Source organism: Hyperoodon ampullatus, assembly GCF_949752795.1.
Source record: "Hyperoodon ampullatus genome assembly, chromosome: 1".
NCBI lineage: Eukaryota > Metazoa > Chordata > Mammalia > Artiodactyla > Ziphiidae > Hyperoodon > Hyperoodon ampullatus.
This window is the reverse complement of record NC_136914.1, coordinates 57,984,921-58,103,833: the sequence shown is the minus strand read 5'-3', so window position 1 is coordinate 58,103,833 and position 118,913 is coordinate 57,984,921. Positions and strand designations below refer to the sequence as shown.

General features: G+C 40.0%; 2 protein-coding genes across 3 annotated transcripts; one reads left to right on the top strand and one right to left on the bottom strand.

Moving 5' to 3' along the window:
* Nucleotides 1-25,812: 25,812 nt before the first annotated feature.
* On the top strand, nucleotides 25,813-26,380 carry ATOH7 (atonal bHLH transcription factor 7; the record flags this gene model as incomplete). Its single annotated transcript, XM_079704160.1, has 1 exon — nucleotides 25,813-26,380. One exon carries the CDS (start codon nucleotides 25,813-25,815, stop codon nucleotides 26,269-26,271), a length of 459 nt encoding a protein of 152 aa, XP_079560286.1. The 3' UTR covers nucleotides 26,272-26,380.
* Nucleotides 26,381-40,191: 13,811 nt separating this feature from the next.
* Nucleotides 40,192-106,309, bottom strand: MYPN (myopalladin; the record flags this gene model as incomplete). Of its 2 annotated transcripts, none has more annotated exons than XM_079717707.1 (19): nucleotides 40,192-40,361; nucleotides 43,477-43,610; nucleotides 47,180-47,345; nucleotides 48,933-49,140; nucleotides 50,367-50,493; nucleotides 51,677-51,759; nucleotides 52,678-52,827; nucleotides 54,153-54,374; nucleotides 63,947-64,085; nucleotides 64,460-65,050; nucleotides 71,964-72,336; nucleotides 72,821-72,937; nucleotides 74,817-74,840; nucleotides 76,620-76,761; nucleotides 83,464-83,535; nucleotides 84,673-84,787; nucleotides 87,901-87,952; nucleotides 91,119-91,294; nucleotides 105,408-106,309. In XM_079717707.1, 19 exons carry the CDS (start codon nucleotides 106,307-106,309, stop codon nucleotides 40,192-40,194), a joined length of 3,963 nt encoding a protein of 1,320 aa, XP_079573833.1. The 2 variants fall into 2 exon arrangements, with proteins under 2 accessions (XP_079573833.1, XP_079573834.1); XM_079717708.1 differs by lacking the exon at nucleotides 105,408-106,309 and adding an exon at nucleotides 96,127-96,146.
* Between the last annotated feature and the right edge of the window lie 12,604 nt (nucleotides 106,310-118,913).

The window sequence follows — 118,913 nt, the reverse complement described above, 5'->3', positions numbered from 1 at the left end:
GTGTGAGTACCAGATAGACTATTTTGCAGCCATTGAAATGACCCAATAACTGTGAGGAAATATAAAAAAAAATTTCATGATACAATACCAAGAAAGAAAATCACAGTAGAGTATAAACTGTTAGCAATGTTATGCTGTGTCTGTGGAGAATACGAATTTATATGGACAAAGATGGATCACGAAGATAGAAAAGTGAAAAGAGTTCACGCGTGGAGGGTAAGATTGGAGTAATTTTAATGTACCTAAAAAGTGATTTTCTTCATTGGAACACACTCATGTTTAATAACTAAAAATCAGGACATGTAACTAAATAACTAAAAAGCCCAGAAATTTTTAAAAATGTATGTGTGATAGAGTGGTAGTAAATTTAAACACGAAAAGTAATATCTTGCCTCTTTCCAAGTTCTTTTTGGGGTGGGAATTCCCCTTGCTGTGGCTCCCATGTATTCTGCAAGTTAGGTGCCCAGCTGGGATCTGAATTCCCAGCCCATGTGTCAGATCTACTGCTCAGCAATCTGACATGGTTGGTAAAAAGCAATTTGCTGTCTCCTGTGTATAAGACACCGGGCTAGAAGCTGGTGGGGTGGAGAGCTGGGGGCCAGACTGCAAAGGAGATTAGAGGGGAAGCTTATAGAGCTCTCAAGGGACTCTAACTGGGAAAACCAGGCTCATCCTTTCATGAAAAGATAATGAGCACTTGCACTGGTCTGTGATTAGGGTCTACATATGGCAGACACTGAATGCTATGGTGTAGTCTGGGGAGTGTTGAAGGACAGGGCTTCGAAAGACTGGGGCATGAGCAAGGCTTCAGAGATGAATGCACATGGCATGTCTGGGTTTTGTCTAGAGCTTCTACATCTTGAAAGTAGTTAGGTTCTATGGGGGCTGAGAGAAATAAAAGAAAGTAATTATTAAACTTAAAATCCAGTTGAAGAGATAGCATGTAAACACAAGGATAGATAAATAATACTGTAAGCTGTTTTTTTTTGTTGTTGTTGTTGTTGTTTTTTGCGGTACGCGGGCCTCTCACTGTTGTGGCCTTTCCCGTTGCGGAGCACAGGCTCCGGACGCGCAGGCTCAGCGGTCATGGCTCACGGGACCAGCCGCTCTGCGGCATGTGGGATCTTCCCAGACCGGGGCACGAACCCACATCCCCTGCATCGGCAGGCGGACTCTCAACCACTGCGCCACCAGGGAAGCCCTGTAAGCTATTTTTATTGTTGTTTTTTAAACTATTAAAACCTATAGAAAGGACATAGGAATCATGGCGATTGTGAGTCATCCCCAGGGTATGAGAAAGGGAGAACTATGGTTCTCCAGGTGTGGTTCCTAGACAAGCAGCATCTGCACCACCTGGGAGCTTGTTAGAAAAGCAAATTCTCAGGCCCCATCCCAGACCCACTGAATCAGAAGCTCTGGAGATGGAGACCAGAAATCTGGTTTTTAACAAGCCCTCCAGGTGATCCTGGTGTACACTTAGGTTTGAGAACCACTAGTATTCAGCCACTGTTTTCTTCCCTCCCAAATGACAATTGCCTATGTAGCTCAATAACTTTAAATGTGCATTATCTCAAAATCTCCTTGACCATACCAATATACTTGCTGCTTAGTGCAGTTTTGGAGGAGCTGGGTTTTTTTTTTTTTTTTCTCTTAGTTTCCAGTTCCGTTCAGCATAGAAAAATTAGCTGTGCTCAGGTGGGAGCTGTTCAGTAAAATGTTGGTAATATACAGATTAGTTAATCAGCCATGATTTATTAATGATGAATTAATTACACCTGATTGTGCAGTTCTGCTAGCTAAATGGAGCTTTAAAGGAGTTATTTTATTAATCATCATGGTGCTAATTGCAGACACTTACAGAAGGATCACTAATTAAACATGCAACCATATGCAAAACAAGTTGGGCTGCTGAGACCTGCAAGAATAAGAAACCCTGATTTTTAGGGGAGCCAAAACATTTTATTTTATGCAATATTAGGGAGTTGGCTTGGCAATATTAATCATTCACTGCAAGTGAATATTGTAATCTTTCCCAGCAGGGATTGATCCCTATATCAAAAAGTGTATAGCACTCTAGTGAGATTCTAGTACAGGGGAAGATCATTCAAGCCTATTTTCTCTTTTATACACATGCAAAATGGCTTTTGCTGAACAGAGACCATTGATTGATGGGATGGGACTTACAGCAGAGACAGTCAAAACCACAAACCAGTCCTTCGTGTCAGAGAGCATCAGGTGAGTGCGAGACTGAACTCTTGGAGACCATGAACACCCTGTGAATTGAATCACAATAAGAGGAGTCACAGCCTTGTACTATTGGAGCAGAGAAAGAAATGAGACTGTCCAGCTGAAGGGCATCAGGTAAACTCAAGGATAGCAAAAGAATGGGAAAATTGTTTTCAATTTTTAGCTCAAGATAGATTAAAGCCATTTCCTGACTTTTTGTTGTTATGATTATTTGTTTGGAGTTATGCAGCGTCATTGTGAATAGTCAAGGAGGTACTGGCCAACTTCCTCCATGGAAGCCAAGGTGGCCAGGTGCTACCTCTCTCTGCACCTCAGGGGGCAGTCATGCTACTCGGGCTCCGCCAAATCAGAAACCATCTCTTGGGAATGTGGATCCTGAACAAGGGAAGCAGTACTGTAGAGGTGGCTAGAGACCTATACTATAGAGATCCATACTATAGCTCATTCTAGCTTGTTCTAACATTATTAGCTGTTCCACCATTTAATCAATCCCCTCAGTCTCCTATTTTTTTTTATTTTTATTTTTGGCTACACCTCACAGCATGCAATATCTTATTTCCCCAACCAGGGATCAAACCCGTGCCCCCTGCAGTGGAATCACAGAGTCTTAACCACTGGGCCACCAGGGAATTCCCCCCTCAGTCTCCTATTGAAGACCTTTGATTTTATTTCGTGATGCTTTACCATTAGAAGCTGTACTGTAGAGAGAAACTTTATTTTATTTTCTATGTCCTGGTACTTTTATTTCTTTAGGATAGACTTGAGAGAGAGAGATTTCTGGTTTGAATAATGTGTGTATTTTGGAGGACTTCCCTGGTAGTCCAGTGGTTAAGACTCCACGCTTCCAATGCAGGCGGCATGGGTTCGATCCCTGGTGGGGGAAATAAGATCTCACATGCAAAAAAAAAAGAGGAATGTGTGTGTTTTTCATTTTAGTAGGTATTGTCAGATACCCTTCCAAAAGAGACTGCAGCTGTTCATGTTGCCAGAGCACTGTATCCTTTTCACCACAACCCACCAGCAGAATTTTGCTAATGTGATAAGTGATAGCTTAGTATTCCTTACTTTGCATTTACCTGATTAGGAAAGTTAAACATCTTTTGTTACAGTAACATGCTACTTATATTTTATCTTCTCTGAACTCTCTATTCATGTATTTTGCTTATTTTCGATTGCATTTTGTTACCAGTTTCTTTATTATGAGCTTTTATCTGTCATAGGTGTGGAAATATTCTCCCCAATGTTTTGATGTATATTAAGGCAGTCATTATTATCCTTGTTTTATAGATGAGGAAAGTAATGCTCAGAAAGGAAATTGACTTGCTTAAGTTTACTTTGCTAGTGAGATGATTAGATCTGGATTCAAAACAAGGCTATGTGATTACAAATCTAGTGCCCTTGCTATACTTCAAGGAATATCCCTAGAGGGTTGCTTTGGTTACTGTCCTGTATAATATTACCCCCAAATTTACATGTATGCTCGGAGATTCTGTGGGTCCCCAGGAATTTGCACGGGACATATTCGGAAGGCTTGTTTCTACTCCACCTGGTGTCAGCCAGGGTGGTTCAAAGGTAGGGCTGGGATCATCAAAGGCTTGTTTACACACATTTGGAGCCTGAGTTGAGGACAGTGAAACAGCTGAGAGTTGAAACAGCTGAGAGTTGGAACAGTAAGGCCTCCTTTTTCTTTTTTAATTTTTATTTTATTTTATTTATTTATTTGGTTGTGCCAGGTCTTAGTTGTGGCTGGCGGGCTCCTTAGTTGTGGCTCACTGGCTCCTTAGTTGTGGCACATATGCTCCTTACTTGTGGCATGCAAACTCTTAGTTGCAGCAGGCATGTGGGATCTAGTTCCCTGATCAGGCCCCCTGCATGGGGAGTGCAGAATCTTAACCACTGCGCCACCAGGGAAGTCCCCAGTTAGGCCTCCTTGAACACCTTTATCTCTACATAATCTCTCCACGTGATGTTTCCAGCATGGCGGGTTTAGGAGAGCTGGACTTCTTCCATGTGGGCTTGGCTCCCAAGGCCCCAAGAAAACCAAGTGGAAGCTGTCTCACCTTTTATGACTATACCAGGAAGTCACATGATTTTACTTCTGCCACATTCTATTGGTTGAGGCATTTATGAAGGTCTGTTCAGGCTCATGGGGCAAGGACACAAATCCCACCTCTTAATGGAGGATTGTTAATGTCACATTGTAATAAGAGCATATGAGATGGGGTATATTTGACTGCAGCAATCTTTGGAAAAATACGATCTACCACAAGAGTGTTTTGGGGAATTTCCCATATTCTCGGGAAATTGGAGACATAAATGGTTAGCAAGGACAAGAAATACCTCCATTTAAAAGAAGAAAACTTGGTGTTAACCCTGAATCTTTTTTTTTAATAGAGGAACAACAACTGTAGTCATTGAGCCATCATCTACAAACATATGGATGAGTTTATAGATCATCATCAAAAACTTATGAAAATGTTCTTAGCCTACTGAAGATACTTTCAAGGAACCAGAAACATTTAAGTGTCAGATTTTATGGACTTTGTGGGCTCTCAAGCCTACTCTGCAAAGGAGATGGACCAGACTGGATCTATTCCACACTCAGAGTTAAACAGTGTTCCTTGGCTTAGTCTTTACCTTCATTTGTTTGGGCTGCTATAACAAAAATACCATAGACTAGGTGGCTTATAAACAATAGACATTTATTTCTCATGGTTCTGGAAAGTAGCAGTCCAAGATCAAGGCAGTGGCAGATTTGATGTCTGGTGAGAGCCTGCTTCCTGGTTCATAGATGGCAATCTTCTTGTTGTGTCTTTTTTTATAAGGGCACTAATCTGATTCATGAGGGCTCCACCCTCATGACCTAAGCACTTTCCAAAGGCCCCACCTCCATGTACCATCACACTGGGGATTCAGTTTCAATGTATGAATTTTGGGGACACACAAACTTTCAGTCTATGGCAGCCATTCTGGGGCAATGGCAGCCGTTCTGGGGCAATGGCTTGTAGTTACTGTTTTCTGATGCTGCCAAATTCTTCCAGAGAGGCCAGAGTGGCCATTGTCGGGGATGAGTGTTTTGGGTTTTTTTAAATATTTATATATGTGGCTGCACCGGGTCTTAGTGGCCACATGTGGGATCTTCGTTTTGGCGTGCGGGATCTTTTTAGTTGTGGTATGCAGGCTCTTAGTTGCAGCATGTGGGATCTAGTTCCTTGACCAGGGATCAAGCCCAGGCATCCTGCATTGGGAGCACGGAGTCTTAACCACTGGACCACCAGGGAAGTCCCAGGATGAGTGGTTTATGACTTTGTGCAAGAACTGTTGAGGTTATCACAATACCTTTGGGCCAGGTTATTTTAAGTTACAATAGACCGTTTGTGAATTTCATCAACCAACTGGAGGCTCTTCGTAGCTAAAGTCATGATTTCAGCAAAAAAGAAAAGAAAAGGTAAGTTAAAAGTGAACACCTGTTCTTCTAAAATTGCTCTACTGCAGGTACCAGCCCTAGAGAGTTGGCAGATGGTTTTGTGTTTCTAAGCCTGACCTTAGCAGCCCTTCATCAATCTTAAGCTGATTGATTCTCAAGAAAAAGGAGACTCTGGTTTCCCAGGGTACCCAAGACACCTTTGATTTAGTTACTACCTGAAGACCAATTAATTAGTCCACACTGGTTCTCTCAAGTTTTCCTAACAAAGCTAGGAAATCCTGGGCACAGCCTGACTGGGGAGGCTTTTTACTAGCTCATTAATTACTGTCACCCTAGACATGGATAATTCTAAAAGAAAGAAAAACCATCATTCTGCACTGGGGAAGATAGGTGATTTCCAAGGCCTGCAGCTATCTTGCATTGTGATTCCTGTAGCCAAGGGGCTCCCGTCTTTAAAAAACCTCCACCCATAGGACTGAAACTACCAACTTCTTTTCCCATTGCATCTTAACTCATGGCTGCCAGGGGAGCTTGTCAAACATGAGAGAATCTGCCCCTTGACTATCAGGTACTTCTTAGTTTTTAAATTTAGCAGTGTTTACTTAAGTTATTTTTAAGTCAAATGGAATTGTACTGGTTTTTTATGACTGTATGGTTAGGCCACCCAGGCCACTCAAGGTGTCTGTTCTCTTGCTCTCTGTTCATCCCCTTGACCAGTGCCTGCTTCATCTATACCTACTCCCATGACTGACCTTCCTATGTATGTACTTGCCCCAGACCCCAGCTAGTAACTGTTCTAATCTTTAGATCTGAACATCTTTACCTGATAGCTTCTCAAAAGGGCGGTGAGGGGTGTGCCCTTCTGCTAGTTTCCCCGGTAACCAATGAGCCAACCTGATATCTCTTCCCCCCGCCCCGCCCCCCAGGAGCCAAGACTGCGGCCATCTTGCCCGCCAGCCACCGCACACAGTGGGGTCTTGGCTCCAGGACCTTGCTTCAGACAGGTAAGCTCTGCCATCCATCAACCCATAGATGTCTCTGCTGCTGACTCCAGGCTTTCTTGAAGCTGGTCAAGTACAGGGCTTGCAAGCCTGCAGGGTGCAGCCCAACAACGACATAGAATTAATTCATAATCAACTCTCAGTTATCCTCTGGATGGATACCTGGGGATCTCACTCTTCTCACCCTCTCAGCTGGTTTCCCCTCTTCTGTCTCTTACCTGGACCCATTTCTCTCCTGGTCTCCCTTCAGTCTTTGCTCTTCATTCCAAGCTGGGGCCTAACTGGGAAGAGTCAGGGTGGGATGTGGGGGTGTGTTGTTAATGTGATAAGAAGTAATAGAACAGCATACTCATGTTAACCAGTAGGTGCTCTATGACTCTCCTCCTTTAAGAGGATAACCATAAGTTGGCTTTTGCTACTAAGAACTTCCTTCTTATGGTCAATATTATTTCTTGGTAGTAAAAGTAAAAGATAAAATGGGGGGCTTCCCTGGTGGCGCAGTGGTTGAGAGTCCACCTGCTGATGCAGGGGACACGGGTTCGTGCCCTGGTCCAGGAGGATCCCACATGCCGCGGAGTGGCTGGGCCCGTGAGCCATGGCCACTGGGCCTGCGCGCCTGGAGCCTGTGCTCCGCGACGGGAGAGGCCACAGCAGTGAGAGGCCCGCGTACCGTGAAACAAAAAAAAAAAAAAAAAAAAGATAAACTGGGGGCTCCCCTGGTGGTGCAGTGGTTAAGAATCCGCCTGCCAATTCAGGGGCCATGGGTTCGAGCCCTGGTCTGGGAAGATCCCACATGCTACGGAGCAACTAAGCCCGTGCACCACAACTACTGAGCCTGTGCTCTAGAGCCCGCAAGCCACAACTACTGAGCCCGTGTGCCACAACTACTGAAGCCTGTGCGCCTAGAGCCCGTGCTCCGCAACAAGAGAAGCCACGTCAGTGAGGAGCCCGCACACCACAACGAAGAGTAGCCCCCACTCGCCACAACTAGAGAAAGCCCACGTTCAGAAACGAAGACCCAATGCAGCCAAAAATAAGTATATAAATTTATTTTTTTAAAAAAAGATAAACTGGGGCATATTTTAAAAATTTAAGAGTTTATTTGAGCAAACATCTATTCCAATCAGGCAGTGCCAAACCAGAAGTGGTTAGGGGCACTTCACTGCCAGGGCCTGGGACAAGACTTTATTATCGAGAAGACTTTGAAGCAGAGCGAGGAAATTATTTGATTGGCTAAGCTCAAACATCGTTTGGGAAAGCCTAGTTGGCTGTCTGTGATTGGTTGTCCTTAGGTTTTGACTTTTTACCCTTGAGGCATTTATGGGCTTAGGTTTTGGTTTGCTTATGTAGCTAAGTATGAGAACCGCCTGAGTCTAACGACCTCCTTGTTTATTTTTTGTTTATTTTGAAAGGCCTCCTTGTTTAATTAACAGTATTGTACACATTAAAATTTTGTATTGTGGACAATTTCAAGCATGCACAAAAACAAAGCAAATATTGATACTACAGTTACTGCTCCTGGCTTTCTTCCCTGCTGCTCCCCACCCCATGCACCCATCATGCAGCTTCAACGTTTATCAACTCATAAACAATTAATTCTGTTTCACAGATGCCCCCCAAACCCAGGTGTTCTGTGCTCCGTGTTTGGGGTCACCTGAAACCCCATTTTCTCAGCTGAACATGCCCAGGAGGCAACCCTGGGTAAAGCAGACTCCTGCTGGTCTGTGTCTTCCACTCCATCCTGTGGACTGAGGCTTGAGAACACCTCGAGTGTCACATTCTATTATATTGATGGGGAAACTCGAGGAGTCCTGGTGGCAGGCTGGACAAAAGGACAGCTGTGCTGGGCTGCCCACAAATTAGGGCATCTTTGGAGGCTGTCCTCCAATTCCCAGTTAATTTTTAGGAGAGCTTTAATTATGCCATCAACAGTCCTCACTTAAACAATCACACGCGCTCTGGCTGGGGGAGAAATGAGTGACTGACTAGATTTGCATAACCATTTACCCTAATTAGAATGTCAAAAGTTGGTGGCAAAGAGGCCAAGTTGTGCTGTGACTTAGTATCATTTTAATTTAGTCCAATTTCCTATTATTGCAACTGTCTTCCTCCTTGCATCTCAGTTCCTCTTCTAAACCATTTGTAGCAAAAACAGAATGGAAAGCAGAACAACTAATAATAACTCACTTGAAGGCTGAACTCCTGAAAAACTCTAAGGGTTTCTTTCCTTAATCCAAACCATGATTTTAGTTTTCATCTAAACTTATAATTGCATGAACATTTAGATTTAGGTAACTTAGGCAGACACTTAACTTTGAATCCAGAAGCCTCCTCTTTACGTGTTTGTGTGTGTGTGTGTGTGTGTTGTATAAAGTAGTAGAATCATCTGCAGGTTGTCCCATGAGAAAAAATATTGTCTTTGAATAGTTACTTTTATTCCAATGTTTTAACACAAGGATTGGTGTGTAATAATAATAAGTGTAAGATATACTCATTAATAGGTAATATTATTTTAAATAATGTGTAAAGCTTCTATGACACACGTTTTGAACTATAAGATTTGAAAACTATATACAGAACACCAGGTCTCAGGCATAGAACCATCCTGACCCATTAGAGACTGTTTAGGCACGCATCGGTGGTTTCTGGGTCCGGCTGTTCTTCCGCCCTCATTCCCTTTTAGCATCAGGAGGCCACCTATTTAATTAGTTGGGGGTGGGAGCGCCTGTAATCTCTTGGGGGTAGCTTTAGCCCCAGAGTTGGATAAGAGGGTGACTCCATCCCGGGGCGTGGCTGGCCTCTCCCCTGCAACATATGGGGAGCCCGCCACGCCTACAGCCCAAGTTCTAGCAGCAAGCAGGAGTGCAGTGGCCTTCCCTGCTGGGAACACTCCCTCCAAAGCCAAGGGCAGGTGGCGTCACTAGTAGAGGTCAAGCAATTCTTAGACCAAACAGCATCTGCTGAACTATGCCAATTGGAAATCAATGTCCCCTCCCTGGGTGGGTTTAATTTTCTGGTTGTTTGCACAAACTTACAGCTCCTAATGGGCAGGGCAGAGCTCAGAGCATCCTCCCAGGATTGCTCCAATGGAGTCTGATGTCTTCACTGCCCATCGATAAGCTAAATTAAAGAGTCTGTTTACTAGAGGCTAGTGTTGGAGCCTGGCTGTCAGGCCACTATTTATCCAAGACCTGGAGGCCTTGTGACAGGAAGGGGGAACCCTTCCAGGGCCCGAGAGTGGGCTATTGTCTAACACTCCGAAATGAATTGTCCAAGGAGACACGTGTGCTGACAACGCAAGAGACTTTATTGGAAAGCAGTGCCTGGACAGAGAGCAGCAGGGTAAGGGAACCCAGGAGAACTGCTCTGCTACATGGTCGTAGTCTCGGGGTTTATGGTAATGGGGTTAGTTTCCGGGTTGTCTCTGGCCAATCATCTTGCTTGGCCCATAGTCTTGACTCAGGGTCCTTCCTGGTGGCACGAGCATCTTTCAGCCAAGATGGGTTCCAGAGCAAAGGACTCTGGGAGGTTGGTCATCTCCTCCCTCTTTTGGCTCCTCCTGAATTCTCCCGATTAGCTTTCGAGGCAGAACCATGTTCCTTATCAGGACCTCCTGATGTGAGACAACTCAGGCAAGTGGGCCTGGCCAAGGCAGGTGGTTTCGGTCAACAGTTCCCTAAAGGTCTGACCACAAATGCAGTACATGTAAGCCCCCAAAGCTTTACCACAGCCTGAGGGAGACATGTGGGTTCCTCTGCCTATGGCAATATTGAATCATTATCAATGTTCCAACTCCGATTTTATGGTGGTTAAGAGGCTATGTTCTGCAGTCAGACAAATTCAGTTTCCACCACTCACCAGCAGAAGGACCTTGGGGCAAGTTTCTTAACTTCTCTGGGCCTCACATTCCTCATCTGTAAAATGGGGATGATAATTGTACCCACCTCACTGGGCTGCTGAGAGGATGGAATAAGATAATATGGTGAAAGTGTTTAGTATAGTGTCTGGTACATGGATGTACTTTTAATACATCTTGGGTATCAAAAATGACAATAAGGATAATGATAATTCCGGCCAAATATGAACAAGATAGGCATGTTAAAATAGGCAGGAACAGAAGATTTGAGTGAGCAGTGCTGGTTTTAAAATCTTAAATTTTAACATTTTACTGTCAAACTCCACAGTCTTAAAGTTGTATGTGAATTCTGTAACTTGCTCATTTCTCCCTTGTTCTCATTCATGAGTCTTTCTTATTTTACAACAAAGAGATAAAGATCCAGGCATAACACCGTATTTTGATTCACCCTGCGATGAATGGGTTGTTGCTTTAGAAGTGCTTCATGCCAGTCCCCAGTCCTATTAGAACCAGAGCTCCCGGGAACCCAGCAACAGCCCTGGCAAGGACTTCTGTTGTGTTTCTCAGGTGGATCATTCCCAGGAGACAGTTGGATAAGATTCCCAGGAGAGATGTGGAGAGATCAAGATCAAGTGCTTACTCACATGGGAGAAAAACTTTTGTGTAGCTGAGGATGGGGTTGCATTCTTCAGGGCCAGACACTCTGATGGTGCATGGGCCTGCCTGGCCACATGTACTCCAAGCTCTCCTCTCCTCCGTCAGAGGCAATTTTATTGCAATAGACAACAAGGGAACAGGGGTGAGGAGCCCTGCTTTTGAGTGGAGCTGGGTGAGGAGAACAGAGGAGAGGAAGGGCCATTTCTCCCAGATGAAGAGAGAGCAGTGGTTGGCTGAGAACTGTGTTATGGCCAGAATCTCAGTTTCCATGAGATGCCTGATTACTTTTTTTCTTTATCTACAGTTTCTGCTGGATCCCCATCATTGGGGCAGGATGAAAGTGTCCCCCTTTCTCTAACAGACACAAACTGCAGTGGCTTCTAGCTCACAACCAGCCCCCAGTGACCATGTTACTGTTTCCTAGCCATAGCTAGAGATGCCTGACAAGCTGGCCAGTCCATTTCTCTCTCCCGGGAGTTTGAAAACTTGACTGGAATAGACAAGCAAGTTGGAGCAGAGTCATCTCGTGATAATGCTCCAGGGCCAAGAGCAATGGCTGCTAAGGTCCCAGGTCACCTTCATTCACGTCCTGCCGGAGAATGGGTTGTTTAAGTTTCCTTTGATTTAGTGAGCTACTCCTCATATCGTTCCATATCTCCTTTTTGCTTAAAGACTGGTTCCATTTTCTTTTTTTCTTCTGCAAGAACCTTAAGTGATGTTACCTACTGAAAACTTAAAAAAAAAAAAAAAAAGGCAGAGAGGGATAAGTTTTGTACAGTAAGTTTGTGATGTTTGCAAGTGGTTTAATCCAAAATCTTTGGGTTCTCCAACCTTGAGAATATCATCATAACATAAAATTTCCCCCACAAAAGGCATCTTCAGCCACAAGAGCTATAAGGCTGCATGGAGATGCATGTGCCAGATGGTTAGCCAGCTGGATCTGTTCTTTGGCTAAGCGATTTACATCTATGTCTGGTAACCTGGGATTTAAATTTGTGCCTACACAAAATAACCAAGTGCGCTTCCTCAAGTATATAGGTGACACTGTAGCATTAATTTTGCAAGTGCTAAAATCTGTGAAAAAAAGGCCCCAGGCTCATCTAACCTGCACAAACTTGTACAGCTAAGTACATTTTAAAAAAATGAATTATAACACTACCTTCAGTGATTAATTGAAACAGCCTTGGCTGTCCCAATCATCCAGTGAAGCAAGCCATGGGTTTCTTACAGTTATGACTGGAAATGGCTTCTTCCATAGGATCCATGCTTCTAATCCACATTCAGGCACTGATTCAGACTAGGAAGGCTCTGGTCTCATCTTCTGCAAAGGGCTTCCTCTGAGGATCCAAATGTGAGGTTGGGTCCACTTATCAGTGATATCTTTGAAGCTGGGCAAAATCTCTGAGCAAGAGAACAAAGTCTCCCTCCTAGCTCCCTCAAATAGGGAAACTTTCATACGATGTCACCAAGGGGTGGGTAACTTTGTAACAGAGCTAAAGACACGAATCCCTGTTAGGGCCAGTTCAATTCCTGCTCTTTTCTGGCCATGGAGTGCATCCTCCCCCTATGGACATGACCAGCCTCCACCCAGATAGCTGCCCTTGGCACAACCCATCCTCACTTCTGCAGGAGCCACTTGGAGCATCAGTGGTCTTTCTTTAGCTTATTAGACTTCACGTAATTCACCAAAACTTCTACCAGCCTCCCGGAATTTTCATGTTTCCACGTCATAAGTTAGTAGTTAGAGCCTTCTCTTATGGAGCTTCCTGCTTGAGGACTCTAGTGCCTTCCATTTGTCTCTCTAAGTCTCCCACTCTTCCTCTCCTCCCCACACAGTAAAGGGACTGGGATCAGACCAGGGGGAAGCAGTTAGGTGTATCTCCAGGCAGGTCTTGGATAAAACCAGAAAAGAGTTGGATCAGCTTCAGTAGCAGACTTGGTGGTTTGATTGAACTGGGTCACCTCCTTGACCCCAAGGCGCTGATGCTCTCCACCAGCACCTGAAACCTGAAGACACACGCTGCTACTGTTATGAGTTATGTCCCCATTTCTCTCTTTTTTTTTTTTTTTTGGCCCCCAGGGTGGCATGCGGGATTTTAGTTCCCAGACCAGGTATCGAACCTGTACCCCATGCAGTGGAAGCGCTGAGTCCTAACCACTGGACCTCCAGGGAATTCCTGAATTATGTCCCTGTTTCCAGGCCAGTTATAATGAACCATAATATCTCCATCACTCAGCTTCAACAACTATTAACTCATAGGCAATTTTGTTTTACCTATACATCCACCCATTTCCCTTTGCCCTAGATTATTTTGAAGCAAATCCCACACATTATATAATTTCATTTGTGACTATTTCAGTATGTATCTCTAAAATATAAGGACTTGCGTCTTCCCTGATGGTCCAGCAATTAAGACTCCATGATCCCAATGCAGGGGGCCCAGGTTCGATCCGTGGTCAGGGAACTAAGATCCTGCATGCCGCAACTAAGACCCAGTGCAGCCAAATAAATAAATATTTTAAAAAATATATATATATAAGGACTTAATGTAACCATGATATTTTTATTACCCTGAAAATAAGTAGCAGTAATTCCTTATCAAATGTGCAATCAGTGTCCAAATTTCCCACATTGTCTCATAAATATTTTTAGAGTTGGTTTGAGTCAGTATTCAAACAAGATCCACACATTGTACTTGGTTGATATGGTTCTAGCCTCTTGTTCTAATTTCCTAAGTTCCCTCTTCACTTTTTCTTCATGCAGGATACTTGTTATCAATGTGTCAGTTGTCCTACTGAGATTCTCAGTTCTGGATTTTGCTAATTGTGCCCCCCCGCCGACGTGGTATCTCTTAACATGTTTCTCTGTCCGCTGAAGGTCATGCAAATTGATTGTTCGAGGTGGAGGCCTAATAAGATTCAGGTTCAACTTTTTAGTAGATACACCAGGTGCTGTGTTTTTCCATCAGGAGGCATACAATGTCTGATTCTGTCTGTTTCTATCTCTTTTTAGTTGGTTAACTGGACAATAGTTAGAAACATTCAAATAACACTGGTAGGTTATTCACAGGCATGTGTTACCACCAGGCCTTGGGCAGTAAACTGTGGGTTAGGCTGGAGTTTGAATCTTACCCTGCCACCAATGCCCTTCTCTCTGTTGGCACTTCCTTTCCTGGGTCCCTTTATGTACAGTCACATTCTGGGCTCGCTGCCAGCTGAGCAGTGATCTCTGACCATCCTGCTCACCAGCCAGTTTTTTGCTCTGAAAGTTTTCTCAGCCCCAACAGTCTTCTCCCAGCACATCCGCCTCATCCTCAGCACTACCTGGAGCGTTTGCATGCTCACAAGACACTTTATTTATTTTATTTTATTTTTTATTTTTTTTGCGGTACGTGGGCCTCTCACTGTTGTGGCCTCTCCCATTGCGGAGCACAGGCTCCAGACGTGCAGGCTCAGGGGCCATGGCCCACGGACCCAGCCGCTCTGCGGCATGTGGAATCCTCCCGGACCGGGGCACGAACCCGCGTCCCCTGCATCAGCAGGCGGACTCTCAACCACTGCGCCACCAGGGAAGCCCACACAAGACACTTTATAAGAGAAATCTTCAGGACTCAAAAGAATGACTAGAATGTCAAACAGAAGAGGTTGGTTCCTTCATTTCAAAATAGCAAGTTAAACTTTTGAGTGTAAAGATATACAGATTAAAAAAAAATAAACAGATATTTTTAAGATGGCCTTTTCCTTAATGTGAGAGTGTGGACTCAGGTTGCATTTTCCAAAAATGTTTCTGTGGGTACTGCTCTCTGGATATCCTCTGAGATGAAGAGTTTCCATGGCCACATAATTTAGGAAACTCTGCATTTCCCATTCTGAGAAGGACCATGATCATAGTAAAGCCTGTATACCTTTGTTTAAGCCAGAATTTCCTTTCTTTTGTTGAAGGGTCAGAGTTTCAGGACACACTTTGGGAAACATACTTTGGAGGAACAAATAAAGCTGATCTTCTGGGTGAAGTGAGGCATGGGAGAAAGGGGGCACTGAAGGTTGGAAACAGCACTCTGGAATTTCTCTGACCTATTTGTGTATGGAGACACTTGGGAGATCGAATTGGTAAAAGGTTCTTATAGTGGGCTTCTGCAGAAAACTTGTGTTGCAGGGTGTTTCTTGGCCTAAAGTCATCAAGTAGTTAAGTAAACTTATGGCTTCCATCCGAGATGACTTACCTGCATCCTGCACGACACCAGGGAGCACGGAGGCCTGAACCAGTGTAACCTGGGTCCCAATTCACTCTTCATCAGTTAGTAGCAAAGCAAACTTGCTAGGGTGAATCAACTTACCTAGATGACCTAGAGTGACAGATTATATGGCAACTGGGCATTAGCCACTGGGGAACAGGACAAGTGAGCTGAAAGGAAGGGGTTGTGGGCATTACTTGTATTCTGAGCACTGCAGTCAGCAGTGGTTTTATGACTGGCAAAGCATCAGGTGCTCAGTTGTCTGGTCCACTGAAGCCTCGAGAGCAGGCAGTGGCGGGGAGGTGAACATGCAAGCAGTGGAAGGCTAGAGTTGGAAGAGCCGACTGGTGAAACTGGCCTATGAGGAGGATGGTCAGGAGCCCAGTGTCAGAGAGGTACTGCAGACTTAGGCTCCCTCTCCTTTGGTACCGACTTCTGAGGATCTGAGACTGTGTGAAGAGATGCAGAAGCAGGAGGCTTTATGTGTGGCGAAATGTGGAAATGATCAAGTGGTGGGTCCTGGGGCTCCAGAAGACTGTGTAGGATGAAGCAGGCCCCTTGTCCTCTTCTGAGAGAAGAGCAAGTGACCAGTTCTTGGGAGAAGAGAGCTCATGGTAAATGAGGGACCCCACTAACCAGACTGAGGGTCGTACAGGCTCCAGGAGCCTGAGGAGGAGGGCATACAGTGACACAGTGGGAGACGGGAAGTGGAGGGTGAGGGTGTTGCAGAAGAGGAAGGCTGAGGTCAATGAGTCCTTAGAAGCTTCTGATCCACCCCGAGGCACATCAGACACCAAGCTCAGCATTAGGTACTAATTCTATACCAGCAGTGGGAGATGGTGCTCCAAGGAGACCTCAGACTTGATTCGCAGAAATAGTCTATTCGTGCCTGCCAGTTACCCGCCCCACTGCCTACTGTTTAGCAGGGCTGAGACTTGCTGGGACTGACACAGTGCTGTGAACATGTCACAGCACTTTAATGAGGATCTACTATGTGCCAGGCATCATTCTAGGCACTGGGGGCCCAGTGATGAATAAGTCTCTTTCTCTGACATCAAAGCTCTTCTAGACAAGACTCAGTGCAGCATGGCGCATGGACTCTAGGAAGAAAGAGAACTGGGTTTCAGATCTAGTCGCCGGCTGCACAGCTTAGTTTAACCAGAGCCCTCAGTTTTCTTGGCCACAAAATGAAGGTTGTAACAGTCCCTACTCAAAAGATATGATGAGGCTAGGAGCTAAGACCTGGTAAGCATTTGGTGTTTCCCGTTGGTGTTAATTTATTTATGGTGATGATATTGGTTTCCTTTGCTTAAGATCAGCCTGAGTAAGACCTTCAGTCAGCAACAATAGCAAAATATGTATTCACTGAACACCCTAGACCCAGATATCTAGAATTTGCCCCTTCCCTCAAAAAAACTTATAACCTGTCTGGAGAAACAGAAAATAAATTCATCAGAATATAGCAACAATACCAAGTTTTAAATATCCATGAGGGTGGAGATTTTTGCAGTGTGGTCAACACTATTTCTAGGGCTTACAACAGTACCCAGCACATAGTACGTGCAATACATATTTGTTGAATAAACAAATGAATGAAAATTAGTTTGAAACAATGAAACAAATTGGTATATGGTTGCCAAATGAATAGAAAAGAGTATATACTCCTATGACTACCAATGTCAGACTCCACTTAGAGCCTAGGAATCTGATGGGTACAGATATCTGGTCAGCTAGGCATGATTTCTTTTTGCTCCCCACTCAGGGGAAGTCAGTAGGAGGCAGGAAAGTAAGACTCAAACACGATGCTGAGGAGGGACAGGGACACAACCTCAGAATTAAAAGACCTGGGTGTTTGGACATTTAGAATAACTTGTGCAGCCAAGCTGCTGAAACTGCACAAGGAAACAAAAAAGCAACACCAGCTCAAATCAACAGAAAACCGCTTCCCCTTGGGGCAGGGAGCTGGCATCAGCGGCTGGCCTGGGCCGACGAGGCCTCTGGGCTTTTACTCTGCGCTGACTCAGGTACTGCCTGAAACCTGGATTGTAATGAGAGCCACCCTTTGGGGGAGTAAGCCACCTGCTCACTGTGAAGCAGCAGATATCACAATTTCAGAGCAGAAGCAAGCAGCAGGCCTGTGGTCCTTGCCTTTGGAGGGCGCAGTTTCCCCCCAGAGAATCCTATTAGCAGGAGGAAAAAGAGCTGGGTTGCTAAGGGGGACAGTTTCTACTCTCCCTTTGTGTGTGGGGTCCCTTCATCTCCCTTTTCCTCCTCCCTTCTTTTCCTTCGTTCCTTCAACCAGTATTTCTTGAGCATCTATTATGTACTAGACACAATTCTAGATACTGGAGATATAGCTAGGAACAGTAAAGAGGAAGCCTCTGCCTTCCTGGAGTTTCTAAACAAACAACTAAGGACATACAGCATCAGATAGAGCAGGAGCTGAATGATACAACAGAGCCAGCCAGGGAAGATCTGGGGAAATGGCATTTGAGGCTGGGGGAGCAACCAGTGAAGAAGCCCAAAGGTGTGGGTGAGTGTGGTCAGTGGGGGAGGAGTAGCCTCTTGAGCGGGCAGCAGTAAGAGAGGTAGCCGGAATCCTTCTTCCTCCAGAGCACAGCGAAATCTCCTTGCTCTGAGCTCCTAACTGTACTAACCACGCACTGCCTCATGCCTGGGACAGTGGTCCCAATTTTTCTGCTCATGTGCTCCTATCAGTTAAAAAAACCAAAAAGCATTGGTATATACTCACATATAAATATATGTATATACTGGTATATATATGGTATATACTCACATATAAATATATGTATATGTCTCATACCCTGAGACAGAAATGAAAAGAATGAGACAAAATAAATATCAGCAAAATTTCTAATCATTTCCCATACTCTAATGGACTATCTAGTGCACCTCTTGGGGGCCATGACCCTGGTTTACTACTCAGGCTAGTCTTTTTTTTTTCAAGTTTCTCTTTATTATTATTATTATTATTATTATTATTATTATTATTATTATTATTATTATTATTAGGCTGCACTGCAAGGCTTGCTGGATCCTGAGCAGGAACCGAGCAGGAATCGAACCTGAGGCGTCGGCAGTGAAAGTGCCAAGTCCTAACCTCTGGACCGCCAGGAATTTCCCTCAGGCAACTTTTATTTTATTTTTTTTTTGCGGTACGCGGGCCTCTCAGTGTTGTGGCCTCTCCCGTTGCGGAGCACAGGCTCCAGACGCGCAGGCTCAGGGGCCATGGCTCATGGGCCCAGCCGCTCTGCGGCATGTGGGATCTTCCCAGACTGGGGCACAAACCCGTGTCCCCTGCATCGGCAGGTGGACTCTCAACCACTGCGCCACCAGGGAAGCCCCAGGCAACTTTTTTGATGTGTCTTGGATCTTATCTCCACAACTAAATGGTGAATTCCATTAGGCTAAATGTTGTCTTATCCCTGCTGTTGCCTGGCACAGGGCTGAACAGATGGAAATAGTAATTACTGTCCAAGAGACAAAGGCTCTAATTCTGGCGGGCACATAGACCATGGGACACCAGTGTGGAGGGTCTCTGTGCAGGGATAGGTCCTGTGGCCTTTCTGTGGCCAGGTGAAAGATTCCTTGTATCAGTCAGGGTTCAACCAGGGAAGCAGAGCCACTGTGAGTCTTATAGAAGAAGGAATTTATTATAAGGATGAGTCCTTACACAATTGGGGAAGGAGCTAGGGACATAAAGTTCCAAAAAGGGTTGTTGAAGGATGAGAGAACAGTCTCTAAGCAGCCCTGGCTGGGCTGAACGAGTCAGAGCTTGCAGGGGAGTCTGGAAGCCAAGCATGTCCAGCTGCAGGAGTAAGACTTGGTGGGGGCACTGGTGCAGAAGTCCGCTTCTCTGAGGCCACCACCTCTGTGAGTTCACATGAAGCATCTGATAGTGGGCCTGAGGCCGCTGTTGGTCAGCAGGGCTGGCGGTTGGGAGGGAGCACTGGATGCAGCATGGGGAAGAGCAAGGACAAACTGGGATCTACCAGCACCTCTGCATCTATCTCTCACGGCCTCTGATCTACACTGATCTTCAGACCATGGTGGCTTCACTTCTGCCTCCCAAGCTCATGCAGCTTCACTTTTGCCTATCTCAGACCCAGAAGCACACAGGGAAGGGCATTCTAAAAAACATAGCTCCCAGCCCAAATTTACCATAGAACAGTCCAGCACACCCCTGAGACCGATTGCCTTTGTTATGCATCTATCTATGTTCATGAAAAGAGACATCATGATTATTACTTTTTTAAAAAAATGTATTTATTTAGGCTGTACCGGGCCTTAGTTGCAGCACGGACTTCTTAGTTGCAGCATGCATGCAGGATCTAGTTCCCCATCCAGGGATCAAACCCAGGCCCCCAGCATTGGGAGTGCAGCGTCTTACCCACTCTGTACCGACAGGGACGTCTGAGAAACATCATGATTATTGATTCATCTTCTCAGATACCTCAGTTCTAGGAAAGGAAGGACCCTGGATGGTGAGTGCAAACATTTCAGTCACTGGAAAAGTGGAGCATCTCCTGAAAATTAATGCTTTAAAATATGTGTCTGGGCTTCCCTCGTGGCGCAGTGGTTGAGAGTCCGCCTGCCGATGCAGGGGACACGGGTTCGTGCCCCGGTCCGGGAAGATCCCACATGCCGCAGAGCGGCTGGGCCCGTGAGCCATGGCCGCTGAGCCTGCGCATCCGGAGCCTGTGCTCCGCAACGGGAGAGGCCACAACAGTGAGAGGCCCGCGTACCGCAAAAAAAAAAAAAAAAAGTGTCCATCATTGTGAGATTGAACCTCTAAGTACAATGAAAACACCGAATCCACTACCCAGTAAGGCCCTGAGCTGCGTTTTTTTTTAGCCTCTGATATTTCAAACTTAGATTGCTCCAGTATCAAAGGCAGAAGGAACTCCTTTGAATTTAACCTCGTCTCCCTGTCCCTATTCACTCTGTGGGTCAATCACTGAAGAGAAAGGAAATAAAACAAAATGATCTGGATAATTGCAACAGGTCTAAACAAGCACCTGTATTGCATTTAATTGTATGCCAGGCATAGGTCTAAGTGCTTTACAAAGCGTAACTAACTCAATCCTCATATCAATTCTATAAGATCTATTATTAACGCTCCTTACAGATAAGGTAAGAGGCTTAGAGAGGTTAGGTAAATTGCTCAAGGTCACACAACTGGAATTCACATCATGCTTAACTGTAGCTTTTTTTTTTTAATTGGAATATCATTGATTACAATGTTGTTAGTTTCAGATGTACAGCAAAGTGAATCAATTATACATGTACATGTATCTACTCTTTTTTAGACTCTTTTCCCATATAGGCCATTACAGAGTATTGAGTCGAGTTCTCTGTGCTATACAGTAGGTCCTTATTAGTTATCTATTTTATATATAGTAGTGTGTATATATATCACTCCTAATCTCCCAGTTTATCCCTTCCCCCTTAACTGTAGCTTTATGTGTAAAAGGTTCAAAAATTATTCATTAAAGTCAAAAGCTGCAGAAATTGATGATGAAATATCATTTTCATTATCACTTGTAAAGTATTAGATGTCATTTAAAGAGTGACTTTCTTAGGGACCTGGCAGAGGTCTTTATTTAATAAAACGTCGGACTTCCCTGGTGGCGCAGTGGTTGAGAGTCCGCCTGCCAACGCAGGGGATGTGGGTTCGTGTCCCTGTCTGGGAGGATCCCACATGCCGCAGAGCGGCTGGGCCCGTGAGCCATGGCCGCTGAGCCTGCATGTCCGGAGTCTGTGCTCCGCAATGGGAGAGGCCATAACAGTGAGAGGCCCGTGTACTGCAAAAAACAAACAAACAAACAAACACCTCATTTACTGCTCACTACTGCCCTGTGAGGTATGTATTATGATTCCACTTTGAAGATGGAGAAATCAGAGAAGTGATTTGTGCAAGAGTACACAGCTAGTTGAAAGGAGATCCAGGATTCAAAACTGACTTCAAAGATGCTGCTCAGCCCAGACACTAAGAGGAGGCTAAGACCTACCACCCAGAGTCCAAACCCTACAAGTCATTCTGGCTCTTGGCACTAGAAGCTAAATCAGACTCCCAAGCCGGAATTCTAAAGCAGCATGTGCTGGGGGTTGGAGAATCAGCTGGGGCACTTTAGTGAGCCCGTATTTTCTGGAGGTGAGAGATCATTTCTGGGGCCTAGGACAGGGCCTCCCATCTTTTTCATCCCTCTCTTGGCCCCATTGTTAGTCTCTGTCGCTCCTTAGTTTCTTCCCTCCACTGGGTTTTCTCTTCCCTGGATCATTGAGGGGCAGGCAACAGAGATGCAAGACTTTGCCTCTACCTTCCTTTCTCTAAACACTTAAATCCTTTTGCAGTTTTTTCCCCACTTGGTAACTACATAGCACGTTATAAAATCACAAGAATGTTTAAGACCTTGCACTTCTGGTCTTTAATGAAATATAAGTGGAACTCAACTTCATTGTTCCTTTGTCTTTTGCTGGCTCAACTCTGATGTCTTTCAGGTACTCAGGGTCCCCCAACTGCCATGCTCTCCAGAAGCAAACCCCATTCTTCATATTCCATTTTTTTTTTTTTGCAAATTCAGAATGAATAAGTATTCCCCTCTCTTTTAATTGTGTGTTTCTTTGGAGAGTTTTTATTTAGAAAATTATAGTTTTGGATAATTAAGATGTTTACCCTTTAACCTAGTCTATCCATTTAATGTAGTAATTTCCAGCCATTGATCTTTTACTGCTAAAATAATGTTTCTCCTACTTTTCTGCTCCTACAGGTGTAAGCTCTTTCGATCTTCCACTCTCCCATCTCCATCTGCCAGTTTTGATTTCTGGCCAACCCTAGACATATAGTAACTGCCAATTCACCTGGTAGGATCATGCCCTCAGTATAGAAACATGGTAGAAATTAGTCTGACATGCAAGTTCTTATGGCTCAAATGGCTATAGATGTGTTTCTTGATAAGAAAGGATCAATTCTGCATTCAAAATGTGGATCTAATGTGTGTTCTTTACAAAGTGAGGGAATGTAAATTATTTGTAAAGGTTATTCACTGGCAATACATGCATTCTGATTGGCATTTATCTATCATTCACGTAACATTTTTTTCAGCCGCTCAGGCTGGGTTGTTTATTACTTGTTATTTTCTATGCACTGTGCTAGACACTAGGGTTATGAAATAAGTGACACTGTCCTTTAAGCACAAAATTTCTAATTCTATTCCTGAAACTTTTACTAGTGACTCTGCTGACTTTGGGAAGTCATTAGTGGATCTCAACTGCCCCAGTATAAACTGAGGGGCTTGTATTATGTGATCTCAATTTTAAAACCTCTAAAATCAGAGGCTACAGGAGATTTGACTTCTTAATTCAGTCACTAAGTTGCTCAGTGCCTTTGAACCTAATGTTTAGTCTCTGGATCTCATTCTTCTCCTCTATAAAATAAATGGAAGGTATTAGAGCAGATTTGGAAACATATTCCAAGGAACTTTGTTAAAAGACCTTTCTAGGAAGAAAGGGTTCTGTGTTTGAGAAGGTCTAGGAAACTCTGGAGTCAGAAAGTTTCTTTACTCCAGGACTTCTCAGAAACTTTACTATACCAATTTTGCTTCATGACTCTTAAGCAGGAGATAGCAGATGTGTTTCCCAAATTTACTTGACAGTGGAATCCTTTTCCCCCAGAAGCATCTTTGTAGTACTAATAAATTGTCCTTCAGAATACATTTGGGCAATGAATTACTATATACCTTCTAAGGCCCTTTATTGCAGCAATACTGTCTATCCTTGGATCAATTTCATGTCACAGATATCTGCTAGTTTGTTCTAATATAGCTGTGTGGTGTGCACACTGCTGGGCTTCCTTTTTCTCTTCAAGTTGTGTTTACAATTCTCTTGGTGCACAGGCTATAATCTCACCAACCCTGAATACATGGCCTGCAAATCATGCATCTCATTAACACTTTGGTCAATAGTGTCCAGAACAGTATGTTTTTTAGGGAAACATTCCAAAAGGTAACACAGAGGAGGCTCCTTGGGGGAAACAGATGAGATAAATGAACATGAGAAATAATAGCATTAGTAGGGCTGATTTCCATGAAAACTCAAAAAATGTATTTAACATTTTGATGACTAAACATAGTCTCTCCTGTCATAGGACTGCTGTTCCTGACCAAGACTGTTAAGAATCACAGTAATAGAGCTGAGTGTCTCCATGCAAAGGTCTGTGTTCAACATCTGTCATGCTGGAGATCATTAATGTCCAATTGCATTCTATTGTCTTCATGTTACTCAACTTCATTTCATTGTTATTGCTTCAGCTGGGGATTAATCAACTATTTATGGGAAGACAGGACTTGGAGTCAGGGCAGTCACAATGGGGTTTTAGTCTCAAGCAATGGTAAGGGAAGTAAGACACAGTTAAAAGACTCCTGATTTGTGGGAGCTTGTTGATAATTTAATTAAACAAAAATATCTGAGAATAATGCCTACATAATCCATATTTCAAAAGGAGAAAGAACAAACTTGGTCTTAGTAAAGAATCCAGAAATTATTCTGGCTTGAATCTATTTGGAACTGGTTTCTTTGCCACTTTACTCTTCCTTAAGAGCTAGAAAGAAGCTGAGATAAGAGAATCAAGTTAATGGTTTCTCTATAAATCAGCACATCACTATCAATAATGGAAATCATGCTTCATTATTGTTCCTGAGGACAGCTGACACAACTGAAACATCCAAGTAGTATGACATATTTATAGCTTTATGAGGTGGGGGAAAAGTCTTCCACTAGGAATTATTTTTAAAAACCTCACAAATCACTTATATATCCCCATTTTGCACATGTATGCACATTATGATTAGTTTTAGATTAAAAAGTTTAGATTTAAAAGTCAAATTAAATAATTAAGTGATTATCATCTCAATATATGTCCCGAAAACATTTATAAACCGGTGTCAGGGGGAATTGAGTATAAATTCTGACTTTGCCTAAGTATCCAAGCTCACGCAATCCAATTATATAGTAGGATAATATACATCTTTTACATACACATTAATATCTTTTTAAAACCATTTTTTAAATTGAACTATAGTTAATTTACAATGTGTTAGTTTCAGGTGTACAGCAAAGTATTCAGTTTATATATATATTCTTTTTCAGATTTTTTTCCATTATAGGTTACTACAAAATATTGAATATAGTTCCCTGTGCTATACAGTAGGTCCTTGTTTATCTATTTTATATATAGGAGTGTGTATATGTTAATCCCAAACTCCTAATTTATCCCCCGCCCAATCCCCTTTTGTAACCGTAAGTTTGTTTTCTATGTCTGTGAGCATATCAATATCTTTTAATATGCTGTAATAAATTATTCTGCAGAAAACAGCCAAATTATTTGCACAGTAAAATTTCAGGTCTGAAATAATATTAGGACCTCCTAGTTTGTCCCAACTTGCTTAATAGCTAAAATAAAATGAATATACTCAATTGAATACATTCAATCAGCATCGTGCAAAATTGCCACACATCTTGACAAAGCAAAATTTTCTGACACTAAACGTCTAAATATCTTAAAATTTCAAGACAAACATATTCACACAAGTGATTTCTAATAATTTTAAAACCTTGGTTCAGTTTTTGGTAATGTAAGCTGCTCGCTGATATGGGAAAGGATGAACCAAGCCCTCCGCCCACCACCACCTTGTTATTCTTTTGGGGACAGCCCGGCCACTCCAGATGGTGTGTTAGTGTTGGACATAGCTTTGGAGAAACTTCCAACAGACGAAGGCTGTAATGTCAGGATTTTGCCGTGCGTCGTCCCCCTTCCCCCCTGCAGTTCCCAGGGTAGGAAGGTGCTGAGATGGAAGCCGAGGGACGCCCGCCCACCTGCCACCACCTGTTTCCCTCCTTCAGCCCTCTGCTATAAATTCTCCTCCTTCAAAGATTCATCCAGCACTCTCCGACAGCTACTGCGGAAGAAGCGCTCCTTTCCTCTCTGACCTTGGGGAAAGATTTTGTTTTCCAGAAAAGAAGTCTCGGGCTTTCCCAGAGGACTTGAAAGACATTTCCCGAACCAGCGACACCAATTCTGCTGCCGGAAAGTTCCCTTCTCTTTTTCAACTTCACATTGGGAAAATGACTTTCTCTTCCACATCTCAATTTCCCCTAAACTTTGGCAAGTGAAGAGACATCAATCTGGTTATCCAATAGGACAGAGGGCGGGGCCCCGCACTCCCACTACAAACTTCGATTCCACTCGGTTGCTTTGTGCATGACTTATTTGCTACGAAGAGCCAAGTTGCAGAGCGGCTCCATTCACCAGCCCACGCACAGGTCCTGAGCAGACCAGAGAGCTCGGCGCCTCCCTCTGTCCAGCGGGGGATGAAGTCCTGCAAGCCCAGCAACCCGGCGGCGGGAGCGCGTGCCGCGCCCCCGTGCGCGGGCGGCGCCGAGTGCGCGGGCACGTGCGCCGGGGAGGGGCGGCTGGAGAGCGCGGCTCGCAGGCGCCTAGCGGCCAACGCGCGCGAGCGGCGCCGCATGCAGGGCCTTAACACGGCTTTCGACCGTCTGCGCAGGGTGGTACCCCAATGGGGCCAGGATAAAAAACTGTCCAAGTACGAGACCTTGCAGATGGCGCTGAGCTACATCATGGCTCTGACCCGGATCCTGGCCGAGGCAGAGCGATTCGGCTCCGAGCGGGACTGGGTCAATCTCCACTGTGAGCACTTCGGCCGAGACCACTACCTTCCGTTCGCGGGCGCGAAGCTGCCGGGCGAGAGCGAGCCCTACGGCCAAAGGCTCTTCGGCTTCCAGCCCGAGCCCTTCCAGATGGCCAGTTAGGACGCGCGACCCTGCCGGAATGAGACGCCCAGTGATCCGCGCTCTGGAGCCGTAACCTTCCCCCAAGTAGCTGGTCGGGTTATCTGTGGCGTAGGATGCATTCTTAGAATAAAATTAGCAAATTTCCAGGTTACTTTTATTCGCATCCCCAGTCCTAGGGACGCAATGACTTTATTGCTTTTCTTTTATTCCTCCTTAGTATGTTGTAGATTTCATTAATGGATCTTGGAATGGTTTTGATTGCTGAAAGTAATGCCCCCTCCCCCTTTTCTGGACTACCTTGAGAGAAAACAATCTTAAGAAAAATAGGATTAGGTTATACTGCAGGTTTAGCCCTTACTTTCTTAAACTTTGTAAGTTTGTCCTGTTAGGGTGAAGTTACAGTATCTATTACTTGTGTATACTTAATACAGAGCTGCCTTCCTGTCTTGTAAATGCAGTTATGCTTAGTGCATTGTGTGTGCATGCATGAAGTAGTAGAAAGTTTTCTTTGTTTTGGTAGAGTACATGGGTGTGAGTGCTCTGTATTTTTTAAAACTATGTGTACATTATTAAAATATAGATTTTTTAAAATATAATTAAAAACGTGGGTTTGTTTTTCATGCCAGGTGCCCTGCTAGTTTCCTGATGGCACTAAAGGCCTGTTTGTTTGGGGGGGTGGGGTGATGATATTGAGTGCTTATCTGAGTAAAGATGTGGAGTGTTTAAACCTAATCCCACCAATTGGCAAAGTTCTGTCTTGTAATACTTCATCAAAAAAAGACAAGCTGATGAGCGTACAAGTAATTAATTTGAAAGTTTTCTCTATCAACTTGGAAATATAGATATATTTTTCATGGTTTTTAAAAAGATTAAATTAATCTTAAAAAAGATTAAATTAATTGAAATAATGTTTAGCTTTTAAGTAACTAGATTTACAGTTCCTTAATATTTTATTTTCCTTATTAAACCAATTACTAACTACTAATTCCTTACAAGTACCCAAATATATATATTTGCATATATACATTTGTGTATATATATATATGGCTTTTGGAAGTGATTTTCTTTTAATCAGTACCAGTTGAGCAAGAAGGGCTTCACTACCATCAAGGCTAAGCAAAAAAGAAGCAATATAATACACGTGATATTGGTTTGAATTACTTTTATAAATTTGCTTAACCATTGGATGAATAAACCAAGTCCTTAATGTAAAGAACGACTTGGTCAGCAGCACTGCACGATTTTGGGAGATTGTCTTGCTAATAATTGGAAAAAGCAAGGCTCTATGCATTTGGAACTTGTCACAAGTCAACAAAAACAGCATTTCCCAAACCCTTTTATTATGTGTTCCAACACCTAACATCAAGGCACAGCCACCTATTTGCAGTTTATCTACGAAGTCTTCATCAAAATTTTTACTTTCTTAGTTATCCCTGATTATCAAAATCCTTTTAGTTTGTAATGAGCGGAAGTATCTTCCCCATAAACTAAAACTTACAGAATCACAAGTATATCACTAGAAATCCATTGAGAGACTAATGCTGAATTTCCCTTTCCTTCTGGTGTCTGTTAATAAGAAACTGAGGTGTGCTCAGGACTTTCCTTCCTCGGTGCAAATTAGAGAATAAAATGTTTAACCTCTTGACTTCAGCAGCTCTTAGAAGACATTATAGTTCCAGCAGACAACACAGCTCTAGAAGTGATGATGCCCAGACCACCTTCTGGTCCTACTCCACTCTGCAGTGGGTACTGGGGCTATGGCAACCCTAAGGGCACCTGCCTTCCTCACTATTTGGGCACAATACTCTACTTATTTATACTTAAAATTCTTCATTAGTAACCCCAGTAAGTTCCTGGAGTTTGTAGAATGAAATAAAATCAGAGCTAAAATAGAATGTGTTAATCAGAGAGGATCTCACAGATGTATTCAGATGGTTAGTCCTTTCTTTAGGTAGTGTGCACATTCCTCTCTCTGGACTGTAAATACCTTGCAAAAGAGAACCATACAGGGATAAACATGCAATCTATATATTTGCTTATCAACTTAACAGCAGTTTCTTTTTTTAAAATTAATTTTTATTGGGGTATTGTTACTTTACAATGTTGTGTTAGTTTTTACTGTACAGCAAAACGAATCAGCTATACATATGCATATACCCCCTCTTTTTTGGATTTCCCTCCCATTTAGGTCACCACAGTGCATTAAGTAGAGGGAACTAAGAGGGAACATTAAGTAGAGAACATGCTATACAGAATGTTCTCATTAGTTATCTATTTTATACCTAGTATCAATAGTATATATGTGTCAATCCCAATCTCCCTATTCCTCCCACCGCCCCCTTTCCCCCTTGGTATCCATACATTTGTTCTCTATGTCTGTGTCTATTTCTTAATGAAATCAAACAATTTAATTAAAATGATGCTATTCTAATCCTATGCCTCTCTCCCCCATCCCCATTCCCCCCAAAGAGTGGGAATCTGTTAACTGTTATGCTTTTAGTTGCCCATTTCCGTGGTTTGGAAATCTCTGGAAGCAACTTAACTCTTACCAAATTCCTAAGCTTTCCACCCCGCTTGATGTACTATTTTTTTCCTGAAAGATATTTGAGGGAAAAGTAAATGGGTCTCAGTGATCAAATCCAATCTATGATAAAACTCCTCAAACTGTATGTTGGGGAATCCATCATGGTTTATGGATTAGGAGCTTGGATAAAACAAATGTAAAATATTTGTGGAGTTAAGGTTCATTTATTACTATACATAATAGAATTTAGATTAGCAAGCAACCTAAAAGTTGCTACAATATACTATATAGTCTCACCTTTGAAAATATGTTCTTTCTAGTTTGATAACAGAACATATTGAAATTCAAAAATATTCTTTTATTTGGGCTTCCTTTTCTTAAGAAATCAACAAATGTTATCAGGCATCTACCCATACCCTACCTTCTTCAACATCATCCTTGTCCTTGTGTAGGCAGCCAAGAAGAATACACATGTACTAATCAATAAGCGGCCCTCAACAGTGTGTAGCTGAGTGCTTCAACTGTATAGTATCGGTAATATGTGCCATAAGAGCTCCTAAGAGAGATATTAAGTAATAAAAGAAGACCCACTCCCAGGCAGGGTTTTAGTCCCATTAGTTATTATATGTGGGCTCTCCCTAGGTGCCAGCTGCAGGTTGAGGCCAAACCCCAAGGTCAGAAGTCTTGAAGAACCCTATACAAATGAATGGGGCTATCAAGATGGGAAAGGCCATCTAAGCTTGTGGTTCTCAACCCAGACTGCTCATTAGAATCTCAGGTAGGGAGTCTTGAAAAACATACCAGATCTGGGGCCCCCAGTTCAAGAATTGATTTAACTGCTCTGAGGTGAGGCCTAGGCATAGATATTTTTTTCAGTACTCTCCCGGTGATTCTAACTGGCTGATGGGGTTGAGAACTGCTTAATTAAACAATATCTACTATGACACCATTAACCTCATTACCAAAAACTGATTATATTGTTGTCACAGTCTTTGTATTTGCAGATCTTAAGAAGGATTAAGCTATCTTTCTTAACATCCAGTTACACCCAGTTTCTTAGTTAATGAGGTGACCATTATATTAATGAAGATCTAAAATTTCTGCTGGATATGAGCCAGATGGAATGTATTTGGGTTGTGGTTAATAGCGCTACAGGATTCAAGAATTAAGGCTCAGTTCACTAAATTTTGCCATCTTAGAGTAAAAGCAAAGTGTTATTTTGGACTGAATTTGGCTCTGCTCTCTGATTAGGTTTCACTAAAGATATCTCTTTTTGCTACCTGTGGTTGAAAGAAATTTCAAAGCACATATAAGACCATAAATATATGACCAACCTTTTCACATGTATACCCATTCCTTTCTCTGATCATGAATATACTAGAAGGTGCAAGCTTTTTTTTTTTTTTTTTCTGTATGCGGGCCTCTCACTGTTGTGGCCTCTCCCGTTGCGGACCACAGGCTCCGGATGCGCAGGCTCAGCGGCCATGGCTCACGGGCCCAGCCGCTCCGCGGCATATGGGATCTTCCCAGACCGGGGCACGAACCCACATCCCCTGCATCGGCAGGCGGACTCCCAACCACTGCACCACCAGGGAAGCCCAGAAGGTGCAAGCTTTAATGAGTGTTTTATTGAATTAACACAGGACTTTTGGATTGCTGTTTCAAACTGGTAGTGTATCCCCAAAATACCCAAGCCAACAAAAAACTACCGAGAGCAAGAACTTACCCATCTCACATAACAAAGTCTGGGACCAAAACACAAAACAAACCCAATAACTAACTGCGAATAAATAAAATTTTATTTAATGAATAAAGAAACAGTCCATCACATCCTCTAAACTGCTTTTTAAAACACCCAGGTTGAATTAAATACTGGTTCTTAATTTTTCTTTTTCTAATTGCAAAGTTTCCAAACAAAACACAACCTCCAATAAATCTTTACGAAAGCACAACTAGGAAACAGCAACGGGTGTCATGGAGATGATGTGGGCTACTGGAATACAATACCATATACTTCCTGGAGAAAGACACAGTAAATGCTCACAAACATTTTGGCTTAAGCGATCATTGGTTTTCATTTCCAAAGAATATCTAACATGAACGATGCAGAGGAAAGGAATAAAAGCCAAGATCCATTAATTGCTTTCTAGTAATAGAGACGAAATATACAGTTTATATACTTCACACCTTTCAAAATGGTTAGTAAAATAGTTTTTTCATTAGGATTTCAATAACCAAAAAGGTACTTTAGAAAATAAGTTGACTCTAGCTTCCTGAAATGGAAGCATATCATGTTTGTGAGCCTTCTGGGGCCTGGTGTGTTTTCAAGTGGAAAGAACTCATGCAGGAAGAGAAAGGAGAAGCATAAGATGTGTCCCTTGACCATGATTGAATTGTTAGCTATGGGTGTGTGTGTGTTGGTGTGTGTGTGTTGGTGTGTATGTGCACATGCCTTCGGGCACAAGAACTTTGTCAGTTCTCATGGCTGAAATGAATCATGGAGTTTAAATTCAGACTTGATGTAGCTAAGAATTTGAAAACAGAGACCAAAGGATATGTTCATTTTTGAGGGTCCATATCCATCTGTTATCCTACGGTTGATCCATTTCAACATAAGACTAAAGACATGCTAGTATGGTACGTTTCTTCATTAGAGCCTAGAGAAATACAATGGAGTTGTCCTGAACTGCATAATCCAGAAAGGAATACGGGGACTCTCTTGCTATTTCTCTGTGCACTGCGGAGTCATTATTTCCACTAGCTTCTATCATAGACGCAGGACTCTGAGTTCCCTTAGGCTATTCTGCCTATGTTGAAATAAATTTCCCTGGAATCTGCCTGTAGAAAGCAGATAGGATATTTCTTGAATTTATTTAATTTTTTTCTCCATATTTTTTTCAACCACATAGCATCTTTTTTTTTTTTTACATCTTTATTGGAGTATTAATTGCTTTACAATGGTGTGTTAGTTTCTGCTTTATAACAAAGTGAATCAGTTATACATATGTTCCCATATCTCTTCCCTCTTGCATCTCCCTCCCTCCCACCCTCCCCATCCCACCCCTCTAGGTGGTCACAAAGCACCGAGCTGATCTCCCTGTGCTATGCGGCTGCTTCCCACTAGCTATCTATTTTACGTTTGGTAGTGTATACATGTCCATGCCACTCTCTCACCCCGTCACAGCTCACCCCTGCCCCTCCCCATATCCCCAAGTCCATTCTCTAGTAGGTCTGTGTCTTTATTCCCGTCTTACCCCTAGGTTCTTCACACATAGCATCTTGGAAGAAGAAATTCCCCCACTATGTACTACCCTTCTCAGGAAATACAAAGTAGGGGGACCAGGAAGAAATGTGAACTTTTTAAACAAATTAACTACTTACTTTGGAGAAAAATATTTTTACCATTTTCTTTGGATTGAAAAAACCCCTGCTATCACTTTTTTAAAGGGTCTCTACAGTAAACTTCATAAGTATTTATTTATCCTACCCTCCATCGTGGGAAAGTCTCAGATATTTTGTTTATTTCACAGATAAAGAAACAGAGACTCCAGAGTTATAGCAAAATTAGAGAATGTATCTGAAATTCATCTGAATGATTAAAATCCCTATTGGAATTCACCTGAGAATTCCTAGACATAAGGAGCTCTCCGAATGCTATTAAATATTTTATAGATTTTTATCTTGACAGGAAGATAATGAGAGAGAAGAGTAGGTCATGAAACTTAATGCTAAAGCTTGGAAAAAATAAGTGAAATTTAATCAGAAAAGAGGATATGGTATCTCTGAAATCAAAATATTGAGAAAGTAAAAATTAACCAGTGTGTGTTAAAAAATACAGTTGCACTCAAATTATCTCATTTGAATTATTTCAGGGTTTTACCTCTCCTTAAAATACACAGTAAAATGGGACTTCCCTGGTGGCGCAGTGGTTAAGAATCCGCCTGACAATTCAGGGTACACGGGTTCAAGCCCTGGTCTGGGAAGATCCCACATGCTGTGGAGCAACTAAGCCCGTGCGCCACAACTACTGAGCTTGCGCTCTAGAGCCCGCGAGCCACAAGTACTGAGCCTGCATGCTGCAACTACTGAAGCCTGTGCTCCTAGAGCTCGTGCTCCTAGAGCTCGTGCTCCGCAACCGCAATGAGAAGTCCGTGCACCGCAATGAAGAGTAGCCCACGCTCGCCACGACTAGAGAAAGCCCGAGCACAGCAACGAAGACCCAACGCAGCCAAAACACAAACAAACAAACAAACAAAAAAAAGGTAAAACTGTTTATACTGTGTGCACATACATTTAGTAATTTTGGTAGTGACTGCTATGGTCAATACTAGAATGTAGTTAGTTCACTGAATTCTTGCCCCACTAATTGTGGGGAAATTATAGGAATCTGTCTCCAGTTTGCAGATAATTCACTGAATATGTGTAGAAACATCAGGTTCTTTGGAATTTTGGAACATTGAGCAATTCATTCTTACCACATTATATGAAAGTCATTCATGTTTCTTAGTGGGTATTAAAGTACTTCTTACTGTAAGAAAACTATACTTGTAACTCCATTAATTTCCAATCGAAACTGGTCAAGCACCCCCCACCCTGCCACCCCCATCTTTCCCATCTTAAAGTTTCATTTTAATGTGTCCCTGTTTTCAGTTAGGAGGTAGAACGAATTTTTATCTTAGAAAGTAAAAAACATTCTATGAGAAGTTTATTGGACTTGCTGGATATTTTAGGAAGGCTAAAACCCAGTTATCTTTCTGTTCCTCTAGAGATATCTGACCAGGTTATAATGTATGTGGTAATTTTTACAATTTGAATAATTTTAAAAATCTCTTTTAATTATCGAATATAAGTATTTGTACATTAAAAAATCAGTTCAATCATCATCAAAAAAACAATCTTTAAACCTGGAAACTAGCACTGTTTTCTGCATTTTAAAGAAAAATGCCCATTTATGTCAACTGTCAGATATTTATTATCAAATAATGTTGAAATATTTTAGTTTTTACTATTAGGGAAACATTTTCTACTCACTTGTATGTTAAATCTTCTAGCAAATTAGTATATATGCCTCTACAGTACAACAATTTTCTTTATTGCTTACACTCAGCATTTATGGCACAATTCTCAGAGGATTGAAAAGTGTTCTTTCTCTACTTCTTGCAATTTCAAGGCTATTGCTCTTCGGAGTTTGAAGTGACCATTACTTACATATTAACAAAAAACAGCCTGTTTATGGTTCTATAGCACCAAGTATGCTAACTAATATAATTAGACAGAAAAAGGAGGCAAACATATTTTTAACAAATATGCATTTTTTTTGCATCGCACAGATTTTTTAAAAAACATGGTAGCAGCAACTTTTTTTTTTAGCATACTGATGACCACTGCATTGTCAAAGTTTAGAAGATGCTTGGCATTCTTCAAGCAATGCTTCAGTAATTAACTTTCTGAAATATTGATCCACTTAAAACAAGAAAAGGCAATCAGTGGTGAAAAGGACTCAACAAGCTCTATTGCAATCTAAGTATCTGTTCATCTTCCTGGTGAGGCCCAGTGATTTTCAACTCGACCGTAAGTGGAAATACTTTGAGTCCAGATTACCCCGGAAGGGACCTTGAATAAAGATCATTATGAGTAAATTTGCCTTTGAGTTTACAACCAACTTATAAATAGCCCATATACAAACAGACTCAGGCCAGGATCTCAGCTTGGAAGGTTCTTTGGGAGTGTGTAGGGAGGAAGAGGACAGGAGGAGGCTGTGATCAACCAGAATAATTTGGATGTCTGACTCAGTTTTCTAGACCTCCCCTCCTGGCCTGATTTTTTTTTTCCTTTTTTTTTTTTTTTTTTTTAAAGAGCCTCTTTTTATTAATTAATTTTATTTATTTTTTTGCTGTGTCGGGTCTTCATTTCTGTGCGAGGGCTTTCTCTAGTTGTGGCAAGCGGAGGCCACTCTTCATTGCGGTGCGCAGGCCTCTCACTATCGCGGCTTCTCCCATTGCGGAGCACAGGCTACAGATGTGCAGGCTCAGTAGTTGTGGCTCACGGGCCCAGTTGCTCCGCGGCATGTGGGATCCTCCCAGACCAGGGCTCGAACCCGTGTCCCCTGCATTAGCAGGCAGATTCTCAACCACTGCGCCACCAGGGAGGCCCCATTTTTTTTTTTTTTCCTTTTGCCAGCAGTTCCATCTATTAGAAGTTGACGGAAGTAAGGAAGCAACTGCTTTTAAAAGCACAGCTCCTGTGTGAAGTTAAAAGACTCTCAGGCATTCAGGATTTGTTCAATTGGACTGCTTTCTTCTGACCCCTAAGCCAAGTTGCATGGAACAGGAGTTAGGTCATTTTGGAGCATGAGACATGTTGGCAGGTTGTGGGGAAGGGGTGAGGGGATGGGCTACAGCATGGGGGGTTACAGAACATGGGGCACAGGGCATCTCAGAGAAAAACACGGAATGGGGATAGAAGCAGAAAGGACCTCAGACACTGTAGCTTGGACATGTAGACACAAAAAAGGAGGAAGTAGTCTTTCTTCTATTAGCTGCTTGGCAGTTTGGTTTTTTTTTTTTAATTAATTAATTAATTAATCTTTGGCTGCATTGGGTCTTCGTTTTGGTGTGCAGGCTTCTCATTGCGGTGGCTTCTCTTGTTGCGGAGCATGGGCTCTAGGCACGCCGGCTTCAGTAGTTGTGGCGCACGAGCTTAGTTGCTCCGTGGCATGTGGGATCTTCCTGGACCAGGGCTCGAACCCATGTCCCTGCATTGGCAGGGAGATTCTTCTTTTTTTTTAATTTTTTTTTAATTAGTTTCTGCTTGATAACAAAGTGAATCAGTCATACATATACATCCGTTCCCACATCCCTTCCCTCATGCATCTCCCTCCCTCCCACCCTCCCCATCCCACCCCTCCAGGCGGTCACAAAGCACCGAGCTGAGCAGGGAGATTCTTAAGCACTGTGCCACCAGGGAAGTCCGGCGGTTTGGTTTTAATGCTGCATTTTCTTTCTCCATTTTCCCTCTGATCCCCATTTCCACGACTAACCAAGTTACGAAAAGCCCTTCACTTGTTTGGAAAGAAGGGTGCTTATGGGATCTGCATAGCTTTTTGAAAAAAGGGCCAGAAGGATTGTACCAGCTTTCCCTCTTTGCCCGGTCCATTTTTGCAGTTTTGGAGATTTCTCTGAGGGCTTCATGAATGCTGCATGTCCAACGAGTGTAGTGCAAAATAGTAGGGTCTAATAAGGCCAAAGTGCATGTTTATTTCTACTTTCCAGACATGCACTGCACGTGCAACAAGGAGGAAGTACATTCTTAACTGACGCCGACGCTACAGCCTATGCTATCTGCAGCCCTTCGGACCTTTTAGGGTAAGTTCTGTGATCAAATCATGGTAATAAAATGATTGTTCTCAATCTCACCTGCTCGTTGGAATCACCTGGGAAGCTTTAAAAATACTGATGCCGGGCTTCCCTGGTGGCGCAGTGGTTGAGAGTCCGCCTGCCGATGCAGGGGACGCGGGTTCGTGCGCTGGTCCGGGAAGGTCCCACATGCCGCGCGGAGTGGCTAGACCCGTGAGCCATGGCCGCTAAGCCTGCGCGTCTGGAGCCTGTGCTCCGCAACGGGAGAGGCCACAACAGTGAGAGGCCCGCGTACCGCAAAAAAAAAAAACCAAAAAAAAAAAACAAAAAAAACCTGATGCCTATGCCAGAACCCCAGAACTTAATGACAGTGATTTGGGGTTGTGGCATGGCTATTGGGATTTTTAAAAGTTCCCCAGGAGATTCTAGTGTGCCAAGGTTAAAAACCACTGCTCTAGACTCAATTCATTTTATATGGAAACATACTGACTTACATAGAATTTTAAAGTCCAATTTAGGTCGATAAATATTTATTGAGTGCCTACTCTGTATAAGGCAAACTTTTGACACAGTCCTTACTAACAAGTAGCTAAAATCTAGTGCAGGCAAGACTGCGCTAGTGCAAGGGGAGAGACAGGCAGGTATATAGAGGCTGTGTTTTATATAAAATACTATACAAATTAATCTCTTTTTCCAGACTCAAGAAATTTGCTATAAGATTTCAAAAAAAGTAGAATTATATTTTATTGGGGTCGGGGGGGGGCTCAGAAAATATTTCATAGAGGCAGTAAAGTAGCATTTGAGATGGCTTTTAAGGAACAGGTAAGATTTCTGTACGTGGGGATTGGGGAGAAAGCCTTCCATTTGGAGGCAAAAAAGAGCCATGTGGCTGGAAAGCTGAGGCCTGTGTTAACTTTGCTGGTGCACTGGGTGTGTTTTCTGAGTAATGGATGAAAAGCTTTGGGATCATATTGAAGCAAGGCTTGAATAGCACAGGACAGAACAGCTGGCCTGGGTTGGCTCCAAGGAGCCACTGGGGGTTCGAAAATTGGGGAATGATATGATTGGAGCAGTACTTCAGGAAGAATGATCTGATGCTGAGATCTCAGCTAGATTTGAGTGGGAGAAAAAGCAGGACTAGAGGCAGGAAGACCAATTAGAAGTCTCTTATTATGGTTGAAGTCAGAAGAATTGAGGGAAATTAAGAAAGTAATGAAAGTCTGAACTGGGGAACCACAGGCGGACAGAAAGGAAGGCCTGAATATAAAAGAAATAATCGAGTTAGAACTAACATGATTTGTCAATTGATTAGAGGAAGCAAAAAATGACTTGGATACTCTTTATTTGGATTACTAGGACTGTGATGGTGCCATTAATAGAAATCATTAAACTAGGATGATGAATGGTTTATGAAAGGGAAGATGATGAATCTGATTTTGGATATGTTGAGTCCAAACATATCCAGCAGAACTAAAATTTCTTATATAAGTATTCCTCGTTGTAATTGAATTCCAATAGAATTTGGATTTGTTCAACACAGTAGTTCTCAACAAAGGGGATCCTGCCTCCCGGGGAATATATGGCAATGTCTGGGGACATTTCGGGTGGCCACAACTTGGGGAGGGGTTGCTCTGCTATTGGCATCCAGTGAGTAGAAGCCAAGGATGCTGCTAAACATCCTCCAGCCTGCATGATAGTCCCTCACAACAACGAATTATCCAGCCCCAAATGTCAAGAGTGCTGAGGTTGAGAAACTTTCCTGTAACATAATCCAAAAGTTCAAATTCAAGGAATTTTAAAGCTTGTTATATTTTAGGTTCGACAGTGCCAGCTAGTGGCCAAATGTAATATTTATCATAGTTCACTGTTGAACACTGTAAAACAACAGATAAAAAATATTAAGAAAGCGAATACATATAGAGATGAAGAATATCCTCTCATAGGAGAACTGTCTAGAGTTTACATTAATAGATGTGATGAGGAGGTTGGGTGTGCAACTGTGGAGAAGCAATCCTGGAGTTAGAAAATGCTCTTTGGTCATAAAGAGATTTGATAATAGAAGCCAATATAGAAACAGAATATTTTACAGGGTGCATTCTGTATGGAATGCATTCAATTTCATTACAGTTGCCTATACTTTTACTATTGTTCCTGCATACACAAGAAAGGAAAAAGTCTAATAATTCTGCTAAATAATTGGCTGAAATCTTTATTTCTTAAGGATGTAACTTATGGTATTTTATTTAATTAAGAAATAAAGATTGAAAATAATTAAGATGATTTTAGAGTCATGAAAAATATAGGATGAAGAGTACTAGAAACTTCCCTTTAATAAAAAATAGACTTTTGCCCAAAGAAGCAGCACTTGACATGCCTTTTTTCTTACCTCCCCCACTAGATTGTAAGCTTTCTGCAGGCAGGGACTGTGTCTTATCATATTTGTGTATGGCCCATAGTCTCTAGCATAGCATCTTATACAGAGTGGACACACAAATGATTTTTTGAGTGAATGAATTTATTTTTATACTGGAAATCCTTGCCTTGAAGTGAAGAAAATTTCAAGCCTTTCTAAGCAATTACTATTTGTTCACTTGAGTAAGATGCCAGCTGAGGATGTCTGGCTCAGAGAACACCAAGGACTTGGGCACAAGGAGTTGATAACAGACACTCCAATTCATTTTCCTGGTGAATCTGGAGCAAACTGTGCCGTGATGACCATCCCTGGGGCAATTTTTTGACTGGTGCATACATTGTAGATTTCTCTAATATAAGATTCATTCATCCAACAAATAGTTATCGAATGTCTACTTTGTGCTAAGCACTCTTCTAGGCACTGGGATATCACAGTGAACTTAAGTCTAAAAATTCCTTAAGTGGGGAGGCAGGTTTTGAATTAGTGGGTTAGAATAAAGATGCACATTCCCTGTCCCTCCCACTTTCTCAGCTAGCATAATATTTTCGGTATAGAAAATGCAATTTGACTAATGATCTCAAAGCAGTTCACAACTGTTAAAGACCTCTCCTACAGCCACTGCTTTGCTCGGGCAAATGAAAAAACAAAAACCACTCTCCCATCACTTCCTCTTCTAGTTTGCATTTCTTCCTTTCTCACTGCTTCATATACTTGCAGACTTTTGGGGCGAGGGGAGAAGCAGGAGAGTCAATATTCTTTGCGCAGATGATGATGATGCCTGAATATTTTTGCAAGTGGCAACTGAAGCTTGTAGCTTTAAAAGAGACCCCGCAGAAGATTTCCTTCTGGTTGGTTTATTAACAACCCTTTAGTTCTAGAGCCTAGGGAGATATATATATATATATAGTCAGAAAGAAAAACCACTCACCATTGTATCCAAAAGAAAATGGTACAGGCAGGGTGGTGGGTCCCTGTTTTGGCTATAGAATAAGTGCACTGTGCAATATTTAGTGTTTCAGTGATTTTTTTTTTTTTTTGGTATCTCAATCACATTTTGGCACTTTATTATGTGTCTCAGTACACCCAGGGTAAGCAAATCAAAAGTGCTTCTCCACGTATGTGAGTTGTATGGCACAGACTCCTAGTGCTAAGTAGAAGCTGATTTAATGAATCCACCAAAACTACTGCTATGGATGCAATCAATGAAAGGTGGTGGAGACCCCCCTGCCTTTTTCTTTTGCATTGTTTAGTGAGTTAGTGATTCCTAAGGTCACTACTGTCCAACTCCTCTCAGCCCAAGCATCTGACCCCTAATTGCTCCTAGGAGGGCCTGAATACCCCAACGCAGCAGAGGGCAGGGAAGCATGCTAGCTTTTTCCCAAAGCAGTGGATGGCAGCTGCATGACGTCTTTGGTTCGTCTGTATTGTCTTCTCATTTTGTTGGAATCTTAAAAGGCACAGCCCTCCATCTCTCTCTGAGCTGAGATTGCACGAGTCCCCAGCTGACTTACTCAAAGCTCTCCTTGCCACAGGTCGGGCAGTGTGGGAACTTACTCAAATCCAGTTGCTTGGAAACCATCTTATCTGGCTGGTCTTCCTTCCCCCTCCACAGTCCACCCCCTTACACAGCAGGCACCCAGACATTCTTAAAGTTCATCACTCTCCACTACACTCCGAGAAGAGCATGAATACACCATTGTGCTTTCCATGGAGGAGAAAGCAGAGAAAATGTCAAGTCCTTTACTGGTGAGAGATCCGTAGCGACTGCCACTGGGCCGGACAGACATGGGTGGTGGGATCTGGTGGTGCCACTGAGCTGGAAAATGGACCAAATAATGTGTTACAATCAAAGGAATACAGTCTAGCAGGTACACGGCAGGGGTGCATTCTGTGCTCATTCCAACACTTTCTGTGGGATCTTAGTAAAGCACTGAAATATATCTGGGTCTGAAATGCCTCATTTGTAAAAGAGATAAATAAAATCTCTCCTTCCCTGTCGGGAAGAGGGAAATTGGGCTGGTGATCTTTTAATCCCCTAATTCCAAACCCTATGATTCTAATCCAGTAAAATGTGGGACTGTAAGAAGGAACAGTGGGTGACTAGGGTGATTTCTCAAAATTTTCTCCTGACCTAGCATGGAGTCTGCTGGGTGGAGGGCGGTGTAGAGAGGGCGGTAGGCTCTCAAGGCAGGGCACCTCAGAAGGTGGAGATGAGAAATCTATGGAAATGGAAGCCAAAAGATGAGTCCAGACCTCTGACCACACACCTAATCACCCTAATCAGCGATCACCTACCTACCGCCCTAATCAGGTTCTAATGAGTTACAGCAAGAAGACTGAAAAGTAACTTATGTGCAATCAACCGTGGTTCGTGGTTCGGGGACAAAAGGGAATATTAGAATTTCCACGTTCACCAAGCACTGTCCAAAGGGGACCCTGGTTTTAGCAGCCAGGATCCTTAGGCTTGAACATGGCCTGAATGAAATATCCATCCAAGCTGCTCAGTCCTGTGTGTTGTCACTGATTCAGAAATTACCAAGCAGTCCTCTCACGAGGTTTCCAAGAACCTTGCTGTGGAGAAGGGGAAGCACCGCGTGGGGAACACGGACGCTCTGGGTCCTACGAAGCTATGGACCCTTGTAGCATTCCCACTTATAAACGGGTCCTTTGTTGATTTCATTCTTTTGAATAAGTTTTTCGGGATCTAAATGCCTCTGAGTGAATTGATAAAATCAAAATTTGAAAGCTACAAAACAGGACAAAACTTACAGCGATTCCACAAGAGAGCAGGCACTCAGTAAGGCAGCCATGAACTGGTTTAAGTCCCTCCCCGCGGCCGTCTGCCCCTTACCTTTTCCTGGCTCTCTCGGACACCTTAACCTGACAGCAGGTACTATTAGAAGCCCTCTTTTCGAAGAGAGAGGGATGCCTACTGTCCCCGTTCCTCGGACAGGTAAGAAGTGATAGCGGGGGGTGGGGGCGTACGGGATTGATTTTACCCCAAATCCTCCATGCTTTGCCCCACTCCCCGGTCCCAGCTGAGGATTCAGCGCTTCGCGTCGTTAGTGCTGTGGAATCAGGACGGGAGCCAGGGAGAGGTGAGCCAGGACTAACTGAACTGAGGACTCCGCCGCGTATGAGCGGGACCGGGACAAGAGTCATCAGTTTCAGGGCTTATTGGTATGAGTTTCTTAGTTGGAGACCTGTTTCCTTCTGACATGGTGAAGTGGGTGAAATGGTAAGGCATTAGCCTGGATTAAGAAACATATCACTGGGGGCCTCCCTGGTGGCGCAGTGGTTGAGAGTCCGCCTGCCGATGCAGGGGATACGGGTTCGTGCCCCGGTCTGGGAGGATCCCATATGCCGCGGAGCGGCTGGGCCCGTGAGCCATGGCTGCTGAGCCTGCGCATCCGGAGCCTGTGCTCCGCAACGGGAGAGGCCACAACAGTGAGAGGCCCGCATACCACAAAAAAAAAAAAAAAAAAAAAAAAAAAAAAAAAAAAAAAGAAACATATCACTGGTGTGTCTCTCCTCGGATCCTCCCAGGGGAAAGTACATTTGAGCCAGCGTCCCTCACGGCTGAATTTCTTTTCAAGTCCACGAATTAAGGAAGATAACCAGAAAGCTATGTATTTTCTCTAAATATTAGACTTAGGGAAAATGGCAGGCCAAGACCCCTCCTGTATGGTACCAAAGAAAGGAGGTACTCGGGGCTTCTCTGGCGGTCCAGCGGTTAAGACCCCGCGCTTCCACTGCAGGGGGGCACGGGTTCGATCCCTGGTGGGGGAATTAAGATCCTGCATGGCGCGCGGCACGGCCAAAAAAACCATGAAAAAAAATGAAAAAGGGGGGGCGGGTGCACCTATAAATAGCAGGGACCTCAGGTTCTAGGCAGAGTTACTGTTTCTTATTTGTTATTCTGGTTAATCATGTTAAACCAGTAATGAATGAGAAACTTATTAAGCCAACAAATTAGTTCTTTTAAAAGAGGGGGAAAAAAAAAGATTACTCTTTTGGGTTAAGGAATATGTCTTCAAAAATACCAGTTAATGTCAAAATTATAGAGGAGAGGAGTACAGTACACAAATACATTAATAAAGATTAATTTGTTAAATCTTTCTGAGAATTACAAACATGGCTCAAAGGAACGATATAAAACCTGGGTTTGCATTCCAGCTGTAGTCACTTAATCTCTCTGAGTCTCTGCGTTTCTTCCGCATTTAAATGAGGGTAACAACAATTACAATAACCTCATGGGTTTAGGAGGATCTTAGGGTACCATTTCATAAATTACAAGTCACTGTACAAAAGTCATCTGATATCAGTATCATTAGGACAGCTCTCTATTATTAGTCTGATTGTGAAATTGGAGTAATAAATATTTGTGGAATTAATTAACAAATGAATAGGGTCTGGAAAATTCTGCTGGGTGGAGGTATGACTGGGGAATGACAGGCAGTGGGGAGGGAGTTCCAGTGGGTGACCCATGGCAGCAAGGAGATGGCATGAAGATGCTGGCTGATTAGAAGTACAAGCGCATTGTACACTCTGAAGTAGTTGTAATTCCTAGTATTAGAAGTTCAGAAAAATTAACCTCTTTTGGAAGAAGATTAACCTTATAGGGAAATGAAAGAGTGTACAAAAGCCTGAGGTGACTAGGATAAAATGACTTTAAAAATCCATCTCTTAAGCACTAAAATATGATCTAACCAATTCATTTATGAAAACTTGCTACACCTATCCTAAAAGAAAAAAGATTTTTTTGGCCACGCCGTGCGGCTTGCGGGATCTCAGTTCCCCGACCAGGGACTGAACCGGGGCCTAGTCAGTGAAAGCGCCAAGTTCTAACCACTGGACGACCAGAGAATTCCCCCCCAAAAGATTTTTAAGCTGCCTGTCACACACAGATCAACCGATGCCATTATACTTACCATATATATCCAACCTGGCAGTGCATGACACGATGCCAGCTTCATTCTTGGCTGACAATGTGTACCATCCAGCGTCTGATTTCTTGGCTGGCTGAATGAGGAGGCAGACATACCCAGTTGTGTCCTGGTGCATGCTGGAGAAAAGAAAGAATATATCCGTATTGTATCTGGGGGCAGAAGCGGCCTTGTCGAGTTTAGGGCTCCGGGAAACTCGGACAAGTCAGGCAGTGCAGTGCTTCTCCTCGCCTCCCTGACCCTAGCAGGAGGGAAGGGGATTCAGCTTGAAACAAGCGTCAGAGGCAAACTTGAAGGTGGAAAGAAGAGGGTCAGTAGCCATGGCTGAGACCTTTTCTTGCCTTCTCCACTCTCCTCCCAGGAGGACTCCCACTTGTCACAACCAAAGTATAGAAAAAATCTCTTTTCCGAACCAGGCTGGATGTTGCAACAAGAACTTTGTTAAAAAGCTACAGGAGAGTAGACCAAAACAAGAGTCCAGGGATGGATGGACTGTTAGCATGGATGGGGTCTTTTATTTTCTTTCTCCCTTCCTTCCTCCCTCCCTCTCTCCCTCCCTCCCTCCCTCCCTTTCTTTCTTTCTAATTGAAGTATCATTGATTTACAATGCTGTGTTAGTTTCTGGTGTACAGCAAAGTGATTCAGTTATACATATAACTTTTTCAGATTCTTCTCCATTATAGATTTATTACAAGGTACTGAATATAGTTCCCTGTGCTATACAGTAGGGCCTTGTTGTTTATCTATTTTATATATAGTCGTGTGTATCTGTTAATCCTGAACTCCTAATTTATCCCTCCCCCCACCCTTTCCCCTTTGGTAACATTAAGTTTGTTTTCTATGTCTGTGGGTCTATTTCTGTTTTGTAAATAAGTTCATTTGTATCCTTTTTTTAGATTCCACATATAAGTGCTATCATATGACGTTTGTCTTTCTCCGTCTGACTTACTTCACTTATGATAATCTCTAGGTCCTTCCATGTTCCTGCAAATGGCATTATTTCATTCTTTTTTATGGCCAAGTAATATTCCATTGTGTGTATGTATGTATCTGTGTGTGTGTGTATATATATATATATATATATATATATATATATATATATATATATATATACCACAACTTCTTTATCCATTCATCTGTTGATGGACACTTAAATTGCTTCCATGTTTTGGCTATTGGGGTGCATGTATCTTTTTGAATTAGAGTTTTTGTCTTTTCTGGATATATGCCCAGGAGTGGGATTGCTGGATCATATGGTAACTCTATTTTTAGTTTTTAAAGGAACCTCCATACTGTTCTACATAGTGGCTGCACCAATTTATATTCTCACCAACAGTGTAGGAGGGTTCCCTTTTCTCCACACCCTCTCCATCATTTATTATTTTTAGACTTTTTGATGATGGCCATTCTGACTGGTGTGAGGTGATACCTCATTGTAGTTTTTGATTTGAATTTCTTTAATAATTAGCAGCGTTGAGCATCTTTTCATGTGCCTGTTGGCATCTGGCTGTGTTCTTTGGATAAATGTTTATTTAGGTCTTCTGCCCAGTTTTTGATTGGGTTGTTTGTTTTTTGACATTGAGCTGTATGAGCTGTTTGTATATTTTGGAAATTAAGCCCTTGTTGGTCACATTGTTTGCAAATATCTACTCTCGTTCTGTAGGTTTTCATTTCATTTTGTTTATGGTTTCCTGTGCTCTGGAAAAGCTTATAAGTTTCATTAGGTCCCATTTGTTTATTTTTGCTTTTATTTCTACAGTATTGCCTTGGGAGACTGACCTAAGAAAACATTGGTATGATTTACGTCAGTGAATGTTTTGCCTATGTTCTCTTCTAGGAGTTTTATGGTATCATGTCTTATATTTAAGTCTTTAATCCATTTTGAGTTTATTTTTGTGTATGGTGTGAGCGAGTGTTCTAACTTCATTGATTTACATGCAGCTGTCCAGCTTTCCCAACACCACTTGCTGAAGAGACTGTCTTTTCTCCATTGTATATTCTTGCCTGCTTTGTTGAAGATTAATTGGCTCTAGGTGTGTAGGTTTATTTCTGGGCTCTGTATTCTGTTCCATTGATCCATATGGCTGTTTTTGTGCCAATACCATGCTGGGATATCCAAGAGCATGGGATATCTTTCCATTTCTTTGTAGCATCTTCAGTTTCCTTTATCAATGTTTATAGTTCTCAGCGTATAAGTCTTTCACTTCCTTGGTCAGGTTTATTCCTAAGTACTTTATTTTTTTGGATACAATTTTAAAATGGATTGTTTTTCTTTACTTTCTCTTTCTGATATTTCATTGTTAGTGTAAAGAAACGCAACAGATTTCTGTATGTTAATCTTGTATCCTGCTACCTTGCTGAATTTGTTTATCAGTTCTAATAGTTTTTGTATGCAGTCTTTAGGGTGGAGGGGGTATTTCTTAATATATCCAACTGGGCATGTGCAGCATTTAGCTTAATACAGTTCAGGAGCAAATCAGCCTGTTCTTTCCTTCTGTTTTCTCTATGTCAGTAGTTCTTAACTAACCTTGACTGCATATTGCAATCCTTCCTAGATAATTACATCAGAATTTCAGGCTGTGTTTGACACGTTTTATTAATTTACACTGAAGTGTTAACTCAGGAATATTCTCTGTTCTTGCTTATATTTTACCAGAGAAAAACCCTGACCAATATATATACATAGACTTTTTTAGATGCCCAAATTCTGTAAAACCCAATATTTTCTAGGACAAATTCAGTTTACTGTGAAGAAATCTCAGTAGAAATTTCTGTACATAAGCTGCCTTTGTAGCATAAAGCCAAAATGGCAAAGAATGAAGGATGGTTAGGGGAAATTAAGGAAAGCACCCGCTTTAAGAAACTGGATCCTTAAAGTTACTTAAAAAACAGCCATGTAGTGATGGATGGAGAAGGAGTATTACTTTTTTTTTTGCTGTACGTGGGCCTCTCACTGCCGTGGCCTCTCCCGTTGTGGAGCACAGGCTCCGGACACACAGGCTCCGCGGCCATGGCTCGCAGGCCCAGCCGCTCCGCGGCATGTGGGATCTTCCGGGATCGGGGCACGAACCCGCGTCCCCTGCATCGGCAGGCGGACTCTCAACCACTGCGCCACCAGGGAAGCCCAGGAGTATTACTTTAATATTTTATTTTGCTTTATTTTATTTTAGCTTTTTACTGTCAAAAGGTTTTCTGTGTGCTAATATGACTGAAGACACATGACAAAAAATAGGCTTTATAAATTACTCATACCTTTTTTTTTTTCTTTTTTTTTGCGGTACGCGGGCCTCTCACTGTTGTGGCCTCTTCTGTTGCGGAGCACAGGCTCTGGACGCGCAGGCTCAGCGGCCATGGCTCATGGGCCCAGCCGCTTCGCGGCATGCGGGATCTTCCCGGACCGGGGCACGAACCCGTGTCCCCTGCATCAGCAGGCGGACTCTCAACCACTGCGCCACCAGGGAAGCCCCCTCATACCTTTTTAAGCTTAAAAATTAAGGTTTTAAAACTGTGGGACATCTGTACAATGCACTACCCCTCAGCAACAGAAAGGAATAAATTCTTGATAAGCACAGTAATGTGTGAAACAAATACATTATGCTAAGTGAAAGAAACCAGATTCAAAAGGCTACAGACTTATTTGGGCGGCCTGACAAGCCTCACTGAACTTGACCGAGGGTGGAGCCTGTACCTGATCCTCTCTCTGGTGAAGGGGATGGTCTCATTGTCTTTCTTCCAGTAGAACACAGGTGGAGGCATGCCAATCACCCGGCACTCCAGTCTCACTGGGTGGCCTTCGGGAACACCGCTGTTCTGCAGTTTCTCCAGGATTACAGGCGCTTTCTTCACTTCTTTGGCTGAATGAGAGAAGGGCAGTGCTAGTTGGAAGAGTAAGTGCCTTGGGGTCCATGCCTCAAACAAGCTACAGTTCTGGAATCTAGCAGAGTGAGCACCCACCCACCTTTACCTCTTCATTAGAGCACTTCTCAAGCCTCTTAGTGAAGATCACTACCTTGATAAAAGCTCCAGAAATGAAGCTTGATAAAAAAGAAATGAGGAAACTGTCTCTGCCTATCTTATGAGGGACTACACTTAAGGATTTGGGTCACACACATGGGATACATATGGTAGGTGTGGAATTGAGGGAGTTTCTTTTATTGCTCAGCAGTAAATTTTGAGAAACAGTACACTATATGTACTACATATATCTTTTTTTTTCTTTTTTAGAGGAGTTTATTTTGTAGAAGATAAATTAATTTTCCCTCAACTTTTTATCTTGAAAAATTTTATAGCTACAGAAAAGTTGAAAGAAGTATACTATTTAAAAAAAACCACACACACAAATTATGCTTCCTAAGGAGGCTTCCCGCCCGCCCGCCCGCAACACAGAACCAGTTAAGGCAAAGCTACCTCATATCTCAGGGTTCCCTAGTCAATAGCAAAATAGTGGGAAAAGAGTAAAAGCTGCAATCAACGTATCCTCGCAGAATGAGCTTTTCCTACTCTGTTGGCGAGATGGAATTAAGGATGAGAAAAAGAAAAAAATATACTGAGGAGACAGCTAGTAGCTTAGAGAGAGGACTAGCATTCTGAAGCTACCCTGATTTCCTTCAGGGGCCATACGAGGGAGACAGCGGGAGAAAGCCCAGCACAAGATTTCATACATTCTGAAATCTAATTCTGGCTGGACTACTGCCCCGAGGGGCTGGCACCTCCCAGGTGACAATGACTTGTTGTCCTTATCTGTGGACATGACAGTGTTTTGTTCACATCATCTTATAAGGTAAGGGTTTGTTTGTTTAGTTATAGATTCAAGTGCCTTCCACATTCCAGGCACTGAGTGAGACATCAGAGATACACAGAAGAACAAGTCAGAATCTCTGACCTCAGAGGCTCATGGTGTCTTCAGGGAGGTAAAAGGGAAACTAGTTACACTGAAGCCATGAGTGCTGTAAGGGTCTCTCCTTTACTAAGTGCTATGGAAACAGAGGAGGATGTAACCTGGTGGACCCACTGTGCCTTTGTGGTGACATTTGAATTAAATCTTAGAGAATGAGTAGGAGGTTGCTAGGCAAAGAAGGGCATTCCATGTAGAGGGACCACGGATGCAAAGGCATGGAAGCTTGGGGTGGGGGGAGACCCTGGAGTGTTCCAGGAGTGATGAGCTATAGGGCAAGTGACCTGAATTTAGTGATAGTCAATTAGTAATTACAATGACTACCATTTATTGCAAGCATGATATACACAAAGTACCATATTTTGTTTTTAGCTTACTGATATGTTTCCAAAAGTGACGTAGGAAACACGGCCCTTATTACAGTGAAGGAGAAACTAAGATGAGACTTGGTGGGGCAAAGGACTAAGGAATTACATCAGAGGCTCTGCATGTTTCTGCAATAACTTTGGAGGGGGTTATGTTTAGGGGTCCTAGCAGTAAACCTTACCTACTACAGTGAGGTCCAGACTAAAGGAATTCTGCCCGGTTTTGTTGGTAGCAACACAGGTGTAGGTCCCTGCGTCACGTTGAGTGAGCGGGTCAATGAGCAAAGAGTGGACTCCAGTCTCCCTGACCAGCATCTTGTGGGAGGTGTCGGGGAGCACAGGCTGGCCATTGAGCAGCCACGTCAGCTCTGGAGGTGGCAAGCCACTCACCTAATAAACAACAGGACAGATGAGGCAAATGACAGATCGATGACAGACAGATTTATTTGGTGGCTGAATTCTTCATCCTTGTCTGGCACCACATTGATAGCGACAGAACGTCAGTGCTGAGAAACCTCTCCTCAGGAGCATCGGGACAAGAGGGGTCTACATGGGTGGCCTCGTGCATTTAAACCGTAGAGTATTTGGACCCCAATTCGGGTCATGATTATATTTTAGATTAGAATGAGTAAGAATTAAAAAGCTAAATAGATAGATAAAATAGGCCTGTGGGATCAGTTTCAGAGATATTGCTTACATACCTAATAAGAAACAGGTAGCCAAGAAGGGCACAGACATTAAACCAGTGTTCTCAAAGCTGGCTGTGTGTCATAATCACATGAGGAGTATTTGAAAATCCTGATGCAGACTTACTATATTAAATCAGAATCTTTGGGGGTGGGACCCAGTCATGGGTTTCTTTTAGGCTTTAGGGTGGAAGAAGTTAATACCAAATATTATTTAGGTAACTAATGGGAGAGCAAGAACCACCTAGAGAAGTGGATTCTATAAATGCTTAACCTTAAGCCTTTACTAATTTGTTTCTAAATCTCCATAGCATTCTACATCGTTTGGACAGAAGGGGTGACTTAAGTTACTGTTCATACTGAGAAATATTCATACTGTTCAACTGAGCCTAGTTTCTGGTGGAAGAGTTAGAATGTAGACTAGCTAAAGGTGATGGATGTTGACTAGTATGAGAAACCAGCTTCTGTTTTCATAAACTGCCTTGTAGCCATCTTTTCATGACTATAGTTTTTTCAAAGGCTGTACCTCACAGCAATTCACTTCAAGGTTGCAGAAATCATCCTTATGCCTTTATAGTAATAAAGACTTTACAGGTACCATATGGAAAATGTCTGAATTACATCACCTCTTTGGTTGTCTTTACAGGCATAGAGTTAACTTGGTACAGTATCAGTGTAATTTTTATTAAGATATGAACACTTAAAGATTTTATGAAATACTTTTGTCTGGTATTAAATGCTCCAAAAGAACCTTGTGGGGAAAAAAGTGCTCTCTCTCTCTCTCTCTCTCTCTTTCTCTCTGTTCCTCAGTCCCCTTTCCCCGAAAAAACAACAACCATAAAACAAATACAAACAAAAATAGGTGCATACAAACAAACAAATACAAAATATGAACAGATTGGGAACCAAGAATGGTGTACTAGAGTCTACCTTACAGTCCAGGCGACAGAGGCGCCCCTCGTGAGCTACCATATCCCCAGGAGCCTGCAGGAAATGTGGTCGGAAAAATCGTTCCTGTAGGGGCTCTTTGTCTCTTTCTTGCGCTCGGGACCTTACTCTAAAACAGCAAGCATGTTCAGGCATTACGCATAGAAACCACTTCAAAACTTATGACAGTATAGACATTTAGGCATGGCTCTCGGGCCTGGAGAAAGATTTTTTTGGGGGGTGGGGGTGGCTGGACCATGAAGGGATAATAAATAATAGTGTGGAGCTGATGTAAAAAGCAAAGTACTAGGCATCTCACCCACTGTAGGGTTATCTTGTGAGATCTGTAATTAAATAAACAGGCTTTAGCTTCTTTCTCTCTGAAGTCATTCTGGGTTAAGTGACTCAGCTCCCCTTGCCTTGGGTTTGACTAGTTGTTCAGAAGTTTCAGAATAAAGAAATCAGTATTCAATCTGAACCTCAAATAAGAGCCAAAAGAGAAGTCCTGTTTATCACCCAGAACAAGGCAGCTGCAATCCCTGTGTCTCTGAGTAATAAAATTTAACCTGGCTAATAAATTATGTCAGACCATTAAAGATGATCATGAACTTAAATTGGTTAAGACTGACCACAGTAACAGCTGTTCTTGAAGAAGGAAAAAAAACTGAACAAGAAGGTAGAGTTGCAACGGTGGTAAAATACTGTATCTGAAACATGGGTCACTATTTTTGTTCCTTTGGTAAGTCTAATGTAATTCATCCATGTCAGCAACTATGAAATGCTTTGCTAAGACTTTGTGGCACCATAAGACTCGAGAGAAAGCCAGGCTCTTTCTTCTTAGTGATTAGTAAAATCGGAGAGGAGGAAAGTCAGTTGCTGTGTTGGAGACAACTGTGATATTGGAGACAATAACAACAACAGAAATCTTTTATCAGTATACGTATACTCATTAACGGTTTCTGTTTTTTAAAGACAAGGTAATTTAATTCAGAGAGTCTGATTTATATATTATGTGCACAGGTGCTACTGATGGTTGAAATTTTTGAACCACTAAAAGTGTGCTGTGGACCAATGCTTCTCAAATTTAATGCGCTTATGAATTACCTGGGGATCTTATTAAAATGTAGCTTCTGATCAGTATGTCTGGGTGGGGCTTGGGATTCTGCATTTGCAACAAGCTCCCAAGTGATGCTGATGCTGCAGGTGGAGGACTACACTTTAGTTGACAATTTGTAGACCAGATACTTCAGTGCTCATTGTGGTGGGTGGCTGCTTGGGAGGGGCTAGAGAAGGGAGATTCTTACTGTCTTTACCTGTGAGACTGACCAACAGCTGTTAGTCGACTTCGAATGGGCAAACCTTGTACCATCAAGTGGCCAGAACAGCTGATTCTCCCCTGAGAAATAGAAAATGAAGGAGATTAAAATAAATAAAAACAATTCTACATTTTTTCAGTACATATACATTCTTATGGACCAGAACATTATGAACTTTTTGGCTAACTATTATGAATTTTGTTTTGTTTTTTTTGAGGGGGGATGAAAACAATATAACTCCTTAAATCACTGTTAATATTCCAGGGAAAATGATTTTTAGGAATATTGTGACTTTCATTTTTAAGCTGAGAAATGAACAGACATAAATGTAAAAAAATTTGAATTCTTGTGCACTTAACATTATTTGTAGGCACATGCAGAGGTCATGGTCAAGTATTTTTATACTTTCCTCAATAGAAGTTATCTTCAAAACTAACATTTTAATAGGAGGAGTGGGTGAGTAGAAATTATAGTTCTGTACCTCCTAGTCTAATAGTAGTTGAAGATATTTATTCTGCCATATCTTTAAGGGGAATTTTAAGTCTTGGTCTCTTCAGAAAAGGAAAGTGAAAGATTATGGCTTTCCAACTTTTACCAAAAAAAATTTTTTTTATGAGTGAGGGATATTCACAAGTAATTTGCTTTTTCTCTAAAGAACAAAAAATAGCAAATCATTCTTTGTTAGAATAATTTGTTGACTCTTCGAGAGAGTCAATGAGTTGATCAAAACAAGATTTACTCCAATAGGTCTGGGGCATATACTTAGTGAATAGATACTACTAATGGCCTTTGACAAAGGCTGAAGGGTGGTGTGACCCATCAGTGGCTAAATGGTCTTGTAAGTTGTGATACTGTGCTCTAGTTACACACAGTCTCTATGCTCCTTATTCATTTTCCTCAGAAATCCTTAGTAACTTGCACTTCTCAAGGTTTATTCACAATGACATGAACCGCTCCTTCCTCAGAGTGCAGTACGGCTTGGAACCCTGTGTCTCTACCTGGGGGTTGGCTGCCATGATGGTGTAGTTGCCGTCATCATCGCCGGTGGTGGAGTCAATGTGCAGAGAACACGTCCCATCTCCTTCTCGCCTCATTTTGAAGTGCTCATTTCTTTTTGAAATCTGCTTCCCATCTTTGAACCAGTAAACCTGAAATGAAAAATAATCAAGGAAATATACACTGTTCTGTACATCTTTTTTTTTTTTTTTTTTTTTGGCTGCACCATGCAGCATGTACAATCTTAGTTCCCTTATCAGGGATGGACCCTGTGCCCACTGCATTGGGAGTGTGGAGTCTTAACCACTGGACCACAAGGCGGGGGGGTCCCTATTCTGTACATCTTTAGAGGATAATGATACAAGAAGTAGGATAAGGCAAGGATCGATTGCCATCTCTACAACTAGTAACCCATCCCTTATAAAACACTTAGAAAACAATTTTTAAACATATTACAAATGACAGTATAACATGCTCCTCCATTTTTACATATACAATATTTAAGTAAGAAATTAGGTATAATTTAGGATTGAGAAAAAGCTTTTGACTATTTTTATTATATTTATAATTACTTAAAAAGCCACCCTAAGGACCAGACATGTCTTCAGAGGCAAAATAATTAAAACAGCAAGCCTGGAACTTTTCCTATTATCCTTTTACAAACTCAAGTCTCCTGAAGTCCGAGATCTCAGGGCCTAGAATAGCTGATCTTACTTGAAAGGATAGTATGGTTTATTATACCAAATGGAATGAGGCCAGGATTCAATTGCTAAATTTCTCCTCTGACTAAAATTTAAGTATACATAGTTTTCAAGTTAAGTTCTGAATGTATCAAGGAGATCTCTCAAAGACAAGGGAGTTAAAGTACTGGTTGCAGTTGCCCTTCTCTACATTTCCTGGTTACCTAATCATACATACCAATGCCATGTTAATGTTTGTGAAAGTAGAGTGGATAGATTCCCTGCTGTAGACATACTGGGTATAAATCCTTCTCTCAGCTGACTGCCAAAAAGTCTGGTGACTCATAAGATTTTTCAGCAGCCGGTGATAATGATATGACATTTTCGGCATTTACCAACCTAACAGTAATAATACAAATATACCTCACTTTGTACAACAGGCAGGCTGTAGATTTTCAGTAGATGTTAAATAGAAAGAAAAGTATCAGTTTGGTGAGTGTGATGGTTGAGAGAATCAATAGCCCAAAATAGAGGATCATGACTAAGAAATTTATTTTCAACTTTTATAAAAATTTTAACTTACCCATAAGTTATCTGATTTGTTTTTGCCTGGCTATTTAATGATTCTATTCCTGATTGTATCTTTTTAGTCAGATTACCTGGGCTTTGTTAATTTTCTGGTATTGATTTTCATTCCCTCTGTAGATACTGCACTAGAGTCTGGTAAGACTTTCTTGAAGGCACTGTCTATAGTTTTGCACTGTTGGTTGGCCAACTGGCTGGTCATCTTCCCCTACCTTTGGGACAGGTATCCCAACAATTTTGCAGGTGAATGTCACTGGAGAGCCTTCGGTGACCCGGAAGTGCTTGAGTCTTTTGTCAAAGATGGGAGCAATACACTTGCCCGTGGGGATCTCATCATGTTGGATTTCATCATCTGATTCATCAACAGGGGTGCGTTCCAAGCGAAACTCTATTTCATTCATCAGCCTCTGCTCAAAGCTTGAAATTTTGTACTCCTGTCAAAATGGCAAACATGTTTTAATTTCAATTTCTGTGGGTGAGGAAGAATGTGTTCATCAATATAATGTGAGGACGAAACTTTTTAAGATTCAAATGTTAGATTTACATTGTGGAACCTCAGTAAACCAGGCATGTTCCATTTCCAGTTCCTCATCATGGAGCACTGAAGGAGATTTGTGTTTTTACTACAATCCCAAACTGTCCTAGTGAACCCTGATTCCTCACCTTCAGCATGGAGCCCCGGTAGAATATTGTAGGGAATGGAATGAAGATGGAATATAATTTTTGTAGCTACTAATAGTGTCCATTTCAATATGTAGAGCTGCCTTTGTGGTATTTTGGCAAAATTATTCTGAACTGCATTCTGATACATGCCTGCATCACCAGCTTCCTGTCTCTACTAGACATTCCCATCTGCATACTTGAGGAAAACTTGTCTTGAATAAATCTCCCTTGACCCCATGTCTGCCTACACTGTGTCTCTGCTGCCCTCACAATGAAGCTATTTGAAATAATTTTCTATTGTTATAGCCTCATTTCCTTGTCGCCTGTTCTCTCACTAACATACTCCAGTTAGGCTTGTGTTCCTACAGTTCCAATGAGATTGCTGCTGTCAGGGTCTTCACATTTGCCAGATCCACAGATAAGTTGTCACTTATCTGTTCTTACCTTACCTGACCTCTGAATAGCATTAGACACAGTTGGCTACTTTATCCTTTTTGAAACATTTTTTTTTCTGTTGGTTTCCATGACACTCTACTGGTTTTCCTTCTCTTCCCCTAGCTGGTCCTTATCAGTCTCCTTTACTAGCTCTTCCTCCTCTGCTCTAGGTGATCTCATCCAATCTCACAGCTTCAGATACCTTCTGTATGCTGATGACTCCAAATCCATGTGTCTCAGCCTGGTCTCTCCCCAGAACTCATATACCCAATGATCTACTCTATATCATGAGAGTCATATACCCACCAGTATACTCTCTGTCATGGCTTGGGTGCCTCATGGGTGCACCCATGGACCAGCTTAGCATGGTCCAAACAACACGCACTTGATTTCTGTCCCCCAGGGAAGATACTCCTACCCTGCTCTTCCCCATCTTTGGAACTGGCACCACTCTTCATCCATTTGGTTAAGTGGTTAAGCTGGTGTTTCTCACATTACCTATGGTGAAAACCAGATTTTAAAAATAGATTTTTTCAACCTGTACTCTTGTAAAATAAAATAAAAATGAATTACTAGAAAAATGAAATAGAAAAAGCATGCAGAATTATTATATTCCATAGACATAAAATTTCTCTGTCAAATGCTCTAGAAATTTCTTAATGGTTACTTTCAATTTCCATACTTATCTCAAGGTGGAGACTGGCACAGGTCTAAGACCACACTTTGAGTGTACCAAGTTAACCTAAATCTAGAACTTATCCTGGATTCCTCTGATTCCCTATCCTGCCCTATTCTATCAAGTTTAAATGTCACCTCCCTAAAGCAACTTTCCCAGGCCACTTCATCTAAAGTAACTCCCAATTCTAATTCTCTACAGAGCATGGACTGCTATCTAGTGTTTTTCTTTTTTGTATATTGATTGAATGATTGAATATATCTAAGCCTTAGAATGTTAGCACCAGAAAAAGAGAGCTCTTGTCTGTCTTGCATCCCACTATATCAGCCATATATGGAATAGTGAGTGCCTGCTACATGGCAGGTGCTGCACGAGTATCTGAAGAATGAAAGAATACATGAATGACATGGGGGCCATCACTTGTTCCAACACTACTGTATCTTTGAGGAATCCGGAGTCATGTGCTTGGGGTGAGGGTGAGCCCTTTGGTTAAACTTGTGACTCTAGTTAACCATAATTTTATGATTTAGGTAGGCCCCATGGAGATGGTACTAGGATGCCCCTGAAGTGGAATTTGGGAGCACATGGCTGATTTGCATCTGCCCCTAGTGATAGGCAGAGTAATTGAGTTCAGGACTCATGAGATATGTTCTCAAGCTATTAAATCACATCATTCACGTCCTCTAGCTATTGTCTTATACATATCATCACCTGAATTTGTGCAGAATTGGAACTTAGGAAACACGGACACCAAATGTTTCTTGGTTTAAATTTCTTAGAACCAATTTTAAATCTTCCCTCTCAGCCTCATCTCAGACTGGGTAAACAAAATACATCTACAGCTCTTTCAGGGTAGAAAAATGATTAATCTCCAGTTAAGCATATTAATTTTAAATCAGATAAACAAACTAATTAAAGTAAAAGATTGTTCAATTCTAATTTGAAACCCAATTTAGTTTAAAAGTATTAAGACTATTTTCTACATTTTGTGTTTTTTTTAAGTTAATACTTAAAGCTTCCAACTATCTACCTATTAGTTTGAACTATATGAAATTGCCATTTTTGAGGGTTAAAAGAGGTAAAATATCAGCAATTTCAAATTATTCAACTTAATACTATACAGCGAGTATATTTTCCATAAATACATTAACTAATCCCACAAATTTGAAATGTTTCCTAGTCTTGACAATTTAAAATCCCATAAGGAATATACTTTTCTTCTTTGTTGAATTGCATTCATGCTCCTAAATGGGTATTATTTTTCCTTTTAACAAATTTGTTTATTTTTTGGATGCTTAGGAGTAAAACCAATGAGTAAAAGGAGTAAAGTAAAGTAAGAGGAGTAAAACCTCTTACTATGTGAGGTAGGTGCTAAATAGCTTTATTATTTAAAAAATAATAGTCAAAAGCATAATTCATATAGTTTGCAAACCTCACACTCAGATCCTGGAGTTCAGGATAACCCAGGCTTTTTGTGAGGGTGGCAAGAGGTCTTAGCTTCTTATGGCTTCTCATCTTGTTTCATTTAAGTCCCCAAATTCCCAATCCATTCCATACCGCCTCTAGCCACTATTTTAGTGGAGTCCTTGCTCCAAGCTAAAGAAGCTTCTCTGCAGCTTCTCCTACTGCATGATGGGTGAGGGCTGGTAAGTTCCTGGCTAATTACATTGTCAGAGTTATTATGGGGGGGGGGGGGTGGAAATGAATTCCTGAAATTCTATATTGAAAGTATGATCTAATTTTTCCAAACAAGTATTACTGTACATTGTGGTAAGTTATGATTATATCTATACTTTAGGAACAAATGGGTGATACATAAGGCTTTTGAGCACTTGCCTGAGAATACAAATACCACATTGTCTCCATGTATTCCAAACAGCTATTTTTAGGAGCTTGATTTTACCAAGTTGGGACCTGATTTTATGGAATTTATAAATGTTTGAATTGATTTAACCAAAGGAACTATGGAAGCAATATGATGAAAATACGCACGTTTTGTTTTTCTATAAATGTACACGTATTGGTTACATATTTACTCTTCTACCAGTACTACAAGTTGGGAGGTGATGAAAACAGAACACTCAATGAGTTATCTAAAATATACCATTTGTAACTATGTACTGAGGAAACAGTTGTATTCTACTGAGGCACCAAGATGAGTTAGATATCAAAAAACAAGTGAGTTGGGAGACAAACTATCCTCCAGAAATTTCAAAGCAGGTGCCTAAGGACAGGTTAGATGATTGATATTCTTCACCTTCATCCGAGATACAAAAGAGTCAGGAGGGAGAAAATCCAGTGAGAAGACTTTGGAAAGAGCTATTAATGTCTGTGAGTGTCCCACCTCCACCTCCACCTCTACCCCCAGAGTACCTGCCTTTCACCTCCAGTTTATTGAGAGAGATTAAATAGACCCATTTGTAGTGTTTACTGTGTTCCTCCGGTAGATTGGTATCTGACTCCTGCCTAAGAAATCTAGAGTGAGGAGCAAGGTGGGTTTTTGTTGGTGGGCAAGCTGAAGGTTGCTTTCAGTGGCCCACACTCCTGCATTGTGTCAGGTCAGAGGACCTGTGATGGTTCCTGTCATACACATATGGGCCACATATGAGACAGAGCCAGTGTGGAGTCAACTTTTGTCCCTCTGTGGCTGGGAAAGGAAGGAGTTGGGAACAGCAGTTAGTGAAGCAGGGGAGGAGGGAGTGAAAAAGCAAGAAGCTGGCCATACTTCCTTCCTGGCTTTAGATTTCCCATTTGTAGAGGTCCCTGGGGTGTGCGGTGTGAGGTGTGGATGGGGGCGTTTGTGTGTGGGATCTTATTTTTGAATAAGGATTGGGGTGTTGGTTACCACAAGGACTGGTCATTTTGTATTACTGGATCAAGACTGTATTTTGCAACAAAGTAAATGTAGACCCTTATGTGAACTAAAATTGGTCAAAATGGTTTCGAGATTACCTCACATTTGAGATTGCCAGGAGAAGGATTAGCCCCACTAGATAAATTTAAAGGGATAAAGGGAGAAAAAAATAAAATTGCTTTTAAGATACAGTTGTTGAAGGTACCAGTTATATGGTATAAAGTATAAGTTACAGATGCACAACAAAATAAGAATACTGTAGGTCAAGGAGCTTCCATGAAAGATTTCATAAAATATTTGGGAAGTTGAGCCTCAGGAACAAGGAAACCCATGTAACTGTGTGGCAGGGGTATGTGACCTGTTTCTAAAGCAGTGAATCTTTACAACTGAGATGTTTACAAAGATGCATACCATTCCCAGAGCAGGAATTCATTTTTTTTTTTTTTTGGTAGTGCTTTGCAACTAAGAGTTGGTTATTCCAAGGATAACTAATCCTCTTATACATAAATCAAGGTTGTCATTCCACGTTGTGACTGATGGGATTCAGATTTTGTAAGGATATTTGCAAACAAGCAGTGTGTTTAAGTTAAATTTGAATGTGCTTTCTGCACTGTTCTGCACAAAGGTTGTACTACTGACCCACTGTCAGCGGCTGTACACTTTGAATCTCCAGAACTGGATTTGGGCTGTGTTCTCCATTTTCCCTTGCCTTGTCCCCTTTGTGAGTAAAAGTAGGAGTTTCTGCGTCAGCTGCTTGTAGGTGATGTCTGTGCTCAAAGGAGAGAATATTTTTCTGTGTAAATCTGGTCTGTATGGCAAGCAAGTCAAAGACATATGGCCCATCCTTTCCAGGCTTATGTTAAAGACCTTAAGTGAAAATGAATTGCATAGAATTTCAGTTGCTCTGTGAAAGAAAATGAAAAGCTAAAAAAATTACATCAGAAGAGTATGCCACTTGAAAATACAATTCTTCTTTTTTTTTTTTCTTTAAAGATAATCCTCTTAAGGCTGATAGTTTGACAATTTGAGGCATTTGGTTTCTGGGACACATCTGCAGAAGTTTTCTTCAAATTGTCAGAGTGGTGGAGAGTGCCTTCCTCCTTCTAAGAACCACAGTATAATGACACAACCCAATCAGATACGGCATTGCCAAGGTTCCAAATTTCCAAAACGTGGGCCATGATCTGGCACTCACTGCCCTGAGCGTGCTGCTGGCTTCCTCTACTCTGGGTCTGAGTCTGGGCCTGAGTCTGGGCTTCAGGGGCAAATAATCAGATAGGATCAAACCAGCTGGAAGAGCCTGCCCAAAGGGTTCCCAACCAACTCTGGGTACAGTGTTCACTAAAAGAAGTTTTATGTGTCAGAGAAAGTATTCTCCTTTTGTTCCTGGGTGAGGCACAGTATGGACAGCAGATAAGAGATTCCTAGATTAACTTGGAGGTTAACCTACACAGAGGATGTCTTCTTTTATGATTTATCCAATACTACGTGCTTCCTTCAATAGAAATAACCAGGCTTCATGGCTTACCCCCTGTCCCTGCTGCCAAATTCTTAGAATACTATAATAGTCACTGGGGACACAGCATTCTATAAAACACACACTCTACCTTCAAGGAGGTTGCATAAAAATACTTTAAATCCAGATTTTGTCTTTAAGAATAAATAATTACTAAATGGTTCACAGATTTATTTTATACTTAAATGTTCAGTTAACACCAGAGTTTTGCTTAATTTCAGTGTGTTTTTTTTAAAAGGCTTTCATCTTTTTAGTCAGTTGATTAAAATAGATTGTTATCATAGTAGATAGTGTCTATAATTAGGTATAATCAGAATCTCTATAGTTAAGTGAGATATTTTCCATACAGATGCAACAAATCCAAAATTTTCCCCTTGGTCAAAAGTTTGGTTATCCTATCTGAAATTAATGTAAATCCCAAAGTTGTGAGTTAATTCAGCAGATATTACCTGAGCACCTACTCTGGGCTAGATACAGCAGGGGTGCAGCAATGAACAAGACCCCCTCCCGCCCCCTGCCAATCCAGCTCCCAGGGAGCTTGTGACTGGTGCATCCTGGGTGGGTCCACAGCAGGTGACATGGGGACACTTCACTATTCCAGCACCCAGGGTCCTACAGTGCCCACGGTGAGCAACATAAGGCCAATGACTACGTTGAATTCTTATTAGAAAAGGAACAGATGGCAAGACTGTTTGCCCTCAAGAGAGAATTTTCATAAAGAATTCATGGTCAGAGATGAAAGAGGTAAGATTTAAATAGAAGAAATGACTAAGCAGTTTAGAGAAGAAGGAGATTAGAGGAAAAAAAGGCAGAGCAAGAGTTAGGTACTTATTTTCCCCCCCTCTGTCATATAGGGTAGTATCTGGGAACCACAGGCAGTTTTAATGAAGCCTTCATTTAAAAAATGGGAGGAAGGAGCAGAATAAAGAGATGGGAAAGTTTCCAGAGAAATGAGGTCAAGGAGGAAAGTTGAAATAAGACATTAAATGTGCGTGTGTGCGCTTTAGACATTAACGGTCACCAACTATATACTGGGAGCAGAACGTCATACTAAGTCATGTATGCATTAAAATCGTGGGCTATGAAGGTTCCGTTACATTTTGTGTGATCCTGGGTTCCTCTGACATCTCAGACTCACCTTGCTAACCTAAACCAATTGATGTCCAGTGAAGATCCACTGGTGGTGAACGATACCCTTCAAAATAAGAAATGATGCAGCCTAAAATCTACAAATCTTTATCAGTTTAGAAAGCTAGACAGTTTAATAAATATGAACATCTGAAAGGATGACACCTTTGTATCACACAAAGTCCTAAGAATCAACCAGCAAATGCTAGTTGCTAATTGAAAATGTTATATAAAATGAGTTTGAGGATAAATGCTGAAGTATTACAGCAGAGAAATACAAGGTGGCAGATACATCAAAGAAACCCTATTTCTAAAACATTAATTTAGAAGTTTGAGTTCTGGGGAGGACATTTTTTATAGTCAATAATATTAATTGTTCAAGGACCTTTGGTTTACATTCATGCTCAACACAACATGTAAATGCTTTAGAACATTTACTATTCTTCATCAGTTTAGGAATAACATAGGGCAAGAGAGTCCAGCTTTCTGGACCTAAAAGTGGTCAAAGCAAGATAAAACAAAACAAATGCATACTCTTCAGAAGGAATCATTTGCTTCCCCCTCCTATGTGCAGGCTAATATGGGAGTAAGAAAACAGATGATTTTGACCCCTGTGTCCCCAAGATGCAGGTGGAGGTGGCTGTCAATACACATGTTTCTTTATGATTGTTCCCTACTTTTTCTCAGCAAATTTTCTTCTTCTTAACTTCCTCAATGGGCCACAATACATTTAGACAGTTCTTCATGACTTTTTCACTGTCACTTCCCAAGGCAGCAATGGACAAAACAATATTATAATATGGTCATCATTTATTCCTCAAAACATTCTCAGAATCAATATCTACCAACCTAATGCAAGCATTCCATCTCAGACAGCTCCTTAGTTTCCTGAATTGCATTTGTGCAGCTTGGCTTTCATGATCCCTGGCCTAGAATGCTGTGTAAGATCAATTCTGTAATTAATATACCATAATAACGCTCAGAATAATAATTGTCAGAAGAACACAGATGTGTCACAGATATTTGGTATATAGTTTTCACTGAAATATGGAGAGGATTGAGATGCTTTTTGAGACTCCAAGTTCCTGCTGTTAGCCCTGAAGATAATTCATGATGGAGGTTTAATAAAGAGTTCTGCTGGGTTTATGGTACTCCACTCATGGAAGTTCATGTTTATATGTACTCACATTTCAGGTAATTAAGAGAAAAACCCTACTTTCCCCTGAGTTGGGGCAATGGATTAACATGGATCTACCTACAGAGTAACCATAAAAGTAAAATCAAACAGCCTGTGTGCTGACCTGGTATCATTTTTACAGGGTTCTAATTGCTTCCTGTCTGAGTTGTTAAAGACATAGGCTGAACACAGCTCTGATTTCAATGACACTTAGAAGGATTAACAACCACAACTGTGATGACAGTATTATAGGAAAACAAATCTGTGCTAGACAGAGCAACGTTTATGGGGCTTGGAGGTATTTGTCGTAAAACTGCAAAAAGGCTGCAGAGTTTCAGGGAAAATGTGAAAGTGTCCTGGAGACCAGGGCTCTGGTTCTCATTCTACCACTGACAGTTTGACAACTGTGCTTCAGTTTCTCTATCTAGAAGATGGAAGAGAAGAATAGTTGCCTTGGTGTTTGCCTCCCAGAAATATATGTAATTTGATGAAATAATACATGAAAAGTGTACTTGATTATGGCAAGCTTAAATATCCTGCTTCAAGTCAATAATTTAAAGACAATTTAAAAAAGCATTTTTAAGCTATTTAAGCATTATTATTTTAAGCATTTTAAGCATTACTTTCAAGAGAATCCACTCAGTAAAAATTGTCCAACATATAACACAATAGTAAAATACTGTATATCAATGGCTCCACTGGAAGTAAGAGATAGAAACATGAAGGAAAACAGTGTATGGTCAGGGGAGCCTGGAGCCTTGTTTCCAGGGGTCACTTATGTCACAAATTCCACAATATTTGGTATATAGTTTTCACTGAAATTTTATGTTATACTTAAAATAGATTTTATCAGTTCCCACCTGGGGAAATAAACCAAGAGTTAGATTATTAAAAATGTAAATCTGCATTTAAAAAATAACCACCTTACAAAAAGCAAAAATAAATGGCTCCAATAAAATACTTAGTCTTTCTTTTATGTGATGCTTACAGATGACTTTCCTTTTTCTCCTTCTGTGTAAACACTTACTAGAAAGCAGGGAGATGTACAGGTTGAAACACAGGATATTGGCTAATGGCTATTTCACGTGCTTCAACCTAATGTAAAGATTGAGAGGAACTGGTGAGCAAACCCCCAAGCACATTAGATTGAAGCAGCCAGATAAAGGATGGCTTGGAACCCTGGAGTTCCTTAAAGTCTAGGTCATCTCAAGGCTCAGATATTGCAATGTCTCAAAGATGTGACGGTGTTTGCCAATACTGAGCTGAGGATTGTTGGAATGGAAAACAGACTATCTAGTCTCTCTCCTTAACATATACTATTCTAGGTAAACGCATATAGACAAGTAAACTGAATTAACTACCGGGCTAAATCAAGAACTGTGGATCCATGTGGACGAGTTTCCTACATGAACCATGGACAGTCTGTGCTTTGCCTTCCAAAACTGCAGTGTCAGCTTCGCCGAGGTCAGGTGACCTGAGCATCCAAGGACTGAATTAAGCAAACTTACATTCCTTACAAAGAAATTCCAATAAACCGTCTGAACCCAACAATCTTACCTGCTGGTTTGATCTGACATCACTAAAATTCATTTTTTTCCCCAAGTCTAGAATCACTGCATTCTTAGTTTCACGAATGTAATCATCATTCACTGGTTGGGAAGACTTTATGTGTTTCTTCATTAGTCCCTGGGATGGCCTGTAAAATAAATTCACACCTAAATCACTCATGAAAAGCACTGGCCAGGGTACAAGGCCTAGAAATCAGAGTGGTTGGCATGGCAACCAGAGCCAGGAGCCATCAGGCACTTACGGAGTGCATCTTGCGAGCAAACCTTGAGCACTGCCCAGAAAATCTGTGTGTCGAGGTGTTTTCAGTATTTAAATTATAAAAACATTATTTAAGGTAATCATGTCCTTTTGTCCTAAGGTGTTCAATATCCATTTTGTGTCTAAGAGATTGGATTATGTAGGAATTCACTAAATGAGAGTCCTGTCCCAGACCAAGCTACTCTTATGTGGGTCCATTCTTAAATGACATCTTTTACATCAAGAAACCTCAATGATACTTACACGGATGGTGCGCTTCTAGGCAGCCCCATGGCATTGGTGGGTGGGATGGCAGGGAGAGAAGGCAGGACGGAGCTGAGGAAAGCCACTGGGTTCTGAATCCGGCTGGTGGGAGAGACAGGAGTTGGGGACACGCAGTGGGGCTGAAACTGGTTTCCGCTGGAGATGGAAAATGTGAGTGGTAGTTGTGCTGTCTCTGTCGGACCTGGAGGAGGTAGCTCGTTTTGGACAGAAACCGCTCCCAGAGATTTGGTTTGTGCCGAGGGCTGAGAAACTAAGAGGCTTTCTTTGCTCACTGTCCTCTGCATGGCTTGAGGAGTGCTGATCAGGGTGAACACTGGAGAGCTGGAAGGGGACACGGTTGCTGCGGTCGTGCTTGTGGAGGGGAAGAAGTGCTTTGGCCGGGCCAAGCTGAATGTCTGCGATGAAGGGGCCTTCACCGGCTTGCCGGATGTTGTCACCACTGGGGCAGCAGTGGAGGTCAAAACACTCATGTTGAAAGGAAACTCCTTAGGAGATGAAGGAGATGGGTTTTGCAACTGCTGTTGTTCCAGTAAGACTTGGTTGTGAAGCTGTTGTAGCTGGCTGGAATCTCTGCACACAAAACAAGAGTGGGGAGAGAGAAGAGAAATCCGTCACCATCGCCTCAGCCTGTATAGACAAGCTGTTGACCGCTTGATGCTGATTAAGAACACACAACCAGTGTTGCCAGAAACCAGCCGATCAAATTCGGGCACGTGGGATCTAGTTCCCTGGCTGGGGATCAAACCCATGCCCCCTGCATTGGAAGGGCGAGTCTTAACCACTGGACCACCAAGGAAGTCCCTGTCTCTCCTTTCTAAGTCTGTTTGACTGCCAGGAAGAAGGGAAAGGCCACCATGATGCACAACTCCAAGAGGCGTCATTCACATTGTGTTCTTTGTGTTGTGACCCTGGAGTTGGGCAACACAGCAGCCCCATTTTAGAATGTTATAAGTTAGAAAGAAGAAATAGAAAAATGGTCCTCTTGTTGGAAGTACTCAAAGTTCTGAGATGAGCAGATAGTATCTCTGTTTCGGGATAGAAGGCACTGAGCTCCATACTGATGTGAGTTACTAAAGGGGGCTGAGTTCCCTGAGAATGTGCTATATTCTTCACTCTGCCTCATTTTAGAGCAAACTTTAACAAAGCAGCTGGATGTGTCTTGGTGTTTCTCATCCTCTTCTGACAACAAAGCTTTATAGAGAAGGTGACCATATGTCTCGATTCATTCTAGACAGTCCTGCTTTATGCCTGTTTTCCTGGCATGATTATTAATAGTGCTCTTTCACTCTCAAAAATGTCGTGGTTTGAACGATGGATTGTATGGTCACCGTAATTATGAACGTTACTTAGACTTTTCTTGTGCCTAAAGAAAAAAAAATGATCAAGCTGGGAGCGCTTTCTCCATTTATAGGAACCTGACTCACAGAAGCATTATATGAGTTGCTTTAAGTCCCACAGTCTATTTACTTCCTCTTAACAAAACAGTTAATTAATTTTTTTAAAAAAGAAAATGGAAAATGAAAGTGTCTAAAAGTCATATATGCATAAAGTTGTCAGGGCTGTCAAACTTTGCTGTTTAGGAGAATCTACTCTTGAATAAACAACCATAGGAACAGCCACAAGTGAGACCACAGTGCTTCAAGCCCACCGTGGTTTTATGTTCTTTGAAAATATGTTTTGGAACATAGAAGGTGATCTGCTGAACACGAGATCTATTAAAAATGAAAGGTTTTATATTTTCATACCATTGGGAAAGTCAACACCAACAGCAATAAAGTTGAGGCAGAAAGTTCTCCAAACTTTGATTTAAAAAAAATTTTGTTTTCAGTTGAAGTGTGGTTGGTTTACAGTGTTGTGCCATCTCTGCTGTACAGCAGAGTGACTCAGTTATACACATAGAGACATTCTTTTTTTTAAATATTCTTTTCCATTATGGTTTATCACAGGATATTGAATATAGTTGTGATTTTTAAAAAAATTCTTGGAGTTTAAGACCTTTTCTCTTGCCTTCGTTAACATTTCTGATACACAATATACGGAAAAGTAACTTCACAAAGTAGAGACCTATCTCCACTTTCATGACTGCTGTCAAGTGCTACATACTATGCGACTCTTTTTTCAACTAAGAAAATTCTTGTCCTCTGTTCAACTATGAAAACTAAGAATTTAGAAGTATAGCCACCTGGCACAGTAACTTTCTTCCTCCCTTTTAGAAGTAAGTATTTAAGCTGAGAGAATAAAGTAACATAATTAAAATTAATAAAATCTTTTCATTCCATCATGGATAAAAGATTCAGCAATCAAGAGAAGCAGAAATATCTTTGTTAGATTATCCTTAGAAAACTATATACAGTAACGTTGTTTCTGCTGGTGTTAACTTTCCCAATGGCATGAAAATATAAAACCTTTAACTTTTTAATGGATCTCATATTTGGCAGGTCCCATTCTGTGATTACTGTAGTGTAAAGAAAATGCCATGTGGTTTTTAGGACATGTTTGTATTGTAGTCTGAGTAACTTTTAATTTGATGGTATTGAAGAAATATTTTATTGTGGTTATGGAAGTAGAAAAAGTAGTATATGAAAACTAAGTAATCTTAGAAAGATAAGGATGAAAAAAGGGGCCAGGAAGTCATTTGGTATTGATTGATTCTTATTTTCCTTTAGCTCCTATTGAATGAAAACTAAGAACCAGCTTTTAATTTTAAGTAAGACTTTAAACAGCATGTTAGCCCTTATCATTTAATGCAGTATATCCGATTGTAGAGGGTCACAAACTTTAAACATAATGATATATGAGATACAGCATGAAATAGTTTTGATTATCTAAGATTCTGGAAGAATTCATTTGAGAATAATGTCTCCTTTTGTTTGACAGGGTTTTTTTCCCCCAAATTTTATTAAACTGTCTTGTTTCAGAAGGGATTTAAAACAGCTGTTTCAATTTGCTTATTCATGACATAAGGGCAAGGTGTCGATTCCAGTATTCAACAAACTTTTATTGAATCTTCTGTATGTTTACTTTGCTAGGTACTGTAGGAGATACAAATATGCCTGGGATAGTATGAGCTATTCAGGGCTCAAAAATCTTACTATACATATATGTAATACAAATATCCAGTGGTTATTTATAGGTAACATATGGAACTTACTATTTAATAATGAAGGTACAAAGTGCAATGAAAGAAGAAAGGAAGGAAAGGTTAATTACAAAGCATACAAAACCCTGAGCAACCTCTCTAATTCAAAATAACAGCCTATCATAAATTACTATAAGCTCAGCTGCTCATTTCTTGTTGCTATGAGGATTTCTGAAATCAGGTTTATACCCAGTTTTCTTTCTGTAGATTATCAACTCTCCTGGGTTCCCTGAAAATATCTTCTCTTTTGCCACAACTTAGCTTAAGCATGATGCTCAAGAATATGCCCTCTGCAGACAGATAGACTTAGGTCCTAATCCTGGCTCTGCCACTGATTATATGTGTGGTTTGGGGTGGTTTCTAGATTTTTCTGACCCTGATTTCTTCATAAGTAAGATAGGAGTAAGTAATATCTCTTCATGTTGTTGTAAGAATTGATAGATAAATCACCTGAATCAGATAAGTGATCAATAAATGGTGGCTATTATATTTTTCAGTTTCTGAACTACAAATATCAATTTCAAGATTTGTAAGAAAATTAGAGTTTCAGAATTATAATGATGTTTCTTGATGTGGTTTCTGGAATACAGAAGAATTTCTTAGGGATTTTTTTTTTATTAACATCTTTATTGGAGTATAATTGCTTTACAATGGTGTGTTAGTTTCTGCTTTATAACAAAGTGAATCAGCTATACATATACATATATCCCCATATCTCTTCCCTCTTACGTCTGCTTCCCTCCCACCCTCCCTATCCCACCCCTCTAGGTGGTCACAAAGCACCAAGCTGATCTCCCTGTGCTATGCAGCTGCTTCCCACTAACAATCTGTTTTACATTTGGTAGTGTTTATATGTCCATGCCACTCTCTCACTTCATCCCGGCTTACCCTTCCCCCTCCCTGTGTCCTCAAGTCCATTTCTTAGGGATTTTAAATGGTTGAGATAAAATGTCAAGGCTTAATGACAAACACAACAGAACAACTTGGGCTACTGTATCAAATACTTCTGAAAGCAATTTTGGCAACAACAACTTAGGGCAGTGTGTGCTGGAGCCAGCTCTTGATGGCTCTGGAGGGCAGGTTGTATACACCTCATCCGAGTTCCCAGTTTAATGACTTTTCTTTAGTAGCTTGAAATCAGCCATGGTGGGAGGAAAACTGGCAAATGCTACAAATCAGGGCTTCCCTGCCTCTGCCGGTAGTTAAAACATTTGCTAGCACATTGCTGATTAGGATAACTAATTCTGGGTAAATATGTCTCTGCAGTCAGCTTTTAGCTGTGGTTTTGGCAGTGGTAACTACACTGGTTGTGCATTAGATCACCCAGAGATCATAAAAGACAAAGCTTACTGATTTAGGCACCACTGGCCAGAGAGTCAGTTGGCCTTGGAAAGGATCCAGGCATAGTTATTATAATCTTTTAAAATGTGGGTCAGTTTTTAAACTTTAGTGAACCTCAGAACCCTCTGGAGGGCTTGTTAAAACATAGATTTCCAGGCCGCACCTCCAAGAGTTTCTGATTCAGTAGGTCTTGAGTGGAGCACGAGAATCTGTTTCTATCAAGTTCCCAGGTGATGCCAGTGCTTTGAATAGCAAGGCTCTAGGTGATTCTTGTCTGCATCCAGGACTGAGAACCACTGCTCTAAAGAAACACATGCCCCAAAGCATAGGCTTATCCAGTACATTCTGATTTTAGTCTGACGTTTTACTCACTTTAAATGTTAATTCTTCTATTTTTTTCCTGGCTGTGGAGGGGTGTGTGTATGGGGCTGGGTGGGGTGATAAAGGGTTGTAACTCAGGTTTTCCAACTTTACACCTATACTTTCCAACCTGGCTGTACATTAAAATAATCTGTGGAGAGATTCTCATTCAACTGGGATGGAAGGCATAAATATTTTTCAAAAGCTCCACATTTCATTCTAGAGTGTAGCCAGGATGAAGAGTCACTTCTCTAAATAGCTTAATATTCAAGCTGAAAATGTCAAAGTCCGAATTATCTAGGCTTTGATGATACAGTGTTGAAAAATGACAGCTTCCCTCTCTGTTGCAGTTTTAAGATCTATAAGAATTCTATTTTTTGTATGAATGGCAAATTGAAGGAACAAGCAGAAAATTGTATCCTCAAGATTATTGAGTCAATATATTTTAACATAAAACCTAAAAGATTAAAACCAGTAAGAAAACTTTGTAGGCATGTGGATTCACAAAGGGTGTGTGTGTGTGTTTGAGAGAGAGAGAGAGAGAGAGAGAGGTGAGCATGCACATGCGTATTCATACCTCTACTAATACAAACCTATATTCACACAATTAGGTGAAAATCTAAGGAAGACAAAAAATATTAAAGAATTATATACTGTTGAGGACTGGATTTTTAGAGGGTGTCACTACATAATTTAGTAGAAAGAATTTTTATATTCATTGAAAGTTTCATGTGGTAGATACTGCTGGCTGACTACTTAATTCTCCCCTTTGTAAAGGAACTTGATTTTACGCATGGAGGCAACATGTGGAGCTAAAGACCACACTTCCCAGCTTCCTTTGTACTTAATATACCATGTGACTAAGTTCTGGCCAATGAGATATAAGCAGGTGATTTTGGGTAAGTCCTAAGAAGGCTCCTTTAAAGGAGAGTAGTTGGACTTCTACCAATTTGCCTTTTCTGCTGCTTGAAATACAGACATGATGACTAGACCACCATCAGCCATCTTGGACCATGAGGGCACTTGGAGAAGAAGCCAGTGCTAAAGATGGCAGAGCAGAAGACTGGATTCTTAATGACTATGGAGCCATCATAACAGCCTCTGACTGCCCATCTAATTCCTTTATTTGAGAGAAAAATAAACCCTCATGTGTTTAACTCACCATTAGTTTGGGCTTTCTGCAACATGAAGCTAAACCTAACCCTAACTGACATACCTAATAGCCCCTAAACAGTCCCTGGGTAAGAGGAGGCCCTACAAAGGAGGCAATTGATTGTTTGGGGTTACCTGTTCTCACAACTCCCTTCTCTGAGAACTGCCTTCACACACAGTTTTGATTTGATCCATTTGACTCTTCTTCCCTCCAAATGTAAATGCTCTGCACCTGACGAGGCTGGGCTAATTGGTATTTGGAATTGAGCTGCTGAGCACGATTTAGTTAGCAGTGGAACTTGACACAAGTCGTGACAAGACATGCCATCAAGGGCCAGATATGAATTGATGAGTCTTCCAAGAGAGAAGAGTAGAGTGGATATGCAAAGAGGAAACAAGGAGGTGCTCAAGACGGAGTGTGAGCAGGGGACAGAGGCTGGACTGACCATGTGTGTGATCCTAGCTCTTAAATCCCTGCTTCTCCTTCTCTGTGCAGGACCTGGCTGTGTTTTGTTGCCCATTGCTGCTTATATCCCTACAATAACCTCTTCCCTTCTTCTTACTTTAAGTAGATTCCTATTTCCTGGGACTGGCAGAACTTTGAGGGGACAGAGATATTTCTGGATGTGACCCGCATGTTTTGTAACATTTAATTTTATGCCCAGAATTTCACCTTGTGTGGTAGTGAGAAAAATATAAAACTAAGCAACATGAACTGCTTCCAGTGAATATCAGCACATTGAGAAACACATGATAGGAGTGCTATTACTGTAGATTTTATTGTTGATATTTAAAGGTTTATGTAGTTATAAATGTAATTTTTATCACTTTGATGTGTGGATCAAACAAAACATAATAGTAGTATCATATTCTGTGCTTGCTTTGCTATGGATGCACATTAAATTTTGCAACATGACTGATGGAAGCTCTCTAGAGGGTTTGGGTGACAACTGCATCAGACTCCTGAGGTGACTCTGGTTGGTGGTCACCATGCCACCCTTAGAGGATGCTTCACTTCCTTTGTAATTTCAACCCATTACATTTATATGAAGCCTGTTGTTACTACAGCATATCTAGCCATATCAAGGAGCTAACTAAAAAATACTAGGTATCTTTTCTATAATGACTACAAAAACTTAAGTTAAAGCAGAAATGGGGAATAGAAAGATGAAATTTCACACCGTAAAGATTATTAGACATGAGAAAGGGCTTTATAAGGAGAGTGTAGAAGTGCTTCACCTGGAGCCCTCTAATGTTAGACAGACATCTTTTTGAGCTAGTTTAGGAGTAACATTTCTTGGAGGTAGAATATGAATAGTAAGGATGAAAGTGATAGTACACTTACACTGATGTAAGGATTATGATTTGCAAAGCATTTAATGTGTGTTTTCTCATTTCATAATTTCCCTTTTTAGCTCCATCATTTTTAAGAAGGGCAGAGTCAGAGAAGGTCACAGGCACTCTTGGTTATCCATTCTAATTTTTACTTACAGTTTGGGTTTGGCCAGAACTGGAGGGGGCTCTTTGACGGGCGAGGAAGGCTCAGGGATTTTTGCTGACTGTCCATTGAATCTCTCCTGGAAGGAATCAGGCCTGGTCTGGTTGGTGGTCACCATGCCACCCTCAGAGGATGCTTCACTTCCTTTGTCATCTTCAGGCAGGTTGAAGTGGACACGGAGCCCGATCCTTGAGCTGGACCGGGGCTCATTGTGATTCACCAGAACGCCTTCCAGTTTGGGTTTAGGGAGTTGTTCCACGGAAGGAGGCTCTGGGTTGGGTGGGGATGGCTGTTGCTCAATAACAGCCAGGTTGGTGGTAGAGTTGGCTGAGTGAAGAGACCCATTGTTTCTGGGGTCTTCATTTCCTGAAAGGATGATAACAGGACCTGAGATATTAGCCTTACTCAATAAGACTGAGATGGGATTATAACCCTGAGACAGGGCATGTATCCAACCCAGGCGAATGTGCTAATGGAAATGCTTGTCAAAAACAGAAAACACAATCTGGGACATTAAAGAATGGTAAGGATATAGGAAAAAAACAAAAAAAACCCTAAAAAAATCTAAGTACCATTTTGGAAAGAATTTTAGAAGTTTAGGTAAGATCAAGGAGATGTTTTCTTAGGGAGTATAATAAATAACAGCAGGATAACTGGCGTGGTGGTGATAAATGCAATGAGAAATTGAAAACTGGATTCTGTTCAAGAACACTTTCCTCAATAATTCAAAAAATTTTAGGAGAGCCAAGCTAGCTTCATATGAAAAGCAGTAAGAGAGGGTAATATACATTGTCCATACTCATAATCAAAGTCATAGTCTAAACTGTTCCGGCATTGAAAGAGCCCTTACCTCTTACATCTAGCTGTGCAATGCTTGACACTGTGCCATATTTATTGCTTGCAGTACAGGTGAAGCACCCAGAGTCTTCCGCAAATACCTCAGCAATGACCAAAGTACAGATCTCCTCTAAACCCAATAAAGCAGAATGGTTACTGACTTATTTACGGAAATAGAATTATGGAATTTTCTGATATTAGATGGTGATTCTATAAAAGTCAATAGAGGAAGCCGATTATATTAATTGTTTGAAAACATTTAGTCCAATTATTTGATTGAATTGACTGATTAGCAGACTAAATGAGCCAAAGGAAGTAAAATGAATAACTCCATGCAGACAATCAACAAGAGGATTTAATGATAATATAATGTATATTATGGATTTGAAGATTATCTGTTTTTATGTCATCAGTCCAGATGTCAAAAATAGGACCAAGAAACAATAAGCTTAAAAATCACAAAAACAAATTAGGATTTAAAGCAAAAGTAGGTCTGTGTGAAATACCACTCTATTCTTGGTAAGGCATGTGACACACAATTCTGGTCAAGAAGATATTAGGGAAAATCTCCTGGGGAGTTTCTGGGAAAGTTTTTCTTGCCTTTTAAAAGGGGTAAAAGAGAGCGTTTTCCCCTATTTTTGCCTTTGGACGTTGTCATCTGCATGTAATACCTAGAACTGTGGCAGCCGTCTTGGGTATATGAGTAGAACCAGTCTAAGAGGATACTCTGAAGATGACAGAATGGGGGAAAAAAAAAAAGCTTGGCCCCTGATGATCTCTGAGATGCTAAATTAACCAATCTCAATACTACCATTTCTTATGGCATCTTGCTATGTAACAAGATAACAGTTTTCATGTTGCTTAAGCCATTTTTGGTTAGGTCTTGTTTATTTGCTGCCCAAAGAATCCTAAATGATGGAGAGGCAAAGTTTGGTTTTGGTACCTCTCTGTCCTTTCTCTGAGTCTTATGCTTCCTCCTCTCTGTTCCCTTCCCAAACATTTGCACTCTCATCTTTCAGCAACCTGCATTCGGAAAATGATCTGATAAATTCATTCATACTACACTATACCTGCCTGATAAGATATAGTATTCTGTCTCCAAAGGGTATATGCTTTATCCAAGGTGGAAAGAAAAACTCTCTGAACATGAAATTTTAGATCATGGAGCTGGGGCTTGTTTTGAGCAGGGACCCCTTTTGGGTGACTCTGAAATTATTTCGTGTATGAGACTGCCTAGTGAAAAAGCTTGCTTTGGTTGAAAGTATCAAAAGCCTGAAATATTTTCAAAGGGAAAAATGCTTCTCCACTACAAGCAATGCTAGAGCAAGAGCACTCTGGTCTTTACTGTATCCCCAAGGGCCTAGAGTAGGGTTATGCAACATGGATATTCAATGTCTTCATCAAGAATGCCTTTCCATTCAGTTTTCAGAAGCAAGAATTATAATAATGAAATTCCAAACCATCATTCTTACCCATGGGCACAAATACAATCTTATTTTTCAGGGTGATCATAGAGAGGACATTCAGATGTTTATTGCTGTGTTTTGTGAGCAACTTGTATTTTCTAGAGGTAAGAGCTTCCATGTGTCATCTTAATATCCTCCCAACCAAATCTAATAACATCATAAACATTTTATTGATTCTGTGAATTTCAAAATCTGATGCATAACTTTTGAGATACATAGGCTGTGGAATTAGAATTGATAGCATCATGGAAATTGCTCTGCCCAGTTTAAGGAGGTCATGAGTAGGGGCCAATGAAAGAGGGAAAATATTCCTAAGAAACATTCCTCAACAACGCAGAACTAACGGCATTCACATTAGCTATTGAATATATATCCCAAACTTGCACATGCTTGCCTTTCCTTCTCCTCAGTCGTAGCTAGAGTTGGCTTCTATCTTCTTTGTAAAACTTTTTTTCTTGACAACAGTGTAATTTCAATATGTCTATTATATATTTCAAGTCACGGATCACATACGAATGAAATTAAAGTTAAAATGATCTTTACCTGGCTCTGCCATGGATCGAGGTTCTAAAAGAAAAAAAAATTAAAAGATTCTGAGCATTTATTTTACTGAGAGGTGACATTTTTATCAGAAGCTTCCTATAGAAGTATATTTTGCATACTCATGAGTAATTTGACAAGGCTAATCTGTAAATTTTAAGTAAAATGACCTAAGCACCAATGACCTTGACAGGGATAGGATCATTATCACAGAAGGGCAGCAAGAGAGCTGCTAACTAAATGATGTGGCTGTATCTTGGGACATACTTGGGTTCCACTTGGGACACATAAACCTTAGGTGAGGAAAAGTTACTGAATTAGTTGGGATTCAGGATGACTTGCTTTTATTGTACCCATTCAGCCTGACCTGAAAAAGTTTGTGAAGACTAAGAGATCATTCTTGGCTTTGGGCTCTCACATCCTGATATAATGTAGCGTATACCTCCTGCCCTAAGGTTTCTAATATTAAGAGCCTCAGGATAGATGACAGGTTCCTCAGGAACAGTTCTTTGTCTTAAAATTCTTTGGCATTCCTGAAGGTGCCCGCTTGGTACTGAAAACAGGTGCTCAACTACAGTTTATAGAATTGCAGGCACTCAGGGAATAGTTGTTGAATTTAGCTACATTCTTCTACACTGATAGAACTAGTGGAGGTTTTTTGCCTCAGCTTAAATGGTGTTCAGAATATATCATTGTTGCTGCTATTCAGAATATATCATTGTTGTTAAATCTGATAGTAGTTTGATTCATGTATCTATTTTGTGATAGGCAGAAACAAATTAACCAAGAAGCAAATAATTTTCAAAATATTTTACGGCTGAAATGGGTCAAGGTGAAAGCACTGCATGACAAGAAAAGAAGAATTAACAACTTGGATATATAAATAATTCTTACAAGAAAAAGAGTAAAACCTCAGTAAACAATGAACAAAGGATATAATAGGTAATTTTAAAGTAAATTCAAAGACCCAATAAATAAGAAAAAAAAGTTCCTTTCCACATCTCATTAGTGAAAAGCAGATTAAAACAAGTATTCCCATTTGGGACCTATAAAATTAGTGAAGATTTAAAAAATGTTTAATACCCATTGATAGTGAAGGTATAAGACAAAAGAAGTTCCCATATGTTGCTGGTTGTAGTAGAATATAACTGAAACAGCATGTGTCCCAGTTCAACTGGGATGATCTGGTTTATTCCTGGGATCTCTGTGTAATGATTACTAGCACCCTCTGTTACTCCCCAAGGTGTCCCAGGTTAGATGATCAATTATATAATCATCCTAAATTTAGTTCAACCTTTTTGGATGGCATTTTGATGATTTATATTAAAAGCCTAAAACAATGTGAATTTACAGTAGCAATTCTAGTACTCAGATTTATTCATAGATATTCACAAAGATCTTCTCTGTTAACATGCTTTGAAATATAGTTTCTAATAGTAAAAATTTGTGGACAGTCTACATTTTCAACAATAGGAGATTAAGTAAATATGAAATTGATTGTAGCAACTTATTTTTAAAAGTAAAAAAGTTCTATATCTATTAATATGGAGAGATATTCATGAAATGTTGAGTGAAAAAATCAATTTACAAAAAAAAATTATTTTTATTTAAAGAAAATATATGCATGGAAAAATTTTTGGAGAATATATACCAAAATATTAATAGGGTTTAGTTTGGTGGAGTATAAGTGTTTTTTATTTTATTCTTTTTATTACATTTTAATTAGTTGTTAAAAGTTAAAAAAATAAATGTATACAATAAATCTATAAAAATTATCAGAAAAATAATTTTAAAGCACCAACTTACTTTTCTGTAAAATTCTAAAATCTGGAGAATCTTCTATCAAGGTCCCTTCTCTATACCACTCAACTTTAGGAGATGGAGCTCCTTTTACTCTGCATTCAAAGACAACTAGCTGACCCTCAGAGGCTGATAAATTTTGTAACATCTGTAATGAGAAGAATATTGTTAGAACCAAAAAGTATATATTTTTGGAATCTACTCCCAGTGCTGAATTTTCGAAAAAGATACCATTGCCTCCATATTTGGATTTTCTCCAAATCTTGTACATTTCCAACAGCTTCAATTCTGTGGATGTACATTGAATCTATTTTTTAAAAATTAATTAATTTATTTATTTATTTTGGCTGCATTGGGTCTTCCTTGCTGCGCACAGGCTTTCTCTAGTTGCGGCGAGCGGGGGCTATTCTTCACTGCGGTGCGCGGGCTTCTCACTGTGGTTACTTCTCTTGTTGCAGAGCACAGGCTCCAGTAGTTATGGCCCGTGGGCTCCAGAGCATGGGCTCAGTAGTTGTGGTGCACGGGCCCAGTTGTTCCGCGGCATGTGGGATCTTCCTGGACCAGGGCTCGAACCTGTGTCCCCTGCATTGGCAGGCGGATTCCCAACCACTGGACCACCAGGGAAGTCCCTGAATCTATTTTTGAAGACAGAATCATCTGAGTGCATAGGAAGCTTTTTCCTCACTAACTTCTTCCTTTTCCTCTCTGTTGCAGTGCCAGAAAAATTTATTGAATACTAGGTGAAACATTTTGAGGGTTTGCAAAAATACTAATATTTGGTTAAGTAATTCTGCTTCCTTTAAGAAAATGCCCAAGTAGAGTTTGGTTTTCAGAAACAATAACAATTTAAAAAATCTGCAGTGAATATCTACTAGGTGTATTCAGTATGGGAGTAATGTATTTTTTTCCACACAAGACTGTTCTACTAGGTGGACTATCTCTGTGGCCTAAGTAAGTGACTATTTTCTTGGCTTTGCCTTGCCTACTTTCTATAGTCCTGGAAATTGACGTTTGTTTTGCTATTTTCTTTTCCTTATGTGTTCTTTACAGGATAGCCTCAATGTCTGTTGAGGGAGGTAAACAATGACAATCTCTATAAAATCATAGTCACATGTGGAGTCTTAGGTCATGGTAAAATATGTCATAATTTTGTGAAGGCATTGTTAAATGCTCTTTCACGCTTCCCCCCAAAAAAGTTCACAAAAATTACTTTCCATTGTAAAATATCGGTATATTCTATGATAGACGCTATGGGAGAATGGAACTCACATTTTCCTTTCACAACTTGTCTTTCACTCATCAAGATTTGTGAGCTTAAAGTCACACATTCGTTTGTATAGTTGGTACTTCATTTGATTATGAAATGCTCCTTTGGCATATATGTGGGCACATTTTTATTTTTAATATAGGCCTAAAGATGATAAACATGGAAAGGTTATGATTAACTTTCTCTACAAGCTCTATCATCAACAAATGCTGCAAGGCTTTCCCATTATTACAATTTTGGGGTCTGTATTTAGGAAATATTGGCTCTTGCTTTGGAGAAGGGGAAGGCCAGTAGTTTTTTTGCTTTTGTCATTTACTCTTATAAATATCTTGTGATTGTTTATAGCTCTTAACAATATACGATATTTTGTGCTTAGACCTATCATATTTATGGCATTTATCTTAGGAATACTGGGGTGGGTTTAACCACATGGCTTTAGCTGTAGTAGGAGACTTTTACCTCAGAAGGATGTGTTAGTTGATATTGTGACAGCCAGGGGGCACTATAGTTCAGAGTTAGTGTTTTGTTCTTTTTTTGCATTCCCAAATTTGTTTGCTGAAGGAATTCAGGATGTGATTTTCACAGAGTGGTTTCTGAAGTAATAAGGAACTAGTTGATTAAAAACCTGGTTATTTCTTGTCTACCCCAAAACAATAGCTTCTAGTGACAAAAATGGAATGTTCTCAGTAAGCAGGGAGCATCAATGAGTCTTGGGTGCTCCTGGCAAGCTGGTGAATATGCCCTCCACCCTGACATCTGAGCAAATTCTGTGCTAAGATGGTAGTTTTGGGGGCCCATTGAAAACTTTAATGGCAGTCAGACATCCCCCTGGGATTCATACATAATGGAGTTTCGTTCCTTCTTGAGGCAAACAAATTAGAAAACCAAAGCAAAAAAAAGTGGTGGTGGCAGAAGAGATTGAATGAATAAAATATGGCACATTTAAAAAATGGATGTAGGGCTTCCTTGGTGGTGCAGTGGTTGAGAGTCTGCCTGACGATGCAGGGGACACGGGTTCGTGCCCCGGTCCGGGAAGATCCCACATGCCGCGGAGCAGCTGGGCCCGTGAGCCATGGCCGCTGAGCCTGCGTGTCCGGAGCTGGTGCTCCGCAACGGGAGAGGCCACAGTGGTGAGAGGCCCGTGTACTGTAAAAAAATAATAATAATAATAAATAAAAAATGGATGTGAGCAGAATGAGGTCAGTCTACATTCTGACATGGCTTGAGGTTCAGATATATGAACCAATTCTCAATCTGCAGAGGTTACACAAGGTCCTGCTTGGAAAAGGACCTCCTTGAGAGAATATGTTACAGTTGAGACCAACATTAGTTGGTTGTAATTATTCACTTGAAATTGAAGGCCAAGACCTGTGTTCTATTGGAGAGTCCAGCCAGATACCTGAGATACTGTAGTTCTAGAATATGCCAGCTAAGGGACTGTGATATGAGATGGAGGTTCATTCCAGTGTGACACATCATCAATACTCAGTAAAGGAGTTGCCAGGGGTCATCTTACAAGGCACTTAGAAAAGGTTGTTGAAGGTCATAATTTGAAGGACAATGATAGTTGTTATTGCTGAAAACTGTGCTTTTCTACAAAAGTCTCATAAGAAGAAATCGGCTCACATTGCTGCCCATCCGGTCCAAACCAGTTACACCATTTGAACATAGTTTAGATGGGGCCATGTTCAACACAGCAGTAGGTCTTAGGCTGTTACTAATGGCACATTGTGTAAGACTTGATCATATTTATCTTGACTTCACTGAAGATGAATAAGACATGAAACATTCCCCAACTAGCAAAGATTAAGTTAGTCTTAACTAGGAATTATGGATCTGAACTGAAGCCCCTATAATGAAAAGTCTGCAACCTCCTGCAGTAAACAGTATCCAAAGTGCAAATCTGTCTTGTGTGTCATCACCGTACTGATCATCCAGGAAGACATTCTTTGTAGGATGACTTGACAACACAGAGACTTGAGAAGCATGTCTTCCATGGCCGTTTGACATAGGATTTTTTCTCTACTCCTAACAACACTCTGAAGCCATAAAGTGATAAAAGCAATAATTCCTTCTTAGCTGAAATGGAAGCAGTTCACCACAGAATAAATATAACTATGTTCCTGCTTTGTGCCAAGCTCTGTGCCAGATGCTGTAAATGTGAGTTGAAAGGACACAGTTCCTGCTTAGTAGACCTATACCCACAGATATAATGCAGGGACATCCTTGAGAAAAGGTGTCTCCCTTATTGGTTAAAAGATGTCAGCTGTAAGGTTCATATTGTCACTTTATTTTTTTAAATCCAGTTGCTATTTTTGCACCTTGGGAGATGCTGGAAGTGAATGTTATAGTGCTTTTAGACTGGAGTTGGATCAGAGCAGTTTTTACTGATAAAGAACCGTTTGATTGAAGACCTTTTTGCCCCTATATTGTGACAGATGCCCAGTACAACAGTTGAGTCAGAGAAGTCTCTGGAATTGTCAGGTTGTGGAGAGGGGCCCATGTAATCTTCAGGAATCTAGAGCCAACCACTGTACCTGTCATTTCAGGGTTTCCTGCCTCAGCTATTATATAATGATGTGCCATTCTTGAAATTCTCACTTCCCCTGCCCCCTTGCACTCTTCAAATTACTGCTGAAGCAGCTGGAGCCAGGGCTGCAGCCTTGAAAGCCTGCCAGAGCAGCTGTTGTTGGAGGGGGAGCAGTGATAGGAGTAAGATTCTAATTTGATCATCTACCTCCCTTCACACTCAAGGAGTGTGAGCACTGTTTTCCCCCCATAAACAGAGTGAAAGTGTTTTTGATACTGTATAGAGGATGGAGGATAGTCTATCTCCATAAAATATTTTTAAAATATAGGTAGAGCAGTGAATTAGCATATGGGACCCCAAGCTTCTTTCAAACTCTACCACTGTTTTGCTGGGCAACCCTCATTTTCATTTTAACCTTCTTTAAAAAGAAGATAATACCAGTACTTCCCTATCACCAAAGGAGTTACAAGGAGTTAAATAAAACTCTGCTCTCTAATCGTTGCTTTCAAAAAAATGGCTTCTTGCCATTATTGGCAGAGAAATGCTTTGTTGGGCAGTATAGAAAGTGAGTCATAGGGATTGGAATGCCAGAAGTCCCTAAAGAAGTAAATAGAGCAAGGAATAACCTGAACAAACATATGCCAATGATCAGTTATCAAGGCCTCTGCCACGTGATTACCATCATCAGTGGCTCTGACTCAGAAATTTTCTAATGTCACTGGCAGTGACGATGACCTCAATCCTACCCTCACTCATGGAAACTAATGCAAGCACAGCATTGCTGATAAGTCCCTCTGGAATCTGAGCCACAGCCTATGCTAGTGCCCTACGTCTGAACAACCCTGATCCCATTTATGGAGGCAAAAGCACACTTCCTGAGGGCTGAGAAAGCCTCACCAGAGTTTGAGTCCCTGTACTAGGGACTTGGTGTTTTCCCACCATGGATCTAATGTTTTTGGAGATTTATCTAATTAACAACATATACTAATGACTAATTCTTTTCCCTATTTTTATTTATCAAAGGCATATATGTATCTGCAAATCAGAGCATCTAATTAGAGGGAGGTAATCAGTCACCACACAAAAGCAGCTAAACTTGAGGTTAACCAGTCCATGAAAATTAAATGTAAAGAATAGGTTTTAAAGTCCTATTAGGCTTTTCAGAATAATAAAAATGGCTTTGGACCTATTATAACCATTATGGACTCCTATCAAGATATTAGAGATAGCCTTTGAGGCACTTGGGAGAGACAGAAAACTAAACATCTTTATTATTGTGCTAAATGTTGTGCCAGAGGCATGTACCAGGTGATGTAGATGCAGGGAAGACAGAGCACCCCAAAATATTTGAAAGTGTGGAGGGAGATAAGGACACCTCTTTGCTGTCTAGCTGGGCAGATGGTGGTGAGGAGAAGAGTGGAGGAGATGTTAGTTTGGGACTGGGTATAAATTATTCTGTGATTTAGTTGCCTTTGAAGACTCGGCATTGCCTGACAAAGGGTGTGACAAATAAGCACAACAAATTAAAGTGTCCTGATTTCTCGGCATTTAAAGCTCTGTTTTAAGGCTAGGTGACTTAGCAGTGAACCAAGAGACACTTAGGGGTAGCTCTTTTAGCTATATTACACACACACACGCACGCGCCCATGCACACACACACACAGGTCCACTTATAACTCTTCTTCCAAGTCTGGTATTCACCAAATCACAACATGTTGCTTTCCTGCTTCAAGTCTTTGAGAATAGCAAAACTTAAATTCTGAAAGCGGTTACAAGAAACAAACCTGAAAAATTGAGAGGCATCTTGTTTCACATAAGAATGTTTGCCAACTTGATACGGCTATGGATAAACATGTCTCACTCTTAGACTCTGCTTGATTTTGGAAAACCATCTTGGATGAGCTGATATGGTGGAACGTCGCTAAAATGGATGTTTCTGTGGAAGTTGTGAATTTAGCAATTCTTTTAGGATCAGTACTCATTGGAAAAGACGTCTTTTTTTTTTTTTTTGCCATTTTGCTCTATAACATGATTTCTCAGCCCCAGGACTAATTGACAATTTGGGCTGGATAATTCTGTGTTGCAGGAGGCTATCATCCCGTGTATTGCAGGATGTTTAACAGTATCTCTGGATGCCAGCCCCCTGTTGTGAAAATCAAAAAAAATGTCTCCAGACATTGCCAAATGTCCTCTGAGGGACAGAATTAACCCTGATTGAGAACCATTCCTCTAAATCATACTTCTGAGTGGATAAAATTTCTTTGGGCTTAGGTTTGGTATTCATACAAACAATAAACTGTAAATCCAGGCATAGACTCCATCCATGTGGTTTTCATAATACCAAAACAAATCCAATATGACTCAGTTTTGCACCTTTGAGTTTATTGTCCTGGGCAACATATAAACTAAGTCTATGTTATATAAGGGAAAGAACAGTAGACAGAATTGGGACAACTTGTTTCTAGTCCTGATTCTGCCACTTGCTAGTTCTGTGACATTGGATACATTGTTTGATCTCTCTGGCCCTCCCTTGGTTTTTCATTTGTAAATGAAAGTGCCTGAGTAAAATTTCCAGTTCTAAATACAAAGATTATGAGACTCAGAATTTGATGCCACCACAGTAGTTGATACCATGGATTAGAAAAAGAAAGCTCTTTGTTCTAGAGTGAGGCTTTGTATTAAGCTTCTTAAGAGCATGTAACTCCATCTCCTTGAACACCAAAGACATCCAGAGAAACCCTTGGATAGTAAGTGCCTAGAAGCGTATCACCTGACCCCTAGGTGTGGCTACTGTGTTTAAAAGCAATAGGATGGCCATAGAGATCAATGTGATGAGTGGGGATGACCTTTCCCTTATTATACAAACTAATATTAGAAATCTGCAACTTGGAGTGACATGGTAACAGCTACCACAAAACCCCAAGTCCTGTCCTGTACTTATTATAAGAGACCAAAATCCTGAGATAAAATCAGTGAATTTTGAATCCTACAACTTTGTTTGGGTATTGTGGTGTGTTTAAAGCCATGACAGAAAGAAGTTATATTTTGATTACCTTTGTAAACACAGGAGCTGCAATGATAGGTTTTCCATCCAATCCTTGCAGATAGTTGGGAGGGCTCTGACACTGTTAGAAGGGAACCAACAATAGATTCATTGTCACTGGGATTATCAGATAGGTAGGTAGACAGATGATAGGTAGGTATAACACAGCTAAAGAATTTGGTGTATGAAATTAATCTAAAACCAAAGACTGACAGTTTTCTAAGTCTATGAATTACAGACATCAAATTTCATGCTGAACTGATTGTATTTCTTTCTAGGTCATGGTGGCCGTAAATACATACTGGCCATCCCCACCACCTCACATATAGAGCTATGTAATTAACCCTAACCCCCTGAAGAGGTTCCATAGACCCCTGAGGCTCCACAGATCAGTTTTCAAACTACTGAATTAGAACTAAAATGCGACCCCTCTGCATTACTAAATGGGTCAGATAAGTACTTTAAAAATTTTTTTAAAGGTTGGAGATCTTTTTATACATCAATATTTATATTTAAATATATCAATAACACATTACAAGTATGTTTATATTAGTATGATTTCATATTTTTAAAGTATATACATAATATACATTTATAGATATGCATAGAAAATGCCTGGAACTATCTGCTAGAAATTATTAACAGGAGGTACCTCTGAAGAGTGGGGGCAGAGGAGTCGAACCTTGACTAAAGTTTTTACTTAATATACTTTCTGTATTTTAAAAATATTTTTACAATAAGCATCACTCTTGTCATCATCATCATCATCATTGTTAACTTGAAGGATGAGAGACTTTGAGGATTTCTAAAAATTAATTTCATGGTTGCTCTATCTTAGAAAGTAGAATTTTTTTTTAATAACTCCATGAAACTGAGTTTCATGATACAGAGTGTCTTGGGCCAGTGTGAGAGCTGGCAGCTCATTGTCTATGTAGTCAATGCCCTTCATAAAGCTGGAATATCAGAGACTAATTTGTAGAGTTTCTTTTGCTATGAAATTTGCCTATGAAGTTAGAGAATATGTTCCCAAAGCTAGGGGAACTACTGATATCATACATCAGAAGTACAAAGTGATTATCCTGACTACAGAAGTGTGTTGCCCAAGGTCATTATGAAGTTGCAACAGAGGGGAACATGATCATGCCATACAAGATGGTCATGGTCACAGTGCCTGCCTGTCACAATCCATGGCACTTGTGTTTCACTTAGACTCTTGTACCTGCTGAATGGTTGACACACTGGGCTGGGCCACCACATGCTGGGCTTGGGGTACTGCTGAAGGAATGGCTGCAGAAGTAGTGGGAGGGGATGACACCTCATTTGGCTTCTGGATTCTGAGAAGTGATTAAAATATAGATTATAAAACAGACCTATCATTGTTGTGAAAATCCTTTCAGCAAAGCTTTCAGAAATGCTTACAGAAATCTTTGTTCAACAATATTACACAAACATTTACTGAGGGCTTTGCTACACACTTTGTTAGGCAGCGTAAACAGGAAGATCATAAGACACCAGTTCTGTCCTTGAGTTAGCTGCTGTCAGCAGAGCTGGGGACTCAAGCATATTCTCAGCTAACTGAGATTCAAGACAAGTGCTATGACAGAGCATGTGCAGAAAATTTTTTGAGATTTGTTTTGGTTTTGCCCTCTGTGTTTTCCCTCCCCCTCCTATTTCAAGTAGGAGGCCAGACTTTGTAAATCTTTGCTTCTGGGATTTTGGCATGGCAATAAGCAGAAATAGCCTGAGTCAATGAGCTCTTCAGGCTTACACAAATTAAATTAAAGAGATTGCTTGAAGGGCAAGGGAGCCAGAAAGTATTCTTGAAAAGGCTGCAGAGGGTAGATTATTTCAGTTTTGTTGTGGGGAAGAGAGAGGTCCAGGGATCTTGCCAGAGAACCTAACAAGAGGGGATGACAACCCCTCGATTAAAGGCTCCCAATCTTGCTAAAGATATCAGTACCCAAATATATCAGGAAGAAACAAAGCACTAGACTTGAAGCGGCTTTGAGATCTGGGACATGGGCCTCTCACCCATAACCTGTGGGGATAGATGACCAATGACAGGATGGGCTTCCCTTTTGTCTAGATGTTACCTCTCTCTGCCTCAGCTTTCTCATCTCTAAAATGAGGAAATAATAATTCTTACCTCATAGGGTTTTTGTGAGGGTTAAATAAGGTAATTCATGTAAGATGCTTAGAGCAGTGTTTAATATCAAACTATATATCTACATCTCTGTATCTGCTATATCCCAGGAATCTTTGCACAAATTTGGAGGGGGAAAGGGACACCCAATAATGACTGATTGAATTTTTTCCCAGAGCCAGGTAGGATGGAGTCTCAGAAGCAGAATCATTTGATGATGTAGAGGCTATCAGTGTTCCTGAAGCATCTGTTTTCTTCTTCTACAATATTAGAATCCCTGATTTCTTTACATAGCTACTCCAAATAAAGATTGCATTTCCCAACCCTCATTGAAGCTAGCTGTGGCCACATGCCTACTTTCTGGTCATGGGATATGAAGGATAGTAATGTATGTAATTTAAGAGAGACGACCTTAAAAGGGGAGTAGGGTATGTCCTTTATTCCTTTCAGTCTAAGAAGATGAGGCCACATCTTAGAATGAGGTGAAGCAGAAAGCTGGAAGTAGACTGGAACTCAGTGGAATATAGAGCTGTTTTACCAGCCAAATTCATATTTTTATGTAAAGGAGAAAAATATTTGTCTTATTTAAGTTACTGTTATTTGGGGTCACTATTACACACAACTGGAGCTAAATCCTAACTACTACAAGTAGATTTAAAGAAAATGAACAAATGAGATATTTCTTGCTTATTTAAGTTTGTATATCAAATTCATACCCATTAGGCTCAAATTCATACCCATGTTATGAGAGCCTTGAGGAAGGAGCGATGTATGTGCAATGGCAGAGGAGCTTATTATAGAACTTGACTGGGCTTTGGAGGAGAAATAAGAGTTTGCCAGGCAGAGAAGATAGGGCATTCCTAGCAAAGTGAACAGCTTGAACGAAGGGGTGAAAAGGAACCGCACATTGTTTGAGTGAGATGGCAGCCATGTAGAGAGCCTGAGGTGGGGGATTGGAGGAGGAGAGGCAGGAAAGCCTGGTTGATACTCTATTGAATAAAGCTTTGTATGCCCATGTTGAGATTTTTTTAAATGTTGTTTATTTTGTGTTTCATTTTTTATTTTCCCATAGGTAATAATTTTTTTAAGTCGGGAAAATGATAAGATCATAATTATCTTTTAACTGGCTGTATGTAGTTTGGAGACTGTAAAAGAGAAAAAGGTTGGAGTATCTATAAGGAGGGGACTGGCATAAAGAGACAGGAAAGAAGAGGAACTGAACTGAAGCCATGAGAATGATAAGGAAGAGAGTTAAAGGGAGAAATCATTTACTCTGGTTATGAATTTTCATATGTGCACAAAAGCTAAAAGCAAATTATCATTCCAAAGTAGGCATACCCCCCAAATTTTGAAGAATAAGCCATGATTTCTGCCCTTAAGAGCTTGCCTTCTGTAGGAGAGGAAAGAATATGCAAATTCAGTTATCGACTCCTTAACCTGTCTTCCAGACATTGCCCATGTTTCAGGTGGTCTCAAGGGATGGCTGTTGTGTCTGTTTCTCGTTTCCATGCCTTCTGTCCACAGTCTCCTCTTCCCGAAATACCCTTTCCTCCCTTGTTCGGGGGTGTCCACCTGCTGCTCTTTTAAGACGCGGCTCAAGGTCACCAACTCTGTGAAGCCTTTCCTGATCTCTCTTTCCCTCCCCAGCCAATAAAGAGCCCTTTGTGCCAAGTCCTTAAACCCTGCACATGGTTATATCATAGTCTATTACACTTTATTACTCTTACTGTCTATGTGTGGTATACATCTTTTGCTATACTTGCTATACACATATTTCCCTCTCCTAGACTGTGAGCCTCTTGAAGGCAGGAAGCATCTGATTTTTCTTAGTACCCAGTGCATCTAGTGAAGTTCCTGGTGTAGAGGAGGTGCTTAGCCAATGGTTGTGGAAAGTAATGTAACTTTGTTCAGTACCCAATACAATCGTTTAGCAAAAAGGCTATGTCTTGCCCAGATCACTCATACATATAATTTTTGTTCACCAGATTGTGTGTTATTTTGAATACTATTATTTAGTTAGAAAACATGAATTTTTTTTAACCACTGAGTTATTTGTTTTTTACTCTTTACATATAAGTATGATGATATTTCATAGGTGATACTTCATTTTTAAAATATTGGGAATATTAAAATTAATCTTTTAAGCAGCAACAAGCAAGAGAAATAGCATTTTCTCCAAACCCACCCCAATCTTTTTTTTTTTTTGAGGTCAAACCATGGAGCCCCCCTCTTCAAGTTCTACTAAACAATTAACAGCTTTCTCAGGACCTGAGGATGCTAAATAAGATAGAAAATTGGAATTACCGATTCATTTCGTCCTTGTTAGGGTCCCCTTCTGAGTCAGAAGAAGAAACCCCTGGAAAAATAAAAATAAGACATGTAATTTAAAAAAAAATTTCTTTAAAAAAAAAATATATATATTTATTTATTTATTTTTATTTAGTTGTGCTGGGTCTTAGTTGTGGCTCGCGGGCTCCTTAGTTGTGGCATGGAAACTCTTAGTTGCGGCATGCATGTGGGATCTAGTTCCCTGACCAGGGATCAAACCCACGCCCCCTGCATTGGGAGTGCGGAGTCCTAACCACTGCACCACCAGGGAAGTCCCCTAAAAAAAAATTTCTTAAACTGGTTCCTAGGCATTTGAAGACCTATAGAATTTTAGACCTAGAAATAATCTCAGTGATTCCCTAAACTAACACCTAGTTTACAGATGAGGAACTAGATCCTTAGTAGTTGAAGTACTTGCTCAGGTCACATGGCTAGTTAGTGACAGAGTTCAAATTAACTGGCCCAAATTCCACGTGTTCTTGTATATAAAACACCTGCTGATGCCTTTAGACTAACAGAGCAGTCTTTGCAGACATTCTGTGGTGTCCATAAATCCTCTTGCTCTTGGCCTACATAGATTAAATAAAAGAAGGGATTACATTAGATTCCAAATGTTGTAGGTGTAGGTGGATGCTCTTCCGTCCAGTCCTAATATTAACAAGTCACATTTCATCTTGGGAGTGGGGGTGTTTGAAGCTCTGTTACCACAACTTTTTAAAAATCAGCAATCCAATCTCAGCACTGTTAGCAGAGCTTTGATCCTGGCTTTGCTTCTCAAGATAGTGTATTCCAGGAAGATATCACACAGCTAAATCTGGAGGTATTTATTGTACTCCAAAAATTTGAGGATGAAAACATGTAACACACTTCTATTCATATATTATTCATTGTTATTATCATTATTCATTCATCTATTCAATAAAAGTTTATTAAATAACCACTATGTACTTGGTACTACATAAGATATTGGAGATATAAAGAATGAGACAGTTCCAGCCTTTATACCATAATAATACAATATTTAAGTGCTAAAAGCAAGGCATACACAAGGTATTAGAGATGATAAAAGTACTAAAGAATGGCTCCCAGGGCTTCTCTGGTGGTGCAGTGGTTAAGAATCCACCTGCCAGTGCAGGGGACACAGGTTTGAGCCCTGGTCTGGGATGATCCCACATGCCGCAGAGCAACTAAGCCTGTGTGCCACAACTACTGAGCCTGCTCTCTAGAGCCCGCGAGCGACAACTACTGAGCCCGTGTGCCTAGAGCCGGTGCTCCTCAACAAGAGAAGCCACCGCAATTGGCAGCCCGTGCACCTCAACAAAGAGTAGCCCCCGCTAGCCGCAACTAGAGAAAGCCCGCTAGCCGCAACGAAAACCCAACTCAGCCAAAAATAAATAAATAAATAAAATTAAAAAAAAAGAATGTCTCCCAGAAAAAACTCAGAGGATGAGATAAATAGGGACAAAAACTGAGGTCAATATACAGGTACATAAACTGATTTTTTCCCTAAAATTAGTCATCTAAGTTTGGTCCTGATATAAATGTCTTTCCAAGGCTCCCAAATGGTCTCCCTGCTTCTGCTCCTTTTGGTATATTTTCAACCAGGAGCTAGAGTGGCCCTGTTAAAAACTAAGTCCGATCATGTCACATCTCTGCCTAGAATCCCCCAGAACTTCCCATCTCCTTCAGAGTAAAAGCCAGGTCCTTGCAGTGACCCGTGAGGACCTACATGATCTTCTCACCTGCTTCCTCCCACCTTCACCCCATCTTGAACTTCTGACCTCAACTGCTCATCTCTGTACCCTAAGACAGACACACTCCCTCTTCTGGGCCACTGCACTTACTGATTTCTCTGCCTAGAATGTTTTTCCCTTGAATATCTATCCTTGTGGCTCACTCCCTCAGTTCCTTCAGGTCTTCATTTATATGTCACCTGGTGAGTGAAGTCTTGTACATCTGCCTGTACACACACACACATGCATGCAAACACACATGCCGCATATATACATACACATACTTCCTATCCCTTTTCCTTGCTTTCTATTTCTTTCATATGCTCATATATGCTGTAAGATAATAGAAAACATATATTTTGGTCTCTGCCCCTGGTTCCTGGCACAGAGCTTCTAAAACCCTTATAATTCCCTAAGTGATGAACACTTAGGAGCATCTATTATTCTAATATTTGTCTTTGACCAGGTCCCTGACACAGGGCTCCTAAAACTCTAATAAATTCCTAAGTGATGAGAGCACTGGGAGCATCCTTTGTTCTAATGAGGCGACTCGGGAGGGCTCCTGGGTGCGGGCTGGTCACCCGAAAACCAAGCCATAATTTGAAGCTTGGAATTTTCAGCCCCACACCTCATACTCCAGAGAAGGTAGAAGGGCAGGAAATGGAGTTAATAGTTGATCATGCCTGTGTGAGGACACCTCCATAAAATTCTAATAGTATGGGGTTTGGAGAGCTTCTAGGTTGGTGAACATAAGCACACTGGGAGGGTGACACACCCCAACTCCACGGGGTCAGAGCTCCTGTGCTCAGGACCCTCCCACCTCGCCCTATGTATCTCTTCATCTGGCTGTTCATCTATATCCTTTATCATACCCTGTAGTAAACCGGTAAACATAAATTAAGTGTTTCCCTGAGTTCTGTGAGTGACCCTGGCAAATTAATTGAACCTGAAGAGGGGTTTGTGAGAACCTACAATTTGTAGCCAAGTCAGACAGAAGTTGTGGGTAACCTGGGCACCTACTGCGTGTGATTGGCATCTGAAGCGGGTGGGGGTGAGCAGTCTTGTGGGACTGAGCCCTTAACTTGTTGGATCTGACACCACCTCCAGGTAGATGGGTCAGAATTGAGTTAAACTGTAGGAAACCAAATTGGTGCCGTGAAGAATTGCTTCTTGCTGGTGTGGGAACCGCCTCCCCCATGAGACACAGACACATTGAAATTGATGATCAGAATCATTTCATGTACCTAACATTATATATTTGATTTATCTCATTTATTTTCTGTCTCTCCTATTACAATGTAAATGCCATCTATCCAAGAACCTAGGGATTTTTGTCTGTTTGCTCACTGCTGTTATCCCCATTGAAGAGTGTGTGGTAGAGCAGGCCCTCAATAAATACTTATTTATTATAACCGTATATCTTACTAGTAAGTGCCATGCTCCAAGAGTATTTTGCTTTACCTTCTATGTAAATCTCAGCAGAAGTTGAATCTGTCCCATAGATGTTAGAAGCAAAGCAGGAATAGCGTCCTGTGTCCTCTTCAAAGGCTTCAGCAATGGTCAGTGAGTGCAGATTTCCTGCCTGGATGATATGAATGTCTGGGGAATTTTCAAGCTCCTTGCCTTCACAGTACCACCTGCAAGGAAGAATATTGGCATGACTGAAATGTGAGAATTAATAACATAAATGGCTCCAGATATTCCCTGAGAAGAAAACTGTGGCAAACTTAGAGTCAAAACATTAAACAATCCATTATTATGGTATAATTTGGTTGTAACTATGAGAAGGAATGGCAGGATTCACAGTGACACTTTCTTCAGGAAATTAGAAAGTGGCTCCTGTTAAGAATGATACAACTGAAAGAAAAAATTGAAGTGATGCAGCCGCAAGCCAATGAATGCCAAGGAACGCCACCACCAGAAGCTAGAAAAGACAAGGAAGGAGCCTTCTCAGAGTCTCAGAGGGAGCACGGCCCTGCTGATACTTTGATTCTGGACTCCTAGCCTCCAGAAGTGTGAGACAGTAAATTTCTGTTGTGTAAGCCATCAAGTTTGTGGTACTTTGTCATAGTAGCCCTAGGAAACTAAAACAGGGGGCAGGAAATAAGATATAGTCATGTTGTTTGCATGTGCATAAGGAAAACTGGAAAGAATGGAATGAAAATCAAAGTGGCTTCCTATTGGGGTGAGGGGAAACAAGATGGATGAAGACAGATGGGGTGAGGTGTCTCAGTGTACCCCTTTTTATAATTGTTTTCATTTTTAAAGTAATAATTATTAATCAACATCATATTAGAAAGTAATTAGGTGGAGATGTTACCATTATTCAATGTCAAAAATTAAGGAGTCCTGGCAATTGTTAATCTTTATTGTAATTTGAGATCTAACCACTCAGTGCTTGAACCCCTCCCTCCCACCATTTATAAAGCAAGATTCTAAAGCACATTTAAGAAAACTCACCTATTCAACAGCTTCCCAAGAGTTAAGCTTTTCTCTGCTGTTCCATAAATATGTCATATTCACCCCTACATTCAAGCCTCTGCTCATGTTTTTCTCTCTAGCTGAGATTCTCTTCCTCACCTTTCAGCTACTGCAAATATAACTCATCCATCAGTTTGGCTCAGGTATCACCTCCTACTTAAAGCACCTTTTACCATCAATTCTCAATGATTGTTACTTTACCATTTTTGTTTAAACTATACTGTGTCATGCAAGGCTTGATTATATACTGTCTTTTTTTTAATTAGTTTCTGCTTTATAATCTTTTTTTTAAATAGCTCTTTATTGGAGTATAATTGCTTCACAATACCATGTTTGTTTCTGCTGCACAACAAAGCGAATCAGCCATATGCATACACATGTCCCCATATCCCCTCCCTCTAGGTCATCGAAAATCACTGAGCCCATCTCCCCTTATACTGTCTTTTATAATTCTCTATTTAGGGGAATCTGTCTGGTCTCACCAATTTCACTAAATTGTAAGTTCTTTGAAGGTAGGGACGGTGGCTTACAAGCTCATGCAGCATCCACACTGCCTAGTACAGTTTTCTATACACTTTCTCCTTTGGCCATTATCTCATCCCTTAGTTTCAATTATCACCTCTACTTGGGATAACATTCAAACCTGCCTCCCAGCTCTGACTTCTGGATCCCTTCTCCCATCATTCTCCCTTTACTGTGTTGCAACCACATTGGTCTTTTTTCTATTCTGTGAACACATTAAGCTACTCTCCATATTAGGATTTTTGTACTTCCTGAAATCCTTGTCCCTCAGTCTTTATAAAAATAGGCCCTTCTCATCAGTCAGGCCTCAGTTCAAATGTCACCTCCTTGGAGAGGCCATCCCTGATCCTCTTCCTAATGTAGCTTCTTTATCTTCACACACTATCACATTATCCTCTTGTGTTATCTTCATAGCACTTATTATTATATGAAATTGTCTTATATGATTGCTGACTTTGTTATTATTTGCTCCCCCTACTATATTATAAAGTCCACGAGAGGACCTTGTCAGTCTTACCGATATAATCCCACACTTACAGCAGCATCCTGGCACATAGTAGGTATGCAGAAAAATTGTGTTGGATTTGTTGAAAGACCAAATGATGGAAAGAATTGATAGTTAATATTTTGTAAGTATTTTATATGCTTCATCAAATTCTATGCCATTGTTTGATCTTTTGTGGCAGCAGCAGTACATGCAGCTGCTGAAATGGGCTTCTAAATCTTCCAAAGCATGAATCTCAGCAAGACCCCATGGAGCTTGTATGAACAAACCCTCAGAGCAAGGTAGTTGTAAATACAAATAGTGAGTGTCCAGAAAAACATGTGTTTATCTTTACTCTCTGCTGGAAATGACCCTAAAATGAGAATAAAGGAGGTTTTTATTTTTTTATTTTTTTTTATTTTTTATTTTTTGCAGTACGCGGGCCTCTCACTGCTGTGGCCTCTCCCGTTGCAGAGCACAGGCTCCGGACGCGCAGGCTCAGCGGCCATGGCTCACGGGCCCAGTCGCTCCGCGGCATGTGGGATCTTCCCGGACCGGGCCACGAGCCCGTGTCCCCTGCATCGGCAGGCGGACTCTCAACCACTGCGCCACCAGGGAAGCCCGAGGTTTTTAAAGGGATAAAAGCACAAGGTCCGAAAGAATGGGAAGGGAGGTAACAGCAGACCTGAGACCTCAAACACTTTTGGAAGGTGGAAAGCAGAATGAGAAGCGAGGAGAGTTGAAAAATCTGAAAACGAAGTGCCTACTTGGAGATGTCAGTGAAAGAAAGCAATTTGTGCAGCAAAACCCCAGCAAGTTTCAGGATTTAGAGATACAAGTTTGGGGCTGTGGAAACACACTGTCAATGGAGGAGGAAGATACAGAGCTTAAAATAGGGTCACTGATTCCAGGTTTAGAAAATGAACATTTAGACTCCCCCGGCAGGTTACATCCTCTCTTCTGAGCAGTTAGGAGATGCCCCAGGATGAAGGCTGAGTTGTTGGCTGTGTGAGTAGCTGCTCCATATTGGAGCAAGAGGAAGAAGGGTAAAAAATAAATGGGCCTGGTGGCTTAACTGTGTGGAAAAGAATATTTAGGAAATGTTTTACAAATATATTGGAAAACTGAGATGAATTGTCTTAGGACCACAGAGCTAAGCATATAAAAAACGAGACAGTCATCAACTCCAGGTGAAAATTAAAAGTTATACAAGGAAGGAAGCAGTCATTTTTCCCTACTGGGCTTGGCAGAAAATAATACTTACATAGTAACAAGAAGTTAAACATTAAAATTTTTAAAACAAGAGTGTGTTATGATTATACTGAGGCGATGAAGGAAGGAACAATGGAGGTTCTGGTTTAGTGAAGGGGTGCTAAAGCACCATCTTCTGGAACAGGAAGTAAAGAGAAAATAGCATCAGCGTACCAAGCAATAGTGGTTTATAAGCATATTACAGTGGTTCTCTTCACTTTCACTTTCTGTGAAGACAAACCTATCTTCCTATAATACTAAGATAGTATTTGCCTTTTCACTGTGTTAACATTTACACTGATGGTGCAAAAGCCACAGTGGGTAAAATTGCTGGTGCTTCAGCAGCATAAAACTGAGTAGTGGTCATTGTGTTCTTCACCACCACACTTGAAGTTAAAAAATAAAAGCCAGGTTCACTTAAAAATGTCCTCAATGAAGCAGTAAAAATCATTACATTTATTGCATCTCAACGTTGAGTCCACATCTTTTTAACATTCTGGGTGGAGAAATGGGAAGTAGCATAAAGCATTTCTCCTGAATACAGAAGAGCACTTGTGTGGCTTTTTAAGTTGAACTAGGCACTTAATGCATGAGACAGTAAGTATCTTAACTTGAAAGAACAGCTGACAAATTATGGTTATTCAGATTTGGGTATTCGGCAGACGTTTTCTCAAAAATGAAGGAAGTAAGCCTGTTGTTTCAAGTAAAAATAACTGATCCCATTTGTTGCCAATGAGAAAATTTGAGCTTTCAAGGAAAAATTAGAGTTTTGGAAAACTTGTATCTCCCATAGTGAGTTTAGGGCTTCCTAATACTTAAAGAGATTTTTAATGAAATCCATGATATTAACATATATGATTTTCTAAATATTATATAATAAAATTTGTCAACATTTGGAAGATCTACATTACTCATTTTCCAAGTGACCAATGTGTGATGTTATCCATTCAAAGTTCAAGACAGACAAAGGGTTTTAGTACAGCAGGGTACAAAAGTTCATTGGTATGGTTTCAGATTTCATATTGCAACTAACCTTTAAGAAACTACTGCAGTTGAATTTTCATGTAGTATCAAATCAGAATAGCCACATTATCTGAAAGGGCTATTCAAGTATTCCTCCTGCTTCCAGCTACATATCTGTACAATGCCAGATTTTTAAAGTTTACTGCAACCCAGACAACATATCACAGCAAACTAAGTGCAGAAGTAGATAGGACAATCTAGCTGTCTTCTATTATGCCAGACATTAATGAGGTTTGCAGAAAACGTGAAACAATGGCACTCTTCTCACTCAAATATTTTTTGGGGAAAATACAGTTACTTTTCATAAAATTATTTATATGAGCATGTTTATCACTGTTATTTTAAAATGAATAAGTAAGCAACTATTTAAAATGTTCCTCAGTTTTAATTTCTAATATGATAATTATAGATATAATTCACATAGACAGAACCTCTTTTGCGTCTCAATAATTTTTTAGATTGTAAAGGGGTCCTGAGAACAAAAAGTTTGAGAACCACTGGCATATAATTTAGAAATCTAGAGGTGAATAAATAGGAAACTGCAAAAAGAGTTGAAAATCGTCCGTTTTTTAATATTATTTGACTTGTTAAGCAATGTACCTGTATTAATTTGATAAGACACATATAAATATTTCAAAACAAACACCTTCCCTTATATAAACATTATAAGGTTATCTCATTTCTTTGGATAACATTTCTCTTCTTTACCAAAATGAGAGTGGAAACATCTCTGAGCAATTGGACAGCTGGAGGCGATAAGTGGAGTGATTCAAATGCCCAAACTCTCTGTCAGAAACATTTTTGTCCTTGCGCAGATGGCCAGGATGGCTTCAGCCAGCCCCAAAGGACAGCTAGTAACCGCTGTCACTCTTACTTTAACACCATGACCCACTCAGAAATAACGCACCAGTCAGGCTGCCTACTGAAAAGAAATTAAAATTTACCCAGCTACTCTGAAGACTTTTGAGGGGAAGGAGGAAACATGCTCTCCTCAAACGTCTATCCATGTTAGGGAATGCTTTCATAGAAGTACCCTGCCCAGATGCATGTTTTTAGAACTCCAAATCTTCATGACACTTACAGAATGGCACTGGATGCCAGACATGATTCATGGTTCAGCAGAAATGAGTCAGTGATCTGGGGAAATGGGACAAGTCCAAATGATAAAGAAGGCTCCATCCTTAATGCACTAAGGCCAGCTTGCCAGACCTGCTGATTTGGCTAGCTACCAAGCCTGGGAATGAAGACACTGAAGAGACACACTTTTCAGATTTAACTGGACTTTTAAGCTACATATCACCATTCTGCTCTTAGGTTACTATTTTGTCTAAAATATGGTATGACTAAATATTATGACTCATTGTTTTAGCACATTAACAACTCCTAAACATAATTTGAATGTGTTATTGTGGCTCACCAGTAGTAATGCTCATTAAAAGAATGATTACTCAGAGCCTTCCGTTAACCCTGACCCAGCCTTTCCAATGTCCCTGTCCCACCTCCTACTACTCCCTCTCCTAATACCCTGTTTGTTTACTTCACAGAGCCTACATATCACTTATAATTGTATGTTTACTTATAGGTTTATTTGTTTAATATCTCTCTCCCTTACTGGACAATAAACACCACAGGGCAGAGATTATCATGTTTGTTTGGTTTACTACTTGTTTATCTGTTTCCTAGCACAGTGTGTGGCACAACATAGCTGTTCCAAAAAAATGTTTGTTGTATGAATGTTAAGTGAATGAATTCAAATTAAGATTATTATAGCCTCTAGTCTGTTTCATTTTTATTTTTCAAGAAGGCTTGGGGACTAGATGCCTGATAATAAGTAAAGAATGTAAGCCCTGAAATAGCCAAAAGGTAGTTTATTTACTTACTGACACCTTCAGCTCTCTCCATGCATCAGAATGACTCTTCATATAGAGAGTGCGACTGGAGTATATAATAGTAGACATTTTCTAACAGGACTCAAAGTTATGTTGGATTTCATAACACAATTCAGTGTTTTATATGTCCTGTTTGACCACTACTGAGTTAACGAACTTAAGTTTTCACGTCCAATGGCTATATTTCACTCACAGGAGTGTGGGGTTACAGGTGGGATGCTTATGTCTATGCTTTAACTTTTATTAACATTTATTGAGTTCTTCCAGGTGGAAAATTCTTGTTACACTAGACTCAAACTATAAAAACCAAAACCATAAAGGAAACTTCACTTAATTTGATACTAAAGTTAAAAATATCTAATTATCAAAAGATACCATAAAGGAAGATCAAATGGGGAGAGAATATTTTCATAACACACAATGTCATATGATTAGTTTCCTAATCATATTTTTTAAATTCTTACAAATCAATAAGAAAAGAACAAACTGGTAGAAAAACTAGTGAAAGATGTAAACAGACCCCTCATAGAAAATGAACCCTAAATGATCAATAAACATATTTAAAAGAATCTCAACCTCATTAGTAACTGTGAAAATGAACATCACAACAAGAAGCCTTCATACCTATTAGATTTGTAAAAATTAAAACAGCTGATAATATCCATATTGACAACAATGTAGAACAACCAGAACACTTATGTAATGTTGGTCGGAATGTAAATTGAAACAATTCCTTTGGAAAATAATCTGGTGTTATTATAAAGTTGAAGTTGTACATGCTCTGCCAGCAATTCCATGCCTAGACATACTTGTGCACCAGGAGACTATGCTATAACATTTATAATAACATTGTTCCTATTAGGAAAATAACTGAAAACAACCCAAATGTACATCAGTGATACAATTCTCTCACCTTACAGTAAAATACTATGTAGCAATGAAAGTGAATGAATGAGAGTTACACGCAGCATCACGGGTATGCTTTTTAGAGAAAAAAAATGCAAGTAGCAGAAGAATACGTACATTATAATTCCACTTACATAAGCATTTTACAACAGTAAAATTAAAAAAAATTTTTTAAACTCTTTATTATGGAAACTTACAAATGTACACAAAGTAGAGAGGCTGTATTATGAACCCCCACGCACGCATCACTGAGCTTCAACAAACGGCAGATGTGTTTCTTTTATACCTTCCTCTTTTCCCCACTTTGACTTATTTTAATGTAAATATAGGACTTTGTGTCGTTTCACCTGTAAATACTTCTGTACCAATATTGTTTAAGGACATAAGGATACGTTGTAAAATTATGAAGAAAAACTGTTAAGAAAAATTTAAAGAGAAAACACAAGATTTGGGCTAGTGGTTACCTCTGAGCAGGGAGGAAGGGACAGGATCAGGAAGACAGTGGATTTAAAAATGATAGTAAGGCAGCACACAGATATTTGTGCTATTATTCTTATAATATATCCATATTGTAGATATTCTTCAGTATCTATTCAAAATGCACTTGTAAAACAATTCAGAAAATTCCGTCTGGTGATCCTTTTCCACTTTGGGAGTATAGATGAGGAGGTTTAGAGATTGAATAGAGAAGGTTAATAGGCAAGTGACAGGGACTTCTACAGAATCCCTTGGAGGTCTTGACTTGTAGCCTCTGGAGTTGGTGGGGGTACAGAGGCTTTACCCAGCTCTTGCCTCAAAAACTTTTAAGGTGAAATGATAGTTAGCATTGTCCAAGAGGGAAGAGCAAGAAGAGAGGGCTGCATTGGAAACCGCCAACATTTCCAAAGTTTGTGAGGGCAAAGATGTGGGTTTTCCCATGGGCCAAGTGGACACCACAGAAGTTAGCTTGGTTTTCTATCTCAAAACAGATCTACCTCAAAGAACCACCTGCTAGGGTGAGTGACACCAACAGAAAGAGGCTGTGAGGGGTGTACTGTTGGAGTAGGGACTGAGGAGCAGGTGCTAGAGCACGAAGTAGAGATTACAACATTCAGGTCAAGGAGCAGAGCAAGGGGCCAGCCCCCTGGGTGAGGAGGTCTCTGTAGAGATCGCAAAAGTTCTCAGCACAGAAACAAATGGCACTTTGTTAAAGCACAGATGTCTGGGCCTGCGCTCTAGAGATCCTAATTCAGTAGGTCCAACGTAGAACCTGCAAATTTGCATATCCACCAAGGCTCCAGGTGATGCTGACCTGCTGGTCCAGGGACCCACTTGGAGTAGCTTGTTCTGGGAGGCTCTTGAAATCCAGCCTCTGTCCTCCCTCTCTGAACTTATCCCAAACCATTTCCTCCTCACTCTTTATGTTCTGGTGACATCAGTCCCTTCAATGTCTTAAAGTTAACCACTGTCTCACTGCCTCAAATTTGTCATTCCCTCACCCTGCAACACTTTTCCCTAAATTCCGCTTTGCTGGCCTAACTCCTAGTCATCTTTTATGTCTCAGCTTAAATACCACTTTTTAGGAAAACCTTCCCCAACCCATTCACAAGGTTTGGTCCCTTTGCTTTATGCACTCTCCTTTATAACATTTATCACAATTGTAATTATATAATCACTGGAATTTTTGTCTGTGTTCTTTTCTAGATTCTAAGATCCATGAAGGCAGGGAATTTTCCTTGTTTGCTGCTTTAATCCTATTGCCTGGAACAGTACATGGCACATTAATAAACACTTAATATTTGTTGCATGAATGAGTAAATGAAGGTATATAGATTTTCCCAAAAGGTTTAAGAAAATGCCCCTAAATAATGTAATGTTTTAAAATGTTTACATAATATTTTACATTACATATCATATATAATTATTTATAATATTTTAAAATTTCCCTATATTATTTAAAACGTCCTTTGTCTTTTTTTTTTTTGGTCACGCCACACAGCTTGTGAGATCTTAGCCAGTGCTGTTGACAGTGCAAGCGTGGAGTCCTAACCACTGGACAGCCAGGGAATTCCCAAGCATCCTTTGTCTTTACAGCTAATTTATTTCCTTTTTTATTTCCTCAGCAGCCACTTACAGGCAAATGTCCAGAAGTAGCAATAGCAAAAACTTAATAGCCAAAGCAGATATCAGCATCTATAAAAGGTAAATTTTTGCTGCTTCAGAGTGTTATGTACAAGCAAACATACTTAGTGTGACCCAGCTGTACATTCCTGGGAAAAGAATTTTGAGTCAGGATACAAAAAGGGATCAGGGCCATTTGCTGTGAATTCCTGCAGACTCTTTCATCTGTGGGTAACGCATGAATGTATTTCAGCTCCTCCAATGAAGCTATGTTCAAGATTAACAAGCTTTCAAAAACAGCTAGCTTTAATGATATAGGATCCTACCCTTACAAAACAAAACAATTTCTTCCCAGTCAACTTGGAAATCAACAAATATAGGCAAAAAGGATTCTTCAGTTTGATAAACTAGGGTTATAAAAACATGGGTAGAATACTGAGAACACAAAGAGGCACACACATACAAGGTTAGACCTCAGTTGCCAGGTATATGTATTACACTTACTTGCAAAAATAGCAAAAAGGGTACTTTTCTTTTTGACTGTGTTTTCCTTTATGGCAAACCAAAGTGTCTCATTATTTTAATGCATTTTTAAAGGCGTTCTCCAAATCAAAATCTGTGCTTCTGGGTTCTATTTAGATGCTTTAGGAATTTCAGTGGTGAGCAGGGTAGGACTGCATGCTCCCCTCCACCCCAACTCTCTTCAATCCCAGAAGCACTAATTTTATCTTTAGAAAGTGTGTGTGTGTGTTGCTATACAGCGGAAACTAACACAGTATTGTAAAGCAACTATACTCCAATAAAAAATTTTTTTAAAAAAGTGCATGTGTGTGTGAAGTATGTATTGGGGTAATGTAGCAGATTTACTGTGGGGAGAAAAATGGGAGGAGGAATTACTGCCAAAAGAAGGTTGGAAAACCCTGGCGCAGTCTAGCACAGCTAGAAGTTAGTTCCAAGTGTTACCTGTATTTATAGTCCCTTTGTAATGCCAGAGATACTGTGTCCAAATTTCCCAGTGTCCAGGGCATTCCTTGGAATGTCTCCAGTTCCACTACCCTCTCATTTGACCTTCAATCCTGCATTTCTGACTGTCTACTGGATATGGTCCCTCCATCTCCTTAGACTCAAATCATCCACCTCCTCCAGTTTTTCAGACCTTGACAGTGACCCCAGAGTTCTCTCAGGTACCCAGCTTCAGACTCATCCTTCCTATCTAGTCGTTCACCAAGTTCGGCTTGGTTTCTTTTATTCTAAATATTGCTCTCTCACATCTTTTCTCTGCTTTCGCACTACCCCTACCCTGGTCTGATCAGAGCATCTGATGCCTGGAATACCCTTCACAGCTTCCTAAGTGGCCTCATGGCTCCATTCTTTTGGGGTCTAACTCATTCTTCCAGACTAACTCTCCTTAAATTCTCCCTTTCATCTTAGTACGTCCTTATACACAACCTTAAATGTTTTCCACTTGCTTTTGAAACCACTTCTGAACTATTTCTACTTTGCTTTCAGGGCTTTTCGAAATCATCTGGCTCCACTGTGTTCCAGTTAGTTCAGTCTCCTCACTGTCATCTAAAGATATTATTACTATTCCAGCATCTGTACTTTTATGTAAACATGTTGAGTTGACCTGGCCTAAAAGGACCTGTCCCTCTGCCTACTTCTTCTGTCTTTTCTCTCATCTTTCCTCACCTGTTATCCCATGTTCGTCACATAGCCAAGTACTTGCAGTTCCCTGAAAACGTTCGTCTCTAGGCCTTTCCCCTTGCTTTCCTCTTCCACCCTTAGTTTTCTCAACTAAAGTGGCACCTCCAGCGTTAATGCTTCCTTCATCCTGCTCTTCAGGCAAAATATCACATCTTCCTTTGAGCTGCCATTGCATCCTATACATACTTCTGTTACAGCCCTTATTACACAGTATTGCAATGTTTTGATTATATGTCTGTCTGATTCCTCTATTAGACTGTGAACTGCCCTCTTAGAAGAGTTTTAGACTTGGTTTCAAAACAAGGTCCCTGACCTCCAATAGCTCCCAATTGTTTTGTACCATCAATGAGTCACTTTAGTAACTCAATAGGTATTTGTTGAATGAATAAATGAGTTAAATTTCTACCTAACTTCTTACTCTTCAAGGTTCAACTAAAATCCCCTTATGTCTCTGAAGTCTTCTTTGACCTTTCTAGTCCTCCAGCCCTTCTCTGAAGTCTGATAGTCTTATGGTTGTCCTATAAAAATTAGGATGGGGCTTCCCTGGTGGCGCAGTGGTTGAGAGTCCGCCTGCCGATGCAGGGGACACGGGTTTGTGCCCCGGTCCGGGAGGATCCCACATGCCGCAGAGTGGCTGGGCCCGTGAGCCATGGCCGCTGAGCCTGCGCATCCGGAGCCTGTGCTCCACAACGGAAGAGGCCACAGCAGTGAGAGGCCCGCGTACCACAAAAAAAAAAAAAAAAAAAAAAAAAATTAGGATGATTTCTTTTTATTATCATTATTTTTTTATTGGAGTATAGTTGATTTACAATGTTGTGTTAGTTTCTCCTGTATAGCAAATTACTTGTACATATACATATATCCACTCTTTTTTAGATTCTTTTCCCATGTAGGTCATTACAGAGTACTGAGTACTGAGTAGAGTTAGGATGATTTCTTTAACTGGATTGCAAGTTCCTTGAGAGCAGGGACACATTTATACCCATCTCTGTCATTGCACTGGTCACAGTGCTGAGTTTAGAGCAAAAGCTCAATACATATTTGCTTTGTGATTAGAGTTATATAAGTTCTGTACTTAGGAAAATAATGACAGCTAATAGTCTATTTGGAAAATCCTAAGTTTTTTCTTAATATGGTTACTGTCATGAAATTCAGAAAATATTTAGTGAGTACATATTAATTTCCTGCCACCGAAACAGTGGTTGGGATACAGGCATGAATTCTATCACTGAAGAAATGCTCTCCAGGTAAAAACTAGTATTGCTACATGGAAGTTGTGTATATTTCTTTCACTTTTAAATTTGCAAATATCTAATTGGTTGACTAAATAGTTTCTGAGTGACCACCAGGTTACTTTGTTTTTCAAGGAATGGGTATTTTGTAATTCTTCCTGGGTAATTTTTCTCACGGGAGCACTGAAGTCTTTTTTGTATCTGAGATTGTCATGGTCGAGAATGGGGAGGATGAGTCTTGAATGATCTGGTCTAATTTTTTTGAAAGAGTCCAATCTATGACCAGAAACTAGTGGAATGGATAGGATTAATCTAAGTAAGTTGTATGTGTGCCGTAACTTGAGTGCTTACCAGCTTACTTAGACTGACCAGATGCCACTGAGTGGTATACATCATGGTGCTATGATGACATCTTGCCAACATGACTGACCAGAGTTCCAGGGAGTGTCATCAGACTTGCATAGAGTAGAAGGGTAGACACTGCCCTGTGTTGTGCAGTTCCAACCCTTTGCCACATCTTAGTCCAACTGTATCACGCCTGATTTAAATCTAAGTTGAGTTTCTTGTTTTCCTGTTTTTTTATGCATTAGTTTACTCATAACTTAGTGACTACTGTATTATGCATAACTACTGTAGGCTAGAAGCCATGCTTGGTGCTCAAGATCCAAAGGTAAAACAATAGAACCCCTGGCCTCAAGGAGGTCAGTTGGATAGCTAAATAGTAAAATATATATGCCATTGTAGAAATAATATTTAATATTGCCTTATGTTGACTCTGAAAAGCAAAATTCAATATATGAATATGTTTTTATACTAAAATCCCTTTAACCAATAGGAATACATAATTAAAGATATTATTAATACTAGTGATATTACTACCCTATAATATGAATATTTTGCAAAAAGAAGATGAGGCCCTGCTTACATAACTAGAATAAATGTTAAATAGTATTCTAGTAGTAATTAGGTGGTTAGGGAGGCAAAGTAACTCTTATAGGACTCTAAATACCAGTAATTCTCTATAAAAGTAATATATTTCCAGCACATTATTCATGTATTATTACATTATAATATAAGAGGTAGCAAATGTCACCTTGGGGGTTAAGGCTGGATCCAGATTTTGTGGGGCCTGAAGCTCATAAAAGTGTAAAGACCTCTTAAAAAAATAAAATAAAATTAGAACACAAAATTAGATGTAGCCTGTGCACATGAAGAGCCTTGAAGCTTAAGCTTTACTTACTTCACAGAAAAGCTGATGGTAGACACATAAAAGATGAATATCCTTTCTACTCATCAGTCATATTAGGGAAAGACTTTGGCATTAGGGAGAAGAGTGCTCATTAAGTGGATATCAAAAGTAATAAATACATGTAAAATAAATCTTTAGATTGATCTTTGTCACAGCCTTATTCTACCTTTATTCTATCAGACTTTATTCTATTATTTGGTTTCTTTTTAATTAAAAAAATACCACAGGTATTCATTGAGTATAGGTCATAAATACTTTGTTTTTTAAGCTACAGGCTGTAGACCTGTGCTAATACGTGTTCATTAGCCACATGTGGTATTGGGCACTTGAAATGTGGCCAGTGCATCTGAGGAACTGAATTTTTATTTGTGTTTAATTTTAATTAATTTAAATGTAAAAGCCGATACTCAGTTCAGTTCTTACAGAACTTTTAAGTATGTTTGGAACAACTTGGGTCTAACAATCTACTTTTTCAACTACATTTTTTTGAAATCTAAATGCACATTAAGTATTTCCTAGGAAAATTTAGCATCCAAACTGAGATGTGCTGTAAGTGCAGAATTCACATTGAGTTTTGAAGCCCTGGTGACAAAAGGAATGTAAAATATCCTGCTAATAATTTTTATATTGATTACATGTTGAAATGGTAATATTTTTAATATATTGGTTAAATAATATATTTTTTAAAATTAATTTCACCCAGTTCTTTTGATTTTTAAAAAATGTGATGACTAGAAAATTTTAAATTGAATGTATATCTAATATTACACTTCTATTAGACAGTGTTGCTTTAAACTCTGACTCAAAGGGAGTATATAATTTTTGAAACCACATACGTGAAAGATAAAATGAGGAGGATCACAGTAGATGGAAAGTAATTACCAAACATTACTAATGGGATATTTTTACCTTACTTCAGGTGGTGGAATTCCTACCACTATGCAATCCAACTGTACTCTGGTTCCTTCTGGAACTTCTCTGCTCCGTAACTTTTGAGTGAACCGGGGAGGTTGCCCCAGAGGTTCTTCATAGTACAAAGACGAAGGAGAAGACCCTGGGGTGGTGTCTCCCCCATCTGCCTCACTGGCAGCCTGCTCAGCTTCGCGCCTCTTGGCTTCCTGCTGTTCAAGGGCATGGTTCACTTCATTATCCCTGGTATCTGCAGGGATAGGGATGGGAATAGAAGATCTTTCTCTTCTTTCTGATAGATCTGAGAAACTGGAGCTGTTTTCCTGCATAACTTTGCTTTGAGATTCCAATTTATTCTTGTGGTTTTTGCAGGCACGAGGTCTAATCCTTTTGGAGCTATGGGCTTTGAAAAGGGATGACAGCTCTTCAATGAAATCGGCAGCCTTATTTAAGAATACTTTTTTGGACTGGGTTTCAGAACTATACTGTGGCCTTTTTGCCTCCTGGAGGCTCTCTTTAGAGTTGGTAGGACTTCGTGAGTTATCCTGGCAGAAGTTAGGGTCAAAACTTGATTTGGGTGAGTGTTTCATCTGATCAGAAGAAAAACATCTTCTAGCTTGGGCTTCATCTGCTTTCTCCAAAGGGTCATGATTGATTGCCAGTCTTGCCAGATTGACACTTTCATCTAATTCTTCTTGGCTCAGAAAGGCTGAAAGATCTGGAAGGTCATCTTGGCCTCCTCCACCTTCAGCAGCTCCAGAAGGACTGCCAAAATGGAAAGAGTTGGAGGAAGGCTCTGCTCGACTCCTCTCATTGTTTCCCTGATGCCTAGTTTCAGCTAAATAGCTCTCTCTTAGAAGCTGAGATATGGAAGTAGAAGCTTCTAGGCTGTCGTCTTGCATGCTGTCACAAAATAACAATAATAACAAAAAGTTTGGATCATTTCTACAGAATAACAAGTCTGTGTTTATTACAGCATGATAGATGCTTAAGAACTTAAATCTGAAAATAAAAATTGCCTAGTTTTGATACTTTCACAAAGTTTACTTTAAAGACTTAACGGTTATTATTCTCATATTGTAAAATGGAGAGGAACTGAATGAGGTTTCCCTGAAATTGGAAATAAAAACATGGTGATTATCACTTTATTAAATTATTTAAATACAAGTTCAATTTTGAAAGCTATGCTATAACTATAGAGATATTAAATACAGTTTCTAAACATAATTTTGATAATATCTGTAAAGGGTTTTTAGTTTTAAAGTGCTTTCATACACAGAGAGTTTTCTCTCCATCCTCTCCCCCTTACTCTGAATGTAATAAAATAACAGAAATTAAAAGATGTTGACAATATAATCTCATCTAGTTACTGAAAATATAAACTTGACCTAGCTCATGAAAATAAATAATGCTTTTATTTTATGACTAGAGACAAGTTGTTTAAATTCAGTGTTGTTTTTAGGCTCAGTGTGCTCTGGAAAACTATAATGATTTAGCTTTTTCAAATAAGGTATAATTATTTTAATTTCTACAAAGGTGTGAGTTAGAGCCTAGGTTTTAAAAAAATCTCCTAAATTAACATTGGTGAAGAGGGGATATGGAAGACAGGGAAGTGGGGTGCAAGACAGGACACTTTTCACTGTATACCCTTTTCTTTTTTTTTTTTTCTTGCGGTATGCGGGCCTCTCACTGTTGTGGCCTCTCCCGTTGTGGAGCACAGGCTCTGGACGCGCAGGCTCAGCGGCCATGGCTCACGGGCCCAGCCGCTCCGCGGCATGTGGGATCTTCCCGGACCGGGGCATGAACCCGTGTCCCCTGCATCGGCAGGCAGACTCTCAACCACTGCACCACCAGGGAAGCCCTGTATACCCTTTTCTTAATTTTAAATTGTAATTATACGAGTATATTCTAATCAGTTATATATTAACATAAATTATATGGGTATATTTATGCAAAAATAAATAATTCGTAAAGTCTTCTAAAAATAGTACAATAACTTTAGTTCAAAGCCCCTTGGACTAGAAATTTTGGTAATGCAAACTACTTTCATATTATTAATGTTATACCCATTTATTCACTCACACATTTACTACAAGGATAGCAAGCTTGTAACCCATAGGCTGTTACTCCTCTCTCTCCTCCTTAAGAGATGTAGCTAACTGATTACAGTATTCTTCCCATTGACCTTCACTTTTTTAACTCTCCAGTCCCTCAGCCACCACCAACCACTCAGAAATGGTAATGGAGATGAAGACTATCTGCCATTCTTGGCTACTGTGTGCCTTGTGCTTGGAAGATGGAGAGGAAAGTAATCTCCTAAGTATTTTCTGGCTTTAACATTCTATGACAAAATTTATTTCAGCTAATATTTCTTCTTTCTTTTATATGACAGCTTCATATCATAAATAAAAGTATTTGTAATATCACAAAATATTACAAACAGGGCTTCCTAGGGACTGCCCTAGTTCTCAAACTTTTAGAGTGCTATCTAAAACTAACCTCTAAATTGACAAGGTAGGCAGTCACCTTGAGAGGACAATTAAAGATGGCTAAAAGGATCACCTACAGCAAAATGTTTTTTCATATGCTTCCATAGCCTGAGATTAACACTACTGGAGCCACTTGTTTGGGTGAGCTTTATTGTGCCTTAAAAAAAGATTAATTGAAAATGCAATGGGGTTGGATGGACGCAAAGATTTATCTACAAAGATATTCATCATAGTATGGATGATAATATTAAAAAATTGGAACCATGCCCAATTAGAAATTAGTTAAATTATGATATGCTCATTAAATAGAACTATATGGCTATTTAAAATTTTGAAGCACAGTGAATGATATACAAAATAGTATATGAAAATGTAATTGAGATCCCAGCTGAAAATTTGTCTCCTTGTGCATTAACTTTATAGAGGAACAGTTAAAGGTATTGAAATAAGGTGCAAAATGCTATTTGAAAATGTAATTAATATACTGATTGAAAATCCTTTCCATTTGTAAATCAACTATCCCATTAACCAAGTTTGAGTTTCTGTATATATTTAAATGTGAGGGGGGAAATTCAGTGCTTTATAAAAATCAGGATGGTCTTTTCTCTATTAGTTAGACATTACTATATATTGTGTTTTAATGTAACTTTGTCTCTAACTCTTCAAGATGGCTTTTATCTTGAGGCAACATGGAGTGAACATTGGCTTTGGAATCAGATAAATCTGTTTTCAAATTCTGGCTTCATCTCCTAGCAGTTGTGTGACTTTGAGAAAATTACTTAACTTCTTTGATCTTTGGATTCCTCGTCTGTAAAACATGGATAATGTCTATTTCCCAAGGGAGTGAGGATTAATAACATTACGATTGCAAATCTCGTAAAACAGGGCCAGCCACTATAATGAGCACTCAACTGATATTAGTAAAAAACAGTACATGGGTAAAGGTGATGTTAATGTTGAAGAACTTCCAAAAAGTTTATATGTATGGTGAAAATAGAGAAGAAAATACACATATAAGTAATCACTTCTCTCTACAACTATTTCTTTGTTGTTGTTTTTTAAAGAAAAGGAGCCAGTGGGACTACCCTGGCGGTCTAGTGGTTAAGACTCTGTGCTTCCACTACAGGGGGCACGGTTCGATCCTTGGTTGGGGAATTAAGATCTCACATGCCCTGCGGTGCGGCCAAAAAAAAAAAAAAAAAAAAAAGGAGCCAGTTGAGGTGTAAATGTGTGCCTGTTCTGATGCTTATAGTCATGAGAAATTATTATAACAAAAATTTCAAGCATTCAAAATTAAGGATTTCTTTAATGTTTGAATGTAACAGTTGTTACCTAACACTTTGGAGTTAGATAGATCTGGTTCAAATCCTAGTTCTGACAGTTCCTAGCTGTATAAACTCAAGAAAGTTACTTAACCTCTGTAAGCTTCAGTTTGCTTGTTTGTAAAACAGAGTTAATAACAGCAGCTATTTCATAAGTTGAAGGGTGATTAATGTGCTTGGCATCTAGTAAATGTTCAATATATGGTAGTTACTATTATTTATTATTATTTAACAACTGTGGCCACATACCATACCATGATAAGAAGTAGAAGTAGAACTAGTGATGTGACTTGATCCAAGGACACACTTTGAAGAGAAACTGAACTTGAATTTGTAGTTAATTCAGAGTATCTGTATTCTATGAAATATGCATAGTCTCATGAACAAACTATGCTGCCTTCAGATCTTTGTACATATCCTCTTTGCTCAGGCTGCTCCCTTTCTCCACCTCTTTTCACTATCTTAGTGGGCCAAGTCGTATACAATCTTCAGTTCTTAGCTGAGAGTTGGCCCTGGGATTTCTTCTTTTTTCTGGGCTGGGTACCTCTCCAGTGTGGTGCCAAAATTCACTGTCCTAACCCCCAAACACAGCACTTATTACAATACATATTTGCCTATTTACTTTTCTGTCTACCCTATTTTGTTTTGTACACCCTCATCTCTGTACACACACAGCACACAGAAGGTGATCAGAAAATATCTGTTGAATTCTTTTGTTCATTAGAACTTCCTACTAAATCTTTGGTTGTTTATCTTTTTTTAAAGTTTCAGGCTAAAGTAAGACAGATAAATAGAAATCATATTTACAAAGGAAACTTACAGACACAAAGAAAAAATATAAACTGGTAAAAGCAGTAATAACTTCAAAGTGACTTTCAAATAAAAATTTATTTATGGTCGATAAAATAACTGGAATTATGCTTTGTTTTCATACCAGAAGGATCAAAGAACATCTGATTATAATAAAAAACCTGGGTTTGAATCCCAGCTCCAACACTAAATAACTTTGCTATTTTGAGCAAGTCACTTACTGCATCTGAATCTCAATTATCCTCATCTATCAAATGGTATAATAACAATTCCATCTCAGATGGTTCTCAGGTGGCAATGCATGTGTAAATTGTTAAACTGATAAATATTACCTAAAATAGGAAATATGAAAATGTATTGCCTTCTCTTTCAAGCATTAATTTTAAAACTGTTATAAAAGTTATACTTTTAAAAAACCCAAGAGCTATTATGATAACCCAGCTTTCATTTATTCATCCAATAAATATTAACTGAGCATTTACTATGTGCCAGGCACCCTTCTAGGCCCTGAGGATTCATCAGTGAACAAAAGACAAAGTCCTTGCCCTCATGGAGTTGACATTCTAGTAGGGAAGATATAAATGTTAAGAAGAAAAATAAAGTAGGGCAAGGGAATAGAGAATGATTAGGTAGAGAAGAAGGTGTGCTACTGATATTTTGGCTAGGAATGTCAGGCAAAGCTTCTCATGCAGTGGAGAAGTTAGTCATGTGACCATCTGGGAGGAAGAAGTAAGTGTCAAGGCCAAGGGAGGTGAATGTTTGGTGTGTCCAAGTCAAGCCCAGTGGGCCAGGAGGTGAGTGAGAAAGAAGAGTGGAAGGCTAGAGCATGTAAGATCTTTCAGACCATGGGAAAGACTCTGAGTTTTACTAAATGTGTGAATGGGAAACCATTTTAAAGTTTTTTGAAGCAGATTACATGGTTTTGGAAAAGTTCAATTGTGGCTGCTATGCAAAGAATGCAAGAGATGATGCTGGTTTGGATCAATGTGTAGTATTAGAGGAAGATGGCGAGAAATGGTCAGATTTGAGATATCTTTTGAAAATAGAGCCAGTATGATTTGCTGATGGATTGAAAGTAGGGTACAAGAGAAAGACCAGAGTCAAGAATGACTCCAGTATTTATGGCCTAAGCAACTAGATGAGTGGTGGAATTATTTACTGGGATGAGGCAGGAGCAAGTTTTAGGAAGGGTTCTCTTAAACATTTCATTTGACAAATGTCAAAGTTCTCTTAGACATTTCAACTGGTGTGTTTAGGTGACATTGGACATTGCTTCCTTCTTTCTGCTTATTATAAATTGAAACAGATATTACACTGCTTTCAAACTAAGAATGAATAAATGCCATTGAAAACAGATTGTGCTTTTGATGAAATGGTCTTAGGTTTGAAATGAGGCAGTTGATGTGTCATCAAGACCAACTTTAGTAAATCATGTAAACTAATTTAGCCACATAGAATGCTTATTGAATGTTCTTCACTTTCTTTTGTTAAATATCTATATTTTTTCCCTACGAATTTTGCTGAAAAGAGGATCTGACCTAAGAACTTGCTGAAAATGTTAAGAGTCTTGTTTACAAAAACAAAACTTAATGCTGATACCTTTGGGCATATTTCTCAAGTCATGTTAACACTATTCTTCTGTAGGTTCTGAGAAGACCTTGTTGGAAATAACATGAGTTATAAACTCATCTTTTGGTTATAATATGAGCATTTAAATTGGGGCATTGACCGGAGAATTGGCAAAACCTAATATGAAGTAACTTGGATTAAAACATGAATACTGAAGTTTTCTGGCTGTGAAATATTCTTAGATATTAAATGAGAAAACAAATCTGGTTTCTAGGGGAACACAAAAACTGTCTAATATTTAATAGTTATTTGGCTAGAGAGCTGGAATAGGAAAAGATAGACATCTTTAATTAACTCACCTCTAAACTGAGGAGCAGAACTACGCTGCTTACTTCATAGGTTTGTTTGTGAAGGAACTTTAGAAATGTAGAACACTATACAAATTTAAGGTAATCCTTTTCTGTAGGGGAGCACTAGTGTAAAGGATACCAAAACCAGAGCCCAAAGTTAGTATTTAATCTGAAATATAGCAAATAAATAGTATGGAAGTAAATTCTATGACCCTTAAAAAAGGTAATGAAGCCAAGTAAGATGGCTTCAGGAATCTAGGACCAAAAAAAGGGTTTGGTGGTAGTCACAAAAATGAGGTTTTATTTGACTCTCAATTCACCATTCATGATGAACTTAGCTCTTATACCGAAGTCCCAAATGAGAAAACTTTGTCAATCCCCATTAACTCAAAGATTCATTTTAAATAAGAAAAAAAATGTAAACGTTTTCATCCTTCCTCGGCCTCTTAATATTTGGGTCCATTTTCTTTAGGTGTTTAAGGATTTGAAAAATGATAACTTCCCTAGTTGACACATTTGCTAGATTGGAAGAGGAGCAAGGACCCCAATTCGGCTTGTGATCTCAAGATCTAGTTCTAGTTCCAGCCCTTGGTGTGAAGGCTCTGCTGGGCCTCTCTCAGACCGTGGGGTGCATTGTGACTCCAAGTGGAGGGCTATGTAGCACACAGTCTATACAGAGCTTGTCAAGGTGACTCTAGTTATACATGAGCTGTAGGAACTCTTCAGTGACTGCAGGTAAATAGTCATACCAACTTTTGTGCCCACCAAAAATGTAACTGCTGAAAATATGTTCTTAAATTTCTTAACACACCATTTTGTCTGTACACGGGTTGTTCCCTTTAAGCAAAAGCGCAAGGCCTTAGCAGTTTTAAAAGCTCTTTGTCAGCTGTAAAGCACCATAAAAATTTAAGAAAATATTTCTGTGGTGTTTAATCCTTCTATATCTCTTAAGAGAAGGAAAGAGATAAGAAAATCTTTTCATGTTTTTGGCTTGTTATAGGCAATAACACCATGCTACAAGCAATGCCTTTGTCAAATCTCAATGTCAATGAGGAGACTAATTATTCTGGGGTTAGCAGTCTCATTCATCTTCTATTTTCAGGTTAATGAGCTGAGTTCATTACTCCTATTGCATCCAGGAGTTAACCTAAAAAATTTAGCTGTCGCCTTTTCATGTACTAACATTAGTTCATTAAAGTCCTTTCACAGTGAAACCTAATTTACTTGTAGTCCCGTTTCTTCAAAAATAAGTTTGAAAAACCATCTCTATGAATTCCAAAACCCTGTTGGGATAAAAATTCATTCAATTTCTTGTGTCCATGAATTGTGGTTCTGAGTCCATTCCATTGAATGTGTGCCTTTGTAAGCTAGAAACTATATTCTATTATACAATAGATGTATTAGAGTCTGTAGTAGAGTCTGTATTCTAAATTATACACATATGGAACACTGGCGCTTTAATACGTTGTTAGGAGTTCCAATAGCATTAGCCATATTCTACAAGTGGGAATAGAGACAAACCTCCAGAATTTGGATAATGTCCAACTGTTTGTTTCATACTCCATTATTATAAGATTCTGTAATGTTTACAATTTTGTGTCCCGACAAAGTAAGTATAGTGTGCATATATTTCAGATTTCATGGGATGGCCTTGATTTTAAATATTTTGATTATTGTCAAATGGTGCATCAGACAGCATATCTTAATTTTTGTTTAAAAATATGTTTATTATAGCTAGAAAATAGCTATTATTTTATTTATTATTTATTTATTTATTATAGCTATTATTTCCTAGAAAAGGATTATATGGATTTTATGTGAAGTTAAGAGTTATTAAGAAGAGACTAAAAAGTTAAAACAATTTTTAAATTTAGAGCTTGTAGAATTCATTTCATCATTACCAATGTGAAAGTAGTTGAATAATAATTTTTTGAGAAAGGAAACTGGTTAGCTGTTTTGTTTCTTTCAAACTGATCAATGCTAGTATCTTTAACAAGTATGAGTAAAAAAATCTGTTGATAAGATAATAAAATTTCTTAGCACCCTTACTGTAATGTTCACTTTTTGGGAATGGAAATACAGATTAACTCATGTTTTCTTTATCTTTGTTTATACGGTTATTAAAATATAATTCAAGTTGTGCATCTAATTACTGCTAATAGTGCAATGTACCAAGCCAAACACTTGCCACTGACTGTCAAGTGTCTTTCTGATGCAGCTGAAAAGGGAGGGAGGGAGGGAGAGAGAGAGAGAGAGGGGGAGAGAAAGAGAGAGAGGGGGAGAGAAAGGAGAAAGAAAGAGCAATGTCCTTTGAGCAAGACTTGCTGCAGCTGTTGTGTACATTAATCCAGGGAGCAGATCTCCCAACACTAAATATAGCAAGCATATCCTTTTACATGATAAAAAAGATGTTAAATGAAAGTCTTTAACTATGGAGTCATATTATTTTAGATTTGATTTCCTTTTAAAAGGAAATAGGTATTGCACACATATTCTCTATACAAACACCGTAATTTTAATAAATGAATGTATGGAAAATGCCAATGATAATACACATGTCACGACTTCCTCTGTTAAGATATTTTCCTTTAGGACCCGAGTAGGCTGTGATCTCTGAGGGTCTCATCAATCCCCTTCAAAATTTGACCACATAGAAAACTTTATTTTTCATGTAATTTTGTGTCCCATCATACGTAATTAGAAAGTTATCCTCGGTTTCACTCTAAGCAACAGTAATTAGGTCTCGCAAATATCCCTTTCCCATTGTCAGTTTCTTGTTATCAAAACATACTTGAGAACTTAAATCTGGATATTACCTTTCTTTTTTTAGTTGACCCAGATGAGGATGTCCAAACCAAGCACTCCACCGTGATGATAATTATCCAAGGAGAACTTTTAGATGAAAGCACAGGAGAAAAAGAAAATTCTTCACGCCCTTGGAAATGGAGAGTAGCCGTCCATAGAGTGAGGAGTTAACCTTAGGTTCAGTGAAGATGGCTGTTAGAAGCTGGACAACCTGTCACCACCGGAGCCAGAGCATTTGTTAGCTCACAGGTCCCAAGTTATTTTGAGCTGTATAAACCATGTGCCTGTGAAACATTCCACCTGATTGGATAGGAGAAAACTGAGCAAAGGGATTCCACAGCAGGACAGCACCTATGGGAGGTGGGGGTCAGTCAGTTTTCCTACCTATAGAATTTCACTTACAGCTAGAGGCCTAAGTTGTTTATTGATTTATGTTTGGAATTAATACTAAATTCATTATAACACATTCCATCTGTCAAATAAAATGGCATTATTTTTTGAAATATATCAAAATTCTTAATTTTTAAGAGAATTAACTTTATTTTTTTTAATAATTAATTTTTATTGGAGTATAGCTGCTTTACAATGCTGTGTTAGTTTCTACTGTACAGCAAAGTGCATCAGCCATACATATACATATATCCCCTCTTTTTTGGATTTCCTTCCCATTTAGGTCACCACAGAGCACTGAGTAGAGTTCCCTGAACTACATAGAAGGTAAGAGAATTAACTCTAATTCATGGGAAATTTACTCTCATTTAACCACTGATACATTTTAGGAAATTTGGCTATGAAAAGCCAGTATGAAAGTGAGGTCCAACATTTTGGACCTCAAACCCCAAAGCTGAGAGGTTTTTTTTTTTTTTAACAGTTTGTCCAAAGGCTTAGCAAAAGCAGAGAAGATAACTAACATTAAAAGTTGTTAACTAGAGATCACAGAAAAAATGGAGAGGAAAAAGCCATCAGTCTGAGAATAAACCCAGTAACAGATTAGTTTGAACAAACTTTTTTAGAAAAAAAACTAATCAGATACTGTTTAAAAGTCAAAATTACTATATAATGTAACACATTACAACTCCTATTCATTTTTTAGTACCTGGAATAACTTTTTTTTGTATATTATTTTGAAAAAGTCAATGCCAGATTTCTTCTTTTACAAGCATTGCCGAACAATAAAAGAGAATCCTTAGCCAAACCAACATCTGCTCAAAAACCTACTTTGTCAAAGTATAGGCTCTTTGATATTAATTTCATATATTTTCAGAATATGAATTTGGAAAAAAAAAGTTAACCCCATTATTTCAGTCTTGGTAGAAGCCTGGGTTTTGAAAATTCAGATAAATGCCATTGGTTTTTTTTTTTTTTTTTTAAGGGTCATTCTTAGATTTGGGTAGCATAAAATACATTGATTTAAATCTACCTTTCTTAATTAAATCACACAATACTTGTAGAATTTCTTCCCATTCATTCAACAAATATTTATCTAATGCCTACTATGTACCAGGTACTGGGTATAAAGCAGTGCACAAAATATACCAGAATTCCTGCCTTCATGGCATTTACTAAGAGATCTTTTTACCTTTTTCAGTCACCTTGAGACTCCCTATAGTATATTGAATAGATATAAAATTTGTTTATTATGATCAAATCAGAAGCTTCACTATACCTTTTGTTAAGGAACTTTGAGTTTACACAGGCAAAATGAAAAAGACTATTGAGGAAAACTTTAAAATAATCCAGACTGAAAGCACTATTACTGAGGAGGGAAGAGGGCACAAGAATAACTGAGTTATATGGATAGGTTACTTTCATTACTGCATTAATCTAGACCTTCAGTGTACAGGGTTGTTTGCTCTCTTATCTGTGCTGAAATTAACTTCAAGACTACTTAATTGTGTTTCTGCATTTTCTATTTAGGTAGGTCCTCCAACGATTTCTTTTTATTTAAAGAGAGGATCTTCCACCACTATCCCTTTCAGATCTTGATGAATAATGAATATAAGTGCTGCTAAGTCTTGAGTCAGGACAGGAAAAAGTAAAACCTCCATTTCATTTAGCACAAAGATGTGCTACAATTTGATTTTCCAAAGGGAAATGTCTGCACACACTGTAAGTGAACATATTTCTGCTTCCTTGCAAACTGTTCCATGATAAGCCTGGTATCCTACCTTTCACTCAAGTATAGAACACTGAGGTGGAAGGAGACCCATACTGAAAGATAAACTAGAGTTGGTTGGGCAGTGGAATTAGGAATCAATAGGAAGAATTAAAATCGGTTTAAAATGCCAAAAAAAAAAAAAGTTACGGCAAAAAGAGACAAAGAATTTCTGAATAGCAGTAATCTTTCTTTCATTTTTACTGTAACATTTTCAAATACAGATAGTGTACAAAATTTTTTGAGCTCTTTGAAAAAAAAGGTGCATATAAATACTTTAAATAAATAATATTCAGCAACTGTGGATACCTTGCTTACAGTATATCAACCTTGTATTCTAGATTCTAGTTTTTTTGTTTTGTTTTGTTTTTTTGCTGTACGCGGGCCTCTCACTGCTGTGGCCTCTCCCGTTGCAGAGCACAGGCTCCGGACGCGCAGGCTCAGCAGCCATGGCTCACGGGCCTAGCTGCTCCGCAGCATGTGGGATCTTCCCGGACTGGGGCACGAACCCGTGTGCCCTGCATCGGCAGGTGGACTCTCAACCACTGTGCCACCAGGGAAGCCCTAGATTCTAGTTTTTTAAAATTGGTTTCTGCTCCCAAGTAATGTAGCCCGTACCCTGCATATCATCTTAGTAATTGTATAAACATTACACCACAAACCTCCTAGTTTAGATTTTACCAGAGTTTACTGGTACAAAGAATACTTTTTAAAACTTAAAAAATATATCCAACATAGTTAAAAACAAATTTCATAAGTGACAAGTAAACACAAGTTTACATGTCTTAAGCCTTCCCCATAAAGTTGAGTGGCCCATCTAACACATGTGTTTATTGTGGTTTGAACATGATCTTGTGCTTGCCTTCAGCTGTTTTCTTAATTCAGTCACTCAGTTATAGAAACAGTTTACTCACATTGAGGTGATCCACAGGAATGCCAAGGAATCTGGAAGATCTATGACAGAGGAAGTCTTCACTTGGAGGATAAGCATGTGAGAATTTCTGTGCTAGTAGATTCATATAAAATTTTTGTATTTTTCCAGATTGCTTTAGATTTTTATTCTTTAAAAGAAATTTCTGACATATACCAAATTTTCAATGAGTTTTGCTTAAAGTTTATAGATTTATATTGAGGTATTCCCCTCAAGTATCAGATGAAAAAACAACAATCCTCTATATCTTATTTTTTAAAGAATAGAGACTTGTATTATTTTCTAACCTTTGCTAATGAGAAAAACACAGCAGAGGCAAGTTCTTGACCATCCAAAACAATGTATGTATGGTGGATTATAGAGGGTCTTAAACAAACCCCATGATACAGTGTAATTGAGAACTACAATTAAATCCTTAAGAAATGTCTTTTTCATGTCAACGGTACTGAAAACACTTGCTTAAAACTAAAACTAAAAAAACTTAAAAAGCTATAAGTTCAAAACCTATTTAGTTTTAAAAACTAAAAACATTTTAAAAAACTATAAACAGAATACTTATTATCCTGAAAAGTAAATTTGTTATTACCTGTCCCTGGAGAAGGACCGTTCCTGTATCAATCAACCAGGATCATCCAAAGCCCAAATCTCACTGCCTAACTTGTGTCAGCCACAAAAGTAGCATGAAGGAAATGTGATACTGCCCTGCCAGAGTAATGAAGGGTATTTACAGGGTTCCGTGGCAGATCCAGGGACCGTCATTTAGAACAGATTGCTCTTTTGGATCAACTTTAATAACTCAGTCTGCACGATGTTCTTAACCTGGATGGATGGTGTGGGTGGATAATGACTAAGATGACTAAGGAAACAGACTTTATTGATTTCTCCTTTGATGAGATGAAAAGGATAATAAACATGAAATTTTAAAGAATAAAAGGTAAGGAATGCACAACATATCCATGCGGAGGATGCATGTGACACGTGTAAACATCTTTACCTGATACAAAACTGAGAGTATGGTTGATACATTTATTAAAGTAATTATGGGAAAATAATCAGTTATTATAACACTTAATGT